Here is a 111,869-nt window from a genome sequence, read left to right as displayed (position 1 = left end):
GTGCCCCTGTGCACAGCGCGCAAAATCTTGCGCTGCACGATACAAGACATCACAACAGCTTTCGCGCGACACCGTCAGTGGAAAGCGCAGCACCGAAAAACAAAAACAAGAAAGTGAGGACAAAAAAAAATGAAGGCAGGGCCCGTGACATAGACGTCACGTGATCCTCGAGGTCCGGTATGGTAGAACACGGGGAAGGAATTTTGCTTGCGGAGGCTAGACGGTGCAAGTGGAGAGAGTGTCTCACTATGCAGTAGAGCTCGCCTTGTGAAATGGGTTCGCGGCACTGAAATATTTATATCTCGGCTATTTATAACTACACCACCCAATTCGGACCAAAAGTACCCATCCCTCCAAACATTCGCGCTCAGCTAGTTATCCCGCCCATACCTCGCAATATGCACCCTGAACACAATCCGGAGCGACGTGCAGAAAGAGCTAAACAACTACAAAAGCGCTACGACCAAGCCGCTGACGCAGCATACGTTGACACAGCGGTCGTCGCAGTAGCGAGCTTGCAATACCGCCTCGCTGCGGCCGCATCAATACTCGCCACGCAACCCGAAGAAGGAGAAGAAACGGCCATACCACTTTGGCCTACGCGGCTACCAATGCACACTGCATCATCAGCAATTCAAAAGCCGCCGTTCGTAACTACACAAGAGGACTGATAGTGCCCCAAGCGCAGAAGATACTCTCTGGCACTCCTCCCCCAAGGCAACGCCGCGTCTAGACCATCTGGGCCCATGGTCACTCGGGTCTGGCTGGAAACGAAGCCGCCCACGATGCCGTCCGAGCTCTCGCGCACCGGGCGCATAATCCTTCTGTTGAGTCTTCCGATCCCGACCAGACCTCTGTTCTGCATCGCGGTCACGCGCGGGACCGAATGGTCACGTTCAGAGAAATTCTCCTCCACTACCGCAGAGAGCGGTTACGCTACTCACCCCCCCCCCCCCCCCCCCCAGTACACAAAGCACTGAATGAATATCAATCCACCACTTGGCGACTCCTTCAGATGCGAACTTTCCCGAACCCCGTGCTTTACAACCGCATTTAACCCGATGCATACTCCCCACTTTGCAAAGCGTGTGAGGGCCGCGCTGAGCTCGATCATATTATCTGGCAATGCCCCAAAGCCTCACCCACAAACACCTACCGCACTAACACACGCATCATAACTACGGCCGAGCAGTGGGAGACTTAGCTGCTCAGCTTGGACCTAGTGGTTAGTTTCCCAACCCCCGCCACCCCTGAACCCCACCAAGGACATAATAAAGTTATATCTATCTTGCCTACTTCTACCAATCTTCCAATTGCTTCTTACTAATCGATATTGCGGCCATCTTTAACTTCCCCCTGCTCTCGCTGAAACCAAGGGCTTCAGGGAGGCTAGAGGTGCCTAAATCGACCGCTGGGCAGATATCTTCACATTCTACGAAAACATGATCCATCGTTTCCCTAGCTTTACCACAGCAAGCACATGCTTCTTCTTCCTTGTTGTATATCGCTTTATAAATGCGTGTTCTAAGGTATCCTGATAATCGTCTCGAAAAGTAAAGTGCTTCCTTTGAGTTAACATAAATTGTTTCTTTCCTGATTTAGTTTCTTACTCTTAAGCAGTTACTCATGGCAGGTTTCTTTTCCATTGCCGCCATCCATGACATTGTTTCAGCCTCTCCGACTTTCCGCTTGACGTTCTTTGCTGCTGTGTTGCTCACCATACAGACCGCATACTTGCTGGTAATCTTCTTGGTTCTTTTCCTCCCCTGTGAATCAATGTTTTTCCTGCGCAAATACCTCAACACTCTCCCAGCCCATTTACTTTCTTCCATATTCCTCAGTAGTTCTTCATAATCAATTTTACTGCGAGCTTCCCTCACTTAAAAACTAGTCCAGCCCATATCACCCTGCACAGCTTCATTTGTACCCTTGTAGATAGAAAGAAACTGCCAAAAATAAGGTCGCGTCAAGGGAAACTTTGTAGGGCATTCTAGCCTTTAAATGGGTAAAAAGTTTTACAGATGCTATGTTATAAAAGTTTCTCTGCACGTTAGCCACCGTCGTAGAATATCTCCCGCGTCGTAACACGTCTTGGCTGAAGGCAGAGGCTTAACTCGAAGCGCAAGACTTGAAGGAGCAGACGGGATAGAGCGCTAATCTCTACTTTGCGATTAGTGCCCTTAGCGTTCTTGGAACTTGTTTTGTGGCAAAATCGGAGGGTGTTTTTCAGAGTTGCCCTTTCCCCCAAAGCGGGACTCTACTGTAATACCCCAAAGCAGCCTCGCTTGAAAGAGAGAGAGAGAGAAAATAAAGGCAGTGTAAACTTAGAAGCATTCTTTTTTTTTTTATTTACAGTCAACAATTATGAACCTCTTTCTTTCAAACAAAAGTAATGTTTTGAAGGAGTGCTTAACTAGTATGTACTGGTCAGGGGCGTAGCCAGAGGGTGGGGGGGGGGCATATTGGGCTTCAGCCCCCCCCCCCCCCCCCCCCCCCAAAATTTTTTCCTACTGTCCATGCACCGGTGACCAAAGCAACCCCCGGCGCCGGAAATCATTCTGGATTTTTTGCAGAATGTCTTTTTTGCGCTCGAAAAGACATTTCACCGCAAATATTGCGAACTCTGGCTGGATTTCGCGGCAACACCCATGCACCGGGAGTCACAACGCAAGGATGCTCCGTCCAAGCAGTAAGTTTCAAGGGCGTTTTGATGGCGAACGGGCTCGTCGCGGCATCTCGCGGAGGCCGCGGAATCTGGAGCGCATGGATGTCAATTCCGAAACTTTGGGAATATTACAAAGGAGATTTATTGGGGTTCGTAGCGACCGCCGGTTCTGGGATGCACCGAGCAGTTCCCGAGCTCGAGCCTCTGCTGCGCGCTTGATGCTGCCGATGCTGCTGACTGTGTGCGCACGCTCGTTATCTTCCTTACAATATAAAGTTCTCAAACTTTTGATTTGAAAGGTGCATCGACATTTCCAAAGTTGTGCTTTAGATTTTCAATTGCGGAACTTCGTGGGTTTAATGTTGTTATACACATTTGACGTCAAAGGTGCATTGACTTTTCTAAAGTCTTGCACCGGACATACAAGGAGACAAGCGAATTCAACATACTATCAGACAAGTTGACAAAGCACGCAGCGACGTCCGATGAGACGAAGCGTTGTGATGGCTCATTTGTGCCGTCATGTCACACAAAAAATATCAACATATTTTTCCCCTACGCCAAAGCATTCATGTCAAAATACTAAAGCCAGCCAAGGTAACTATGTTCTTATTTATGTTTTCTACTATGACTTTTACTCACGAGGACACGTTGAGCCTTTTCAATTTTCTTGTTCTCGATACCCACGGGCTGTCAGAGCCAACCAGAGCGTATGCGTTTTTCTCGTGTTGCCCCGACCACCACGCGGCGCACTTCGGTGCACGTTCGGTTTTCTCTGGCCGAGTGGATTTTCGCCTGGCAGAATTTTGGATGCTTTCTGGCTGGCAGACGAGAAAAAGAAACAATGGTCGCACGCCGCCATCACTGTTAGGACTCGACGGATTGCACCGTGTTCGCTTGAGCGCAATCTCTCCGGAAAGTCTTGTCTCGCCGGTGACGGATGCCGAGCAGTAGGCGTATGGTTCTTGGTGGACCAAGCATCTCACGTTTTCTTCGATATTCCTTTGGTAGGCACATTAGGTGCCCAAAGTAGGCATCCAATTGTGGCCAACATACTTTGCGTTTTTTCATTTCGGTGCCCCCGCCCCAGAGAAGGAAAAAATACATTGTTGCGGCGCACCGAGTTGTCGCATGGTGAAAGTTCGATTTTGTTACTTCTTCTTTTGCGGAAAGTAATGGGCCACGAGAGGCTTCAGTTGCCCGATACTCTGATTATATTAGTGCGATAGCAATAATATGGACACTCAAAGCGCATTCCTGCGGCCACCGTCATCCCCATGTTTCGTATAAAGTCCAAGGGCAATAACATCGTAACTGCGCGCGGCATGCTGTATGTGCGAGTGAAAGCGTAGAGGGTGGGGGGATGGAATGGGTGAGCCGACGATGGTGGCTCAGCCTTGTGTGTGCAAAGATGAAAGCGGGGAGCAAGCGCGCCGCCTTCCGTTGCACGCGATACATCGATGGAATGGGGCCGGGATCTAGAATTCTGTCAGTCTGTGATTGCGCGACATGTTTATTTGCCTTGTTTGACGCAATATATACACTGGCGTTTTCATGGATACGTAGATTTATTGGAGACTTAAACGTATATTTAAATATCCTATGCGAGGTATTGTGTATACGTGCAGTGAACTTTGTTTCCAGTGACACTTTTCTGCTCTTTATCAAGCTTTATCTTCACATTTGTATATTCCATTGCATCTTTGGATTTTTCATGTGCGAGGGCGAGTCAAATGAAAGCGAGCCTATCCACCCCGCGCAATAATGGTTCGATTCATTATCTGCGAGGCATGCGAGTAGCACACAGGCATTTACAAAAGTGACACACAAGGGTGAGGATAAATGTTTTTTAATGCCCTCATACATTGGGTTCAACATGATTGCGTGACGTAATAGACGCTCCAGAAGTTGATCAGCGTGGTGCCATGAGAGTTTTGACAGCTGAAGGTGTTTCCCAAAAAGAAATCAATCACCGTATGGCTGCCGTGTACGTTGAACATTGCATTTCATTGGTCACTGTGAAGGGTTGGAGCAAACGGTTGAAAGAAGGACGTGAAAGTTGCAAAGACGATCCAAGACCGGGCCAACGCCATCGTGCAATCACCCCTAACAAAATTGCAAAGGTTGTTGAGCTGATGAGACAAGAACGGAGGATAAGCATCGATGAACTGGCAGAGTGTGAACATTTACAATCTAAGAGCTCTACATCAAGAACAGATACCGCGGTTCTGTAAACGGCATCTATTGTAACAGTCAAAGCGGGCAAATTTAGTATGTCAATTTGTATCTTGCGTGAACTGCTTACGTTGCGTACAAGGATTTTGCAAAAGCTGTATTTCTATTATACAAAATTTTTTTAGATTCATGTGTAACACATAATATTTTCCGCTGTAGATGTACTATTAGATGCAATTCACAGAATTATATAATTTTTCATTGTTGAGTTAGAGTTTTAAACTTGATAGTTTTGTTCTCTGAAAATTATTGATTTTGGACAATTTTTAAGAAAGAATTGACAATCTAACTAAAAAATTTGAAACCAACAGCTCACGCCATAATTCATGAACATCTCGGTCATCGGCTCTTCTGTGCGCAATAGATGCCCAAGATTTTGAACGACCGCCAGAAGACAGAGAAGTTCGGCGCTGCCTTGATTCACCGGATCCGGTATCTCAATGAGGGTGACGACTTCTTGTCTGCAATTGTGATCGGGTACGAACCATGGTGCCACTACTACGAGCCTGAAACACGAAGGCAAACCTTACAGTGGAAACATTCGAATTCACCACCCCCAAAGAAAGCAAAGGCCGTCATTTCCGCCAGAAAGGTGTTTTCGACTTCTTTTTCGATCGTCAGGGGCCATTACTGATAGAATTTGCTAAATCTTGAGAGACTATCAATTGTTTACGATATTGTGAATCGCCGATCGGCGGCGTGCCACAATCAAGAACAAACGACGTGGGAAATTGACAAATGGGGTCATCTTGTTCCACGACAATGCGCGTCCCCACGTCGCTACTCTGTTTAATACAAAACTGGCAAAGTTCAAGTGGGAAACGCTGCAACATTCGCCATACAGTCCAGACCTGTCGCCTTGCAACTTCCATATTTCGGGGCAATGGAAAAAAACAGCTCAAGGGAACCAGATTCGTGTCGGACGATGACGTGAAAGAGTCAGTTACAGACTTTTTGAAGCAGCTACTAAAGGAGTTTTATGAGACGGGAACCACGCGACTCGTTAGTCAGTGGGACAAATGTCTAAATGCTCATGGAGACTACTTCTAAATAAAGTATCGTTTTGTCATATACTCTAATTGGCTCACTTTCATTTGACTCGGCCTCGTATATTTTGCAATGTTCTTGCGTTTTATCTGTGCTCTCTGTTGCGACTATAATTTCGGTGCAATTACTCAGAATACACGACCGGTGACAGCTGCTCCTGTGCAATACATTGTAACAAAGGACAGCGTCGTTGAGGTTTTCCCTGGCTGTCGCATCCCTGTAGAAATTGTTTAAGAGGAACCTTTAGCTCAGGCCCAACTCCGACGCGGCCTATATAAATACATGTCAAACGCAGAAACGCTTTTCTCAAATAATCCCTAGATCGCTTTTAATGCAATTTGTTGCATTCGAGAGAGAAAGTTAAATTCTAGTCTCTGTTGGAAGAAAAATTTTGATTTAGGGCTTGAATTTTGTTTAAAATATTTTGAAAAATTCGAAAGTTCGAAAAAAATAGAAGCACGACGTTTACAATCTAAGAGCTCTACATCAAGAAGAGATATCGCGGTTCTGTAAACAGCATCTATTATAACAGTCAAAGCGGGCAAATATGGTATGTCAATTTGTATCTTGCGTGAACTACTTACGTTGCGTACAAGGATTTTGCAAAAGCTGTATTTAAATTTTTTGAGATTCATGTGTAACACATAATATTTTCCGCTGTAGATGTACTATTAGATGCAATTGACAGACTTATGATATCATTTTTCATTGTTGAGTTAGAGTTTTAAACTTGATAGTTTTGTTTTCTGAAAATTTTTGATTTTGGCCAATTTTTAAGAAAGAATTGACAATCTAACTAAAAAATTCTAAACCAACAGTCACTAGAATTTAAGTATTTCTTTTAAATGGAACAAACTTAGTCAAATGTGGTGCAGTGGTTGCCTAGAAAAACGAATTATCCTTCTACATGTATTTAAATAGGAGCACCCGAGCTAAAGCTTCCTCTTACGGCGCGCCCCTGCAGCTTCTACTTCCTACACTTTCCCCAACACCCCCAGTCCTTCTTCTCCAAGATACCGCCAATCACGCCACACTCCCCAGTTACAACTCCACACACTCTGACACCACAAACAGACCCAGGGCGTCCACACTTGTGCACCGCACTCTAACACACAAGACACATTACATCACGTCAGAGACGCCCTGCGTGATCACCCAAAATTATCCATCATACACATACACTCCCATCCATCTTTATTGCCAATATCTACCACCCCCCATTCCAACCGATGGCCTCGTTGGACTCCCTGCTCCGAGAGTTGTACCGCCTAGCAGGGAAGCACCCCGTACTAATCGGTGGGGATTTAAACAGTCAGCACACTGACTGGGCATACAAAACAGCCACACACAGAGGTCGCAGGCTCTGGTTGCTTATGCAGAACCTTCAACTTTCCGTTCACAACAACTTTTAGACGCCTACGCGAATCGGCAACAGTGTCAGCATGGACACTAGTCCGGATCTGGTGATCAGCCGCTCCCTCCGTGATGTGACCTGGACGAGAACACAACACATACTGGGAAGTGATCATTACATGATACAAGTCACTGTCCCATTCAATTAAATCACCCCGCGACACCTACATGACACACAAACACATTAACTGGGACGCTCTCCGCACCGCGCGGACTGCCCTCCCTGACAACCCCACCACCAACATCACCGACTGGGTAGACTCTCTTCAGACTGACATCCAACACCATACGCAGCAGGTTGAAACCACCACAGACACCCCAACACTAGACACCCGACACGCCCACCTCTGGGAGGCCTACCACAGCCTCCTAGAAAGTGGAAACGGGGTAAACATAACAGCACTAAAGAAACGCTTAGCCGCTTTACAATCCCAAATTCAACTGCATTCAGAGGAGCTCTGCCGCTCAAATTGGGAGCAAGTATGCGACGGAATCGCCGGCAAACTGACCACCAAACGGGCGTGGCAGCTCCTCCGACACCTCATCGATCCATCGAAAACAAAAAAACACCACCCAGCACCACGTCACCCGGCTCACACACACACACATGGGCTACCCCGATGCTCTCTTGGGTACACTCCGTGACACATACACTTCACCTGGCATACCATCTCTTCTCCCCTCATACACAGGACAGCCGAACCCCGAACTCGACACCGACATAACAGAGGTGGAGGTCAGAGCAGCCCTCATGACTCTCCGCACCAACGGCCCCAACCAGGTCACCAACACAACGCTTCGTAATCTGGACAATCAATCGATTACTCGCATCACGGAGTACTTCAACCAGTGCTGAAAAGAGGGCACCCTCCCCCAGTCCTGGCGACACGCAAACGTAATCTTCATTCCGAAGCCCAACAAAACACTTGCACTCCAAAGCCTTCGCCCAATCTCGCTAACCTCGTGTCTCGGAAAGCTTTTCGAGCATGTGGTAACAGCGAGGCTCGCACAGCACATGACAGACCATGACTTATACCCTCACAGCACGGTGGGATTCCGCCCCCATTTGTCCACACAAGACGCCATGTCGCAAATCACCCATGACATCTTCGATCCGCTAATTCCAAGCCACACCAAGGCAGTCCTGGCTTTGGATTTATCCAAAGCCTTTGATCGCGTCGAACATCACGCGATCATGACTGTACTCTCCCTACTGAATGTGGTCGCACGTACGTACACCTACATTCAGACATTGCTCACAGCACGCACGGCTGAGCTTCACTTCGGCCCGCTCACCTACCCCACATACTCCCTAAAAAGCGTAAGCACCCTGCAAGGCGCCGTCCTCTCACGCTTCTTATTTAATATCACTCTCATCCCCCGAGCACGACAATTGGCAACCGTTCCTCACCTGAAACGTACTCTCTACGCTGACGACATTACGCTATGCACTACTCATGGCAGAGATGGCGCCATACAGGACACCATCCAAGCAGCCACCAATCTGACCCAAAACTGCAGTTAGCGTAGGACTTTCTTGTTCCTCAGAGAAGTCCGAGCTGCTGTGCATTCGTCCCAAGAACCGAAACTCGCCCTGCTCCCCCATCGTGATCGAGCTGGACGGTAGACCGATACCAGAGGTCGAAACACTAAGGATACTTGGTATGCATATCCAGAGTGATGGGAAGCACACGACTACACTCCGGAGACTCAAGCAGGTAGTAGGGGCGATCTCGCACCTCATCCGCCGGGTCTCGGGCCACCACAGAGGCATGAGGGAGCGTGATCTATGCCGACTTGTTCACGCCTTTGTACTCTACTCCACCCCCTATCTCACGCTCTCTCGCCGTGAAACTGACGCCATGGATGCTCTTATTCGCCGGGCATACAAAGTCGCCCTCCACCTTCTCATAAATACGCCTATCGACCGACTCTTACAATTAGGCCTCCACAACACAATCGGGGAACTTGTAGACGCGCACCGCCAAGCACAATACCTTCGTCTCACACAAACCAACACTTGCCGGTACATACTGCACTCCCTTGGAATCCGGATACCAGCCAACGATCCGACATTACGCCCCATATCAAAACCCTTACACCGCGAACTGCTCATTAAACCACTCTCCTGTAACATGCACCCCGACCACCACGATAAGCGCCACAGAGCTCGAGCTACAGCACTCCACCGTTATTACGGCTCGGAACCGGACGCCGTATGGGTAGACGCAGCCTGCAAGGGTGATGAAGCGGTCGCAGCCGTGGTGGATCACACTCTCTCTCCGATCGGAACGCACACACTCCCGCCAGACACCTCTCCTGAAGCTGCAGAGGAAGCCGTCATTGCCCTAGCTATCATCAACGCAGAAGCACGGTATGTTTTATCAGACTCCAAAACTGCAATCCTAAATTTCGCACGAGGCCGAGTCCACGTCCCTGCTTTTTGCATACTGGACTCGCCCGTTGCACCCCCGCCCCGTCATGTGGAGCTCATTTGGGTGCCCGCGCACTGCGGGAATCCTGGAAACGAGGCCGCCAACCTCTCAGTCCGAGGTTCTTTAAACCGGGCTCTTGCGGCCTCCGATCCGGGATTCACGAAGGAGCGCGCGCACACTTTCAACGAGCTGACGAATGCCTCCAAGGCGGCGCGTCAGCTGTACCCCGCACCGCACAAATCCATTGGCAATCGACAAGCAACCCTTTGGCGCCGATTACAAACACACACTCTCCCATCTCCTCTGACTCTTTCTCACTATCACCCACTTTTCCTCACATCAGCCTGTAATCTCTGTCCCGCACCTCGCGCTTCTGCTCTCCACTTCCTTTCTCATTGCCCGGCGGATCCTCCCCCGCGGTGCCTCGAGCACCTGAAGACCTGGGAGGACTGGGAGACCCTGCTGCGCTCTAGAGACCCGGTCGTGCAGACCATGGCTACTGATCGGGCTGCCAGCGTTATGGAGCGAAGTAACATAAACGCTTGAGTGCGGGGGGTCGTGCCCGCGTGCCCCAAACTCCTCAGTCTTACAATAAAGTTTTTATGATGATGATAATGAGGAGGCCGAGCGGCAGTGTGAGCCCCCCCCCCCCCCCCCCCCCGAACGAAATTTCTGGCTACGCCACTGATACTGATGTAGTGTTGCTCTGTGTTGGAGTGTTGCTCTATAGTGGGCAAAAATGAATGGGATGTAATTCTTTTCATCCTCGTGTGCACAAAAAGATACTAGATATAAACAAAAGATGGGTAGGGAGAAAAGCAAATAGAGATAAATAAGAGGAGGCTGGGGGGGGGGGGGGGGTTATTGGTGGAAATGGATGAGAAAACAGATTCGTGAAGGCCAACTGCAACGAAGGTTTGGGACACCTAACAAGCTTTAGTTTCAGATAGCATGTAAATAACAGAGCAGTCACCGCGCACAAAAAAAAGGGGGGGCGGGGGGTAGAGGTTAATGTATTGGTGGGTGCATCACGAAAACCTAACAAAAACAGATGTTTTTCATACCGAAAGTAAAAAAAAAGTGTCATTACGACTCGTAGGAACTATGACACATAACCCGGAATGTGTTGAGAAACAGTGCAGCTCGCAGGCGGCGCTGATTTATTACAGTGTTTCTAGATTTAGTGAGAGTTACAAACAGCAAAAAGAGGAGTTTTGGAATACTATTCACTGGAACATCATTTCGCCACAGATTTCGAGGGCGCATAAGGTGGTGCCGATTTTTACTGAACGAAAAACAAGAACAAAAGAAAAAGAAACATTATTACCAATAGGCTTCAATTTCGTACTTTCGGCATGTGTCCTAAAGGGAATATAATTTAAATGTTAATTAGTGAAAAAGTGTTGATTCGCTATGAAGATTACACTGTGTTTGGTCGTGAAAGTAATGTCTCCTCTTCAGATATATCTATCTGAGCAAGCCAAATTACACTGTTCAACGCAATAGTTAACCCAATTTATACTATGGAAAATGATACAATTTTGTTAATTTCATGGGAACTTTCCAAAAATCCAGCTTGCAGGCAATCGCGTATCAAATGCAGGTGTTCAAACGTCGTTACAGTCAGGGATTAAGTCTCCCTTCAGTGAAGGAGGGTCCCTCATAGCGCGGCCACCAGTATAGCACACACACACTCACACATACGTATATATATATTCGAGGTACTCACACATACGTATATATATATTCGAGGTCTGTTAGAAAAGCATCCGACCTTATTTTTCTTTTCTTTTCTTTTTTTGTGAACGCCTAGTGGATATGAAACAAGTGCGCTTGCATCAGCCGACATGGAACCTTCGTGCGCATGCGCGAATTTTTTCTCGCCTGCCGATAGCATCAGTCGCTGGGACGCAGCGTTTGAGTGAGGTAGTGCGCAGTGCTCTGTCGGTTTTTTATTGCAAGGAAAATGGCGGAGTGACTGGAGCAGCGCTACTGCATCAAACTTTGCCAGGAACTGGGCGACAGCCAAGTGGGAACCATTCGGAAGATTCAGACGGCTTTCGGTGACGATGGTATAAGCAGTACACAGGTTAAGGAGTGGTACAACCGTTTAATGACGGCCGCACATCGGTGGAGAGCCAGCCACGCTCGGGTCGGCCATCAACATGCCGAAATGACCACGTCATTGCCGAAGTGAACGCTGTGGTGATGCGGGACCATCGTGTGACTATCCGAGAAATTGCGGAAAAGGTGGGCATCAGAACTTTTTCTGCACATTCCACTATGACCGAAGATATTTGGCCAGAGAGTTGCGGCGAAATTCGTGCCGAAGCTGCTCACGGTGGAGCAAAAGCAACTTCGTGTTGAAGTCTCAAAGGACATGCTGGATTCCACAAACAGTGACCCTGACTTCATGAACACCATAATCACTGGTGACCAGTCTTGGATGTATGGATACGACCCGGAAACCGAATCCCAGTCGTCCAAGTGGAAGCATTCCACGCCACCAAGACCAAAGATGGCCCACCAAGTGCGCAGCAACGTCAAAGTGATGCTGACTGCTTTCTTTGACTCCCGCGGTGTGGTACACCACAAGTACGCACCACAGGGTCAAACAATCACGAAAGAGTGCTACAGGGATGTCCTACGTAATGCTGTGCAGAGTAAGAGACCGGAGTTGTGGTCAACAGGAAATTGGCGAATCCATCACGACAATGCTCCTGCACATTCCTCGCACTTGATTCATACTTTTCTGGCGAAAAGCCAGAATCCTGTAGTTAAACAGGCTCCTTACTCTCCTGATGTGGCGCCCTGCGACTTCTGGCTGTTTCCCAAAATCAAGAGGCCATTGAAAGGAGCGCGATTTCAGACAAGAGAGGACATTATGGCTGCAAGGACAGCTGAGCTAAACTCCATTCCGAAAGATGCCTCCTCGGAATGCTTCCAACAATTGTAGCATCGCTGGGAGAAGTGTGTGGAGTCCCAAGGAGACTACTTTGAGGGTTATTCGGTTCCCAACGCTCCAGTTATGCCAGTTTCTTTTTCTCTTCGGCAAAGGTCGGATACTTTTCTAACAGACCTCGTAAACTGGGGATGTTTTACAGGGCAGAACAGTTTGTGTTTGAGACGTTTACTTTTTCATTAATTTATTAGTGCTGGAAAAGCAGTGTAGTGAAATCAACTTTCTCTAGAATTAAACAAATTTTAAATGGGTAAGCATTTATATGCCTACCCAACGAGAAATTCGTCCGTCAGGTAAGACAACGAATGGCTCATACACCCGTAAACAAGCAGAAAATGCAATGGCTCATACCCACGTAAGGCATAGGCTACAAGAGGTCATCAAAGTGAAGCGAGCAGTGCACCTGCGCAACACAAAAAACAGCGTTTCAATAAAGAACAAGCTCAAAACAAGCATCCGAACCATTAATAAAGCATTACGAGCCCCTTCAGCAAATGTAGTGGTGGTTTTGCAACAACTTAGCTAAATTAACCTTAATTAACACCAAAGGTCGTGGGTTCGACTCCCACCAAAGGTCGAGGGTTCGAGTGCATTAATTAACTTATCCTAATTAACAGTGACTAATTAACTTCACCATAATTAACACCAATGGTCGTGGGTGCGAGTGCCGTAATGAACTCCATCTTAATTAAACCTGCCTTATCATGTTCGCCATCCAACATGATAAGCGAACGATCGATGAAAGTTGATAAGATTCTTTACTGGTCGGATCAAGTTCCATAACACTGACAATGACACCGGGCTGCGTGGAGATGAGCAAGCGGCACAATGCTTACGCGTACTTAGACAACTGTAAGAGGAGTGTCTGTATGAATTTTTTAATAAGTGTTCTGCAAATAACTACATTACTCTTATTGTGTTTCGGGCATTTACTTAATGGGCCGATTCAATCAAGCACTTGGAAGTAATGGCATTTTGCAAACGTTCTTTTCAGGAACAACTCAGGAGGTAAATGTTTAGAGATATGCGAACCCAAAGCAAGTAAGTCTAGCTGCAACACAGAACATGAGGTACCTTGCTTCATGGACAACCTCAGGCACTATAACAATATATTTTATGGTTTTACACCTATACTTACATACAAAAGTGGACAAAATGCATGTGTCTTTGGTATAACACAGTACTCATAATGCACTACTAAACGAATGAAAATTAACTGGTAACCTATAGAAACCAAGGTGAACATGCACTAATTCACGAGCAGGTAACTTCACACTCAGGTATGAAAGAGTATGCTGTGCAAAGAATCTTAGTCGAACAAGGATGGTGACTGTCATGTGTAGCGCCTCGGGGAAATGCATGCAGATGTACAACATTACCGGCTTTTCTGTTTTGCTCATGCCACATCAATCGATTAATCGCAATTTTATCATTAATAAAAAAATTAGAAAGTTAGAATCGTCCGCACAAGGCACGACTGGCAATGAAATCACCTCCAACGCTTGCTGAATGGGTGTCGTAGTGCTACAGTTGACTTGCCGAGGGAGGGCCGGGGACTTTAAGCACTGGTTACAGTTATAGCTTCCCGGCGCCTTGCTTGACATCACTCTATAAATATCGAGACGCTGCTAGTCTCGGGATGGAACTAGAATTGCAAGTATACGGGTTGTACGAACTGAGGAGTACGGAAATTAACGCTTCACGTTTAACGCGTCTACGCCGTTTGCAAAGACACAACCATTTGCATCTCTCAATCGAGACTTTGGTAAATGTCCTTTAGGGACGCACTGAATTGTACTGACGCCATTTTTGTGACGTAAAAACGAGCGCCACCACGCACGTGCTCCTTGTCCATCACTGTTCCACGTTGTCACAGCACTTCTTCGTGCAATCCTTTCTTTGTGTCTCAGCTGTGGCCGTGTGTGAAACCTCCTCACTGGATCTACTCGGCAAGACACCGACAGCGAAAAACCGCGAAATGACAAGCGATTTTTTTTTCCACATCGTGCAGTGTACAAAACGGGAGGCTCGAGCAAGAAGCCGCGCTTCGCGGCCCGCGCGTGCGTAATAACGTAAAGAACGAATAATATTATGGCAGTTATTTCTACCTACATGGCCATTTTCAAATGTATAAACATGGAAACCGACTTTTATGACGATTTCCTTCAACATTGCAATATAAATATGTGCCATAAATTTCGTAAAATAGAAGTTTTTTTGGTGGAATTCCTTTATTTGGTGAGTGAATTGCTTTGGTTTTTTGCTGCAAATGATCTCGGTCTAGGTCGGTTATTCATCTGCAGTGTCGTAATTCGAGTACATTTTGTTGGATTTTTTTGATGCGTTTGAAGTAAAAAATAAATAATGTAAAGGGGACAAATATTATAAGCCGCTCCGGCAGTAAATGCATAAAAAGGGTCTGCATGCTTTTATTGCATGCAAACTTTTATTCACGCGGGTAAGTCATGCAAAAAGAAAAAAAAAACGAAATCACATACAAGCAAAACAAAGAGAGAGAGAGAGAGAAAGGCAATGTAAAGACAGGGCGATTAACCAGAGGTTATCTCCGGTTGCCAACCCTGTACCGGGGGAGAGGGAAAGGGATGCGATAGACGAGAGAAAAAGAATACGAAAAAAAAAAACCACACACACACACACACCACACATACAATACAGAACTGTTTCTGTGGGCGCTGTCACGCAGTCTGCGAAGGCGTCCCATACGTCCCACTAATACATTCTATGTCACACAGTACAATCACAATTCGACACAAAGTCCGGTACAAGTAAGCAAAAGTCACTGAACTGGGACTTGGCCAACAATTGAGCACGAGACAGCCCGAGGTAAAGAAGAAGTTACTTGTGGTGCTAGAAATTACAGTGCGACAGCTTGGTCTGCCATTGAACACTCCGGTACTGCTGTCTTTCGGAGCGTCTGTGCTTGGGCACTCACACAGGAATGTGTGCTTCGCCTTAGAAAAATTTATTATTGAATCAAACCGATTTCATTGATGACCATATTATTCTATTCATTCCTCCTCTATTGCCTCATTGATATATTAAATATAATTATTTTTTTTCCTCTACGTAGCATGACAATCTACTGAACCGTTTCGATTTTCCCTCGCCTAAATTCATGTAACAAAATTTTAGATTTTTACCTCCTTTTCTGAACACACAAGCAAAGTCTGCCCTACTCTTGGCCAATCCCCGCGAGTGGGTAAGCGCCAAACTCAAGGACATCATCATCATCATCATCATCTTCACTTGACCTTGCAGTCATCGTTAATATGCTCGAACAAGGTGAGACCATATATACTGGCGCTGATATATCCTCGCCGCTATGTGGGCATCTCGTGCTGCGCTCGTCGTTTCGCACTAAATCTAATGTAGACGGCGTGCGTTCCCACAGGTTCTGCAAAGAACTCACTGTCGCTGCGCCCTTTAGCACCTGATCAACATGCTGTCCGCTGTGTCGAAAATCCCGTTCGCCGTCAGTATCACTTGCAGCTCGGAGCTGTCTTAAAGCGGATAGCGTTCTTTGGATATATTTCGCCCGTTTTCGTAGTCAGGCTTGTACCGAAGGTTTAGAGCGCCTGAAGGTTGCATGCTGTGTGCTCGGGAAGGACAGCCCTCGCCCGCGCCGCTCTCTCTCTCTCTCCCGTTTCGAGCCATGGTTGGTGTGCTTCAGCATGCGCCCTTCCGGTTCTTTGCACGCTTCTATTCTGCGCCGTTGATTCTCTTCTCTCCGGTGGTGGCAGCGGGAGGGGAGGATGACGGCCGCCTTTCACACCGCTCCTTTCGCGCCACGCCATTATCCCGAATACTGACAAAAATGGCCAAATATGCCAAAATATACACTAATGACATTGGATTCAGCAAAACACGAAGCAAACCTGTTTTCGTGAATGACCACCTCACTCCACAAAATAAGCAATTAGTCAGTAAGGCAACTCAAGAAGGAAAAAAAGTGGGTTTTTTTTTGTGGACTGATGACTGCGTCATCAAGGCGATGCAATCTACTGATAGCAAAGTTTTTCGCATAAGCAGTGACTCGGACCTGGCTATTTTCGCTTACATCGAATATGTTTTCTCTTTTCTTTCTTGTTTTTCGATTCGTCCTATTCTGATCTGACCTGATATCGTACATTTCCGTTAACGACATGCCATCCTACTTTTCGCATAACTATCATTCAGCGATTCATTTCAATTCACGTAGTCTTCGAAAGCATTTTCACGGTTATCAGATACTACTGTCCTCTTGTTTTCATTCCTTCTCAATTATGTGTGTTTCTGAGACATGGCTAAGTAATTCCGATAAGATCTTTATTGTTTTCCATCATACAGTTCAGAATATTGCAATCGCATTTCATCACATGGTGGCTCAGCCATGTTTATTTGGTCCGACGTCAGTTACAAGCGTAAGCCTGATTTTCACTTAAATATCTTTGATTGCGAGTCAGTCTGGATTAAGGTTGAGCGCTCTGTAATAGGAATTGAAATAATATTGTTTTTGGTACCATTTATCGATCACCAAATTCACCGATTCCGGCATTTTGCGAAGCACTTGACATTACTCTTGACATTCTTTCAAAGGAAAAAAGTCCGTTGTCATTTTCGGTGACATTAACATTAATTTACTTGATGCTTCCTCCTCTTATCTAACTCAGTATGTCAGCTGTTTACAAAGTTATGGTCTTGAATCTCTACTATGCCTTCCCACCCGCTGCGCTAATAAAGGTTAGGGAACACTTATTGACCATACGCTTTCGAACCTTCTTCATACTCCGTCCGCATTCATTATTCGAAGCAATATTACAGATCATTTTCCAGTTGCCCTTTGTTTTGAGAACAGACCTCGCATTAATAGCGTGAACTTTGTTAAGAATAACTTTGATCGCGACAAATTTAATGAAATGGTATCTAATTCTGATTGGTCTTGTGTCACTTCAATTAATTATGCTGAATCAGCATACCCTGCTTTCATCTCTATAATATCCAACTGCATACCTTCATCGACAACATGTGTGCAGTGTCATAAACGTTATTCTTCCCCTAGAAACCCATGGTTGACAGGGGGATTACTTAATAGCCTGCGTAAGAAAGATAACTTATATAAAAAAGAAAAAGACAACCGTTTAATGTAGATCTACTTAATCGTAACAAGCAGTATTGTACAGACTGAAGGCTCTAATGAAGGATGCCAAAAAGCGCTAGTATCAAGACGAAATTAATTGTACTGGCTCAGACATAAAAAACAATGGCGCTTGATCAATTCATTTCTCAATAAAACCATTAATCCGCCTATAGCCTACGTTCATCATGAAAGATCAGTAATATCTAACCCATTAGATATCGCTAACGCATTTAGTGACTACTCCTCTCCCCTCCCCTAACAGCATTAAACCTACAAGGTTCCGCAACTCAATATCTAAAGCACAACTTTGGAAATGTCAATGCACCTTTCACATCAAAAGCTTATGCGATTTTTACCCATAAAGTTTCGGAATTGAAATCTATGCGCTCCGTAGATTCCGCGGCCTCAGCGAGATGCTGCGGCGAACCCGTTCGCCATCAAAACGCCCTTGAAACTTTGTGCTCGGATGCGGCTGCTTGCGTTATGTGACTCCCGGTACATGGGCGTTGCCGCGAAATTCAGCCAGAGTTCGCAATGTTCGCGGTGAAATGTCTTTTCGAGCGTGAAAAAGACATTCTAGACAAAATCCAGATTAATTTCCGGCGCCCGGGGTTGCTTTTGTCGGCGGTGCATGGACAGCACGAAAAAATTTCGGGGGGGGGGGGGGGGGGTTGAAGCCCCACAAGCCCCCCTACCCTGGCTACGCCCCTGGTCGTTTCCCACTTCAGCTTATGCATTAACCCTATCGTTTTATATTCTCCATTCTCCATTGTATTGTTGTTCTGTCTCAATATGTATTTGTATTTATATTTTGTTAATTTTATATTCCACTGCCTTTATTTTTTTTTTACTGTTAAGTAGTATTTGTGCTTCTTTTTAACATTACGAAAGGTCCCCCTACAGTGTTTACACTATGGGACCTTTTTCTGTACTAAATATTTACACTTTTGTATCTGCAGTAAGTATTCAATAAACTTCAATTCAATTCAGATATCTATCTGTATTGAGGAATTTCTTAACAAAGATCATTGCAGACAATGCTTTCTTTATTCTGGTGTCTTTCTTTATTCACAATATCAACCATTATTGTAAAATTGAAGCTTAACAGCACTATATCATCTCCCGTGTGATAGTTGTTAAAAGAGAACATGGAACTCCATATTCACCAGCAGAGTAGACTACGAAATACTCGACTGGCTCACCTGTGTCCTCGACATCATACGTCTTAACTAGAGACGCCTAAAACTGGAAGCGAGGCGGGAATTCAGGGGCTTTATTTACGCCTAATTTGCGCCAAAAGCACCGCTCTTAGAAGGCGAGCTGAGTACATCGAAAATATCCGTGTATTCAATCGAAGAACATCACCACTTCACTCTATAAATCACTCGATTCATCGCTGAAATCAGCCTTTCTTTCTTTTTATTTTTTCCCCCTAAAAATCCAACGAAGCTCGAGCTGCCGGCAGCGCCATTTTTAGATAACCTAGTTGCGAAATCGTTTTACTGACTGCCATAATAAACTTACTCCTGCTTTCGCTGCCCCGCGGTTTGTGTGTTGCCATCTGCCAGAAGCACGAGACGAATGCGGCGAAATCGGCTCGTTCCGGGCTTTGCTAGAAAATGAAAAGTACCGTCGACCAGCATAGCTCGTCCTTGGCCATTTTCACCAGAAACGTGTAGATGAACCCAGCTTGTCCAAGGCACGGAAAGGGTTAACATACAACTTGCTTATACATAAAGCCATCTAAGCTGCTGCTACATATGTACTGGTTAACGGCTCTGTTCTAAACGAAATTACGCGAAGAAACCACTTACGCTAACTAAATATCCTCAATGCAACAAATATACGCCTTCAAACAAATCATTCCTTTAGGAAAACGAAAAGCTTTCTAGGAGCGTTCGGCCATTCGCTTACATCGACAATCATCGTCCATGGCTATTGCACATTTCTTCTGCCTTACTTTTTTTTTCGAACTTGGATAATCATTTCGTAATTGAAATTGAACACGGTATGAACACGGTATGAACACAAAGGGTGGACGTATACACGTAACAGGAAAAGCAGCCGCACTGTAACATGCTTGGCGCGCTTAAAACCTTACGTTTCGCCATCTTGCTCCGTTTCACGCAGACGACGCCCTCTCCCGACAGCTGCTGGCGCGCAGGCGGCGGCGGCGGCGGCGGCGCAACGCCTCGGCGCTCGTCATTCGCACGGGCGCCATGTCCGCGTGGAACAGCGCCGCCAAGACGCTGGTGCACGCCATCGCCGTCAGACCGTCGCCGAGTCAGTGCACGGGAAATAAGACTGCGCGCACGCTGGCCACGAACCGTGTGCAGCAGCTCAGGTCGCCTTAATCCCACATAAGGAAATCTTTGTTGCCATCCCAGGAAGCTTTAGCTCGGGCCTAACTCCGAGGCCGCCTATTACATACATGTACAACACGGAAACGCTTTCCTGCGATAACCGCAGGGCCGATTTTAATGAAATTTGTTGCATTTGTGAGAGAAATTTAAATTCTTGTGACTGCTGGAAGCGGAATCTTGATTTAGGGCCTGAATATTGTTTAGAAAATTTCAAAAAAATAGAAATGTCGAAAAAAATGGAAGCACGAAGTTCACAAATTAATAGCTCTTCATCAAGAACATATATCACGGTTCTGTAAATGGTGTCCATTAGATCATTCAAAGTGTCCAAGTTCGAAATGTCAATTTGTATCTTACGTGAATTCATTACGTTGTGTACAAGGGTTCTTCAAAAGCTGTATTTCCATGTTACTAAATTTTTTGGCATGTATGTGTAACAATCACTGTTGTCTGCTTTGGATGTACTGGTAGATGCAATTATAACAATTCGGATAACATTTTTCATTGCTGAGTTGCAGAGTTGTAAACTTGATAGTTTCGTTTTCTGAAAATTTGCTATCTTTTCCAATTTTTTAGTAAAAAAATTATTGACCTAAATAAACAATTTGAGACAAACAGTCACTAAATTTTAAGTTCTTTTAAATGCAACAAACCTCGTCAAGTTTGGTGCAGTGGTTGCTGAGAAAAAACAGATCTCCTTTCACATGTATTTAGATAGGAGCACCCGAGCTAAAGCTTCCTCTTGAGGATATTTCTTTAATTGCACGTGGCAGATATCACATTTCTAATCCCTGAATTGGAGTGCGCCGAAAGGCGGAAATTATTTGAAAGAGAAATTGAAACTTATATTTGACTAACTAACAACGTTTCACTAGTTAAGCTTTTAGCTAATTACCTTACCGCCCATATTGCAATTCATGAATTCTAGCCGGTGAGTTTGCAATGCATATCTGCTTGGAACGAATTCTGACGGTGGCACCGGTTTCGAGATAAGCGGCGTCGAACTTGCAGTAAAAATGGACTGTTGTTCCACGTAATTTATTTTTAAAAATCACCGTTAATTTTTGCTTACATTTTAGCAGAACGGCGGGAGGGTGTGTGTGTTCGGGGGGAGGGGGGCTGTCAAGTTGCACAATATTTCGGTATTTTTACGAGCCCCTGTGAACTCCGCTAAGGTAGTTTGTACTGACGTCATTGTGACCGTCATCTTGGGGTACTATAGCACTTCGAGAAGCGGCGTAAACAAGAAACGTGACAGCACGACATGCATGCCTTGCGCCGAGCGACAAAGCGATAACTGATATTTCCTTAAAGGCAATCACCATCAAAAAGCAAAACAAAATGCGCATGATAAGCACGGTGAGAGCTGCGTCCGTGACGTCACGGGAAAACTACTTATAAGGAGCGCCCGCACAGACGTGGACGCTCAAATTTTATCAGCGGCGTCTTCATAACTTCTTTCATAACGCGTCTTGAACCCAGATTTCTACAAGGATCTGCAGGCTACATTCCAACGGAAATCAGCCATGGCCTATGTAACCCTGGTAAGAAAAGTTTCTGTGATTCACCTATAACGACATGCAATTTGAGCGTTTGTTTTGCTTGCTTGCTTGCTCGCTCGCTCGCTCGCTGACTTGCTTGCTTGCTGGCTGGCTCGCTCGCTCGCTTGCTTGCTTGCTTACTTGCTTGCTTGCTTGCTTGCTCGCTCGCTCGCTGACTTGCTCGCTCGCTTGCTGGCTGGCTGGCTGGCTGGCTCGCTCGCTCGCTCGCTGACTTGCTTGCTCGCTTGCTTGCTTGCTCGCTTGCTTGCTTGCTTGCTTGCTTGTTTGCTCGCTCGCTCGCTCGCTGACTTGCTTGCTTGCTTGTTTGCTCGCTCGCTCGCTGACTTGCTTGCTTGCTCGCTGACTTACTTGCTTGCTTTACTTACTTTACTTACTTACATGATTGCTTGCTTTACTTACTTTACTTACTTACTTACTTACTTATATACTGCCGTCTCGGTGCGAAACATTGCAGGGGTGAGCACAGAAGTTACTTGCATAGATAATAAATCAAGCATGACACAGCATACATTAGCATGCATACAAAACACGAAACCGCGTGAGTGTGCAAGTAACAGAATAACATGTTACATGTACGCGTAGGTCGTAAGAGAACTGAACGCGCTTATTTTATGCGGGTTCTCCGGGCCAGTTGGCTTATCTTTGGGTACATGAGAACAGCACCAGAGTCATTCAATACTTTTTTCGGCGTAGATACGGGGTTTTATTTGTACGCGACCTTTCACTTGATCTACTCCATCGTCGCCAACACCTCTTCCTCATCTCTTAAGCCGTACCCCACTTCTCGCTCATGTGTAAAACCAGCGACGCGCCAGAAGAGGAGGAAAAGTTTCCCACACTGGTAACAAAACATTAAAGCCGGCAAAAAGAAGTGAAGGATTCGGCAACAGAAGCAGCCGATTGCGAAAGAAATTGACAAAACGGAATCAATGCGTGAATTGAGTGTGGCAGAGACCGAGGCCTCAAAAAATCATCGAAACGATCGAATGTCTTTGCTACGCATGCGAAACATAGTGCAGAACGTGAACGTTTGCTGGTTCGTAAACGCGATGCGAAAAATTTGCGCAAACGCCAAAGAACGCTTCGCTTGCGATCAATTCACACATAAGCGTGAGGTCTACCAATCCTTATTACTGCAACTGCAGTTGAGTGCCCGAAGCAGTGTTTACTTTGCCCGTTCGTCCCTTTCGCTGAGCCGCGACGTGCCTCGCCGCGACGCCGTCGTCGTGGTTGTCGTCTTCGTGTTGTCCTCGTTGCATACACATTTGGCCCGCACAGGATTCGAGGAGTTTCGGGCAGAAGTAGACGCGTTGGCGAGAGCCTTTCAAATGAACTTCAATTGCAAGTGCGACTGTTCTGTCTCTGCCACATTTCTATGACATTTTAGCGCCCCTCTCTTCACTAAATGCGGCACCAACTATGCCCGGAAATTCTCAAGTTGTCATTTGTTGCCGCATCACACACATGTTGTGCCTGTAAAAATGCAGAGCGATTAGGCTCGCATCATTCTTCGAACAAAGTCAGTGGGAAATCGGCGCGCGTGTTTGTGCCGGTATATGGCGCCATATATACCACGTCCTCTTGGCCGCGCATCCGCTCAGCTGCGCTCCCACCAGCCGGCGGTGTACGCGCTGTGCCTGCTGCTGAGCGTGCTCGCGCTGGCGGCCGTCGTCTCGGGCGTCGTGTTCGTCGTGCTGCGCATGTACAACCGCTGCGGCGCGCGCCGTCAGGTGGACGTCAACGACGAGTACCGACAGCGCTACGGCACGCTCGTCAAGATGCAGCTCGTCTGCATCGGAGGCCTCGGGTGAGTCCGTGGCAGCTGTATTCTCTCCAAGCTGGGAGTTTTATTATTCACGCGCAGATCCGAAACCTGGAAGGAGGATTCACGGAAATAGCTGTGTTGGTATCCAGTTGAGCTGCTGCAACCCAATTGGACACCATTTGCAAACAGTCGGTATTGTTTGCACGCTTTAACCGTACGCAAAGACATCCGCACAGATGGCAGTAAGCTGCCGTATGCAGTAAGTAGTCGAACGAAAAAAAGGAGCGAACAAACGTCCACAGAGCGCCGAGTACTTCTGAAATAAGTATCTGGGAGTATCACAAACACTCGGTCACGGACACCGGCTTGTCCCATGTGTTGAGCGATGGCGACCCACGACGCTGTTTGTACACTTCGCCACACATAACTCTATGGGCAATATTTACTCTGCTAGATTTTTGGGAGCATCTGAGTTCCATACATAAACTTGCTCGACTGTCTCTTACTGACTTATACCGAAAGCACGCAATGCAAGTTTGCTCTTGCTTTCAAGTCGCGGTGTGCAACTCGTTTTATTAAGCATAACTTTTAATGTGCATAAAATAATATTATAAATATACACTGTTTTTTTTTTGTATTTCATTTGATGTCCGCATACTTTCGAGTATATTTATTCGTGCTATTCTAAAGCGAATATATACATAAGTAAATAACAAAGCAGCAGAAAGCGGTTATAGTTAATACAGTAAAATTGATTAGTTGATTGTATCCGGGAGTGATAATGTCTGATATGGCCGAACGAAACTTTGGGTTGTCTTTGATTGCGACAACTGCGCCGGGAAGGTGGTTCCATTCCTGAGAGGACCTAGGAATAAATGATTCGTGACAGGTTCTGGTGTGGCACTGAATTGTTCCAACCCTATGGCTATGATCAATGCGAGAGGAAATGTAGGTAGAAAATAATATAAGATTGTCGCGAAGGTTGGAATTGTGGAAATATAGTTCATGAAAAAAAAGGGAAGCGAAAGCACTTACGTCGGGCTGAGAGCGGAGCAAATAGCAAGGAGGTTTTCATGGAAGTTACGCTTGATGTGCGGCTATAATTGCTATAAACGAAACGCGCGGCATTGTTTTGGATTAGTTGAAGCGATTCAATAATCATGTCGAGGTGCGGGTTCCATATGGATGAGGCGTACTCCATTTTACTTCTAATAAGCGTTTTGTATAAGATTAACGATGTAGGAGCAGGAGAAAAATTTCGGCGAATTTAACCTAGTATGCGGTTAGTATTGTTAATTACCCTATTTATTATCACAACTTCGGACAAACCACTGCTGGTAGCCTTTAATTATTGTATTTGCTTTAATAAATTAATCTGTTTACTGTTGATGCTTTATGGTTTCGTACTTTGTATTTACCTTTGACAGGAAGTTTCATTGGAGAATCTGCATGTTCATTTGTTCTACGTACACATGTGACTACTGACAGAAAATAATCGAAATTGAACACTGTTATGCAAGCCATGCACTGTGAAGGGATTAGCGCCAAACTTCGCTTGCGCTTACCCAAAGGACATGGCTGCTGGCCTTGTACTTGTGCAATGGTGGCATCCGGGCAGGCCTCACGGACATGGACGCAGCCGACCAAAGTATGCAGGTGGACACCTACGCGTTCTTCAAACATATGCAACAGGCGAGCACTGTTTTCGTTGGCAAAAGATACGGGCATCACTGGCACTCGAATCGCCTAACGCGTTAAGGATGTACACGCGGTGAGCAGCGCGCGGAGGTAGTCGACGCTGTGTCGCCCACGCTACATGAGCGTTCATGCAAATTGGTACCTTGCTATACTGTAGTGAATTCGGGCTTGAAGGCGCGGACTTACAAGCGTTTCTCTACGCCGCTGTGTAGTGTAAGGATTTCGTTGTTCGATTCTAGCACCGTTCGCGGCCGGCCGATCCGGTGACAACGTGGTGAGAGCGCCGTTCGGACCACTCGCTCAGCGAGGAAAGGAATGGCAGTGCAATACAATCGCTACATTATTCCGGCCTGGTATTTTTTAAGCGAGGCAACAGACTCACCGTACTTGGTCAGGCGGACAAGTAAGGTGTTCTCTGTTGTCACAGGTTGCGCTGAGAAAATCGCACTCTGTCCAGATAGCGTATCGCAGAGCGGCGAGATGGACGGCGGCAGTGTGCGTATATGTGGATCGGACGCATTGATAGCGATTTCTGCTGCCTGCTGCAATGAGGAACTGCAGTATAGCTCCGTGTATCTATCACGATAAGGAAAACCGAAGAATAGCCACTTCCGTTTCTAGGACGATAAACGTTTCATGCCATTGAAAAAGAAAAAAAAAAGCAGTTTCGTCCGAAGACGGAGGCCGAAGCACCGACAGCGTTAGCAAGGTTAAGCGTTGCCCTCTAAATCTCCGGACGGTGTTCTGACTGTACGCGGGTCTGGCCATGCACGAGTGCACCACAATTTCTGGCACTCTTAAGGGCATTAATACGTCGTAAGCGGAATCGCACAGGCTCCACTACGCTGCATGCCCTTAAAAAAAACAGTGCCATTAAAATTAAATTACTTTCAGGTATTTTGCACTGATGCTGTTTTTGCACTTTAAATTTTAATAGTATGAAAATATCTAAGATAGAATCCATGCGCTACGAATGTAATGTTTAACGACATTTGTTTGCGGGCAACCATTCTAAAAAAAAAAAATCTGAGAAAGAATTCAGTAAGGACGTAATACCTGGTTTGAGCAACTTTCGCGGTACAATGCTATCTACCTTGCATGTAGGGCATGCATAAGCATATAGCATATGTATACACCATGGCAGCAACGACTGCGAAAATTCGCATGTAGTGTTCATGTAATTGCTATCGCAATAACAGAAATTAATGCACAATTTTTTTGACGTCGCTATCTCTGTAATGGTCTCGGCACCGCTCTCTCAGCTTCACATCAATACAAATGCGCAATTAAAGGTGATTGCGCTAGTGTGGGGTGGTTAAAGAAAAAGTGTATGCATGTCCAAGCATCACGTACTGAATGTGTGAATGTGACACACGCTGGCCACCCAATGCTTACAATAATGTGAACTATATCTATAAACAAAGGGTAAAGTAGGGGACGGTGGAGGGGGGGAGGCAACTTCGGATGGCGGAGGGCATTCATTTGCCCCATTCTTGTAAAACGTAACGAATATGAGGCCCGCGTTGGTAGTGGAGGTTCAAGGGTACATGAACAACAGGCTATCGTTCTTTCGTGCGCCCAACGTGCTAATAATAATGAATGGCGGCACAGGAATGTCACGTGCCTACTCATATGAGAATTTGTAGAGGCTTCAGCTTTTAAGCACCTTGTTCATCGCTGCATACGTGCATGTAACACGTTGAGACCCGTTGCCTTCGGTGCATTGCCGTAAGGTTCAAATGTATGGTACCGGTAATATATTGCGGTATTTTGCAGTCAGTGACATAAGAGTATACGGTGTTGTGAGACAACTAAGCGTTCCCTCGGTGATAATTCTAGGTTGATCTGGTTGCCTGGGGAGGGGGAAGGGAGCTTTGGCTAAAGTTGCACGTTGGGCTTCTTCGTATGCCATGATGGAGGCAAAAGACGTAGCGCATCAGAAACAGGACAAAAGACGAACACAGACGGCACACACGTTTCGCGCTTCCAAAGTAACACCATGCAGGGTGTACCTCAGTTCATAAACACGCCTGAGTATTCGAATTTTTAAAATATACGAGCCGAACGGTGTGTTCTTTTTGCTAATAGAAACTATAGGGACACTCTAAGCGAATTTTTGCCGGCGTCGCCGTGGGGTTCCACATAAAGTCCAAGTGCGATAACATCGAGCCGCGCACGCCGTTTGCTGCGACTGCGAAGCAAATCGTCTCAGGTTGAGGCGCTAAGGATGGTGGCTTGATGCGTGCCGTCCTCCCGCGTGCCCAATATTGGCGGTCACGTGGTCAGATGAGCGACAGGTGGAGAGGAGATTAGCACCGGTTAACAGGATCAAGCGTGCACTGTAACGATATGGAGCGACAGGTGCGCGCGCGTCTGCTCCTCTACCACGGCCGTGGCGGCGCGCATGGCTCTCCGCGCGGTTGAGCGCCTAAGCGGGCTGAGCTTGTTGCGTAATGTCGAGTGTCGGACACGCGTTGAAGCGAGGGGCAGCCCGATGTATTTGCTCCCCGCTGCTCTTCATCACGCCAGCGTTGTGACGGCGAGTTTTCTTTTTTTTTATTTGGGCAACATAAATACAAGGTTAGCCCGCAAGGTAAGGCAAAAGGAGGGCGTAATCCTCCTGACTAAGGCCTTTACCTCGCTGGAGCAGCAGAAGTAGCAGTCAACTGATAACAAAGTACAACTAATATGACACAAAACTTCAAAACTATTTACAGCAAAATTTTAAACACAATGAAAAGTATAAACCGTTTGCCAAATAGCAAGTAACAGAATAAATACAGCACAGGAAAAATAAGAACATTCTGTTATTAACAAAAATTTTACATTCAGAATAGAACATTAATAACATTACTATTGATATTAAACAAAGAAACTTTATTAACATTCGTTAAACACACAGTGATCAGAAAATATTATGTTTTGTATTGCATGTTTAAATTTGTGAATTGTTCTAGAATTTATAGCTTCGTCAACAATGTTAGGGTACATATTACATAAAGAAATGGTTTCATATTCGATCGTTTGCGTGCCATATTTTGTCCTTGGTTTCTTTATTACTATTGATGTGTGACGTAGGTTGTATCCCGTGTCTCTACTCAGGTAAAGAGTTGAAAATAGTTCCCTGTTGCTGGAGATCTGCTTAAATAGCCGTATACAGATCTTTGTTTTTTAAGAGTCTCTAATATTAGGAATGTTGTAGCGCATCATTAGTATAGAAGATCCTATGTATTGTTTCGAGAAGTTCAGCAACCGGACAGCTCGCCGTTGCAAAACTGCCAATTTTTCTATATCTGTTTTATTACCGTTTCCCCATACTAAGAGGCAGTAGCTAAGATGCGAGTGCACAAACGAAAAGTACAATTGTATGAGAAGCCCGATAGGCACAATGCATCGGATCCGTTGTAGCAAGCCAACAGATCGTGCAACCTTAGTGCGTACCTTATTTATGTGTTCTGTCCAGCTTAGGTTTTTGTGAAATGTAACACCCAGAAACGAATGGCTTGAGACATGTTCAAGTTGCGATCCAGAATAAAAAAGCTTTACGTCGTAATCTGTTTGCTTATTCTTGGAATAAAAAACTGTGAATTTCGTTTTTTTTTTGCATTTAAGTCAAGTTTATTTAGATAGAGCCACTCGCTAAGTTCTTGTAACCAATGGGTTGCGGTAACTTCTAGTTCGTGAAGGTTTGCTCCGGAAAAAAAGACATTAGTGTCATCAGCATACAGTATGATTTCCTCTGTCAATGGAATGTTAGTTAGGTCATTTATGTAAATAATAAATAATAATGGCCATAAAATGGAGCCTTGCGGTACCCCATATTTAATCATGCTCTTTTCAGAACTGTAACCTTTCAAGGAAGTGTACTGAAATCTAGATTCAAGGTAGCTATGCATAAGTGTAGGTAGTGCTCGCGGTCATCAAGCGAGATCTGTTTATGTTTGGCGGTGACACCGCGCTTTTTAATTTATGTAGTAAGCGAATGTTTGCAGCAATTTATACGGCCGATAAAGCTACGAGCCTTACTTTGTGCAGTTGTCTAATGCTTTGCTATCGCTATCAATTCTTCGGCTGTCAGGCGAAACTGCTACTGTTTGTATTCGGCCTCAATTCGAAAATTCGATATGAAATTTTTCAAATATTCTGCCACGACCAAATGTACGGCATAACAGCTGCGTTTTAGAGCCTGGGAGAAAGAACTCGACGAAAATAAATATACCAGGTGTTTCTTTTGAATGCGAAACACTTCAAGAATAGTCGCAGTTTTGTACGAGCGGTGAAGCATGGATAGTGACAGCAATGTATTAAACAACTACAAGAAGTGAGGTTCGTATAGTTTCATTGGCCGTATAAATTGCAGGAAAAATTTGATTACTAATTAAATTAACGAACACGGTGGCACGCGTGCACAGGTAAAGATGACCAGATCTCACTCGATGGTCGCGAACATCTCGTAACAATTGATGCTGTGGCGTGATGAAGATCGCCGGTCTCGGGATGCGAATGCCTTGCGCTTAATTCCTACCACTTCGACGAGCGAGATGTTATTCATCTTATTCCTGCGCTGGCATTGCAATGTATGTACCACTGAGATATGTGGGTTTTCAGAGTAGCAGTGTTCGGTATTCAAGTTTGTGTACGAAGCGATTTTTTTTTTCTTCTAAATATTCGTGCCCGATTCGATCTCAAAGTTTCGTTTTTTAAACATACCTTTAGTCATAGCGTACGCGCACGAATTCATCCCCAATGTTTTTTAGTGGTTCCGCATTGGAGAGGTAGACCACCACAAGAAGGGCCGGAGCGTATAAGATGAAAACGGGCATGTGCGGCATTCTTTGTTGTTAATTATTTCTGACGACGCTTGTACTTGCACAGGGTTTCGGCGAGATCTTCAACACTGCTTATCATGTGCTGAACGCTATCGCCAACGACGTTGGAGATAGTGGTAAGTTCCTTAAATGTTCTGTCACTACGCTTGATAAGCTTGCGTCTCATTGGAGGGCGTCTACAGACGCCTAGCTCGCGAAGGCATCTCGAGTCGCGCGCTACAGACGAAGCAACCACACACTTCCGCCCGCGACACCAGCGCCGATTGCTTCCCTCGCGGGTCGATCGAACGTCGCCTTCTGTCGCGTGACCGCCTGCCCGTTTGGGTTGGAGGGTATATACGGTGTACCGGTGGTCGCGTTTCCACCATGCCAAGCGTGGCGTCTTCATCCTGCAAGTTTGGTACACAGTAATATTGTGTGCATGTCGATCAGTGGCACAGCAGCGAGACCAGCCCGTGAAACTATGCAAATAAGCACCCCGCAGTATACGCAGAGGCAAATTGCGCATTTCTCTATTGGCACGCCTTCTTTTGATCCGTGTCTTGTGGCAAATCGAGTGGCCCCCCTTACGTACACAGCGATAAAGTTTAGTAAGCTTCGTATATATAGGCGCGTTCACTCAATGCTGGCCCGAGCTTTCGGGAAGAAGCACGCTGCAGGACCAGCCGATGAGAAACGTTGTCGTAGTTAAGTGCACAAGGCGGACTTTTCGAAAAGCTCTAATGCGATAGCGTGTTTTGGCAGCAATGAAAAGGGCGAATCTCATCGGTGTTTTGTGGAAATTGTACTCGCGGTCTGCGAGCTGGTGAGGCGGCCGCGTGACAGCGCGTCGGCTGTAGTAGCTGATAGTTCACACAACTGGCAATTACGCACTGTTTATCATTAAGCGCTTAACTTAATGTACTTTTATAAACCTTTTGAAGACATTGCGCTATTAATTGCACGTGTAGATGTCGCCAAAACAAAGATAAGTAATAATTCTTCACACCAGTCAACGTGACTCATGTGTTTCGGGTCGTCGTGTCTTGCCGTGCGCGGTGCTTTGCGGATCCCAAAAGGTGCTAGCGCGCTCGGGTGTTTTTAGAAAAGTTGACGTACACGTAGTTGACATGTTAGCATTATCCTTCTTATTTAAATAAGGTCGCAGATTAGCATTACCTTGCTTTAGAATAAAGGAAAAAAATTATATTTTAGGCTAAAAGGAACATACCGCCACCAAAGTTCCAAGACCGTCCGTGCAATGAGGATGCTGAAGCACCGGCAACACCTGATGATAATTAAGATAAAAATGAATGCTCATGTTAGTTGCATGTACCGCTAATTATCACGCTACATTGTCAGTTAATTGCTTTTTTATGTTCTTTCAGCTTTCATGATTGATCAATTTCTACACTACATTAAAGAAGTTGAATAAACGCTAATTATTGCGAAATTTTTTTTTCTAATTTGCGGCAGCGACGTATTGATGCCGATAAAATCGAAAAATGCCCCAGTACTCGGACATATGCGATCCTGAGACCTGCAGTATGGCTTGCCTCACAGTTCACAGTGTTGCGTTAGAACCTGAGAATCCGTTAGGCAGTTGACAACTGCTGGAAAAGTCGGTAAAACGCTCTGCGAAGCTCTTGGCAGGCCGCGTCATGCCCCCAGCAAGGTGGCCGCCGCCGGCGTCACCCGAATCCCTAGGCCGGTGTAAGCGACTTCTACTACAGCAGTTCTTTGTTGATGCAGGCGCATGTCTGTTATCAGTAAATATGTCGTGCCATTTTCGTAGCCGGACGATATTTTAGTTGCACACCAAAACTGTCGTAGCGCCTGCTGGACAGCGCTGGTTCCTCACTATAGCGTGCTTCACATCGTAAAGAAATAAACAGTATTTTTTTTTTCACACGTCTCTAAGCACGGCACGGTGACTTGTGTGGCTTTGAATTGGCGTATTCTGCAACCTAGATGTCACACAAGATGTTGCTGATGTGCGAAGCATACTTGGCATTTGTAATTGCGTCTTATGTCCACATTTTGTGTGACGTCTTAAATGACAGGCGCATCAGACGTCGCCTTCCTTGGTGTGAAAGAAGCATTCTGCTTCGGACAGTTTCTGGAAAACGGCACCGTACTCTACGCATTGCCATAACCAGTGCACGCGCAGCCGTTCAACGTGCATACAGCGTCACGGGGAACGCGAGCACGCAGCCGCAATGGGAACAAGCCGCCGCAGGAGCGCGACCGCCGAGACGAATTTTAAAGCGAGAGCGTCGAGGGCCCCGTGTCGCAGAAAACCTGGTGTGGGCGCCGGCATTGTCCGTGAGCGAAAATTACCGTATATATTGTAACATTCCGCGACAAACGTGCACGGAACCAAAACACGATCTCTTTATCTTCTCCCCGTTACCACCAGATCTGTCCTTTGTCATCTCGGCCCACTACACTTTACCGGGCTTTGTTTTATCCATCCACTGTAAAAAAGAGATAACTTTGTTAATGGCTGCTATTTCCATCGCACTGTTTTCCATCTTGTAGCCGATGGTCTTGAGTACTGCTTCTTTTGTAGACAATTTTACCACTTTACACGGTCCCACAAGTTTTGTGTTAGGACCGCCATATCCTTTCCGCAACAGAGCCATGGCGTCTAATGCAATTGCGGGGATATTTGTTCTATGACATTTGTCAAACGCCCTCTTCATCGCTTCCCTGTGCTTCCTTTCCTTTTCTGAACGTTTCTTTGTTTCCTTCAAGTGAAGCTTCTCTGTTATGCCGAGTATGTCGTCCGCAGGCAAATAGGCAGGCTCCCCACAGGTGGCGCATTGAGGACTGCGTCCCGGAGCACTCGTATGAGATCTAGTGCGGCGCGACACAGCTGCTTGTGGAGAACACTTACGCCCTCCTGGGAATCCTGCGTTGGTTACATACTTATATAGTATTTTATATATCTGATAACTTGCTCTGCTAGTCCATTATAGCTGATGGAGGGTATGGTGCTGTGAACTTCAGGGCATTGTTTCTGTCTTTTGCCCATCTTGCAAATGCCTGGCTCTTGAATGCAGGGCCTTTGTTGGATACAACACATTTCAATCATTTAAACATGTCTATATTCAGGAGAGATATGATAGCATCAGCATTTTATTTTCCTGGCTTGGCAGCTAGCGTACTTGAGCATTTATCAATGCATACTGAAAAGGACTGCTTTTTCTTCACTCCTTCGCTTTTTTTCTTCAATTCAGTGAAATCAACATGCACGGTTTCAAATGGCACCTTTGAATGAAGTGTAAAAATCATGCTGTCTGTCTTCTGCTTGTATTTTGCTTTGTTCAATTGACTTTGTTGACAAGACCTAATGTAATCGCTAATATATTTCTTCATGTCGGGCCATGTGAATCTTCTCTTCATTTTGCGTATGTTCGCCAGAAGCCGTCATGCCCTCCTGACTCTGGACTGTCGTGATAGAGGTCAAGAACTTTTGTTTTCAGTGTACCCGGTACGTGAAAGTTTCCGTCTAAATACATCAGCTGTTCTATGCCTGCACACGTCTTAAATGAGCTGACGCTCTCCTCGTACCTACAGTTACTAACAATGGGAAGTCGGGAAAGTACATCAGCATCTGACAAATTTTGTACGCTCCTGTATGCCACCGCAAAATCAAACTGTTGAATTTCACTGATCCAGCAAGCAACCCGCCCTTTCGGTTGAGAACCATTCAGCATATGAGTAAGCGCCTGATGGTCAGTGAACAGTTTGAATTTCGTGCCTTCTAGGTACGATCGAAAATACCTAATCTCTAGCACAACAGCCAACGCCTCCTTTTCAATTGTGCTGTACTCAAATGATATTGCGCAACAAAAAACGACACGGACGTAAAAGAGGACGACACACCAAGCGCAAACTTTCAACAAAGTTTATTGTACCCTTTCCTCGTTAGGCGCTCAGATACTGTGATTGATTTTTTTTTTTTTGAAATCGCATTCTGACCGTGGTCTTCAGGCGTTCTCTATCGATGTAAAGGATCTTTATTATTCTTTGCCGCATAGAAGCGTACTGTCCTGTGTTGCGCAATGCATTGATAAGTATGGTGCTGTTTCCTTCCAGAATGAGGCCGGCGTGTCTTGCAGTCAGTTTTTAGAACTCCTACAGCTTTATCTTAATTCCACTTTCATCACTTGGGATAACCAATGTTTTTTGCAGAAGAGCGGTGTTTGTATTGGCTCTTGCATTGCTCCCATTCTTAGTGACTTGTTTTTATCCTGTTTAGACCGTGACATTTCATTACAAGTGCAAGGCACTGCAATTTTTAAAATATTTAGATACGTTGATGACCTTTTAATTTTCATTGACTGCTCTTCTGATGCCTTCATTCTGGAAACTAAGAAAGCGTTAGAAACGTTTCATAAGTGCTTAGTTCCCCTTCAAACTAGTCATGAGATGCCGGTAGATAGGTCTCTTCGTTTTCTTGATCTTCGCCTGAGCTTTCAGGACAGCCACACGTGTTGGTCGTATGAGCCGCGAACAAACAAGCCACTTCTACCGTATACGTCCGCACATTCTAAGCTTGTTAAGCGGACCATTTTCAGTTTGTGCTTCAAGAATGCCCTTAGCAAGTCCTGCTGTCATGTAGTGGACGTAAGCTTTGAAAAGCAAACTCGACGTTTGTCCTTGGCTGGATATCCTCGGGTGGTGCTAGTGTCTGTCGCGGAACGCATTTTAAGAGAAGCGCGTTCCAGCACGCAGAAGTCAGTTGCCGATGCCCCTCCCGCCATACGCCCTAAAGTATGTGTTATACCTTACATGCACGGGATATCCCATATTTTGAAAAAGATGGCCCAAAGGGCGAATGTAACAGTTGTTTTTTCTGCTCCCAACAAGCTCGGCAGACTTTGCAGGTTGACGGATCCAAATGCCGTCCCTTCCGATAAGTGCAGAAAGCATCACCGCAAAAAGTTCGTCGAGTGTGTCCACCGGGTGGTTTACAACCTCCTGCTTTCATGTGGGAAGCAATATATCGGACAAACTGGGCGTTGCCTCAATGATCGGCTCCGCGAACACAGCAACAATGTAAAAAATGGCTCCGATGGTTTCTTCGCGATTCATTGTCGCGATCATGGCTGCAAACCTCTTGAGCAACAATGCACGATTGTTTCCCGTGGCAGCACGCAGCTCATCCGTGAAATATCTGAAGCGCAGATGATCGCGAAATCGGGTGATAAGTGTGTTAGCTTCCCTTGTCTGGCTCTGCAGAAAAAATAAGTTTCTTGGAGGCGGCATCACATGACTCGTAACTATGTTACATGAATGCGCAGTTAATTTTCATGTAAGCGCATGCGCGGTCTACACTGCTTCAGATGTATAAAATCTGTTTCATTGGTACAACAAACTTAGTTGAAAGTTTGCGCTTGGTGTGTCGTCCTCATTTACGTCCGTGTCATTTTTGTTGCGCAATATCATTTGAGTAATGGATTACCAACTTGCCCGGAATGCTGCTCTCATTAATTGTGCTGTAGTTTTGTTCCGATTTTGTGAAAGTATAGGAGTAATAGCCAACCACTTGTCTTCCTCTTTCGCTACCACTTGTGTCCCTTCGTTGGTACAGTACACCACCGGCGCCGTAGTTCGATTTATCCGTTATTAAGTTCAAATGGAAGTCCGGTATTGTGAAGACCGGGTCTGATGATATGGCTAATACCAAATCTCTGTACGCCTGCTCACATTCTTTAGTCCAAATGAAATTTGTGTTTTTACGGAGTAGGTTGTTCACTGGTTTAGCTCGTGCTGCAAAATTTCTAAAATGTACTGCAAGGCCATTGTCTGGCTTTTTCATCTGTCGTACGCGTTCCACGGACTCCTCTTTCGTGTTCCTTGTGCATCCGTCCAAAATGCTACCGAGAAATTGTAATTTTGTGTTTAAAAAAATTCAGTTTACTTGAAATTCACCTAAAGTTTGGCGTCACTTAATGTCATCAAAACAGAAGAGTTCGGCGTGTGATGTTTCATACTTAGAGTAGATTATGATGTCATCTACATACTAATTACAGAATAATCCGAGAACTGGCTTGAGAACGCTATTCATCATCTTTTGGAACCATACTGCACTGTTTTCCATCCAAAAGGCAAACGATTATGTTCGTACAAGTCAAATGGAGTGACAAAGGCCGTGTACATTTTATACTCCTCCTCAAGCGGAATGTGCCAAAATTCTTTGCAAAGGTATATACAAGAAAATATTTTGCAGTCTCCGGTTTCTTCAATTATCTCGTCGATCCTTGGCATTGTAAAAGGAAAAATGTCCGTTTGTCTATTCAATATCCGGTAATCAGTACACAGTCGCAGAGATCCGTCTTCTTTCGGAGCCAGAGTAATAGGCAAGGCGAACGTGGACACCGATGGCCGTATTATTCCAGCATCTAACATATTTTCTATCTCATTTTTCAACCAGAGTTTCCTTTCGCGGGACATACTGTAAGGCTTTTTTCTGACCGGCGTAACATCTCTCAGTTCAAAGGGAACAGCAAATCTTCATATCCAGTCTCGAAAGTAAGAATTTATAGTCGCATCCATTAACGACAAGGGCGTCGCGATATTAGTCCTCCGGCCTTGATAAGAGACATTTGGCCATTCATCATGTATTTGTTTAGTCCCGTGAAAACTCTGTACCTGCACTGGTCTTCCTCGAATTATTTCGTCACATTTAACAAGAGCCTCATTTATTACAGGTACAGATGCACCACTATCAATCAATACATCAACATCGTCACCATTGATATACACTTTAATATAGACAAGGCTAAGCGAGGTTAGAAAAAGTTTCAATTTTTGTCGTCAGTTGGGACTGGGCACTCTTTTATTAGTTTTTTGGTTTCGCTTCGTCTGAATGAAAGGCAACTGGTTCTGCGTCATTGCTGGTAGTAGACATTACGTTGACGACTCGAGTTCTGCCGTGAGGATTTTCGAACTTGCAAGACCTCTATGGTGCCCTATCGAAAGTCTGATCTGTTCAACGCACCTTTTGGGGTGTGAAATCGGTAGGGATGTTTCTGAAACATCCCAACAGTTCCCCGATAGTTTTAGGCGACTTGCACCTGCCTTTGAAGTTCCTTGAGTAAGCCGTGAACAATCAGTGGCACTATACTGCGAACTCCGGTAGTTCTGCATTTGCCATATGAAGAAGCCACCTTTTCTAGTAAAAATATTTTAGGGGCTTTTCGTTGCGATATTTGTAAAAAAAAATAGCTCGGTCCCACCTTTCAACCTGGTTTTCGTCAAAAGCTGCCAAAAAGTCATAGGTCCAGCGTGATGAATGTCATACTACTTCTCGGCAAGTCTGCCTGAGAAACTGACGCATGTTCCTGATGCGATTGCAGAGTCCGTCCCAGGAGTTCTCACATGCTTGTTCGTAGAACTGGATCCAAGTCTCTGGGCTTGAGCTCTCTCCATCAACGATTTCGGGCTTTACCGTCTGCTTGTGTTGTCGTTGTTGGGCTTAATAAGAGTCAAAAGATTTTCCATGAGTTGCTGCTATCGCTCGGTGTATTACTGCTGCAGGCGAAGAATTTCTAGTAGGCACGAGTCCATCGAAGAGTCAGTCTCGCACGGTGAAGTTCACGCCGTCAGCTGCACCAGCGGCGTCATGTTGTGTTCTTGAAATTCGGAGTGCTTCATTCTTGTCTTCACTGATTATTGAACATCAATCTCCTGCAGCGTTTTCCCCATTCCTTTGGGCGACAAACTCAAGAAGCCTGCGAGTTGTGATGCTTTCGGGTAAATCATACTTGACGCCTTCATCCACTTCACACGTTGAAAAATACGACTGATGGTGCGCGTCTCTGGCTACACTGAGCGTTATCCACATAATAGAGGCTTCTATCCTGTCGTAGACTGCGCCACTGTGACGTTCCACGACAAATGTGCACAGAACCAAAGCACGATCTCTTTATTGTTGTTGTTGTTGTTCTCGCCGTTCCCACCAGATGTATCCTTTGTCATCTCAGCCGACTACATATATTTAGGTATAGTTATATCTGGACAAGCCGCCATTGGAATCTGAACCTGGCAACGTTTAACGTTAGAACGTTATCTAGTGAGGCGAGTCTAGCAGTGTTATTGGAGGAATTAGAGGGTAGTAAATGGGATATAATAGGGCTCAGTGAGGTTAGGAGGACAAAAGAAGCATATACAGTGCTAAAAAGCGGGCACGCGTACTGTGCTACCGGGGCTTAGTGGAGAGACGAGAACAGTCGGATTCCTGATTAATAAGGGTATAACTGGTAATATACAGGAATTCTATAGCATTAACGAGAGGGTGGCAGGTCTTGTTGTGAAACTTAATAAGAGGTACAAATTGAAGATCGTACAAGTCTACGCCCCTACATCCAGTCATGATGACCAGGAAGTCGAAAGCTTTTATGAAGACGTGGAATCGGCGATGGGTAAAGTCAAAACAAAATACACTATACTGATGGGCGACTTCAATGCCAAGGTAGGCAAGAAGCATGGCAGGAGACAAGTCAGTGGGGGAATATGGCATAGGCTCTAGGAATAGCAGGGGAAGTTATCAGTAGAATTTGCAGAACAGAATAATATGCGGATAATGAATACCTTCTTCCGCAAGCGGGTTAGCCGAAAGTGGACGTGGAGCAGCCCAAATGGCGCGACTAGAAATGAAATAGACTTCATACTCTGCGCTAACCCTGGCATCATACAATATGTGGACGTGCTCGGCAAGGTGCGCTGCAGCGACCATAGGATGGTAAGAACTCGAATTAGTCTAGACCTGAGGAGGGAAAGGAAGAAACTGGTACATAGGAAGCCGATCAATGAGTTAGCGGTAAGAGGGAAAATAAAGGAATTCCAGATCAAGCTACAGAAGAGGTATTCGGCTTTAACTCAGAAAGAGGACCTTAGTGTTGAAGCAATGAACGACAATTTTGTGGGCATCATTAAGGATTGTGCAATAGAAGTCGGTGGTAACTCCGTTAGACAGGATACCAGTAAGCTATCGCAGGAGACCAAAGATCTGATGAAGAAACGCCAATGTATGAAAGCCTCTAACCCTACAGCTAGAATAGAACTGTCAGAACTTTCTAAGTTAATCAACAAGCGTAAGACAGCTGACATAAGGAACTATAATATGGATAGAATTGAACATGCTCTCAGGAACGGAGGAAGCCTAAAAGCAGTGAAGAAGAAACTAGGAATAGGCAAGAATCAGATGTATGCGTTAAGAGACAAAGCCGGCAATGTTGTTACTAATATAGATGAGATAGCTCAAGTGGCTGAGTAGTTCTATAGAGATTTATACAGTACCAGTAGCACCCACGACGATAATGTGAGAGAGAATAGTCTAGAGGTATTTGAAATCCCACAAGTAACGCCGGAAGAAGTAACGAATGCCTTGGGAGCTATGTAAAGGGGGAAGGCAGCTGGGGAGGATCAGGTAACAGATTTGTTGAAGGATGGTGGGAACATTGTTCTAGAAAGACTGGCCACCCTATATACACAATGCCTCATGACCTCGAGCGTACCGGAACCTTGGAAGAACGCTAACATAATCCTAATCCATAAGAAAGGGGACGCCAAAGACTTGAAAAATTATAGACCGATCAGCTTACTGTCCGTTGCCTACAAAGTATTTACTAAGTTAATCGCAAATATAATCAGGAACATCTTAGACTTCTGTCAACCAAAGGACCAGGCAGGATACCGTAAAGGCTACTCAACAAGACCATATTCACACTATCAATCAGGTGATAGAGAAATGTGCAGAGTATAACCAACCCTTATATATAGCTTTCATTGATTACGAAAAAGCGTTTGTTTCAGTCGAGACCTCAGCAGTCATGGAGGCATTACGGAATCAGGGTGTAGATGAGCCAGATGTAAAAATACTGAAAGATATCTATAGCGGCTCCACAGCCACCGTAGTCTTCCATAAAGAAAGCAACAAAATCCCAATAAAGAAAGGCGTCAGACAGGGAGATACGATCTCTCCAATGCTATTCACAGCGTGTTTGCAGGAGGTATTCAGATACCTGGAGTGGGAAGAATTGGGGATAAATGTTGATGGAGAATACCCTAGCAACTTGCGATTTGCTGATGATATTGCCTTACTTAGTAACTCAGGAGACCAATTGCAATGCATGCTCACTGACCTGGAGAGGCAAAGCAGAAGGGTGGGTCTAAAAAATAATCTGCAGAAAACTAAAGTAATATTTAACAGTCTCGGAAGAGAAGAGCAGTGTACGATAGGTAGCGAGGCACTGGAAGTTGTAAGGGAATACATCTACTTAGGGCAGGTAGTGACCACGGATCCGGATCATGAGACTGAAATAACCAGAAGAATAAGAATGGGCTGGGGTGCGTTTGGCAGGCATTCTCAAATCGTGAACAGCAGGTTGCCACTATCCCTCAAGAGAAAAGTGTATAATAGCTGTGTCTTACCAGTACTCACGTATGGGGCAGAAACCTGGAGGCTTACGAAAAGGGTTCTGCTGAAATTGAGGACGACGGAACGAGCTATAGAAAGAAGAATGACGGGTGTAACGTTAAGGGATAAGAAAAGAGCAGATTGGGTGAGGGAACAAACGCGAGTTAATGACATCTTAGTCGAAATCAAGAAACAGAAATGGGCATGGGCAGGACATGTAATGAGGAGGGAAGATAACCGATGGCCATTAAGCGTTACGGACTGGATTCCAAGGGAAGGGAAGCGTAGCAGGGGGCGGCAGAAAGTTAGGTGGGCGGATGACATTAAGAAGTTTGCAGGGACAACATGGCCACAATTATTACATGACCGGGGTAGTTGGAGAAGTATGGGAGATCTCGAGGCCTTTGCCCTGCAGTGAGTGTAACCAGGCTGATGATGATGATGATAATGATGATGATGATATGCCACGCCTCGCTACATGACATGCGGCATAGGCGGGTTATACTGCCACACCATTTTAACACTGAAGTTGTTCATACCTTGTCTTACATTCTTGACAGAGCTATTCCTCCGAATTTCGAGAATGACAGCCCACAAATATCATGAAACAAAACTCCGACAGCGCATGCCTTTTATGTTAAATCTTCTCAGAATGAAGTATTAAAAGGGCGAAGCAATAACAGAAACCTGAAAATGACGTTCGTTTTTCTTTTTCTTCTTTCTTTTTTTTTTTTGAGCGACTGTGCGCAACCTCTGTGTTCGGCCCACGCAAGAGGCCGCGTTTCTACCAGAAAATTCGCCTTCGTGCGCATAGCGTTCGCCGCCAGCGTTGCCCGGTAGACATTATGGTCACATAAGTTGCAGTTGCCGGGAGACGTTAGAAGCAGTCACGGATCTTTGGACGATATCACGTTCCAAAAGCGAAGCTTAAGCGTCCTGCGAGTTTCTTTTTTTCCAACAAGCGGGGCGTTTTCAGGAAGGCACAGCAGCGCCGCCTGGCCGAGGTTGTCTAGTCTATAGCACTTGATTCCAGGAAGGATTATTTTTAGCGAACTGGCAGTAAAGATGCAATCTTTGCCCACGTAACAGCAGCGGCGGCGGCCATCGGCATGGGGTGTGAATAATATTGTTTAACTAATGCCCAACAGCACATTAATTAACATCTAAATAATCGTGCACAATTTCCAAACGGGAGCAGGTCATTGCTCAAGACATCTCTACGAAATGGAAATCCTGAGGCTAAGCACCGCGGTTCCGAAATAAATGAGACGTTAGGTCTACCAATCCTCGAGTACGGTAATGTATAGTTTGGAACACTTATAAGGCACACCAGAGAAAAGACGGGGAATGCGGGAGATGGAACTTCAAGACGATGAGCAAAACGTGAACAAGGTGAATGCAGGAGCCAACGTTTCGACAAATGGACTTGTCTTCTTCAAGGCGACGTATGCTTTCCTCGCCACAGTATATTTGAATATAGGTGTGGGGTTTTAAAGGGTAGGATTTCAGCAGGTCTGCTTCAAGCTGTCCCATGAAAATGTTCGCATACGTGGGAGCGAATGGCGTACCCATGCTAGTGCCGAAAATTTGCAAGTAGTGTATAGAATCGAATTCTAAATAGTTGAGCGTGAGAACTAACCTAAGGAGCGATAAGTAAACTTCAGGAGCGTGCGCTTGGGGATTGATTACGAGGGATCTAGAAACGGCTTCAATTCCTTCACTCATGGGAATGTTGGTGTAAAGGGCAGAAACATCCAAAGTGACTAGAATAGCGCGGTCGGAAAGGTTTTGGTTGGCGTTGATGCCATCGATAATTCGAAGGAAGTGCGGCGTGTGGCGAGGAAAGCATACGTCGCCTTGAAGAAGACAAGTCCACTTGTTGAAACGTTGGCTGCTGCATTCACCTTGCTCACGTTTTGCTCATCGTCTTATAAGGCACACGTTACAGATATGTTGGAAAACATCAAGAAAGAGGGCTATATGGTTAAATAATTCCAAATATACCCGCCAAAATTGCCTGAATGCTTTTCGAAAGCATGTGTGCTCTTACTTGTATACGAGTCGTGCAATGAAGTTAATTTATATGCTTTATTACTTTGCATCACGCGAGCACTCGAAAACCGATCCATCACCACTCTAATAAAATTGTCGTGATAAGCAGCTCAGGACGTACGCATTTAATTTCTTTTCCCCAAGATCTATAGAGAGATGAAACGCGTTGCCGCGGAAATTCGTCGAAAGGGATTGCGTAGACGGCTTCGTGGCTAAAGTAGAATTGTACTTTCTCGGATAGTAAGGATGGGAATATGAAATGTCTTATCTTTCTTTTGGTTAAAGTGTGGCAGTGACAGTGCTGGGCAGTATCCAAGATACATGTATCTCAGATACTATATACTCTTTGGGTATCTTGCAGCTGTATCATGATACGCCTGGCAAGACGAGTATAAGTATCTGTATTTCCGATACATGAAATAATGTGTCGTGCATCTTAATATACAAGATACTCCTATCGCAATATCACAGTGCGAAACTATAAATGTTGGCTAAACACCGCTTCTCAAGCTGATACTGCTGCCACTAAGCCATTTGAAGAAAACTAAAGGCAGCGACATTATTTTTCCGCCAAAGCCCTCCAGCGAAGGCAGGCGACGAGGTCTGCGCGTTCCTATTGGAAGAGCACAGTCACGAGGTGGCGCTCGCACCGTATGGACAAAAACAAGCTCAAGAACGTCTGCGCGGAACCGAACTTTTGTTTTCTTTTTTTTTTTGTTTAGTTAGTTGCGTCGGTGCCATGACACTTGCTTGTAGCCACCATACTGCGCTGCGTACGCCAATACGTGCAGCGTCTTACGCACAAATTGTGATGCCGGTATAGTGTCGTTATTTAAGTTTTTCTTGCGTAATGCTTTGTTACGAAGCTTGGAGAATTCAATAATAAGGTTTCCTTGCGTCTAGTGGCTTTCACACAGTGTGTCGGAACGGAACGGCAACAACATGGAAAAAGGAAAAAAAAACGCGATATTTTTTATCAGAACGAGAACGAAGCGAAACGTTATTTATTATTTTGGTTCGGAGTGAAACCGAAATATTTTTTCTCTGTTTTGGTTGAAGGAAAAAGTCAACAATCCGAAACAAGTGACGCCTGGCAACATCAGCATTAGCGCGTATCTTAGGCACGGATAGTGCGAGCGATAGCCGGTCGAGCGCTACACTAATCTAAACATGTCGCTCGGGTGACTAGCAGATCGGCATCGTAGCAAAACCAAGCGCTTGCGCAGAAGAGCTTATGGTTTCGTTTTCTACGAGTACAAGGCTTGTTTACCGAAGTTTTAACGTTCGTTTATGTTCGTTTAGGTTGGTTTTATTGAAACAGCGGTCTCGCATTTCGGCGAGTATACTGAGATCTTGCTCGGTGCCTTTACTCAAAGCATTGAGCAATGATCTCAGAACTTATAATTCACTTATTGAGAAAAATTAGGACTTTGCATGCAAACTAAAACCGTTACAAACCGTAACGGTTTATTTTTTTTTTTTTTCGGAACGGAACTTTTGTCAGTGCAACAAAACTAAAACCAGAACGAAAACATTTCGTTCCGACACCCTGCAAGTTTCAGGCATTGTTTCGGAATGAAAGTATTGTACTTTGAGCAAGAAATACGAAAAGCTTGAAATAGTAGCAAACAATTCATTTAAATGAAACAAGGTTGGACGGAGTTAAGAAATTTCTAAGCAAACATCTTTGGGCATACGCGTTTGCTGCTACGCTATATAGATGTATAATAAGAAATTTCCGAATGTATCGAAGTACCTTAAGATACAAATTGAAAGTATCGTATCTGATACAATGATTGCGGTAGTACCTTGTCAAGTATCTTGTATCGTATCATGATACAATTGCAAAGTATCTTTGCCCAGCCCTGGGCAGTGACTGCCTCTGTTTTGTCGCCGTTCGCCGTGCATATTTTATTTTGTTTACAAGGCACTACGATCTGTGCGATCTATTCGTCTTACCTTTGGGGCTGACATTATTATTGCGATAGAAATTATATGGACACTCTAGGCGCATTTTTGTCGTCTCCGTTGCCATGATGTTCCGTATAAAGACTGAGTGCGATAACACTGTTGCCGCGCGCCGTATGCTGTATGTACGAGTAAAAGCACGCGAGGGGAGCCGACCATCTAGTGGGTAAAAGGGGGAAAGCTTAGAGGGAACGCGCAGTCTTTCGTCACGCCAAAGGCCGTGAAGGGATGGGAAGGGAGTTGGGGGTGGGTGGATTGGGGGGGGGGGGGGTTGTTCTTTGCAGCAACTGCGCATTTCGCGACCGCGCGCAAGGGGAACCGACGATTCCGGCTCAATCCCGCACGCGAGTGAGAAAAGCGGGGAGGCCGCGCGGAAGGGAGCGGGGCGGCGTTCTACTCCGGCGGCAACTGCATACTTTGCGCAACCGCGCATGGTTGCGCGCGCCGTATCTTGAAAGCGATCTGCAGACGGCTCATACTTTTGTGCATGTTGTGTTCTCGCCTCTCAGTTTGCGTTGAAGCGATAGACAGCGCCAAGGTCACTTCGCTCGCTTCTGCTGCCACGCTTCCACACGCCAGCGTTTTGACAGCGAGTGTCCGCGGTCATCGAGTGTGATGTCTTCATGTTTGCCTGTGCGCGCTAACACCATGCTTGTTAATTTAGTTAGTAAACGTTCCCCAGTTTATACGGCCGATAAAGCTACTGTCCCTACTTCGTATAGCTGTCTACTAATTTACCATCGCAATCGATGCTTCGCCTTTCGGGCGAAACTGCGACTTTTTCGCAGCATATGTACTTGCACGGCCGCTCGATCCAAAAGCACCTTGCTTTGCACCGAGCGGCCGTGGTACTTGTGTACACTTTCTTTGGAGCCCGCTCTCTCTAATAGCCTGCGCATGGCTTACACTATTTGTCGAATAAAAATTTAAAACTACGAACGTTGTTTTCTTGTATTAAATGGAAAATATTATCTGCAATCACATTGAATCACATTGAATTTGTCTGCGTTTAGGAAGCTGCTAGCTGTCAAAATCAGCCCTAGTCCAGTAAGCCTCAGAAAGTAAATGTTTCTACCTATTGAAACGTCGAAACTGTGCATGGCCGTATTCGATGCATGACCGTAGTCCTACATCCAAATTATCTGAAAACCCCCACCAGTCCTGCGGAGAAGCTGATGCACGCACCCGTCTGTTTAGAGAAGAAATATTATAAATGCGTGTCTTTTCAGTGAGAAAGGCCATTTGAAAAGCGTGAAATCGTGTCGAAGGGAAGGCGGTAAGCGTCGATGAATGGGCACGGCAGAAACGACCGTATTTTCAGATTCTTTGATTTCACTGCTGTGGTGGCAAGTGGAGAACACGAATTCATCGCTCTTTGTTCTGCAGAATACCTAAAACATGGAATAAAATTGCAGTATTTTTACATGTAGTTATTGGTCATGTATCAACAATTGGTTATATATCAAAGGTGCTATAAAAGGCCTGAAATATGGGAAGAAATGCGTCTCTATCAAGTACCCTAATGTTACTGGAACATGGAATAAAGGTAGTATTAAATGAATTGAAAAAAAGGGTATATATCTCAGTAAATGACTGAGCGCTTCCTGCTCGCAGCACACCTCCGCCGGTTATGCTATGAATATGCATTTTCTTCGTGCGGCATGGACAGGTTTCTCCGGAAACAACAATCGTGGCTGAGAAAGAGTACGATTAATTGGAATGCAGGTTCAAGGCTTTTTTGTTCGGAAAGCTCTTGCTGAGGAAGCACGGATTGCCCTTAAATGGCGAGTTTCAGCGAATTCGTCTCGCGTGCCTTGCAAACTGCAATGCGCAATATTCTTATCTACCCAGACCTCATGGCGTCCAAGGTCCTGGCTCGGTATAAGGACAAGGAGAACGCATCTTCTAGCGCCTTGTTCTCTCCAGTGGACAACGCCATGAACTGTAAGTGGGGTTAGCAACGGCCTCTGATATTCGGGAGAAGGAGGGAGAGGAGTTCCGACTTCATTAACAAACCTCATTTCAACCTTACACGCACGACAGTTTGTTCCACACTGGGATGTGCCAAGAATCAGAATCACTGGCGTTCCTTGAACGAAGTGCCAGTTGTATTTTTTCTCAATTTCTTCAAGCTTTCTCAATGTGTTTCCTTCATGCGAGCATCGCCGCAGCGAAAGTATACATTCTAAAGAAATGATCGCGCAGATGCAGGGTACAAAGAATGCACCATCTACGTTCGAGCTCCTGTGCTAAGCACGAGATGTGCCACGATTATAACAGTTTAAAGCAGAATCATTTCTCGCAGCCAGCATGTTGAAGGTACTAAGGGCTGACCGATAATGCAACGATTCAATTCCTGTACCACGTTTCTTTTTCGCGCTTCGCCAGTGGTACGAGCGCCAATCCGCGCTCACGTTATCGCCAGGATCGACCGACCGTGAAAGGATGACGGGACAGAATTGAGCCAAAGGAATCCTTACATTACACTGGCTTAATTTTGTAGCAGTTTACGGCGCTCCTGCTCTTAGAAAAGGCCATTCGTCATTTCCAAATCACCTGTGAATGTGAGGAGACCTGACAATCGTACCCATTTAATGGTGTAGTGATAATTCACATCGGTCGCGGCAAACTGGAAGCTCCAAGTTAGCGGACAATTACCCAGGGTATTCACAAATGTGAATAAATTATTTAAACAACCACGTAAAGGCGTCTCCGGCGGGGGCGGTTATATTTTTCCTTTTTTTCTTTCTTTTTTTTTTTTTTGGCGCCGCGTAATCTGGCGTTCGCGCATGCATCTTTGCTGCGGAATGACCGTGCTGTGATCACGATCACAAAGCTTTCCATGGAGTTGCATGAGTATATATAAAAAAAATCTAAGCCCCTTTCTTAAATATGGATGGTTGAACCCGAAGCTTTCCCCCAATGCAAACTGAATCAAAATCAAAGTCCAAAGCTAACGACCGCGCAACGAGCCCAAGAAATGCTGAGCGACCCGATGCTATGCATATGTGATATTATTGCTTGTTTAAGATTGTATTTTTTGAACGTTGAAGTTGAATGACGACACGTTTCGTCAAGTTGCATAGCCTTTATTTTAGGTAACGTAGCTGTTGATTACACGCACACACTCACACTTTTACGGACGATTCTACACTTGCACAGTATTGCCTTGTGATCGCTGTGGTAGACGGTCAGAGGCTCTGCCATCGTAACGTGATACAGCCTGCTTACAAATGTGAGATCAATGTAGGAACGGGGTTGCGTCGTGGGTCACTGTAGCGTCTTCAGTTTCAACGAAAGTTAGCATGAAACTCTCGACCCATTCGCCGTGCTCTTTCGCCACACCGACGTTAAAGTCACCACACATGAGGATCAGCGCACTATGTGGCTTTAAGTTCTTTATCGTTTCTGCCAGGCTGGCCAGTCGACGCTGGCATGGTATACTGCGAATGTAAACTGTAGTGTTCTACGCAGATGTGCGAGTTGGTACGGTAACATCATCTTGAATTGTAGCGCGAAGTGACACGGACAGAGACTCGAAGCAGACAGGACGAGCGCTAACTCTCAACTAAACCTTTATTAAGACTAATATATATATATATATATATATATATATATATATATATATATATATATATATATATACAGTGAAGCAGACGCGCGTATGAAGCGGTTTTATTGACGTTTCGGCCGGGGACCGGCCTTCATCAGAATACATTGCATGGTGTCAGTACAGTTAATATACATGTGCCTATCAACCAAATGAAGATACGCTTACATGAAAAACGAACAAAATGGGCGAACAGAATGCATCCGAATCGTTCCAAGGATAGCTGACACGTGTATAGACCGATGGCGATTGCAAGCATATCTAAAATACAAAGCATAAAAACGCACTGAAATGAATTGTAAAAAACGCGCAGACGTGCATGACCGAAGGACGCTTTTTTGCATTAAGAACAAACCGACTCCCTCACCCCAGACAAATCTTGTCCTAACCCACACTGCGTCAGTCTCAAGTGTTTCGCATGTATACTAAAGAAACACCACAATATTCTAATGCAAAGTGAACGCCTCAAAAACATATTCTCTGATCCGCCTAAAGCAGTATACCGTAAAGCTAGAAATATTCGAGATATACTAGCATCATCACCTAAGACTGACTGCCCTGATGCCATCGGATGCCATCCTTGTCGAAAACCGCGATGTAAACTATGCCCCTACATGGTCACATCGCAACAGATTACTAGTACGTCTTCAAACTTTTGTTTAAAAATCAAAGGCGATTTCGACTGCGACACAAAAAACGTAATATACATGCTTGAATGTATACTCTGCAAAAAACGGTACATCGGACAAACAGAAGGGCCTTTCAGATTCCGCTTTAACAATCATAAATCCCACGCTAACACGTTGCCCAACCTGCCCATCTCAAGACACGTGCATCTTCCTGACCACTCATTTGATAAACTGAGAGTCACGTTGCTTGAATCTGGATTTCGTTCAAATTATGATAGAGAAGCCCGCGAATCCTTCCTTATCTATAAGTTTGATACCGTCGCGTGTGGTATGAATGAATGTGTAGGAAAATTGAGTCGCCTGTCTTTGTAGCCCGTCACTTGTCCCTTCGTCTACTAGTACGTCGATATTCCCCTTTTTCTGTGTCTGTGTTTGCTTGATAACATAGCACATATTAAGCACATATTGACGTTTTGTTGTCACGTGGCGATTGGTTTTTTACAATTCATTTCAGTGCGTTTTTATGCTTTGTATTTTAGATATGTTTGCAATCGCCATCGGTCTATACACGTGTCAGCTATCCTTTGAACGATTCGGATGCATTTTGTTCGCCCATTTTATTAGTTTTTCATGTAAGCGTATCTTCATTTGGTTGATAGGCACATGTATATTAACTGTACTGACACCATGCAATGTATTCTGATGAAGGCCGGTCCCCGGCCGAAACGTCAATAAAACCGCTTCATACGCGCGTCTGCTTCACTGTGAATATTTACCCGGACCAACTGCTTTCTTTCTTGTATGTATGTACGATCTGCAGACGGCTCATACGAAATACACCCCATAGCGTGTTGTTAACTTGCTTTCGTTCTATTTGCTTTGTTGTTGTCTTTCTGTTAATTTTGTTACCTGTTGCTTTTTTATTGTATTGTATTTGGAAACTCGATTTACGCCCCCCTTAAGTGATGCCTTCGGGCCCTTAAGGTGCAATATATGAAATGAATTCATACAGAAGTAAAGCAGCCATTTGGTAAACGGCGTCATATTCGTTTATTATTTAGGAAAACCTTACATGCCTTTAGGGATGATTGAGTAAGCAGGCTAATACGTTGATATTAACGTTTATGGGTTATTGCGGGCTAATTTTCCTGGAAACAGGTGATTTGGCTATGAAAGTAAATGCTGCTTTCCTTCGTTTATAGTAGAACAATATGTGAATAATTTGGTAGCGATCATTATTATCGATTCTCAATTCCAATGAGCTCAGCGAGACGCGTTGCAAATTGTTTTGGTTTAGTGCAAATTACATTTCAGATTATGACAAGATGGTCAGCGCACTGGTAAGTACTATATTATTATGTTGCCTATTCACATCCTGTAATTATCAAGTCATTAGTAATACCGTTTCTTCACAGTCTTGCATACTTCTAAATAAACGCAGTACACCTGTTTGAATGAAACCCGTTAAAAATGGTAAGCGGTGTTTCGTTTGTCAATGTTGAGCGCAAGCGAGTGACATGGAAATAAAATATCGCTGTCTTTCAAAACATCGGAATGTTCATATGATTTGAATACAAACGATGCCATAATTTCGATCTGCCACAATTCTTGCTTTTTTTTTTCACAAGGTACAATTGCGATCAAAAGTTTTGGGACCAAAGGTGCCGGGACTTTTTTTCTTTTGTCGCAGCCTAGCATTTCGGCTGAAATCAAGAGCGCACGCGTACGCGGGCGTGCTTGAGAAACACAATGTATTAAACAAATTCCAGGCCGCGGAGCGGCGCTTCAATATATTTTAATTTTTTGCTGGTGCCGGGGTCCCCAAACTTTTGATCGCGACAGTACATATGCATATGCGCTAATGCTTGCCCGAAATTCTGCTGAGCCGTAGTGTTCGAAATAACTCTACAGAATTTCAGTCCATATCCCGCGCTGCAGTGGCGTACCAGCTATTTCTCTCGCTCTCGCTCTCTCTCATTATATATATATATATATATATATATATATATATATATATATATATATATTAATTCTCACTGAGGCTGAACAATGCCTCAGTGAGCGTTATCTTTGTAGCTGACAGACTTAATTATCAGTCACACATAATGAACCACTACAATCCGGTGTTACAAGAACTTTTTGAAGCGAGTCGCTTAAGAGAGGCAAAATGGTCGCTAAGATTCCCGCTATGTTTTAGGGAATTTTAGTGAATTTCATTGAAATATAAATAACGTAGACGTTTTGGAGCACTATAAGTTAACCTGAGGTAAACCTAGACGTTTTAGTGTTTAATGTCCGTGCAGGTGACTGATAAACTGTGAATATACCAACAGAATCTACAGGGCCTTTTATTTATGTTTATATTTATATTTATATTTATATTTTTATTGATACTGCAATCCCCAATGGGATTTTTGGCAGAGCAGATTATAAAACAGAACTAACTACAAAATTTGCAAAAAAATGAACAAATACCAAGCTTCCGAACCTTAAATGCAGAAAATATTACCGCCGAAGCCAAGAAATACAAAGTTTTGTTTAGTATACTATTTGTTTCATTAGTCAAGACACACAGAGTTCATTTTACAAATGACTTGTGGGGCGCCTCAAGAACGCATAAAATAATTCGCATGAAAGATTATTTGCATCACAGAAAAATGGAAATGTTCATAATGTTTGTTCGGGAACTATCTATGGAATGGTGGCCAAAACTTCACTTGCCATTTTAGTGGTGGCGCTGCCGCCCATAGGTCGGGTGTCTGCTAAATTATCTGCGAAAGGGAGTATCTGCTAAATTATGCCGTTGTCTGGTGGCATATATCCGAATAACAGAGAGATTAATTTTGAAGTACCAGTGTTACAGTGCCCATAAATTAGCCTGTAAAATTAATACAGGAACAGAAACAGAAATTAGCCGGGAAAATTAATACGGGAACAGAGGTTCCTCTGGGACAAGGCAGGTGAATTAGCTTTGGCCAAAGGAGCTGTTATTGAAGGGCATCCAAAACTGTTATCTGTAAAGCGGACTTCATTTTTTCTTGTATTTTCTTTTTGTCAATATCACTTTTAGTCAAAGAGTCGCAGATTACTGAAGCATGGTATACTAGTGGTAAGACATCTTTATAGGCTAGCAACCCAAGAGCAGGGATTGATAATTGTAAAGCTCTTTGAAGAAAGAAGTTTTCGGTTTGTGTTAGCTGTAACGTGGTCAATGCGCTTTGACCAATGAAGGGTGTTATTTATTCAATGTCCTAAATATTTAAAGTTAGTTCTTTTTCATCAAGATTATTTGCACTTAACCTAAATTTTAAAGGTTTTCGTTTCAGAGAAATAGTAATAAAAATCTTTTCGAAATTGGTTTCCATTTGCCAGAATTGACATCATTCAATAATCTTGTGGAAGTCCTGATTCAGCTTTTCTCGGTCAGGAGAACTTATGATCTCTGAGCAACACAATCGTCAGTGCACAATAATATTCTAACTAAAATATATGTTAGCTTCTAATTAATGAATATGAGAAATAAAAGCGGCCCATCGCAAGCACGGATCTCTGTGATACGCCAGAGTCTACCGAAAGTCGTTCTGAAGAGTGGTCTTTGTAAACAGCATATTGCGGCCAGTTTATTAGGTAGGCTGACAACCAGGTTTTCAATAGTATGTTTCTAAGGACTTCATTTAGTTTATAAAGTAACTTTTTGTGGGGAACCTATATTCCAATGCTTTTTTGAAATCCATAAAAAGTTGCGTGAGTTTGGTTACCATTACTCTGAAATCATGAACGATTTCAGTTGGCTGAGTATATGTATAAAAACCTTTAACCAACCCGAGTTGACATCGTACTAATATATTTACATGACGGATGATGACAGTTTAGATCCTGTGTTTACTTCCAGATTGAAAGATTGCAAATGTAGCCCGATTCAAAGGAACACAAATAACCAAGATTTCTAGCCCGAAAAGGCACTTATCTACACTTTCCATAAATATTTCTGATTCTCGACATTCGTGGTAGGAGAACTAAATTCTTCACCCCATGTTGTTAACACGGCGATGACAATCACCCGAGCTTTATACAGGTCAAATACTGCGCTGCCGCCCTTGATTTACCTAAAAGCCGCCGTTACGTATTATTTGGTCGGAAAGCCGTGAGAAACGGAAGCGGTTTGTTGAGCTTCGCGTGAACGAGCTCAGCCGCTCCGAGACCTACGCCTTCCTATACCCTCGACCTGAACATAAAATTTATTCCAATTGATTTTGGAAGATAATTTACTACTACTTTTGCGAATGTACTACAATCGAGTGCATATAGTGATGCCTCAGAACCGGCAGCGTTTCTACTCATTTAAATTGGTTCTGTATAGATAATAAGACAACAGTTTTGTGAAGACAATATAAAGTCTGTGATTAACCACTGTGCTGTAAAGAACAATTTGCAGTGTGAAGACTGCCAATGTGCAGGCAGCCGTTGCTTCATCATGGTCCTGGAGCCTATGCATCATTCAGCGATTTCGGCCGCCCACATGTAGCTTTTGAATAATGAGGTCCGTTCAAGAGGACAATTTTTGAAGCGACTTTCCTAGCTTCTAAGTCGCTAAAATGTCGACAATTGTTTATTCAAGTTGCCAAAAAAGTTACCGGTCGCTAAATAGAAAAGTTTGTCGCTGAACAGACAAGAAAGTCGCTAAACCTAGAGACAAAATAGCTTAAATGGCAAAACTGATTACATACCGTTAAATTATAAAAAAAAAAGCTGATATTGTGTTTTCATAGATGGTAAGGTTAGACGACCCCAACAAACACGGGATGATGCAAGCAGCGGAAGATGACACTTGCTTTCGACCGCCCGACGACATGTCCTCCTCGGCAGTGCAGGAGTGCAAGGCGCGTCACACAGACGGCTCAGCTGGCCGAGCGCCATCTACAAGGCCCAAAAGACAATCCTTGCTGACAAAACATGGAATACGTTGCACAATAAAGGCATACTTGAGGGTGTGTTTTTCTGAAAGACAACTTGGCCTCCGTGGTTGTTTTGTTGGAATTTCCAGTGTGCAGCTGACAGTCACAGCTTTCGAAATTGGGGGCGGGAGGGGGAGGGACAAATGGCATACTTTGCACCCCCCCCCCTCCGTAGTAGATACGCCTATGTCCCGCTGTTCGGTTCGACACCGCAGCCGGCACGGTATTGCTGCTGCCGCGTCATCACTGTTTCGCCCTTCTCGCAGTCCGTTTGTTCGATGCAACTAACAACACTGTTAACGCATGCTACCGCAAAGAGTGTAAGAACTTTGCGCAGTATGCTTATTCTTGTCATCACGACATTGATCTGAATACGCGCAAGCTAACAAGGCTTGAAAATATCGCCGCGGAGCAATTGTTGATATGAAAATGTCGCATTTTCCTATTTAACTTGATTTTCTTGATTTCTTACTTCTAATTTTTGCCATCATTGGAAAGTAGTTTTATGGAGTTTTATGGTTGCTGCTGTTATATGTTGCATATATATATACGACATATAACAGCCGTTTAACGTGCTGCATAGTTAACAGCCGGTAGAGGGTCGGGGTAGATCGACAAGCTCCGTTTATCATAATTGCGTATGAGCAGGACGCCAAAGTCGGTACTCCCTGCAGTTCATATTATCCGGCAGGCGTCATTAATCATGCATATCGCGCTGCTGTACCCCCCACCCCCCTTGCCCGATCGTATTCTTAAGATTCTAGCAATTATCAACTAATATGTCCGCTATTCTTCATTTTCTTTTTCCTTTCTTGTCGTCGGTGTAGAATGCAGAAGGAAGTTCTAAGGAGCTTCCAAAGAAAGTCGAACGCTCCCTCAGACAAGCAGTGGAAGGCATGAAAGCAGAGGTCAGTATGCCCTCTGTGTACACTTTGACGACAGTTCAGAGGGCAATAAAGAACGTAACGCCTGAATATAGACAAAAAAGCAAGGTGACTTAACATGAAAGAAGGTAACTTAACAAATTATAGGCCCATTGCAATACTGTCATCGATAGCACATATTATGGAAAAGCACGTTGCACACATTATGCAATCATTCTGTGAAAAATGCTCTTTGAACAATGCTGCACAGCTTGGCTTTACAAAGAACAGAAATACAACACTTCTTGAATAATTTTATGATTGTGTTTACAATGCAATAGAAAATAACCATGTTGTGCTAATCCTATTTGTGGATTTAACGAAGGCATTTGTCACGATAGACCATACGTTACTACTCGAAAAATTAAGCTCGCTTGGTTTCTGTTGTCATTTCAAAAAGTTTTTGTCAGTAATTTTACAGACATGTAGTGTGTTATGCTTGTTAATACGTATGGAGATTTGAAGAATATTACTTTCTGTGTACCTCAAGGAAGTATACTCGGTGCAGTGCTTTTTAATGTTTATGTGTCTGATTTGGGTTTATTGAATATGAAGTCAAAAATCTTCCAATACGCTGACGATACAGTACTCGCAGTTGAAGCCACTGAATATTGTAGATGCATTCAAACATTTCAGACAGATACAGATAAAGTAGCTGACTGGTTCTCGCAACTTCTTTTAAACGTCACAAAACAAAACTGACATGTTTTAAATGACCCCAGAAAATAGTTGCTTTAACCAAACCGCTAAATCTAAATTCATCCCGTTGCTACCCATGTGATTGCAAAGCCATACAAATAGAGCGAACAGTTCAGTATCCCTGTATCCATTTTGATCAACCCCTCACTTGGAATGACCACATCGTTTACCCCTCTAGAAAGATTAGGGCCATTGTGGCCATGATTTATCACCTTCGAGGGAAATCTCCGCTTCACCTTAAAGGAGTAATCTATACACAGCATTAGTGGAACCTGTTTTAAGATATGGTGTTTCTGTATGTGACAACTGCTCAGAATATAAGCAAGCATTAAATGTTATACTGAAAAGAACCACGAACACTATATCTTACGGGACCAAACTACACTCGGCTGACATGAAAGAGAAATGCGATGGGTTAGGCATCTTTCAGATTTGTCAACTGTTTTATTTTGTTGTGTTGATGTGGCATTATTATTGAAATGAATATAGAACTCCTGTAAAAAAAGATGCCACACTGAAGAAAATAGAAGGTTGTGTTGAAACACGGATCTATACTAATTATGGTAAAAAGATGCGCAATTACAATGTACCAGCTATATTTAATAAAATTCCTGATGATTTATCTTGCAAATAACAATAGAAACATCATGACTGGTGCGTAAATGTATTGCCTTGTGCATAGCTTGACTTGTTCTGTACGGGTTATTTTGTGTTGTCAGTTTTATCGACGATGTTTTGTATATTTAGACAAGAAATGCATGTATATGAAGTTATTTCTTTAAAAAGATTCTCCACCTGCTGCCTGACCAGCCAAGAAGCAAAATAGGCCTAGGCAGGTCAGAATTTGGGTGTGTGTGTATGCTGTACTGACAAATAAACTTCGATTTGATTTGAAAACACCTGCATGGATATCTGGGCTGCCAGTGCGCGGAGGTGCGAGGGAATTACTTTCGGGAAATTCCGTCCATGTGTTCGCCGCCTAACGCGACGCGTTTTCCGATTGCAATAGCGTCGTTTACGCTGACATGTATGGTGCGCTATATGATGTCGACGCGATATGCTACCATTGGGTAAATTCGAGAGTTCCTCGTTACCAGCGAACTGCTCAGCCATGGAAGGCGTACTTCCTGCGCCAAATTTTTGAGTTGATCGCGAATACAGCCGCTTTGTTTAACGACGAGACAAGTGCGCCCTTTGAGGCTGTGTGTCGATCGTTGTCAGTGTTAGCACGTGTCGCAAGGCTTCGATATATTCGAAGCCTTGCCTTTACCGGAGCTGCGGCACTTGCCGAACAGAAGGGATGTCTTCTCTCGCGCATCTCGCAGATGAACTCTGCTGAGATAGCCGCCAAGGAGGCGCTCGTGCAGGACAAGGCCACCCCGCGCATCGGTGAGCCTGCGTCGTCGTGACATTTAGCTTGGCTGCTTCCATGTCGATTCGCATACTAGAGAGAGCACGTTTCGAGCACTTGGTGTCTTTATTCCAACCACTGCATAATTCGCCCTTGAAACCAACAATGTAACATCCAAATGGCAAATGTTAATTATCGCCGCAGACTACGCATGTCTAGTTTGGCCGCGAAGGTATACGCATATATTTACTGGGCAAACGTTCCCTTTTAACCTCTATATGATAACGCATGACCGCGTATGCTCGAAGATCCCCGAATTTGCGAATAATCAGCTTAGTTGTTCCTAATGCTCCCTCTTTCAATTTAATAAAACTTTCTTTATAACGTAGGTGCACTGTAATGACAGGAACTTTCTAATGTTGTGAATACAAGGATATGAAAATTGTTTGGTAATAATGATGACAAGGCTGTATATTATTCGCAAATTAATCGAAAACTATTCGATAGTTGATTCGTATTCTATTCACCCTATACATAAATATATACGAAACCTCCCGGCGACACCGACGCCAAAGGCGACAAAGATTCGCTTGCAATGTCCGTGTAATTGTTATTCGCACAATCCTAGATATTTGCGTTGTGCCAAAGTTATCAAACAAGCTGCCTGGTATCCGCACGTGGCTGTGCTTTCCGCGTGTTGATCTTGGCTTATCACAACCTTACAAGTTAACGCATAAAAAGCCTGTCGCATTGTAAGTTAATGCCAATAAACCTGGCGCAACTTTCCTACCGCCTTCATCAAAAACACGAAGGTGCGCCCCGTGGGGAGGTATGGTCTGCAGTGGACGCATCTCATTGGCTGTAATGAGTTCGAACGCGCTATCTTGTTATCTATGTGCTGTTATCTCATATAATGCCTGTAGGAGCAAATATTTTTTCGTGCCGATTATAGCTTCATGGTCACGATCACAGCACTATAGAGAGTTGTTCCAAGGTGCTCCATTTTTTTCATGGAGGCGGCACAACGGACGGTTGCGGTTCATTCGGGGAGCACGCGACGCGCGCGACATTTCTCTCTTCGCAGACGTGCAGCGGAGCCTCACGCAGACGGCCGAGCTTATCAAGGCGTCTCACGACCAGTACGAGCTGGATTTCCAACAGGTCAGCTCCCGTTTGGAGTGCCTATAATTTAGTTCTCTCAAAAGGGATACTTGTTTGGAACAAGGGCTCAATGCATCGGTAAACGCCCGTGGTGTCTCGTCTGGGCAACGCAACGTCACTGCAGCAGCTTTGTTGAGGCACGCGCCGTTCTTTCAATGCCGCGCGCACCTCTTTTCAGACATTACAGATGGCCAGTACCGCTCACATGCTGAACCACGACAAAAGTATCGTGAACCCGCAGTCTCTGAGAATTTACAGGTGCGTGTATTTCTGTTTTATGAGCATAGATTACACATATGGGGCGCAAATCTGCGCCGATCGAAAAGTAATGGAAACTAAATACGCGTCTTTTGCTGTTACTATCAGCGTCTCTTCCAAATAAGTAAAAGCCAACGTACAATTAAGATACGAAACGCTAAATAAATGATCACGCGTATGCATTTAGTGGAGGACCCCGGGATAGTTTTCGGCCACCTGACGTATCTACAGCGAAGCTGTTAATGCGACCAGAAGCGTTCAAAAACGTCATATGCCTATTTTACAGCTTTCTAAATAAACCCGACCACTCACGAAGGTTATACTTTAAAGAAATATTGCGAAAGTTAGTAACGATATTCAGGCAATTCTTTAAGTGTGCCTGTTAATTAGGGGTTAAATCACAATTGCTAAAGCCTCGTTTGCAGGCCGTATTAGAGGCGTTAATTTTATGTAACGCTTACAGCGGTTGCACGTTTCCCTGGAAATACCAAGAAAACTGCAGGGATTTCACACCCAAAGGAAATGGTGGCTATACTCTATGGGTTACAGGTATAAAAAGTTTTAAGGGTGAAGGTTAATTTTGTGTTTTCAAAATAATTACTGGTAGCTCGTCTGGTCCCAATCATTATGCGTGAGTCGTGCCGTGTAGTTGTTTTTTTCCTTCTCGGTGGACTATGTGAGGCACGCTGTCTATATTTTGTTGAAGTGGGAAGCACGTTGTGACAACGATAAATGTTAATTGGGCATGTTAACAACAGCTTTTGTAGAAAATTACTTATTCAAGCGTTCCCGAGTGTCATTTTGGCGTAATCCGCAATGTTTCCCTGTGTCCTAAAACAACTGTACAAGACACCAACTTCAAATTCGATGCCAATTGGGGGCATGTTAGGTGTAATGTGTGGCGCAAAGTTCACGTTCCTGGTCTAATAAGAAGTGTTGTAAAGAATAAGTGAACCCTCGTTTTTCCTTTCTGTTTTCATGCGTCGCATGCGAGGTTCTTAGTTGGTTTCCCCAGTGTCTTCGGTGAACTGTACAAGACACGCTCTTTACATTTGGCGAAAACAAGGGACACCAAATTGGCAATGTTTTAGGCAAAATTCAAAGTGTGTGGGTTAACTGCGGCCTTTGCAATAAATTACATATGCAAGTAGTCCGGAGCAATATATGAGGGCGTTTTACGAGCGCCGCAATGTTTAGCTCGCTGTCCTGGCACAATTACAATTTCCACGGAGATTAAATTTATTGAACATGGAGTTTACCGAAATATGTACGTGAATTTAAATGCGTGACGAGATAAAATGTATCTATAGCAACAAAAAAAAAACATTTTTAAAAGTATTCGAAAGTGTCACGTGACCGGATCGTTATAAGTGTGTTTGATGAACAACGCAGAATTTCTCCAACGGCCCTGGGAGAACTGTGAACGCAACCGAGATCGCATTTAGTGAGAAAGACGCGGATGTTCTGGGAGGCGGGCATTAGGGCCAATGTTCTGCGAAGTAAAATGTCTGTGAATGAATTGCTGCCTTTGTAAAATTTGACGAACAAGTGCTCAGAAGCGCTATATGCGGGCGTGGTTTCAATTAGATGGGCCTGCCATGTATGTGATATGCATGAGGTGATTTAATCACAAACAAGTGAAATTCTTATTGCAAGCTGTTCGGTAGAAACAACTTCGCAGGAAATTGGGTCGCAATTCTTCAAGGTCGCACAAGTTTGCTGTCTTTTTAACTAGCATCTAAAACTCAACTGACTCTCACATTTGCATTCCCTCTCCCCCCTCTTCTATTAGAATGCTAGCTCAGCGGCGATTTCATGTCTTTGCAACAGCGCACGAGGACAACGCCTACGCTCGCTTTCTGAATTGGTATCAATCGCATTCTTTAGCCACTCGCAGTGGGGTGACCCGCGTAGACGCGTAACGACTGCCGGTGTCAGGATTGGGGGCTCAATCCCATCGCTCGTAATCAGTTGTCAAAATTGGAGTGGGGCATGAATTAGAAAGTAGCTGGCCCATGCCATCGTCCAACTTATACACGCCGAGGACGTTCTTGAAGGGAAGGACTGCTTCTCACCGAGAACGAGGAATATGGGTTTATTTACAGTATCTACATAAGGACGTTGCAGTTCATCAGTCTAGCATGACTGCGAGAGAAAAGTGCACTGAGCAGCCGCACAACAGCGGTTTATAAACACTCGGTCCTCCCTCGATCCCAAGGTGAGGGAAACGTTCGACCAGTCATCGTAAAACGCGTTAAATTCTGCAGTTGCGACCTCTGAATCGATATGAAGTAAACTTGTTGCACTTCAGAGAGAAAGCTAAATTTTATCTACCGCTAAGTAACATATAATTCTGATTTGTCGACTTTTGGAAAAATGCCTCGACTTTGTAAACTTCAAGGAAAATAATAGAAGCGGGAAGTTTACAACTCCCTAATTATACTCAAAGATAGCATATTTTGCAGTTTATCAAATTGTGCTTGTAGAGTGCCTGACGCGAACAAACGTGGTACAACGCCTACATTGTTTATACGTAATTTATGGGAAAATAATGTTCACAAACTAACAACGTAAACAGTAAACAGTGGTGTAAACAGGGTGTAAACAGTAAATCGATTTTGTCCTCTGTATGCGCTATTACTCACTTAATTCTCGCTATTGTGATATCTATTCTTATCATGGAGTAACAAAGTTGAAAACTAGATGCTCCAGGTTTTGAAATTTTCTGACTTTCACCAAATTTTGTGAAAAGAAGTCTAAATAAAGGCACCTGTGCTAGACGACTTTAGCTTCCTCTTTTAAATGGAATGAACCTCACCAAAATTGGTTCGGTGTATGGCCCATGACTGGTCCGCTTCGCCGAATCCCGTTAGGTGCTTCCGAAACGCTACGCCAGAACTTAGCACCGCTAAATCTATCAGTATGCTCAGCATATACTCATATAGAATGTGACGATTGCGGTGCCTCGACAGCGACGCGCGCGTGTGTATTGCGGGCAACCTTGGACACTCTCATTTATCGAAGTGACGTTTTCATACCTCGCATCTCTTAACGTTGTGTGCACACCGGGACGCGTATACGCTCAACACTCCTCGAGTCGGATACTTTCAAATTGGGTAGAGTCATCCTGTAACGCTTTAAAGAAACGCACGACCGATGGTGGGACCGAACATCGGTGTTCCAGCACAGCAGCCCGGTGCTCCAGCCATAGTAGGCCGCGATCGCACGCATGTTTCACTCGTGCCAAAGTCGCTCTTTGAAACGTCTCACACGCGCGTCACGTGACAGTTTCTTGCTCCTCCTCTCGTGACAGCTGGCGCTTCCAGACGCTATGTTAGACTGCACTGCCTTCGGGATCGGCCCCTATTCCTTGTCAGGTGAACGTGGTACTTCCAAAGTGTTCAAGTCCGCCTATTATACGTTATCGCATTAATAAGGTTTCCCGGCACGGGCACCTACGGTACATTTTCCTTCGCGTAGCGTCTCGGTGTCAGGGGCTTTCTTGGCGTCGTGACTTAATTTGCAGGACGTCACAATGCAGCGCCTCTGTTCTCTCACAGGGCGGCTTTCCTGATGGTGTCCGTGGTGTCGGTAGCCATCATAGTGGCGGGTCTTATCTTCGGCTTCATCCTGGGCGTATCCAACTACCGCTCCTACATGAGGCCTACGCAGCGGAACACCGCGTGCAACATGGGAGGCATCGTGCTCATCTCGTGAGTGAAGTCGCGGCAAATTGTCGCAGAATGTCACAGGGCAGCGATTCAGTTGACCAGCTGGACCCTAAGCAGTACTGATATTTGATACAAGTAATGCAAAACTTCGGTACAATTGGTGTGTGAAAATGATGTAAGTTAATAGTTCAGAATCCCAGATAGGAACACTAATGAATCATGCAAGAAAAACAAAAATTGAAATTAAGTGTATCAGACATGCGCGTTTCTAAATATAATGAGTCGTGTTGCGTGAGAAAAATTACGTATGCTTTATTAACGCCCTTCCGTGTCCCCGTTGTTTATGTTATTACATTTTCGTGTGTAAGAAAATGTAGAAGATTTCTCCCTTCTCTGTGATTTTCTAACTGCATGCGTCGACCCACAACTGCCTACGTTATTTGTTTAGGACAATATATACGCATGCAATGCTCCTTCTTAGCTCTCGTGAGCTGTTTCAGAGTAAAAGTTGACATTGTAAGCAATCTCGGCGGGATCATGGCGAACTCAATATAATCTAACTTAACCCACACCCTAATAAAATACAGCGCGAATCTACACGAAATCAGCGTCAGTCCAATATCATCCAGGCCTTTAGCCGCACGAGACCAGCCTCAGTATGAGACTGAAATATTACTTTATGTTAATGGTTGCATATTATTATTAAGCATACAATGCTTATTAGTCCATAAGCATTCCATGCTTGCATTTACTTGAGCATGCACCGAGAGGCGGTCTCCGAGTAAACAAACGAAACTCGTGGAACTGCCTGCAGCAACGCAGGTCTCATGTGGGCCACGTGTGCCTTCATCCCGGTGCTGCTGACCTTCTGCTTCCCCCTGGCGGCTCTGCTTGAGGCGTACGTCTGCCAGCCGTACGACGAACGAGACGGATCCAGCATGGACGGGGTCAGTCTTGCTTTTGACGTCTGCTTAGGGCGGTGAAGCTTGTCCAACGACAAATTAAGCGCGCAGAGAGCGAGAAAAAGAAAAGCGCTTCCATTTCCCGCTGCACATTAAGGTTTTCCTTTCTTTTTTCCTGCCTGTTGTACGAAGGTGTCAATCTGGCTTCACTTTCAGGTAACCATCTCCACTCTAGAATTTGGTTTATTGAAAAGTTGTGCTGAAACCTTTGACGAGATTTTCATTGTAATCGAATAGCTCGAACTAACGAGCAAGCGAGGGTGAACGAAGATTGAGAGCGCGAGGGAGCGGGCAAGGGAGCGAGCGACAGAGACAGAGAGAGAGAAAGATAGATATTTTTTGTTGTTGTTGTTGAGTCCGATCACTGAACAATCACGAAAACAGCCGAAAGAGTAAATGAAAGCTATTCGCTTTAAACATTTCGTTGTCTAGCACCACCTCGAAACAGGTGAGATAGTATACACGTGCGTGTTCTAGATGGGTTCTAGATGGGTTCGCATTGCGTAATCGGGCTGCTTGGTAGTCGCCTTTATCGCGCACCTGAACTGATACGCTACCAGTACTTGAACCGTGCTGGTCTCAAAGTTATCAACTTAATATGTTGAGCTCAATCTCGCTGCACATCTATTGTTCGTAAAACGTCTGTCACCTAGCACGAACGCACGGGGTAGGACGGATGTGGGAAATGTCTATGTTATCCAAAGCTGCTACGGAGGTTGTGTAATTATTCTGGCGCAACCATGGATGCGCAATCATTTATGTCTAGATCCGAACAAAAAAAAAAGAAAAAAAACGATTGCTGCTGCAAAAAAAAAAAACTGTCTTGGAGGCACTCTTGACGCACGTTGCCACATACTCAGTGACTCGATCAAGTTTGTTCGATGGTCGGTTTCTAACCCTGTTGCCTCAACACAGCAGCTTGATGGGCTACCCGTTCTACCATGGGCTACCCAGTGACCAAGGTAGGCGGGAAAACATACATGACACTCGTAGGTGAAACATACAAACGTAGATAGCTACGTAGCCCTCGGAAAGTGTGTCAAGTACCTTTAGAATGCACACTTACGGAGCCCCTGGGTCGCGAGTACAATCCCGGCCGCGGAGGTCGCGTTCTGGTGGGGGCGGGATGCAAAAACACTCGCGTACTTAGACCTAGGTGCATGTTAAAGAACACCAGGCGCTCAAAATTAATCGGCAGTCCCTCACTACGGCGTGCCTCATAATCAGATCGGCGTTTCGGCACGTGAAATTCCAAAATCCAGTTATCAGTTTTCAACTAGGTCAATTATACACGTTACTGTAGTAACATGTATCACGGCCGCTCGATGCAAAGCATTTGTGCTTTTGGATCGAGCGGCCGTGCATGTATAATGTCGCGGCGATCCCGTGGTGACGGGTCCATTGCTTGCCTCAGCTGCCACTGTGTTTAGAACAGATGTGCGTGGCGCCCGGTGCGTCTAGGCAAACCCCTATTTCGGCAGGTATTACAGACGGTGACTCAGTGAACGACACGAAACTTTAGAAACAGCTTTAGAGGACGTGTAGGCCCTCTCGGAGCTCGTTACGCCTTGTCCAAATGGCGCGAGCAACGTATACTGTATAGTTGTACTAAAAGCAGCGCTGGAAATGTATTCCAATCTGTCCGCCTATCAATTACAGCCGGAATAGTGTGTGTTGCTCTTCGTTCTTTATCTGGTAAACACTTTGAGGCAGCGTTTTGTCACGTTACTGACTCGGTAAAGTTCCTCGGTGCGGTCACTACCAGATTGACTATTTCAGTCGCTCGCGGGCACAGTGCTCGTGGGTGTGCTTAGTTGTGATATATTCGTTCTTGCTGGCCTTGAAATGTAAATGTTTTTAACTTTGTAATAGTTTTTAGCAAGGACGCGTTGTCGCTAGTCACTCGCTTACTTCGTGGACCGTCATGAAACGTTCAGCCTCGAACATTCATGGGCTGTGGGTGTAGTGGCCGTCACCGTCGTGCTTCGGCGCATTAGTTCACGTGTGCGCCCATTCACTTGTTCTTCATACATTAGCGACAGCATGGGCGTAAGTGTGAGTTGGCGTAGATAGATCGCGGGCGAGAAGCTTGCCCTGTCGGGAAGCGGCGCCACTCTCGTCGTCACTGTGTCACGAGCGGTGCTCACTCTTGTCGATGTTCCGGGGTTGGAATGCTTTCCTTGGAAGTTAGCCATACAACGCCGCTGGATGAGGGAATTCATTAATTTTCGAAGAAAACCATGCATCGCGAAGGGCTGATAACACAAGCAGTCCTTATGTAGCAGCGGTCCCGGAACTCGGTCACACAGATTCGTTGTATATTTCTTCTTGTGCCAGTCACAATTTTTATTTATTTATTTATTTATTTATTTATTTATTTATTTATTTATTATAACCTCAAGGTACAGTTGCACATTGTAGAGGGGAGGCGGCAACGTTAGATGCGGAGGCAAAATAAGCATACCTGATATAGATACAAAATGCAAAAACTAAAACTCAACGAGAAGGTCAATATCAAACACGTCGAAGTCAATAATTAATAAAAGAAAAAAAGAGGAGAGAGAGAAGGTAAAAAGGAGAACAAGGAAAAAAAAGAAAGAAAGAGAGAATTGGATCGGTAGTGTTAGATAGTAGCTTATACATTGCAAACAACATGGCAAACATTGCATGAAAAATGATAGCAATGGTAAACAAACACGGCAAGCGTAAAATAGATACATGGTATAACTGAAAAATAAATAAATAAAAAATAATACATGGCCTAACATAAAAAAAGAAAGCATATACCATATAAAAATAAAATACAAGGCATAACTTAAAACATAAATATGGCATAGGAGCAGTTATTATGCAGAAGAATCTGTTAATCCTATAAAATGAGACTTTGAAATGTTGTTCTAAAGTTATCAGTGCCGGTTATGCTTGTAAGTGGTGTGGGTAGGTTATTCCAATTTTTACTCGTTTGTCGAAGAAATGAATATGAAAAGCCGACGGTGTTGCAGCGCGAAATGTTTACTTTTTGGCGGTGGTTAATGCGAGGTGAAATGTATGATGGCGGTTGAATATATACAGAACCTAAATATGAGCTATGATAGTAGATTTTATGGAAAAGGCATAGGCGAGATAGTTTTCTGCGGGCTGATAGTAGCGGAAGGTGTGGGAGAGCTTTCATGTTAGTGACACTCGCAATTATTTGGTAATTGTTTAGGATGAAATGGGCTGAGTGATCTTGTATTGCCTCTGGGGACTATGTGAAGGTGTCATGTCCAGGATCCCATAATGATGATGTGTACTCAAGCTGTGGACGAATGTAAGTTGTGGGCAATAATAGGTTTAGTGATGATGGTGCTAGGAAAAATTTCCGGGGAAAGTATCCTGGAGTACGAATGGCCTTAGAGGTTACGTGGTCAATGTGAGTTTTCCAGGATAGGTTGCTGGCAATGTGAACCCCCAAATATCGGTACGATGTTACACGTTCTAGTGAGATATTATTAAGGGTGTATGTGGGGCATATCGCATTAGTAAGGGCGATCCTCTTAGTCTTACACTTTTTAATGTTTAATTCCGTGTGCCACGCACGACACCACTCATTAATATTATCGAGATTCTCCTGAATTGCTAGAATATCTGAGGAATTAGTTATTTTACGATATAAGACAGTCATCCGCAAACAGACAAATGTTCGATGAAACGTGGGTGGGCAAGTAGTTAAACATGTATTAGGAATAATAAAGGACCGAGCATGGCACACAGCTTGAGCTAAAGGCGAGCTAGCGTCATTAGAGGTTACAAATTGAACGCGTGATGTGAAAAAAGGCGAGAATCCAATTAATTACGGCAGGGTCTATGTTTAGAACGTTTAATTTACGAAGAAGTAATGCATGGTTTACTTTGTCAAATGCCTTGGAAAAGTCCAGAAATATGCAGTCTTAAAAAACCAGAATCGAAATTGTCATGTAAGCAATAAGTGAAGAGGGTGAGTTAAGTGTAACAGGAGAAATTTTTACGAAAAGCATGCTGCACAGCTGTGAAGAAATTGTTATTTCCAAGAAAATTAACTAGATGCGTGCATATTATATGTTGATACCACTTGAATCGGAACCGATGGGATCCGTTAAGTTGTAGTTATTAGAATTTATCTCAGGCGTCGTATCAGGGATCTTAGGTGATGAGAATGACTGAATGAAACTATTGTTAAGCACAGTAGAACACAATAGAGCAGGTACTGGGTACCAAGAACTTGTCAGCAATGATATTCTAGTTTTATTGACATTTGCCCGTATAATTTCCCAAAAGCGCTTTGAATTAGTATATTATTTATTTATTTATTTATTTATTTATTTATTTATACTGTAAGCCTTGACAGGCTCTTACAGGAGTGGGAACAAAAAATAACAGAAAGTACAGATTGCTAACAAGACAAAAAGAAAAGAATGTTCCGAAAATAAGAAATGAAAGAAAAGAAAATCCTAAAACAGTACAGACTAACAGGAAAGGGTACACATTAGACACTGATTTCGGAATAAGAACTGCAAGTGGTATACACAGTAAAAGCATACACTAAAATGAACTGCGATCAGCATACAGATGAAAAACATACATTCCGTGAGCAGCGTTTTTTTGTTCTACAACGGTGCAACTTGCTGATCAAAAAAAATTTCAATCTTGACAGAAAATGCTATGACAGATTCTGAGGACATAATGTCACGTGGCAGTTTATTCCATAATTCTATGACTGACGGAAAGAAGGAATACTTGAATGTATTGCAGCGGGAGATAAATGGCCTGAAACTCTTCTCGTGGTTTGCTATGGCTGAGCGCTGGTATGGTGGTTTTAGGTACTCGTGTTTGCTTATATTAGCGCAGGCATGATAAAGAAGGTAGAGAAACATTAAGGCAGCAACGCGTCGGCGAATCGCCAAGGTTTGAATGTTTGCACTGTTGCGTAGTGCGGTTATGCTGACGTCACGTGAATGCTGCGAATACACAAACCGGAGAGCTTTATTTTGAATTCCCTCCAGTTGATTACGAAGGTAGATTTGGTGCGGATTCCAGATAATACTGCCGTATTCAAGGATTGGCCTTACAAGGGCCTTATAACTTGCTAGCCTAACTTTGGAAGGTGCCAGTGCAAGTTTCCTGCGAATGTATCCCAGCTGTCTATAGGCTTTTGTGCACGTCTGTTTAATGTGAACGTCCCATTTTAATGTGTTTGTGATGGTAACACGCAAGTATTTAACTGTGTCGGCTTCTGTTACATTTAATCCCATTATATGGTACGCAACTTTTAAGGGTACCTTTTTTCGAATTATATGCATGGATGAAGTTTTTGCTACGTTAATTTCCATTCCCCACTCTTTACACCATCTGGCAATGTTAGTTAAGGAGGAATTAAGTCGTATCTAGTCGTTAATCGTTCATACTGTGGTGTAGATTACGCAGTCATCCGCATATAGCTTTACTCTTATATCAGGTTCAACATGAGAATGAATGTCGTTAACAAATATTAGAAAAAGAATTGGACCCAGCACAGACCCTTGTGGAACACCGGAGTAGACATCTAACTCTTCAGATTCAGTGTCATTTATTTTAACGTACTGACTGCGGTTTGAGAGATAGGCGGTTATCCAGTGTATACTGTGTTAGTGTCCATCCCGATATTCTTAAGCCTGTGAATTAATTTTGAATGGGGCACCCTGTCAAATGCTTTGAAAAAGTCTATGAATATTGCGTCAGCTTGAAGTCTCGGGTTAATTACTGTAGCAAAGTCATGCGTTATTTCGAGGAGTTGAGTTACGGTAGAAAGACATTTATGAAATCCGTGTTGTTTGGGGTAAAGTAGATTGTTATCTTCTAAGTAGGTGGTAATTGCTTTGCTAATAATATGCTCCATCATTTTACAACAAGAATTAGTGAGTGAAATCGGCCTGTAAGGGTTTGCCAGTTACTTATTACCTCCTTTGTGAATCGGAAGGACCTTGGCACGGAGCCAGTCCATCGGCAGGGTGGCTGTTTGAAGCGATGCTACGAAAATTGCATGCATGAAAGGAGTTATGTGTTTTATTTTTTCTTTATTTACAATACCCCTAAAGGCTCTCGAAGGAGGGTATTACATAGGGGAAGCTACAAGAAAAAACACAAGTGTACATTCAGGTACAGCATAGATAAAAAGAAAATTATTTACAAGAGATTTTTACCGCTCAACAAGGCAGTGTAGTTATCATATTGACACGTGTAGTTAGCTTTATCGGGCGACCACGTTTCACCGCCTAACAAATGTTATCGGACAGCGTAGGACGCGCCTGCATGTAAAAGAAGTTTCTGGAATGTTATCGATGGTTCCATCCGCTGTCTGTGACCGAACCTTAACCTTGTGTAATCTGATTGCATGTGCGCGCAACGCGAATAATGTAGAACTTTGTGGAATGCACGCGGGTCCCAGTGGTTAATCTGGAACATTCGACGACTGATCTATAAAAGCCGACGCGCTTGACCCGCTGATCAGATTTTCGACGATCGCCGACCGTGTTCGCCGCTATCGTTGTGCTATAAGTGTAGCCTGTTTTTGTGGGCACAGGTTCGCCCAATAAAAGTTAGTTTTGTCTTTCACAGTATTGCTACTGTGTTCTTCAACGTCACCACCACGTGACAATATTGAACCAAGAAACAACGTACATAAAAACATCAAGAGCAAGCAACAACTCACAAAGCATAAAAAGTATCAGGGAAACACACTTAATAAGAAAACACAACATATTTAACAGCACGTTACAGTAGCGCAAATTATTTCCTTAAATTTGGCTATATCAGTTTCCATGGCTATGTATGAGGGTAAATCGTTCCAATCGATGATAGTGTGTGGTACGAAGGATTGAGCGAAAGTTGATGACCGACACAAAATGCGTTTCACTTTGTTAGGGTGATCGCGACGGGGAAAGATCATCGGCGGTGACTGAAAAAAATCATCACGAAGTGAGGAGTGGTGGAAAATTTTATGTAATAGTGATAAGCGAGAGTGTTTTCGACGAAGACTCAAGGATTGCAAATCGGCACCTTTCTTTAACGATGTAACGCTGGTGAATGTTGAATAATCTGAAAGAATAAATCGAACAGCACGATTCTGCAGGGCTTCAAGGTTAGAGGCTAGATATAGCTGATGGGGATCCCAAATTGCCGCAGCATATTCAATTTTCGGGCGAATGATTGTGATATATGCCTGTTTTCGTACGAGTGGTGGCGCTTGCTTGAGGGTTCGTTTAAGTATTCCAAGAGTACGGTTAGCAGCTGCCAGGGTAAAATTGATATGGTGATGCCACGTTAGGTCAGACTGGAAATGAAGGCCAAGATATTTGTAGGAAGTGGAAGACCCAATCGTTCTGGTATTAATGAAGTAAGTGTTTTCAATTCGAGACTTTCGCCCGTTAAATGTCATTAACTTAGTTTTAGAGATATTAAGCGACATTAGCCATTTGGATCACCATAAGGTAATTGCATCAAGGTCAGATTGCAAGCATTGGCGATCGATATCACAGGAAATTGTGCGGTAAATTACGACATCATCGGCAAAGAGACGAACCCTGGACGTTACGCAACGTTACGCAAGAAGGAAGATCGTTAATACAGATTAAGAAAAGTAAAGGACCTAGCACGCTGCCCTGGGGGACACCGGAAGTAACGTGGGCAAAAGAAGAATTGTAGTTGTTAGCGGAAGTAAACTGGAGCCTGGAGGAAAGAAAAGCTTTAACCCATGCGAGGACGTTAGGGTGAATGTTTAGGCATGCAAGTTTGAGAAGTAGTCTGTGGTGCGGAACGCTATCAAAAGCTTTAGAGAAATCAAGGAAAACTGCATCTACTTGTAAACCAGTGTCAAAGGATGAGTGTAGGTCATGAACAAACCCTGCAAGTTGTGTTTCACAAGAGCAGCCCTTGCGGAAACCGTGCTGATACTGGTATATTATGTTGTGGCTTTCTAAGTATTTGGCAATTTGGGAGTGAATGACGTGTTACATGACCTTGCATATGGTACTTGTTAGCGAAATAGGTCTGTAGTTGCATGGTGAAGAACGATCGCCTGACGTGAAAAAGGGTGCTACCTTGGCTATTCGCCAATCATCGGGGAAAGTGCCTGTCGCGAGGAACTGTGAAACAAGGGCCGTCAGAATACTACAGATGCCGTGGTGTGTATTTTTCAGTATAGCGTTATTGATATCATTATGATCACATGCAGAAGAAATTTTCAGTTTACTTAAAATGGAAAATATGCCCGCTTCGGTTACATCAATTTCTGGCATGTCGATGTCAGGTATTCAGATATATCAGATAGACTTGTTCTGCATAACGCCGCAGAAAAGCATTTGAAAGATTGTCAGGACCTGAATATTTTTTAACGTCAATCTGTAGCAATAAATTAAGTATTCCTTCTTGAGTTATGACTACTTCAGACATTGATAACGGAGGATCCGTCACAGTTTCACTTTCTGTAAGCGCAGGGGTACGTGTGAAAACGGACTGAAAGTATCTGTTGAATGTGTTGCCGACAGTGTGGTCTTCATAATTCCATTTACATCGATCTGAGTCACACGGTTCTCGGGCTTGGATAGGTAGCGCCAGAACTTTTGTGGATGCTCTGTCATAAAGTTTATTAGTGTTGTTGAAAAGAAAACATCTCTTGCCGTCCGAAAGGCAGTTTTTAGCTCACCAGAAAGTCGGCGAATATCTTCAGGATTACGATTTTTCTTCCGCACCCTTTGTAGTTTTCTTTTTAGGTGGATCACACTACGCGTAATCCATGGGTTTCTGCATTTTGTACATTTCAGTCACGTGGGAACGAACGTTTCCTCACAGTGTGTTATTATGTTTTTTTTTTAGTTTAAGTCATAGATAATTCACTGTACCATAATTTTCAATGGAAAAGGTTTCCAACTCTACTTCAAGGTAGTCGATGATGCTGACATCGTCACCTCTATTGTAGTTTTTAACAGCTACACGTGATTTAGGAACTGGTTCGCTAACGCCGATAGTAACTGTTAGCAGCAGTAGTTTAGGATCTGATATGCCCTCTTCGAGTGTGATGTCGGCTGTTAGATGATTAGAGACAAATTCAAGGTCTAGTATTGAAAATGTTTGCCCTTGAATGCGCGTTGGCTCTTTGACAAGCTGAGATAACGAAAAACTAAACGCTATGTTCAAAAGCAGTTCAGAACTACTAACATCTCTGCTACCGGCTGTCAACGTACTCCAATCAATAGTGGCCAGATTGAAATCACCAGTAAGAATTAGCTTAGTACTATCCTTCAACCTGCCACAAAGGAAGCCGCGAATTTTCGTTATGTAGTCGTCGGACGCGTTTGGTTTCCTATAAATACCGCCTATTAGCACGGGTGAATCATGGACATATACAGTGCGCCACACGCTTTCATGATCGGCAATACCTTGCTCTTTGCGAAAAGATAAGCCCTGCCGTGCTACTATAGTGACTCCACCCCCGCGACTGTCGCGGTCGGAGCGAAGAAAGAAATAAGCGGGAGGAACATATATTTCTGAATCATGAATAGCAGCCTGCAGCCATGTTTCCGTTATGACGACAATGTCAGGAGAGTAAATTAGCAAGATATCTTCTCATTTTTCAGCTTTATTAACAATGCTCCTTGTATTAAAACATACTAAAGAAAGTGAACTCCTGCTCGTCATGCGTTGCGAGCACTGGACTTCCCGGCGTCGTCGCGACGTACGCTGTTCAAAGGTAGCCTGCATTTCTGTACGTCATTCCATATATACAGTTGATCGTTCACTTTAAGCTTATCAAAAAGAAGTGTTGCCTTATCACCAGCGTCACGTACTGCTTTGGAGGACTGCCAAAGTGTCCTGCGTATGTAACGTACTGAGGCCGAGAAGTCTTCTGATATAGATATCGAGCTATTTTTAAGCTTCTTGCAGTTACGAAGAATAGTCATTTTTTTCTGTGAAATTGTAAAACCTTATAATTACAGGCCTTGTGCTCTTCTCCTTCTTTTCCAAATACGGTGTACACGCTCGACTGATCTCGTTTCTACACCGAGTTTGTCTTTGAATACACCGTTAACTACCGCTTGTTCTAGATATCTACTACTTTGATCGCTTTTTTCTTCCAAACCGTAAATAATAATGTCATTCTTACGGCTTCTGTTTTCCATGTCATAATTTTTTTTGCTCACGCTCTGGATATCTTTGCCCATTGCGGTGACCTGCGGTTCGCACTACTCCAGCTTTTCATGATATTGTTTAAGTGATGCAAGAGTAAATTCAATTTCTGTCAATCTAGATTGAACGCCTTGCAATGCTTCTTCTAAAGTTCGCTGCGAGGTTTGAATTTCCGTAACCACCTTTAAGGTTTCGTTGATCGTGTTTGGGCCTGGATTTTCCTCGCTGTAGCCACTAAGCAACAACAGCGAACGGACAATGCGGAAGCACTCGCAAACACAACACTAAATACACTCAGGGCTTGGTAGCACCACGAAACAAATACCATCACTTTTGTGACACTTAGAAAATGGACATTTCTTTCTAACCTGTACAAGAAGAAAGTGATTTTTCATGGCGTCCTTGAGGGTGCCACCAAGCCCACTGAAGAGGGCCTGCGCTTGCTGCGGCCTTTTGTACGCTTCCTCCGATGTCGCTGCTGTCACTGGTTGGCCGAAGGGACGGCGCAGGTGCGTTGTTGTGATCGTGCTGGCTGCTTGATCCACGGGCGGCAAGATTATCGTTGTTCCGTGCTGATAGCCCAGTGGGGTGCTGCTCATGATGATGCAGGATAGCCAGCGTTCCGGAATCATGATGCCGGACGATCGAAGACCGGTCGCAGTTTCGAGTTGTCCCTGTCAGTCCGAGCAGCGTCTGTACAAGAAGAAGAAAGTGGTTTTTCATGGCGTCCTTGACTGTGCCACCAAGCCCACTGAATAAAATAAATTTGGAAAAAACAATTAAAAAAGTTTGGAAGCGTGCAATAGGAGCACACGAGCCTTGGATAGGAGCACACGGATGCTTCTATCCAAATACATGTAAAAGGAGAATTCTTTTTTCTAGGCAACCACTGCACGAAATTTGCCGAGGTTTGGCCCATTTAAAAGAAAAACTTAAAATCTAGCGTCTGTGTGGTTCTGAATTTTTTATTTAGGACGTGAATGCTTTGTTGAAAATTAGCAAACATCGAAAGTTTTCAGAAAACGGAACTATCAGGTTTACAACTCTGTCACTCAGCAATGAAAGATGATATCACAATTTTGTGAAATGTATCTAGTAGTACATTTAAAGCGGACAAAATTGATATGTTACACATGAATCTAAAAAAAATGTTGCAATATGGAAATACAGCTTTTGCGGAACCCTTGTACACGACGCAAGAAATTCCCGTAAGATATAAAATGTCATATCAAATTTGTCCGCTTTGAATTATCCAATGGAGGCCGTTTACAGAACCCCGATATCTGTTCTTGATGCAGAGCTATTAATTTATAAAGTCCGTGCTTCTATTTTTTTCAAACTTCGGAATTTTTGAATATCTTTTTAAGGAACTGCAGGCCGTAAATCGAAATTCCGCTTCCAACAGTCACTAGAATTTAACTTTCTCTCTCAAGTGTAGCAGATTTAATTAAAATCGGTCCAGGGGTTATCTCACAAAAACATTTTTGCGTTTTACATGTATTTAAATTAAAATTAAATTATGGTGTTTTACGTGCCAAAACCACCTTTGATTATGAGGCCCGCCGTAGTGGAGGACTCCGGAAATTTCGACCCCCTGGGGTTCTTTAACGTGCACCTAAATCTAAGTACACGGGTGTTTTCGCATTTCGCCCCCATCGAAATGCGGCCGCCGTGGCCGGGATTCGATCCCGCGACCTCGTGCTCAGCAGCCCAACACCATAGCCACTGAGCAACCACGGCGGGTTACATGTATTTGAATAGGCCGCGTCGGAGTTGGGCACCAGCTAAAGCTTTCTCTTAAGGAATTAAAATCTGGCTGACCTTAGGGCCCTAAGATATGTGTTTGGCTAGCATATATATAAAAAAAAAGCTACAATGTGTCACTTTAGCAGAATGTTCCGCTGTACGGAATAAACGTTTTTTCTTGTTCGATAATCGATTAAGATATGTGTTATACCATGGTGCATTATTGTTAGCGTAGACGGTTTTAAGCGGGACGAGTTTGGTGATTTGCTGACTGATTTTACTTTTTTTGAAAACTGACCAGTTAGTTTATACGGAGCGTTGCAGATGGTGGTAGGAAAGTGTCTAGAAATTTGCAGAGTTCTCTGTTGACGGCCTGATAATTAGCATTTCTATATTCTCGGAACTTTTTCTGCTGTCGGGGTGTTTTTTTCTTGCGTTGTTGTAAGTGTAAAATGCATGATATCATGATCGCTCATTCAGGGCATGTGCGTCACCGCAGAGAAGTTATCGGGCGATGATATTAGAATGAGGTCCAGGAGTGATGATGTGTTTTGTGTTACATGTGTTGGAAGTTTTACGATCTGCGATAAGCCAAAGTCAGAGCAAATGGAAATGGACCGATTGGCCTCGGCCGACTAAGGATTAGAAAAGGGATTGTCATGTGACCAGACAATCTTAGGAAAATTAAAATCACGTAAGGATATAATTTCAGTTCCAGATAAAAGCATGATAAACGGATTTAAACAATCATATAAGTCATCGTAAAAGGATGAGTCGCTTGATCGATGGGGATCGATAGCACACACCTAGTATTATATTTTTAAACTAATAGTTAGGCAACACCAAATTAGCTCTAAATTAGTATTAATAGGCACAGAAAAACAATTAATAGATTATTTAATAGCAAGCAGAACGCCACCACCAATTCTACCTGTTAGGTCACTTCGGTAAACAACATAATTGTTCTCGCACTCAAACAGTTCGGGGTTTGTTATTTTGCTATTTATCCACATTCCTGTGAGTACAATAATGTCAGAATTACAGTCGTTAATAATGGCACACAATTCGTCTTTCTTAGAAAAGAAACACCGAATGCTCGTAAAAAAGAACTGAACGCCCGCAATCTGTTGAGGCACCTCCTCTCGTATGACCCTATAGCTTGTCAGTAACGTGCGGCCAGAACGAGGAGTTGTACCACGTGTATGCTCTTTTCTGCGTGCTTTATAAACACTGTCTTTAGCTTCGTCATATCGGTAGCATTTCCCATCGAAGGTTAGTTTTTTTATACCGGAGTTTGAAAAACGTGGTTTTCGATTTGCCATAATCCGCTCATTTTGTTTTCCCTTACGTTACGCGTTGCTTGGCAGAAATCTTCGCTCATTGCTGTGCCTGTGTTTTTTCACAAACCTCGCTTTGGGGAGACGAGCTCACGTTGCAGCCAACTATGCAGCACACGTCTTCCCTCTACCGTTCCACATTTGGCAGCACGAGCACAGAGCGTTAGCGAACACCTAATCGCATTTCCAACCGCTGATCGCACAGTAGCAGTGTAGAAGCGGCAATGGTATCGCATTTGGGCGCTTTCGCTGAGACAACGTGCGGCGCGTAAGCGGCGCGCCGCCGATAGTGCCATCTCGTTCCTCTATAGCAAACTGATCTACTAAAAGGGGCTATACTGACTTCTGTACATTTGACAAAATCTGCGCTACTGTGAGTAAACCTTAATCTTTTATTTTCAGGCCGCACGATACCTATTCAATATTCCTAAGGGGAAAATGTTCCGGCACTTCACCCCAAGCAACATACTTGGGTAAGTGAACGAACGAAGAGGTCAAGGCGTCGTTCACATTCTTCAGCTTGTAACACGCGTGCACCTGATGTATGCTTTAGATTTCGCACGAGCATTTCCTCCCTTATGAGCTTTACAGCATTACGTGTCTCCTCTGCACAGTTGCTGAGCACAAGCTGGATTGTCAAGTTAATCCGACATCAGCTATTTGTGCATACGATAAGAGCGCGGGAGAGGGGGGCGGGTATACTTACTGGAGTAAAGTGGCTTTGGCTGAGTGGTGTTCGGGCAGCAATCACCAGACTCTAGAATGGGACATTACAGATATCGGTTGTCGCTGGCATGCTGAAATCCACCCATATAGCACCACTTCAGATGCGTTTTGGACTATTGTACTCGTTTTCGATCGTCTTTATAGTTTATTTTCGACAACCATCGGATCGCTTTTGATGTGCTGAGATTGGTATTTGATGTCCCAGCAACGTTCAGACGCCCATGTGCTTTATCTTAAACATATTCAATCGGTATGCTATATCTTTGACACGGCTGACATATACGTGAACAGAAAAAAATGAATAGGGTTGAAAGGAACAAAACATATAATCGGCTCGTTTAAACGTTACCATAGCGGTTAATAACATTCGCCGTCATGCACTGCATGTGACGCAGCATGCCCGAACCTCATGCTGTGTCGTGAAACATAATACAGTCGACTCTCGTTAATTAGATCGTTGCAGGACCGCAAGATTTGGTCGAATTATCCGAAAGGCTGTATAACCAACGGCAGCAAAATGAACGAATTTACACATGTTTTATTGCTTGAAGTAGTCTGTAATGACTTTTTGTTTCTTGCTCTTGAAGTGCGACTAAATCAGCGTGAGAGGAAGAGCGTTGAGCGCCACACGATACAAAACAAGCGGCAACGGATTCCTTCACGAGACGTAGGAGCGTCGGCCGCTGAAGACTAAAAATAAATTTATACAGAACAGCTTCACGCCTGTGGAAGCAGTATTGCCTGCCGTGTTTCTTGTTTTCAGTCTTATAGAAATTGCTCAGGCGCCTGAAGGGGCGCCAGCGCGGGTTGGTGGGATCGAATCACCTACGTTACGTCACTAACGGTGTAGCTTAAGTGACGTCACTATCTATAATCAGATTGTAAGCGCGCGCCAAACCAACGCCTCCTAGATATCAGGCCTGTGCACTTTGCCTTATGACGCCATGCTACTTGGGCCAAAATTTCTATTGCCAAGCCCAGCGTCGAAAGCGGAGGCGTCAAAATCACTGCGTCTTAGAAGCATTCCCGTTAGATCTTGTGGAATTCGGGCAAAGTAGCGCGACGCCATGGATCGACGTGCACCGGCCTTGGGCAAAAAAGCGTTGCCCAAACGTGGTATATACATTCTGAGATCGACGCGAGTAGAATCGGCGGTTCTGGAAGTTACTATGACGCATCAATAAACAGCGGACACATTTAGTTGGCGTCATTAAAGTTAACGATCACAAGCACCGCTGCCAGTATCGCCACTTGTGAAATCAGGTCTGCTTAGCAAACATCTCACCCTCCGCGGTGGCTTAGCGGCGATGGCATAGCGTTGCTGAGCTCGAGGTCGTGGGTTCGATCCCGACCGCGGCGGTCGCATTTTGATGGAGCGAAAGGCCAAAACGCCCGTGTACCGTGCATTGGGTGCACGTTAAAAAACCCCACGTGCTCGAAATTATTCCGGAGTCCTCCACTACGGCGTGCCCCATATTCATGTAATATTTTGGCACGTAATACCCTATAATTTAATTTTTTAGTAAATAACTCAAGACTAGCGTCAATTTCCAGAAGTCTACCCGGAAATTTGCTAGAAATGCATTGTCATTCAAATTAAGATCGCCTTGAACTACTAGATTGGCGCTTTTGGGAAACTGTCCACTGGAATACCGATTTATTTCGCAGTGCATTTTAAGCATGCAAACCTAGAAAGTGGAGATAGTCTTAAGGTTCTTTTTAAGCAGACATGACTTCACTATTCCTCAGCTTAAATTTGGAACTTCAACACGGTCGGGACGAACCGTTGTGTCACGGTTCTCAAGTGAGTAATTAGAGTGTTTGTTGATCAGGTATTATTTTAATTATTTATATAAACATTGCGATTTGTGAAAGTGATGTCCGCCTCTTCGCGTAATATACCTGGACAAACCAAATTGCTCCGTATGCCTAAGTAATTTTTAAAAAGAACTTTGGGATTAGAAACACCATACGCGCATGTGCAAAAGAAGTAATATCAACCACAGGCGTCACGCCGATTTAGTGCAGGGACTTCTTGTTGTTCAAAATGAAAGCACGCGCTTGCTATCTACACATGCCCACATGGCTTTTCCAGCAGAAGAAGGCACATGACACACCGCTGGATTACCAGCTGAACGTTTATGTTCGTTTTGGCACTTGCAGCAGCTGCCACGCAATGGTTCTGGCATTGTTCTGCTGAACGCGAGGTAGGTCGCGGGTTCGATATAGCTCTCTGCGGCCGTATTGATGTTAAACGGTACCTTGCGTGCACCACTGCTGTTCGTCTACGTAGTCCACAGAACACACAGGGAGACGTGCTTGCTTGAGGCGTTGTTGTCCGTCATTGTTCATAATTTCTAAGAGGGTTGATCATTATTATTGCTTCAAATTACACCTCGCATTGTGGCAGAAGTGTTAAACTTTAATTGAATTATGGGGCTATACGTAATTCAATTAATTTTATGATTGTACGTATACATTGTACACATGCATACATGCTCGGTCTGCGTCACATTTCGCTGCGTAGCGAAGACGCTCCTCTTCCGCGGGACACTTCTTTCGGGCATGGGTGTCCTCGACGCTGAGTGCACGCTTTGGGGCCATTTTGCCGGCGCGTGTTTGCGTGCTCCTTCTGCATACGTGGCCAGCGCGCTGCTGAGACGCCAGCTCCAATCGCTCTCTTCAGGCTATGGACGATTGTAATGTTTACACTATCATAGTCCAGCACGCGGCCTCCACAGCCCAGCACCTGCATTTATGTCGCATAGGAAAGCAAGCACAACACGTGCCATACGCACAAACTGTAAAACGCTGCCGTGGCGGCCTCGATGCGCGGAGGCGAGCGTCATCTGGTGGTGTTGCAAGACACCCAGAGGTGCGCACGAGCAAGGTCACAGCGGCAGTGCTGGGAAAGTCGGGAGAAGGGGCAAAGAAAGAAAAAGGATACTTGCGCAAAACCAGTTTGAAAGTTTCAAGTTTATTTACCACATTTGAAGTTAATTTACCACATAAGTACAGTAATACATACAAGCCGTGGGGATGGCAGGATAAAAGCTGCATAACGGCAGCTTGACTGGTCCCACCTCCCCGTGAACAACAGAAAACCTAAGAAATGGATCCTAAGAAAATCCTAAAAGATGGGCTCTCGGAATAAAAAAAAAATACTGCATTTTTTTGTGCCATATTAAGTGTCAAAACTAATATTAAGAGTTTCGTTGCTAGTTCAGCAGTGTGTCGTGTGTCTTTCCTGCTGTCCATATCGGTGTTTTCTGCTGGAAAACTTTTCTTGCTAGGATTTAGAAGCCTACACTTCTCATCGCCCCTCAAGAAGAAATCAAATTTAAGGAAATTTTGCGAGATAACGTGACGAAAACTTGATTGAAAAAGCACTTATGCCAACTACTTAGCTTAGGAATGCCGTTGACCTCTGTAATTCCTCGTGTTACTACCGGCCTGTGTTCAGTCAACAGCTCTTGTATGTCTCGCAACTTGGAAGCGTCTTCACTTCTAGGAGCAAATTTTGACGAATTTTTGCTACATATCAAGACCCTGATAAAAAATCTGCTCCAAGCGTCGATGGAGTTTGATTTTTGTTTACAGAATAAGTTTCATTTAGACTGCTCAGCTGTCACCTACACAGAGACATAAAAAAACATTTCTCTGCGTCACATATTTGAATAGCGACAGCAAAAATTCGAAGCTTACGCTTCCACGCGCTGTGAGCTACGCACTTGCAGACTATTTCTAAACCGCGTTGATTAGTGCCTGTTTACGGGTGCCCGGAACATAAAAAACTCGCAAACGCCGAGTACCGCGAACTAGGAAGCATCCTAGTTTGTTCCGTTTCGACAGGAGTGGTCGAAAAGCTAATCCATGCATAATGCGGAACTTGTCTTGTATTTGGTCATTTGATGGATTTTATGGAGTGGTATAGTTTCCGAATAAGCTCTTACAATTTCAGGAAATGTAACGAGGAGACCGCTTACGCAAGTATTTCGAACCTATCGTTTTCACCGCTGGAACAACTTGTGAGCACCAACAGATACATCTTTATTACAGTACTGAAGACTGAAGGAATAGTTCAGCATCGAATTGCGCTAACATTCTCCCAAGAAAAAAGAAATGGACAAAAATCGGCAAGCTATATAGCTTTTATTCGGGCAGGTTTGGAGAAATAGACTTCAAAGAAGGCGACTTTTTTAATTCTGATTAGTTTTCAGGCACGTTTTATGAACTTAACGCCTCAAAGCTGCGCCGTTGTTGGATAGATAGATTCGAAGTAATTTTAACCACGTGGGGCTCTTTAATCCAGACGAGTGTTTACACATACCAGCTGCATTTGAGCGTTGCCAATGCTGCTATAGTTCGATACCGCGACCTTGTGCTGCAGTAGAAGGATCCACAAGGTTGGTCTAAATGCTATTATGTGATGCTGCTGTAAACTCGGTCCAGTATATCAAGAACACTGCTATGGGCTTTATCTCAAGTTTCCTGCGCCTAAATCAGAATTTCCAGTTATTTAACACAGCGCAGCAAAATGGTTCATTGTTCTTTTTCTTTGTGGTTAACTTATGTCTTCTCAAAACAATCATTTTGGCAATCAAAATGACAGTTTCTGGCATCGTGTTAGCTGCTAACTTTGTCTTGGCAGCCCACGCTGAGCCCCTACACTGCTTGCTTGCTCGTCTCTTAGAGCGAATGACTTTCATGATTACAATATTATCTTTATTTTGCGCTCTTTTTCAGAACGCTCAACGTTTCCGCACGCAGCTCTTCGGGGCTGCGGAAACGCAACGTTTGCAAGAATACGTCAAGAACTCCTCGCTAAACGCCATCAACAATTACGCCAAGAGCATAATGGACAACCTACAACAAGATAACCTTGCAAAACAGGTAATTCGAGGAAGTTTTGTTCTTACGAACTTTCTGACAAATGCAGATTGTGTAGTTTAAATTTCGTTCCATACAGCGGGGACGTGCCGAACGGCGGATGGTCTTTTGTTGATTGTGTTACTTTTCTATAGACACCTTCAGTCATTAATCCGCTTATGCAAACATTTCATTCGGTTTAGCTGGATTTGTAATGTCGTCACCGATCGATGCTCGCCTTAGCGATGGGCCCGGAGCGACCGTTCCTCACCTGCAAAAGCAGACGGTGTTTGTCTGGACATGAACTGCGCCACTGTTCGACGATGGTGCAAAAACTGAGCAGGTGCTGCCGTTGCAGGTTCATAAGTGATAACGATTAACGAAGCTGAGGGCAAGGCCGAAAGATAAAGTGATGTTCGCCCTTTATGTAACTGACAATGCCCCACGTACTTTCACGTGTTGTTTCAAAATGAGGGAACAAACCATTTCATCAGGTTAGGAGAAATGTCAGTGTGAGATAGCACAAAATTACTGAACATTCTAAATGAATCTGCATAAGCCAATTATTTCAATCGTGCATGTTCAATAAATGTGTTTTTTATACTTAGCTTTTTTATTTCATACTTGGGTGCACTTAGAATTGTGCTTTTCACTACTAGTTACTATAACTTAACATTTTTATGTAGTTAACTTCATTACAATTCGTTCTGAACAATTTAAAGATCCCCTTAATAGTTATTTGCCCGCGCATTTGTGGCATCGAGCAGGGGTTCGAGATTTCGATTTCACACAATTAGGCGAGTCCGACGGCTTATGAATGTTCATATATATAGTTCCCAGAGGGGGTCGGAAGTTTAAACACATTTGCACGTTGTTGTCTTTTTTTTTTCATTTTTCTTTATTGCCTTGCTTAGTAACTCAGGGGACCAATTGCAATGCAGGCTCACTGACCTGGAGAGGCAAAGCCGAAGGGTGGGTCTAAAAATTAGTCTGCAGAAAACTAAACTAATGTTTAACAGTCTCGGAAGAAAACAGCAGTTTACGATAGGTAGCGAGGCACTGGAAGTAGTAAGGGCATACATCTACTTAGGACAGGTAGTGACCGCGGATCCGGATCATGAGATTGAAATAATCAGAAGAATAATAATGGGCTGGGGTGCATTTGGCAAGCATTCTCAGATCATGAACAGCAGGTTGCCATTATCCCCCAAGAGAAAAGTGTATAACAGCTGTGTCTTACCAGTACTCACGGACGGGGCAGAAACCTAGAGGCTTACGAAAAGGGTTCTGCTTGAATTGAGGACGACGCAACGAGCTATGGAAAGAAGAATGATAGGTGTAACGTTAAGGGATAAGAAAAGAGCAGATTGGGTGAGGGAACAAACGCGAGTTAATGGCATCTTAGTTGAAATCAAGAAAAAGAAATGGGCATGGGCAGGGCATGTGATGTGGAGGGAAGATAACCGATTGTCATTAAGGGTTACGGACTGGATTCCAAGGGAAGGGAAGCGTAACAGGGAGCAGCAGAAAGTTAGGTGGGTGGAGGAGATTAAGAAATTTGCAGGGACAACATGGCCACACTTAGTACATGACCGGGGTAGTTGGAGAAGTATGGGAGAGGCCTTTGCCCTGCAGTGGGCTTAGCCAGGCTGATGATGATGATTATGATGTTTTTTTTTCTCACAGGGTTCACTTAGGCTTATCAGCCTATTGAAAACTCGTAGTTTATCCGTCGATATGTATGGTTTCCAACTAGCGCCCGCGAATTTCCTAATTTCATCGCTCCACCTTGTCTTCTGCCGTCCTCGACTGCGTTTCCCTTCTCTTGGTACCCATTCTGTAACCCTAACGGTCCAACGGTTATCTAACCGGCGCATTGCATGACCTGCCCTGCTCCATTTTTTTACTCTTGATGTCAATTAGAATATCGGCTATACCCGTTTGCTCTCTGATCCAAACCGCTCTCTTTCTGTCTCTTAACGTTATGCCTAGTATTCTTCGTACCATCGCTCTTTGCGCGGTCCTTAACTTGTTCTCAAGCTTCTTTGTCAGTCTCCAAGTCTCTGCCCCATATGTCAGCACTGGTAAAATGCACTGATTGCACACCTTCATTTTCAATGATAATGGTAAGCTTCCAGTCAGGAGCTGATGATGTCTGGCGAATGCGATCCAACTCATTTTTATTCTTCTATGAATTTCCTTCTCATGATCAGGGTTCCCTGTGATTAATTGACCTAGGTAAGCGTACTCTTTCGGTTGGCGCAAGACAGGGGTAATTGGAGATAGCAGGGAGAGGCCTTCGTCCTGCAGTGGACAAAAAACATGATGGTGGTGGTGGTGGTGGTGGTGGTGGTGGTGATGATGATGATGATGATGATGATGATGATGATGATGATGATGATGATGTGGTTTGAAGAAGACTGACTCGTAGTCTTTCCTGGATGCGTGCATTTATCAGGTAGTCATTACCGGCTACTGCCCGTGCAGGAATTTCAGACGTGTTTTAAATCAAAAATAAAAAATGTCTTTTGTGCAAAGGATCTTACTCTGACTGACTGGTAATGTAATGACATACGTGTTCCTTGCAGCTTATGCTCAGCACGGCATCGAAGGAATTCGATATCTTTTTGGTAAGTGTACATTTTTGCAGGCAAAAAGGACGGTGTGGCCTCTTTCATCCTTACACGCGCTATTTTGAGGCCCATCGTAAATTTACACAGGAACAACAGGCATGCAGACAGCGGATGGATGTGCATGAATTTGTGCATAAATACAGAGCTTCGAGATATAAGGGAGTTAAAAAACAACAACGAAAAAACAAAAGATTTTGTTACTTATAATAATATAATATTATGTATTCTGGTATATTTTCCCTCTTGTACTCCGAAGATGAAAAAATAATAATAAAGTACGACGCGTATGGCTTGGTTTGTTTTTCTGAGCTATAAATGGCTACAGAAATGTTGTGTATAGAGTTACTGTTCTGTCTAAGTGAAAAGTTTCTGTGATTTTTGCATCGTAAAGGCATTCTGCGCTGCGAAGCGGGTGAGACGGAATCCGTGAAAAGCATCTCCAATTAGTTCAGAACATTGTTGACTGAAAAACTTTATCGCCTGTTTCGTCAGAGCTGTCGTTCAATTTAACATAGCGCTCAAGCATAGAGAAGATGTGCAGAAATGACTGCGAAGCGATAAACACTTTTACATCAGATACAAATGCAGACACGACAGTGCACCAATCGAACAGGCTTATAAAGAGCATCATTCAGCGATCGTCTGTGGCACAGTGCCCCATTTAATAGTCACATGCGCGGCCGTTGACACATCAGGTACTTTTTTCTTTAGAAGCACCAAACCTTTAAAAATTGTCTGTGGCAGATAGAGCAATGCTAACCCTCGGGCTAAATTGCTCGGTGAGTCGACCATCAATTCTACAAGAAATCAATATGCTTAAATGAATAATTAGCATAGTTGTGCTAACTTCTTAATTACTTTACTGCACATATTTCAGTTAACGAATTTTATCCGGTGAGTTTGCAAGGCGAATCCACTTAAAATAATTCTTAGGATTACACCAGTTTCGAGATAATAACTTTCAGAGTATCCTACGAATTGAATTGGCGTTTCAGTTACTTTGTGCTTCAGTGCATAAAACAGCATTTTTATTTTAAAAGAATAAGTGGAACAACAGTGTATTTTGCCGTATTTTTTCGCGGCGCATATCTCGAAACTGGTGCCATCTTCAGAATTCGTTCCAAGTCGATATGTCATTGTAATCTCAGTGGCTACAATTCATAGATTGAAATATGTACCGTAATATAATTATTTAAAAAATAATAATTGTAGTTATAATTGCACCATTAAGCATTTTGTTTATTCGTACAAGTAATGTCCGCCTCATCGACTAATCTAGCTCAAGAGTTAGAATTGTGCTGTCTATACTACATATAATCTTTAAATATTTGTGTGCAGCTAAAAAAAAACTTTGTACAGGGTGTTTTCACGCACACACACAGACACACATACACACACACATTTTATATATATATATATATATATATATATATATTATATACAGATAGATAGATAGATAGATAGATAGATAGATAGATAGATAGATAGATAGATAGATAGATAGATAGATAGATAGATAGATAGATAGATAGATAGATAGATAGATAGATAGATAGATAGATAGATAGATAGATAGATAGATAGATAGATAGATAGATAGATAGATAGATAGATAGATAGATAGATAGATAGATAGATAGATAGATAGATAGATAGATAGATAGATAGATAGATAGATAGATAGATAGATAGATAGATAGATAGATAGATAGATAGATAGATAGATAGATAGATAGATAGATAGATAGATAGATAGATAGATAGATAGATAGATACGGGATTCCCACGTGTATTATTTTTTTCGTACGTGGAGTGTATTTCGGATTCACTGCAGGCATCTCGAGTTGTTAAACAGCCAACAATGAATCCCGTGTGTGTGCTACTTTAATAACTTCAGAAACACCCCTGCACACGCGATCTACGACGTTCAATTTCATTTTTAGGATTCCGTGAAAACTGTAAGCGCCTCCACCACCAAACTTCTGGCTTCGAAGGGCCCGACAACTGACGTAGACGTGGCGATCGCCCAGGTGAGGTGGCCGTGTTGGGATGCCTGGAAGAACGTACCACGACCCAAGCGAGCCTAATTTCACTTAATTATTTAATTTTATGGACAGTAAATGTGCGCTGACGATTAGTATGAGGAATCAGCAGGATTATATTCAAATCAAGCATTGTTTTAGCAAGTACAGTAAATGAGGCTAGTTGGTAGAGTTGCATGGATTCTCTTGGACCTACACTTTGTAAGAAATTTTCAGCACAAGCGTGAAAGACAACCCCTTGTACGATCACGAAACAGTGCGTGTGTGATAGCCTTTCCATCGCCCTAAAATTAACGTACTTTTTATACCTGAAGAAGTAATGTGAAAAGGCAACACTTTTCTTGAAAAACACAGATTTCCTTTCGTCATCATTTTTTTCTTGTTTTTGGACTTACAGATACCGTTACGATGAAAGTATGAGTCCTATAGTGGAAATGGCTTTAGCCAGGACTGCCACGTATAGTCACTACAAAATCAATTCTGCCGTAGCGACGCCAACTTCTGAAGTAAACTTGACGTCTTATAAGCCAAAGCCAGTTTTGTCGTGAAAAACATAACATATTCAAGTCGCAACAATAAAGATTTACGCGGAAATTCTCCCGTATTTAGAACATTCTGTCGGATCTTTAACGACTGGGGATTCGTTAGGCCCATAAAAAATTAACTAATGCTTTTAGGCGGCCCACGTTATTCCCCGTCTAAGGCATTTTACTTCAACAGTTCATGCCATAATATTTACCGCGAACCTCTTATTTTGATCGTCCTGGGAACCCTGTGAAGTACCTTTCTGCGGTGTCACTAAGGATGCAACCTGATGTGTTCTGCTATGGGGCATTGCGAATCATTAGTTTTATTTGTTAGCTTTCGTGGTAGTTCTAGCAGTATATAGGCAAACGCTTACTTGCAGGAAGTGATTCTGTTTTTAAACGACTCCTTGGGGAAAGCGGAGGAGATAAAGAGGGAAGCTACCCAAACGGTGAGTGTTCGCCTGCTTAGACTTTGTAGGGGCAGCACTTCATGTAAGGCTCGTGATAAGGTAGCGTTATAGAGTAAAGAAATAACAAATAAACCAACAAAACTATTAACTTTATTTCCAGCTCAAGATTACATGTAAATCTATATCAAATTTTTATTTTTGTTTTATTCTGTACCAAATAAAGTAATGGCACATAGCACTGTTCATCACTTCAAAAGGGTTGTTTCAATAGGCGTGTATTACTTGCATGAAGATAACGTTCTTCTGGTAGTTAAATAATAATCTTGAAAAGGGTACCGATTCAGTCTTCTTGATGCGACATACTGCAAGGAAAGCGCAAGAAACAAGGATCCTATTATACATTCCGTCTGCCTTTGCTTTTTGCGCCTCACTTGCACTAAATAATAATGCTTCACAAATTATCTTTCTTAATTATTCACTTTGGTCAGTTACTGGAATTGTTGCACTTAAATGACATAACAAGGAAGTCGGATTCATTTGGGAAAGATCCTGAGACTAGCACTAATTTCGAGACTGTCGTCCACGAAATGCGCTACGGAATACATTGGTGTTCCGTTACAGTCATCATTTTCCTACAGAGCTTCCCACGCGCTCTGAGAAACAAAGCTTAGCGGAGCGCCGATTTCATGACACATTTTGGCTTAGGCGGCAAATTTTCAAGCGAAGCTTCTATTGACTCACAAGTGGCGTTGTCGTAGTCACGCCCAGTTGCTCCTAGAGCAAAGCAGCTGCGGGAAAGGGTGGTTTGACAACTGCATAGGCACCGGAGCGTGAGTCATTAGCAAGGATTCCAGCTGCATAGCCACGCGCTCACGCCGCGCGCACAACCAATCAGAACAGTCTCGCTTCCGCCGGGAAGGGAAAGGGCATGAAAGGGTTTCGCGCGCGCTGCGCCGGCTTCGTTTCTGTTCAGTTCAGTCTCAGAAAACAGATGGGACGGCCACATGTTGTACGTTCCCCCGAGGAACGGGCAGCCTTCGACTAGCGGCGGTGAGAACTGGTCCGTGAAAGGGCTAGCCGTCGGCGCGCCGATCCAGCCGCTAGAACCGCCCGAGCCCAGGCAATCCGACAGCAATGGGAAGATACCGAGCTAAGGGAGTGGGAGGCCTAAGCAATTCGGCATCGTTACTTACGGATTACTTAACCGTGATGAAGGTCAGGTGCGCGCAGGGCAAGCTTCGTTCCCCCCCATTTTCCGGTAGGGGAAGGGTTGCGTGGTCAATTCTATTAGTCTAATTTCATTTCCCTTTGGCATATCATTTTTACGCTTCAATCAAATCTACAACTTTCACCTGTGGTTTCCTTGGCTTATTATGGTTGTGGGTTAGGATGAGGAATGTCCTCACGAAGGCAAGTTCCCTTGTTTAAACGTTGGCTTCAGCGACATTTCCTTGCTCTACCCCTGTTAATCACTTTAATCCTCCATATTCCTTTAAACTGCTCTCTTGTTTCGGACTATTGGGGTAGATTATCCAGAAAGACGTGCTCTCTCAGGACTCTGCTCAATGAGTACCACTTTATTGCTGTCCGGCTTCAATTATGCACTTGCAAAATGTGCCCTAATGTCACTAACAAATTTAGTTCGGTAGTCTTACTCACCAGAATCACGATCTGATTATGAGGCCTGCCGTAGTGGGAGACTCCTGATTAAGCTCCTGCTGCGGGAAAGGGTGGTTTGACAACTGCATAGGCGCCGGAGCGTGAGTCATTAGCAAGGATTCCAGCTGCATAGCCGCGCGCTCACGCCGCGCGCAAACCAATCAGAACAGTCTCGCTTCCGCCGGGAAGAGAACGGGCAAGAAAGGGTTTCGCGCGCGCTGCGCCGGCTTCGTTTCTGTTCAGTTCAGTCTCGGAAAACTCTTTAACGCGCACCTAAATTGAACTACGCGTGCGTTTTTTTCACTCAGCCCCCATTGGAATGCGGCCGGGATTGAACCCCCGACCTCGAGCGTGGCAGGGCAACGCCAGCCAATGCGCTACCGCGGCGCTCGTCTAACTACTACCGGCGTTGCAGAGCTGTGGTAGCTACGCCATTGCCACCGTAGTTCTGCAACCTAATGCTCTACATGATGGCTCTTTTCAAGCGTCTCCTATAGTAGCCGTCACAGCGGGACCTTTGTAATAACAAAGTATATCAGCCTGGGTCAGCATATAGACTTTCCTGTATTAAAGTACACGTGAAGCATAATTCATTTCTACCGCATTCGCTATACGATTTAAATTAAATATGTTGCACTTAAGAGAGAAAGTAAAGTTATTGAAGCACAATTTCAATTTGGGTTAAAGTGCCAGAAATTGTCAAGTTAGCACAAAAATTCAAATGAACCACCAACTTTACATCTCCGGGCTACACAAATACCTACGTTCTGTAAACTGCATCTGAATTTATTTCCGTAGCAAGTGCGTATTTCGCAAATAAGTTCTCTTATGCTGCGTCGTTGAGCGGAAATACGGGCGGGAAAATCCCGCCCGTATTTCCGCGCTCAACGACACTACATGATGTGCCAACTGGCCCATCAGTCTACGCTTCTGAAATTCTTTTATCTTGTGCATATATTTCTTGATGTAATCACAAGGTACTTTCCATTTTAGCACAAGACAATACTTACTGCCAAATTTTGGCTCTGAGGAGGACCCTGTCTTACAAGTCAACACATCTCTTTCGCGGTCGTGATATTGTTTTGTTTTATTTTGAACTTTATGGCAAAATGACTTTTTATTTATGTCTCCTTAAAGGCCCGAAGGCATTACATAAAGGGGGTCATAGAGAAATGTGAACTTCAATGATTCAATCATGAATCTTTAATATGCCTTCCAAGTAATTCATTGTTTTTCGAGCTTTTGCACTCTGTTCAAATGCTTTCCGGCGTTCGGTATTTAAAGCTCTGTTGTTTTGCGTGGTAGCCAGTAACCTTAATGTACTTCTGTACCTTGTACGTCCTTGCCCTCTAACGCTCGTGCAGTATTTCCTGCGATCCCAAGCGTGTTTCACCTGATGTTCAACACCATCGGCTTGAAACACGCTACAAATTCCGCGCTGATGAACATCCTACTTAAGAGAGAGGAACTTCCCTCATATATTTCCTGTTCGAAGTAGAGTACATGTGAAATACAGGAACGCTCTTTTATTTATTTACCGTTGAACCAATCTGAACGAAATTTTTGCGCTTAAGAATAATGTTATACATCGTAGTAATCAGCGGGAGAATATTTTATATTTACATGCTCAGTTACTGGGTAAATATTGCCGAACACCAGAAAAATTGTAGAATAGAAGCATCAAATTAGAGCTCTAACTTCGCAGAAAAAATAAAGAAATATAAATATTATAAAGGAGATTTATTAGGTTTCGTAGCGACCGCCGGTTCTAGGATGCAGCGAGCAGTTCCCGAGCTGCGCGCTTGATGCTGCTGACTGTGTGCGCACGCTCGTCAACTTCCTTACAGTATATATACTGCGCCTGTTAGAACATCTAGGGCGGACTAAATTGGCTTGTTATGCGTTGCCACGAAATATGTTTGTACATATATTTCGCAAGAATCCTCGTAAACGAAGCAATTATTTTTCATAGCTTGTAAGCCAACGAGTTAGATTTGTCACCTGCCGTGGTTGCTAAGTGGCTATGGTATTAGGCTGCTAAGCACGAGGTCGCGGGATCGAATCCCGGCCACCGCGGCCACATATCGATTGGGCTGAAATGCGAAAACACCCGTGTACTTAGATTTAAGTTACATTAAAGAACCCCAATTGGTCCAAATTATTCTAGCGTCCCCCACTACGGCGCGCCTCATAATCAGATCGTGGTTCTTGCACATAAAAACTCCATAATTTGTTTTATTTGTATGCTTTGAATAGGTCATTCAGGAACTTCGAACAAAGTAAAAGATAATTCTTAAATTATTGTAAAATAATTAACACAGTAACTAGAAATTTGCTGTTTATGTTAATACAACAAATTTTATTCAAATCGATGCAGTTATTGCCTAACGAGAGCTTTTCTGGGTTTTACGTCCATTTTAATTGCAATATTGAAGTGCGTCTAGCTAAAGATTTCCTCTGTTAAAGGCCTGCGTTAAGCTTTCTACACTATAATTTTTCATTCCTTCCTAGCACAGTTGCTTTAAATCGATGTCTACAGATTCAGTTTAGATTGATAATATGGTGCATCACGTCTGAAACTAGGTACATTATGAGAGTCAGAGACATCTGATTCATCATTCGGCGCGCCGGGAAGATCGCTGCTCCAGCTTTTGTAACCCGTTGCAACCGCTTTGAAGCCCGATGAAAATTTGCTGGACACTTATTGGGTGCGTGGTTGGGAGCACCACTATATTCTTCCGACGGATTTTTTTTACATGCGTATGTTTCGCGCTTTGCATTGACTGTTTCGCGATTCACACTTTGCCGACAGTGCAGGCATGTTCCGAGAAGGGATATCTGACTGTTTTGGCAAAGCAGCGGCCGTTTTGTTGCAAATGCCTGCTTACAGTTTCTTCGCGCGTCTACCTAATCGCAGCTCCGTACGAGCGTGGGAGATTGCGCCGCTGCCCGGAGGGTGGCGTCCATCGGGTTTCTCGTTGCGTGCCGGATAGTGTCGGACAACATGGTGAGCGATTAAACGGCGGGGAAGCTGTGCGAGCATGCGCATGAAAAGGTTGTCGACAGGTGCGTAACGCGAAGCGCCGTAGGCGCGACATAACAAATTGCTGTTAGACACCGCCACATTGATTGTCCACCCCGCAGTGAATTGCAGGTGACATCGCCAAGATTTTCGTTATGCAGTAAAAACACGCTGGTAGTTAACCCGGGAATCATACGAGAGGCAATTTTAGGGCTGCGAGAAGGGGAAACAAGTTCGTTGTATAATAACGAAACAAAGAAGTACTTGGTTTCATGTTCATTTAAGACCAAAACGAAAGTGTAATCCTGTCAGAGCGGCGATTTGGTGAGTTGTCCGTCAGCGCGAAAAAAAAAAAAACTATTTCACAAAGGAAGTACAGAACACTAAATAACTAAATGTGTTCGATCATTATACGAGAAATATATCCAAAAGTGTCCAAACGGGAAGAAGCTCATATTAAAATGCAAGATTTGGTATCAGCCGTGTCACCGCCGATGTATACGCACGTCTTGTATTCGGTGTTAACAATTTTTCGGATGTCGGAGTGACGTTAATCCGTGGCTAAAAATCAAAGGAAAAACTCCTAAACTAAAATAGCTTTCGGGCATTTTATCGAACTTTACCGGAAAGAAAGGGTAGCTATTCCTTTCAATTGCGACACGACAATTACTATTATGGGACACTGACGCTGGACCCGTGGGAAGACATTGTACTCGGTGCGGGTAGGGATGTATTGATGTCAAGAAGTAGCAATCTGTAGCAATAGCTGTAGCAATCGTGTTATGTTTACCATTGCACTCAACTGTAAATCGCGCAAAGTTCAGTTCAACCATCCTGTATGCGCGGGCTTGTTGTGGGCGTTCGCAGAACGGCCTGTGGCTGTCGCTGGTGTGCTGCCTGCTGAGCATGTTGGCCGCCATTCCAGTGACGCTGATGATCTCCCGGTACTTCGTGCGCATGCAACGCTACCTGGTGGACGGCAAGCCACCCGACGAAGAGTGCGTGCTTTGCGTCTTTCTTGGATTATTCCGTGTATCTGTTCTGGAGAACAAGACGTCGCGTTGAAAGAGATTAACGATCGAATAGCCGCGTTCAAGAAGACACTATGCGGAAACATTAAATCAGTTCATAAGAGTATATTGTTATCTGTAAACCTATGGCGTACTTTAGGTAAAAAGTTTTATTAGCTGCGAAGAAAACAAAGATAAAATATATATCTCTGAGATTCGCGCCCACACCGACAGGACGATGACGTCTCTGTGGCGTGACGTATTTCGCGTTTAGGAAACGTGTACTGCTCTGCGGTTCTTTTCCGAGCCTGTAGGCAGAGGAACAGCTGAGCAAGCTCGTGAGAAGGCTCACTTGCTCTCGGCAAACCTGGTCGGCAAAGACCGCTTTCTGGCATTAAAACCAGACGCAGTAGGCTGACGGAGTGTAGACGTTGGTGTTCATACAAAATAGAAGTTATGCGGCGAGAACTCTGCTTTGCCATTCAAATCTGCTAAAAAAATAAATTATGGGGTTTCACGTGCCAAAACCACGATCTGATTATGAGGCGCGCCGTAGTGAGAGACTCCGGAATAATTTCGACCATCTGGAGTTCTTTAACGCGCAACTAAATATAATTGTTCGGGTGTTTTCGCATTTCGCCCCATCGTAATGCGGCCACCGTGGCCGGGATATTATCCCATGACCTCGTGCTTAGCAGCCAAACACCATAGCCACTAAGCAGCCACGGCAGGTATTCAAATATATTGCAAACGGCGATATTATCTTTCTTCTTCAATCTTAAAACATCTCCGATAGGCAAACGACCACCAATGTGTGTTCACCTATTATTTTAGCCTCTTTGGTGTGGTTTAGTCAGAGTTCTCTCCTCAGAAAAGTTTTGTCATCATCAAGGCAGATTCTGCGAAAGTCTCTAGAAACAATATTTGCTCGGTAAGCTCTGCCATGCGCCTTTGTAACTTTTTCCATTCGCTATGTCGCGTGATCGGCGTCAACCTATTGTGTCACTGCGTCTCTCACGTTGACCTTGTCTCCATTTGTAGGGTTCGAGACGAGCAGGAAGCCAGGTGTGTCGAATGCTACACAAATTTTTGCATTTAATCTCTTGTTTATTTGTTTGTTTACTTATTTGTTCTTTTTCTACCAGGATGAAGCAGGAAAAACATCTCAAGTGAGTCAAGTTGGCAGTGTCAATACTACTGATGAAACGAGAACAGACATGTTTAGGCAAAAATAATCCCTGTAGCGGTATACTCCTAGGAAACGGAATTGCGGCTGCCCGCGGCTTGCTGCTGCCCAAGAGAGAAAAAAGAGGGAAAAAAAGCGAGTGAACGCCAGGTTCCGGCTCTGAGCTCCGAAAGCATACGCCAGAGGTCAATATATGTGCATGCGTAAAAACACGGCCGACTTTATCTGTTGCGCGTCGACCGCAGCAACGGCTGGTGTGGAATTTCAGCAGGACACGCTCGAGACAACACGCTCGAGACACATACAGTTCCAGACCTAGCCGGGTTTGCCCTGCCAGGCGTTGGGTGGTAGCCGCACACAGGAAGCACATGCGGCATGCATTCGCTTCGAGCGGCTTTTTTGACGTACGTGGCTTCTATATGGTGCTTACGATGGGCCTCGAGAAACTGTCCATCTGCGCAGGGTTGCCTTCTTCGCAAATAAAGGCTTCATTGGGAGAAGCCCCCTCTAACGGTCACCTTCGATTGCCTCATACTTTCCTCTCTCCTTGCTCACACACGTGCGTGCACGTATGCTGATAGAGAGACGTTCTGCAGCTGTCCAATCCTTTATGCACGGCTCCAAAGAAACACATCTGTGCACGGCACGTGGGCGGCTTTACGAAACAGGCGACCAAAGCTGGCTTCTTCACGTTGATATGAAATATAGGGAGAAGCCCACTTCAGTGATTACCTTCGTTGTAACTGCCGTTATGAATGAATCAATGGGAATAAGATAGGATTAGACGTGGTACCGAGCTTCCTGATTCTGCTTCATGTGCTCCGTAAATGCGGCATTTTTTCGACCTAGAGAAACAATTTGGTATCTGCATCTTACTGAGCGACGTGAAACTAAGCTGGTTTGGTGCTTTATTTAAAATGAAGCTTTGCTCCCTTCCTCTAGGAGAATCAAAGAAGTCAGGTAAGGAACAAGCGGCCGGTGTGTAGCAACTGTTTCTCACTTTTCCCGGATTATGTAAAATTGGCTAAGCGACGAGAAAAATGTGCGCGATGGCAGCATTCACAATTGATCGCGTTTTCTGTGCGGTCAAGTGTCCTCGAGTCTTTAAATATACAGTAACGCTTGAAAGTAATGGATTTACGGCGTTTCATTATTTGACATCACGGAAGAAGACGCTGACTTGAAGCTTTAGTTCGGAGCCTCTTTTTTTTTCCCCCTTTAATGCATGCAGTACCCCTAAATGTTTCGAATAGGAAAGAAAAGAATACTTTTAAAAAATACTTGCGCAAAAGGCGTTTAGCTGGGAAAAAATGTTGTTCACAAAAATTTAAGTTGGATTTGTCTAAACGCTCCGCCGATGTAACCGTTGTTGGAATCTTGCAAAAAAAAATACATCTATATTTATCAGAGATCATTTTCGCACTCCAATCAAGAATTCTTTCTAGCCTTAGAAGTGAACCGGTATAGCCATTATTTTGCGGAAGTACCAGGAAGCAGTAATAGCTTGAATGGGCACTCGGAGATCTGTATCATCTTGACCGTCTGCTCATTAAATTTCCTAATTTTGTTATGTGGTGATCTCCCTGGTTTGATCTCCGGACCTAAACGAACGTTTAAGGTATGAAGTGTCTTATTAGAAACACGCGTTTTGTATCCGTGTTGTATCGTGCCAATTTTTCCCTCACTTATGTGACGCGTACTATGAGCTCCAGACTGCCATTAGCGAATGAATTATTTTTATTCAATGTGGCAAACGTCAGATCAGAGTGATGCATTCCAAATGAACGATGCGAGTCCTCCGCGCACACTCGTAAGAAGCGTCGGCAAAGATAACCGCGGACGCCACAAGTTGCGCGCCCAAGCGGTGGTCCAAGCGTGACGGCGCCTCGCAGGGAGCACATCTTGCAACAGAGTCGCGACGCGCGCTGCCTGGTGATGAGCTTCGACACGCTCGAAGCGCCGCCCACCCTGCCCCCGGTGTCGGCGGACAGCGGCAGCTCTGAGCTGGCGCGAATCATCCCCACCGCTGTGGTGCGCCGCGTGGGCATCGACGACCCGAAGCTACCCAGGGGCAAAGAATCGCCCTTCTGCCGGGTGGTGGCGCTCAAGCCCGCAGGTATATCAGGAAAGAAACCATTTATGATAACTCAAAGGGAAGCTAATTACTTTTCGAAGCGAGATCGGGATGCCTTAGAACATTTTTATTTAGGTTATTTTTGCAATACGAGGGGCTCAAAAATACGCCTTAGAACATGCACCTATAAAGCGAGATATAAGAAGGAAGAAGCATGTGCTTGCTGCGGTAAAGCTAGGGAAACGACGGAGCATGTTTTATTAGAATGTGAAGTCGTCTACCCAGTGGTCGAGTTGGGCACCACTAGCCTCCTTGAAGCCCTTGGGTTCAGTGGGAGCAATGGTAAAGCAAACATGTCCGTAATAGGCATTAGTAAGAGGCGATTGGAGGATCGGTGGAAGAAAAGAAGGGAAACGACAATAGACGGAGACGTACAAAAGCACAGATCGCAATAAGGGATCAAAAAATTTGGGCGTGGTAGTTCATAGTGTTTTTTCTTTTCTTTTTTCATTGTTTAACCTAGGTAGGACATTAGGCAGTATAATAGCAAAAGCTTGATGGCGCAACCCACCGCCCCATTCCAAAGGGGACGCTCATAACATCCATCCATCCATCCATCCATCCATCCATCCATATTCCAGGACTTACTGGAATGGTTCCAGGACTTACTTTTGGAAATGCGGTTGTTTGCTTTAAATCAGAGGTACAATCAGGACTCGACAGGAACCAAAGGTCAGTGGGTCGCCTCGCATTGGGCGCTCACGGCAAGACTACAAATGAAGCTGTGCAGGGTGATATGGGCTGGACTAGTTTTGAAGTGAGGGAAGCTCGCAGTAAAATTGAGTATGAAGAACGGCTGAGGAATATGGAAGAAAGTAAATGGGCTGGGAGAGTGTTCAGGTATCTGTACAGGAAAAAACATTGGTTCACAGTGGAGGAAAAGAACTAGGAAGCTTACCAGCAAGTATGCGGCCTGTGGGGTGGGCAACACTGCAACAAGGAAGGTCAAGCGAAAAGTCAGAGAGGCTGAAATAATCTCATGGGTGGCGGCAATGGAAAAGAAACTTGCCATGAGTAACTACTTAAGAGGAAAAAACGAAATCAGGAAAGAAACCATTTATGATAATTCCAAGGGAAGCTCATTACTTTTCGAAGCGAGATCGGGATGCCTTAGAACACGCACCTATAAAGCGAGATATAAGAAGGAAGAAGAAGCATGTGCTTGCTGCGGTAAAGCTAGGGAAACGACGGAGCATGTTTTATTATAATGTGAAGACGTCTACCTAGCGCTCGATTTAAACACCACTGGCCTCCTTGAAGCCCTTGGCTTCAGCGGGAGCAGTGGTAAAGCAAACATGTCCGCAATAGGCATTAGTAAGAGGCGATTGGAGGATTGGTGGAAGAAAAGTAGGGAAACGACAAAAGACGGAGACGTACAAAAGTACAGTTCGCAATAGGGGATCAGAAAATTTGGGCGTGGTAGTTCATAGTGTTTCTTTTTTAATTGTTTAACCTAGGTAGGATATTAAGCAGTATAATAGCAAGAGCTTGGTGGCGCAACCCACCGCCCCGTTCCAAAGGGGACGCTCATAACATCCATCCATCCATCCATGTAAATAAACAGCCAGCAGATATAGAAGAGCGCAAGAGTGCGTCTAGGGGTCATCGAGAAACCAAAAGTTTGGTATTACTCGAAGAAGAGGTACTGTTTAGATGGAACAAATGCCGGGAAAGGAAAAGGGTTGGCGAGCGACTTAGTGCAGCAAAAAATTAACGGTGCAAGTAATAATTGTGTGCATGACATTTACAGAAGCGATAAAAGCTCACCAAGATATTCTAGAACCATGTAAGAGCACTCGGAGCTCCAACTAAACATTCGCAAAGGGCTATAAGGGATGGCGACGGTAACATCTTCGAAAGAGACGACGCGCTGCGGTACATCAGAGAAGTTATTAGAAATAACTTCGGCAAGAAAGAAAGAGTAGTCGAGACTCCAACACGTCCAACAACAGATATTGTTTAAAGTATTTGTGGGAAAGACAAAAAGAAACAGTGTATACTGATAGAGCCGAAGTCGGTACAGGCATAGGTAACCCTGCATTACAGATATATAGGTATTAACGGAGACTCAAGTAAGTGAAAACGGAGAGTAAGAAATTAGAGTCGAGACTACAATAGACGTAGCAAAATCTGATTTGCTCAAGCAGGCTCGGTGATTGCTTGTTTTAAGCGAAGGCAAGGGAGAACTGGGACTCAAATTCCAGCACAAAATTTCGAGGCTGCGGTTGCCGATAGCGGGGATAAGCGGTCGAGACTGGGAGCTAAATGACGCTGTTTTGTGCGTGTTTAGGTAATGAACACACACAGTAGCGCCAGTGCTTGTCATTTTCCTTGTGTTCTTTTGAAAAGCGCTGTTTCACTATCGAAATGGTGAATCAATGAGGATTGGGCCGCGGGAGCGAAAGCGAAGACTCGCCAGGAGGGTCAACCGTATGACGAAGCGAGGCGCACTTGTAAACTCCAACGTGCGCATACTAAGGTCTTTGTCTGCAATTAAGTTGCACGTGAGTGCAGTGGCATTCGTAAAACTACTCAATTAGTGTGGTTAACAAGGCCCATATAGTAATAGGTAAGGTAAGAATTTACTTCCCAAAGGCTGGTAAAAAAAACTGAGAGATGGCATTGTCGACGGTTCCGAATTGCTTTTAAACACCTCGGTTTCTTAGGCGTACGACCATGTCTTAGTATGCATCTATACTTGCATTTCGCGATCGAAGTACGGTCGACGCAATCGTGAACTGACCCCGTAGCCACATTCTGCAAGTACGAACAAATTTTAACATTTAGCTCCCCACACGGAACGCAAGTAGTCTAAGTATACGAATTTTTGAATACTTAGAATGCCCGATTCTAATAATTGTAAAGCATTTGTTACAAGATGTTATTCGAACATGCGAGATGAATATCGTAAATATAATATTTTGAACTTCTGACGCATTTATTCTTAAAGTAACGTTATCATATATAACAAAGAGGCTCAAAGTAGTTTGAGTTCGAATTCTGTAACTATTAGAAATTGAATCTAAGTAGCAAGTTAAAAAGCGCCACAGAAAACACGCAGAGTTTAACTAGAGAATTTCTTCCAGAAATACTAGAGTATAATCGGAGGCCAGCGCTGTTCTAATCGCTTTCTGTCATAGTCTTTGACTCGCGCCGTCGACTTGTTACGAAGAGTTACAATGTAGCCCAAGCCCACATTTTACTCTTATTTAAGTATTCTGAACTGAATCGACCTAATCGTTATTCACTGAAGTGCCTTTTCAGCCGAGACTTCAATTCGTCGTCTCGACTCCCCGTACTTCGCTTGCGGAGCTCACATTCCTCCGCGGATGGTATACGACGAATGTGCCGAAAAACTTCTCTCTTCCTTCCCCACCCCTTTTGTAGCGCCGCGTGCAGCAGTGCATCCACTGAGAAGCGCGCTTCACACGACCGGCTTCGATATGGACGACGTGAGCACTGCAGCGGGACAAGTTTCCTCGTCAGGTGACTAGTGTTTCTGAACATCCAAATCTGAAGCATTTCTTTTTTCGCATTGTTTCACCCGTCTTCGTGGTGGTTTCACATCGCTGGAGACAAAGCTAGTGATAATTTGGCATACGGAAACCTGTTTACCATAGGTTGGCAGAATGAGCGGACGCTCACTCATACTCCCTCACCAATTTTTTTTTTTCCAGGATACTCACTCGCACTCCCACTCACCTGCACACACGCTCACATCACGTAGTACGTCCACCGACAGACTCCGGTCATTATACTCACGTCCACTTACACAATCGCCGGCACTCATTCGCTTCCACGCACACCCGTTTTTCACTCATTCATACTCCCACTCACTGCTGTGAAATGAGCTTGAGTGAGTGTACTCGTGAGTATGCCGACATGTCCTGTTTACATATTTAATTGGCGTAAAGTCGATCAGATGGGATGCGAAAATATAGTTTCGGCATTTTTGATACTGCATGTTAGTATGTCGCGCAAAATACGGGATGCCGGGACAGAAGGCAGGATACAAACGAGCACTGACTTTCAACAGTGATTTATTAGAAGCCGAATCACACCCGCCAGGGGCGGCTATGGCGTTGCGCTCCTAAGAACCAGGTCGTGGCATCAAATTCCAGTGAAGGGCAAAAACGCCCGTGACCCGCGCATTGGTGGCGCGTTAAAGATCCGCTAGTGGTCAAAATTATTCCGGTATCCCCACTACGGCGTGCCTCATTATCAATCGTGTTTTTAACACGTAAACCCCCATAATTCATTCACTCAAACCGAGTCACCGATAGGGGATGTACGGTGCTTTAGGGGATACCTTATTTATTTTGCTATAACGAGTGATTTTTTCCAGAAATATTTACTAAAATTGGCGATGAGCTTTGAAATCAATGTGAAACCAAGTCAAAATTCATGCCCCAGTGACGTCTCCCTCGGACAAACGCAAACCAATCTTGAAGGCCATGCTTTTGCGCAGAGCACGTGCTGGAAGAAATACCAAGATGCAGAATCACATCATAGTCGCCATGTTTTAGTCATCACTCAGGTGGTGTCTAAGTTCTATTCCATCCCATTCCATTCTGGAAGACCAGGCCTTGTCGCATACTGCGGGTGCCGGGCATTATTATCTGGGCAGTTCTTCGTAAGGATGCCTCGGACAGCGACGACGAGCGATGCCCTGTCCATTGTGGATCGGATGCAATAAGTTTGTCTTTACCGAGTGAGAACGAATTGCTATTTCTCTCCCTTGCCATCAAAATTTGGTGAGAAAGCAATCAAGGATATTGCATTTAGCATTTAAGTATAAAACCTGGGGTGCGCATTACAATCGAAGGCGCTTCATCTTCCACTTCTCGCCGCGAGAAATAGGTTGCGCGTTAGAATCTAGTTTCAAATTGAATTTAGGGATTTTACGTGCAAACACCACGATTAGATTATGAGTCACGCCGTAGTGGGTGACTCCGGATTAATTTTGACCACCAGAGGATCTCTAAGGGGCCTCCCAATGCATGGGACGTGGGTGTTTTTGCATTTCGCCCCCATCGAAATGCGGCCGGGATTCGATCCCGCGGCCTCGTACTTAGCAGCACAACACCATAGCCGTTAAGCCACGGCGGCGGGGTAAAACGGTATATATCCATGACCCGGCTATTAATAAATTACTTTGATTGATTGATGATGACAACTGGAAAAGTTGTCTACGAGCACAATGTGTCAACGGTTACAAATTGCTAAAATTTAAAATTTAATTATGGGATTTTAGGTGCCAATGCCATGATCTAATTATGAGGCATGCCGTAGTGAATTCATTTTGGCCACCTAATGTTCCTTAACGTTGTAAGGGTTGTAGGTCGTAGGGCGAAACTTTGGAGGAACTAGGCGTACAGGATTTATTTACAGATATTTACATTAGAACAAGCGATACATTCGACAGTCTAGCATGACTCCCAAATGGAGCACGCAAGACGAAGCATACAACATGCGAGCACGAAGCTCCAAACACACTGCTTCTCGAGCACGAGCACACTGCTCATGAGCACGATCACAGAGCACACTGACGAGCACACCCTAGCAGCCAACAAACAGCTGCTTATAAACACTCCGTCCTCCCTAGATCCCTATGTGAGAGAAACGGCAGTTCACCGCCAATTCGTAGCGTCCAACGTCATCGAAGTTGACCCACCTTTTTGGAGGAGGAGGGCTCACACACACACGTACGCACTTTGGATTCCCAGAAGCCGAGTTGAGCACGTCCTCGTAGCCAGGTGGTCACGCCTGACCCTAGCCGGCGCCTCTAAATTCCAGAGCTGCCTTTCTCCTGTAGTCGCCACGAGTGTCAGCAGACTGCGACGAATCCTGGGGCCCGAGGAAAACGTGCCGCAAAGCACCCTTTTGTTAGGGAAGCTCTTCTTGCAGCAGAGAGAGCATGTAGACCCGGCAAATAAACCAACAATTCACGGGGTGCCAAACGTGGCCAGTCCTGCTGCCGTCGCCGATTCTCCGAACGAGGCGCATGGTGGATTAACGCTGCCGTAGTCTCCAGTTCTCCGAAGGAAGTTCATGGTCGGTTAGCGCTGTCGTCCTCGCTGGTTCTCTGAAGGACGCCACCACCGCGGGTCGATCGAAGCACCTGCAGCGGGCTGAGATAATTTTACAGAGCAGTACCCCTGCAGGCCGATCCTAACAACATGCACCTAGATCTAAGTACACGGGTGTTTTTACATTTCGCCTCCATCGAAAACGGCCGCCGGGTGCTTAGCGGCGCAAGACCGAAGCCACTAAGCAACCACAGCGAGTAACTAAAATTTGTTGTGTAGTCTTAAGCAACACACGAAGCTTGTTAGTTAACACGAATATTGCCAGCGAAACGCAGCATGACCGGCCCTCATGGCTGTCGCTTCTAACGTTCACGTAATTCCTGCTGGAGTTGTTTAAATTTAACTACTTTATGACAAAAAACATGACTTCACACTGTGACCGATTTTATCGGCTGAAGCTTTCCTAGTTTCGCGAAACTATTTCGGGCTTTTATAAACATTGAACTATCACTTACATGAAGTTCGGGCTCTATTTCTTATCAGTTTTACCTGTGTTTACGAGCAATTTAGCACAGGAAGCCTTGTCGCATCTGCCTACGAAAGCATCTCTACAACCCCTAAGTGTGACGCTGCTTAGCAGAACCCTGATTTTCCTGTTAAGATACGTGTGAAACGTGGTAAGACGAAGATTGAACGATTTGAGTGATATTCTTGCATTTAAGAGAAAATGTCAAATTCTGGCGATTAATTTGGAAGCAGAATTTTAATTCAGGGCCTCCAGTATTTACCAAAAATTTCCGAAAATCTCTAAAAATGAAGAACACAATTTGCAACTCCGTAAGTTCCCACAAATACAGATATCGCAACTGCGTATAACTGATTCCGTAATGTATTCGTTATGCGTGAAGTATTCACTGTATTAGGGTGTCTAAAACGCAGAGTCATGATTTTTAGTTTATAACTTACGTGAAATCGTTAAAATGTCTACAAGTCGTATTCACAAATTAGTCACACAGTTCAGAGCTGTGTATATAATACCACCTTTTTTACTCCTTTGGACGTCCTAAATTGACACAATTTATAGAACGCTGATTATCAGCTTTTACTGTAGAATTAGTGTTAATACTTGACGCTTCAAGTGTCTGAATTTTTTTCGTTATGCCTTGCAGAGTAGGAGGGGCGGGTGGGGCCGGGTGGGTGGCAGAGGACACGAAGAGCGCATAGGACAACTACCAAGAGTGCGCCTTGCATGTGATCGTCTTGTTGTCTTTCTATGCCTATCATTCCAGTCCTCTGACGTCGTTTTCAAGACAAACCACGCAGCCCAACATGCAGCCTTTTGGGCTGATTCTTCTTGAACGTTTATTTTTTAACTCTTTTTTTCTGACCTTTTTCTGGCTGCAGGCTCCGAATCTGTGGAGGTGAAGGCTTCTGGAGAGAACGCAAACGCAAAAAGCGTAGACATCGAGAAGATATAAACTATCCGAGATCATCCTCCCTGCGAGCGAAAACATATTGCTGGAAATTCTTCTTGTGTTAGTAAACGTTACCTCTTTCTGTCATAACTGGGTCTTCATAGTGGAAGCGTGACATGGTATAGTATAGTACTGGATGACACACTAATTCTTTAATTCGGGTGTGACTCTACTGAAGTCTTACCACATTTAAAGCTTGGAAGAGAAGTTCTCAATTTAGTTATCGTTAATATTCTTCGGCGATCAAAGTAATCTTGAACATGATGAAATAAGCACGGGATTTTGCGCACTTTAAACAGAATATTTCTTGGTTGCTGCCACCGCAGGGTTTTCCGCAGCAGATATGGTAAAATCGGTCTATTTCTGTGGGCCGCGAATAGCTAACATGTGTGATGGCACTGTGGTTACCGTATCCGCAAGGTGTGTAATACGCGGGGCTCGGAGGTTCAAATCATGCTGTTAGGAAAAGTTCTGGGGAAAATTTTTTTTCCATATACACGTGATACGGTCAGAAACGTTTTCTTTCCACGCGCAGCTAACTCTGTCAACAAAATCAAGCCCGTTCCCATGAGAGTTCTCAGCATTTTCGGTCGCACTATGACAGAAACCGGCCCCTCGCAGCGTCTGCGTCTGATCGCCGACAGCGTGGCAGCAGGGTGTGACCGACTCCGAGCAGCCGCACCGCCGCCCGCTCGCTCGTCGGGGTGTTTCACAACCCGCTCGTTGCACTCTCATAAATCTCACAATATCTGTGCTGTTGCTATAGCATATCAACAGGTCATTCCACCTGACCTCAGCGACACGCTGATTGTCGCCCCTATACCTCGAAACATGCACCCCGAATTTAATCGGGGCCGACGCCAGGCCCGTGCCAAGGCACTGCTGCGCTCCTTGGGTGGAAAGAGGACTACGCGCTTTGTAGACGCCGCAGAATACACACGAGAACACCGATTCACGGCGGTAGTCGTAGACGTTAGCTCCCGGCTTACGCACGCGTGTAGTGTCGCAACGGAATACCCCGAAACAGCAGAAGAGGTAGCGATTGCGCTTGCGCTTACCGACCCCCTCTGCGAGGTAGTTTTTAGCGACTCACAATCCGCAGTTCGCAACTACGCGCGGGGGCGCATTTCCTCCGAAGCTCTCCAGATTCTAAGGAAAGCTGGTCGACAGCACTTCGATAACACCGCCATCATATGGTTTCCAGCGCACGTAGCCACCCCCACCGATGAGGGCCTCATTAACTTGAACGAGGTAGCACACCGCTCTGCGCGAGAACTGACCCGCCGCGCAGAATCGGAGACCGCCTCTTCGAGTTCGGAACTGGTGGCTCAAAACACGCGAGAACGCCTGGTCAGGTACAATGACATCACCAAGCACTACCAGCTAGGCAGGCGGTTGCTGCCCCCACCTCACCCCATGCTGAAACGTCGCCAGGCAGTCATCTGGCGACAATTGCAAACACAAACATTCCCCAGTCCGGTGCGATTGCAGCACATTTTCCCCGCGCAATACCCGACTGCTCTTTGCAAATTATGTCAGGACACTAGAGCGACGCTGTCACACATGTTGTGGGAGTGTCGGGTTGCATCAACTACAATGACAGTAGCTCCGGAGGCTCTTGCGTCGAAGTGGGCCGCCGCACTGCGCAGCTCCAACCTCAAGACACAAGAGTGGGCTGTCCAGCAAGCCCGAGAGGCGGCGACAAGGCAAGGCCTCGAAGTCCCCTCATGGGAGACCTGAGCCCGGGTCGTCAAATTTGCCGGATTCAGAATAAAGTTGTTTCCATCCATCCATATCAATATCTCGATTCAATTCGAAGTGCGGCCACTGCTGCAATACAAGACGTTCAAGCACGCGAGTTATGTTGCTATCACTTTGGGTTTTTGAGCATACATACACCACACCGTGCGGAAAGACGTAGTTTTCAAATTGTATATTACCCACTAAACGTTAAACAAGACTCAATTTATCGTATAATGCTGTTACTTGAGCTGTTTCGAGGAATCCTTGTCGACGTTCTAAAAACGACCTGTTGAAATTTGACAGCCTTAGTAAACGTTCTCTAGAAAAGCAGCTGAATTTCACCCTAAATTTTTGTACGGCAATATACAATAGCTCTGTCAACCATGCCTCCAAGAAACCGCGTAAAAGATGTAGATTATTGAGCTAATAAGCAAGACACCGAGCTGAGCAGCTGCAGAACTGAAGCGCTGTTTCTGGTGAGTAGCCAAAGAGAATGCCGATGACTCCCTTTGCGCGAGCTCGTAAAATGCTATAAAATTTAAGATATCCCATCCATGTGAATGGGGCTGAATGTGGGAGAGTAGTAGTCGCGCTCTCAAACACTGACACTGCGCTCCTTTCGTTAGTTTCTTACAAACGCTACTAGGTGGAAAAATTGTGATTGCGTCCAAGGGAGCTGCGAGTATATGGTTGTTCAACTAACTTGGGAGTGACGGGGTTGAATGCACTCGTTCGGAACTGACGACCGGCGATGCTGTCGAAGCCAACAATAATGAAAAAGAGGTGTATGTCGACGAAGGCAGCAGCGGTGATGAAGACCTGGAGGACGAACATGTAATTTATTAAAGATTACATTATGAAGTTTTACGTGTCAATACCATGACCTGATTATGAGGCACGCCATAGTGGGGGACTTTGGAAATGTGGACCACCTGGGGTTCTTTAACGTGCACCTAAATCTAAGTGCATGGGTGTTTTTTTGCATTTCGCCCCCCTTTAAACGCGGCCACCGGGGCTGGGATTCGATCCCGCAACCGTGCTTAGCAGCCGAACACCATAGCCACTAAGCAACGACGGCGGAAAACTGGCGCCGACACTGGAAAAGCTGGCGCCACCGTCGGCGTGACGTGGCATGAGGGATCACGTGGACACAGAGGCCGCGTCGGCTGCTTCGAAAGCGCCGAAGCGAGCTGAAAACAAAATAAAGTCCCACCTGGCGCTGCGGTTCTGATTAAGTGGTGAGGCTTTCGCGCCTTGGGTGTCTGCTTGACAACATTTGAAATCAATAATAGGTAGTGGGTGCCTTTGGGGTGTGCAGCATGGTAGGCTACTGCTCGGTGCCGCAGTGCCGGACGTACGCAACGGAGCCCGGTGTCAGCATTATTCACACGTAGCCGCAAGACAAGAAGATGCGTAAAGCTTGGCTGGCGAAAGGACCGGCAAACAGCCGGCTACAACTCGGGTATGCAGCAAGCACAGACGCGAGGAAGGTTTCTGCTACGGCACCGGGACTGCGATGTACGGTGAGTAGCAGAAAACGCGCACTGAGACGTTTGGCCCGCGCTCGCTGCCTGGCTAACGTAAGAAGCACAAATGAAAGAATCACATTAAACAAAGGCATGGCATATGGTCATGTTTGTGTTATGAATTAACGCACGTAAGGAAATGTTATTGACGTAGTGTTGACGTAGGAACGTAAGTGTTCTATCGACAACGCCAGACGGGGTCGTTAGTCACCCCGGTGCTGATGAGGCACGTGTGTCCGAGTGTTTATGTGAGTGACCTGTGTTGTGTATGCCGAAAGAAAAAAACTACTGCAGCTCATAACCTTTGGGAGTGTGCCAAGAATCCGCACGAAGTAGCAACGATGACAACGATCCCGCCGCGGCTCGAGGCCGCAAAGAGGTGCTGCGATCAATAGGTCCAAGCCCAGGCCGTCCAGCAGATCTCGGCGGCCCTCAAAAGGCAACGACCGAGTGAAACCGGAGGGAGGCTGCCACCCCAATAGAGGGGCAGGCGCGGTCGACCAAAGGGAGTAGTGCGGCCACGGCCGGAGCAAAGGCGCCACACGCCGGGAAGACGTCATGACCGCGTCATGGTGACGCCTCCCTTACAGGAGAAGGCTAATCGTTCAGCAGGCATTCCTAATAAAGACTGTGATGTGCCGGCGCGCACATCACAGTTGCCGTAGGCGTTGAGGAGGAGGAGGAGGATGGAACTTTATTATTGCAGAAACCGTTGCGGTGTTTATTCCTAGGTTGATCCCTCTTACAGGGCTCCACTGGCGATCGCGGCTCGCCAGGCCTGGTCGGGGGTCGCCAGTTGGCTTCCCAGGTCCAGTTCGGAGAGTATCGCCTCCCAAGATTAGCCTCCCATTAACCACCAGTTCTTTCTTTATTCCACACCCTTGACTAAAGTTGACTCTTACCGTTATGTAGGCGTTACTATCACTAATCAGCTTACATGGTCTGCACACATAACTCAACTTATAAACGACTGTTCTAAATCACTTGGCCTACTTAAAAGATCGATTTTTCTGTCTCCTGTTCCCGTACGCAAGCTTGCCTATGAAACATTCATTCGGACTAAACTTGAGTATGCCTCAGCAATTTGGAACCCTCACCAGTCCTATCTTACTAACTCGCTCGAAGCAATGCAGAATCGCGCAGCACGTTTTATCGTTTCAAACTATGACTGGCATACAAGTATAAGCGGCATTAAATCATCCCTCAGCATCCCTAGCCTAGCACTTCGTAGGAAGATTTCACAACTTTCCCTTTTCCACAAACTCTATTACAATTTTCCACATCTCAGGAACACTTTCTTACTTCCGCCCAACCGCTTTTCTAAGCGACTCTTTAACAACCTGAGTCTACAACGTCTCCATGGTTCCTCTAATGCCTTCAACAACTCTTTCTTACCCAGTGCTATTGAATTGTGGAACGCGCTACCCAACAGCATAGTAAATGAAAGTAATCCAGATAAATTTAGACACCTCTTGTCATGTTTTCTAAACCCTTAGCCTACCAGTACTATGCTGTTACTCTAACGTCTAAGTTCTTTCTTTTTTCACTTTTCTGTTATATTACCGGTTGTGTTGCCATTTCTACTTCCGGTTCGTACCTTACTTTATTTTTGTTTTTTTAATTTTTCTTGCCCGTCGTCTACTAGCATGTATACTAAGTTTTGTTTACCGTTATACTAAGGAGTTAACCATTGTATAATAATGACAATAGTATTTCTTGATGCTTTTGCCCCACCCCCCTTATGTAATACCCTGAAAAGGGTCCTTAAGGGTCAATAAATGATGATGATCACGTAGTGAGTGTGTGTGCTGTGACTCGTGGCGAAACTGCGTCACCCGGGTGGTCGATGCATTCGTGTGTTATGTGCGCGAGTGTCGCTGTGTGGTTGCTACACCAGGGACATGTCCGGGACGTATATCTGTCTGGGGAGATTGCGTGTAGACGAGACAAGTGTGGGTATGTGTTCGTTTGCAGGCGGCGCCAGTCCCTTGCCTGGAGTTTATTGAGAGCTTTGTGTGGGGGAGTGTATTGTGTTCTTTCGAGACGTTGGTCCTGTAGTATTTGTTGACTTGTGGTTAATAACTCGTGGGTTGCTCGTCGGTCTCTCGGGGGCTGAAGAACCGTGTGGCCTGCCGCTCGGCTAGTGAGACCTCGAGCTGCGCAGTCCGCCTCTTCGTTGCCGCGCAGGCCTTCGTGCCCGGGGCAGCAGACGATACCGTGGTTCCATTTTAGTGAGTGGCCCAGGATTCGAATAGCTTGTATAGGGAGTGTTCCATTCATGTATAAATGACACGCCGCGTGTGAGTCTGTAAGGACGCGGGCGGACATTCCCTTGCTCTCGGCGTCGCGAAGTGCGAGAGCGATCGCTGCTGCTTCTGCTGCTGCGCTGCATGTGGCGCGGATGGAGGCAGAGGCTACCAGGTTCCCCTGATTGACGACGGCGATTGTGTATTTGGGCCCACGACGTGGCGACGAGGGATACGGGAGTCCGTGTAGTATGTATCTGGGTCTCTGAAACAGCATTGGTGCAGCATGCGGGCACGCGCTTCTCTCTTGATTGTGGGTGGGGTGCATGTTCTTGGGGATAGGGTCTACTACAATGTTATCTCTAGTGTGGTTAGGCTGGAGTTGTGTTTTTTTCTTTGCAGTACTAGGGTGTCAGCGGGTACCCTAGCCGTTGAAGAAGGTGCCTTCCCTGTTGTGTCTTGTTGAGGCGCTCCCTCTGCGTTATGAGCGTTGCACTTGCTAGCTCCTCAAAGGTGTTGTATACCCCTTCGCGCTAGTAATTTCTTTGTGCTTGTGCTTGACGGTAGCTGTAAGGCCGTTTTGTGCGCCGATCTTATAAGAGTGTCCATGCGCCCTGTCTCACTTTTGCGCTTGACTTGATACGGGAGTGCGTACGTGACACGGCTGATGACGAGGGCTTGTACCAGTCTTAAGGTTTCATCCTCTGTGAAACCATCTTTGCTGCGCGCTACTCTAGCGATGAGTGATGCGATGCTTCTTATAACGTGATTCAATTTCTCTGAGGCTACCTTTATGCCGTTGTTCTCCTGGGCGTGCATGCCTAGTAAGCGTGGTGTTGGGACGCGCTTTATAGGTTGCCCGGCAATGTCGAGATGTATTGGCGGGGCTCGATGTTTCTTAGCTTGCTTGGCCCGGACTTGAAGTACTCCGACTTGTGTGGGGCACATCTCATTCCTGCTGTGGTTAGGTATGACTCGATGTGTCCGATAGCTGTGAGTAGTGCGTTTTTTCTGTCGCCGTATGAACCCTTGGTTGCCCATAGGGTGACATCGTCGGCATAGAAGGCACATCCGAGTTTTGGGATGTTTTTCAGTTGTAAAGCAAGTTTTCTAAGTTCGATGTTGAAGAACAAAGGAGATATTATTGATCCTTGCGGAGTACCCTTCTGCGGTAGATCATATATGTCTGATTATATACCTGCTATACCTATGCGGGCTGCTGACTGAGAAAAGCCGCGGTATACTGATATACTCGCTCCCCGCATCCTATGGCGGCGAGGCCATCTAGGATGGTTTCGTGTGCTATATTATCAAAGGCTTTTTCCACGTCGAGGGCTAGGAGTATGTTGTTGTTTCTGCACGGTTGTGGGTTGAGGACTTCTTCCTTGAGAAGGAGAAAGACATCCTGTGCTGACATGCCTTTCCGGAATCCGTACATGCAATTGGGGTGTAGTCCATGTTCCTCCATGTGTTGTTCTATTCGAGTGAGCACAATTCGTTCAAAAAGGTTGCCCAGGCAAGATGTGAGCGAGATTGGTCGTAATTGATCGAGGCTGCGCGGTTTTCCCGGTTTGGGCGTCGAAGTCCCTTGTTAAAACGAAATTGTTTTTGAACAGCTCTGATAACGTCCACACAACAGTGGTTGCTTGTGGACTGTCAAATGCTCATATTGCACGGGCTAAAGCTCAGAACACAGTGCGAAAACGCTCTCAATGAAAGCGAAACATTGTGCGCGGACATAAGCATGCAGACGCGCAGTTAATCGCCGCGAACCCGTGCGATCGCTGCATGCATTGAGGCTTCGTTCTGTTATGCGCCATTTGGTTATACAGACCGCCCCCTATAAGAAAATATTTCACATAGTTTGCGCTCAGCGGTTGCCGACCTTTCACGCAAGCCGGTTCGGGAGACTCCATCGCGGCGACCGCGCGCAGTGGCTTTCACTGTATACTGTTAGATACGGGACCGTTTCCTGAGCCTACTTCGAGTTCCCCAGACCACATCGAATCGCACCACAGGTAATTAAGGAGCGCAGAAGCACGGATACCACATTCCTGAGGCACGGCACGTGCAAACAAGTTGGCGGACCTCACTTCGTGTGCAGCCGGTGGAGCTATTCACTGCTTGACTCTTCCCGAAAGTGAAGCGAGAGCCTGGCACTGTTGCGGGTAAAGTGGGTCCCGAAGCAAGACGGCTGTAATGCGCCGTGAAAACCTGGCGGCGTCGCCCCCATCCATCTTTTGTGACGGCGCATTGCAAGTCAGCAAGGCAAGACCGCAGGGAGAAGAAAGCCCTCGGACAAACACACGAGCAGCGACTCTCTTCGCCGGGTGTGACTCCATCGCACAGGCGCCTACCATTGGCCGAAAATGACGACACCCGAGCGGGCTCGCCGATTGGCCGAAAATGGCGTCACCTGAGCGGGCTCTCCATTGGCCGAACGTGACGTGTCTTCGAGACACCGAAGGGCTTAAAAGACGCAGACCGGGAGCAGCAAGGGAGCATTCCTACAGCATTCCTTGATTCATCTCTTTCGAGCTTCTTGCCACGGGCCGCAGCGACCGAGTTGCTGCCGGCCCGTAATGACTCTACGACTGTTAATTGACTCT

General features: G+C 44.7%; 1 protein-coding gene across 1 annotated transcript; it reads left to right on the top strand.

Annotated features, from left to right (window-relative positions):
* Nucleotides 1–21,408: 21,408 nt before the first annotated feature.
* LOC126531788 (uncharacterized) lies at nt 21,409–103,748 on the top strand. The gene is made up of 18 exons (XM_055070587.1): nt 21,409–21,801; nt 30,158–30,227; nt 46,394–46,486; nt 50,096–50,121; nt 54,564–54,644; nt 58,049–58,128; nt 61,689–61,841; nt 62,614–62,746; nt 81,496–81,642; nt 84,207–84,248; nt 86,195–86,281; nt 87,201–87,269; nt 91,807–91,896; nt 92,779–92,909; nt 93,963–93,986; nt 94,067–94,090; nt 96,000–96,223; nt 103,675–103,748. Exons 1-18 carry the CDS (start codon nt 21,784–21,786, stop codon nt 103,746–103,748), a joined length of 1,566 nt encoding a protein of 521 aa, XP_054926562.1. The 5' UTR covers nt 21,409–21,783.
* The last annotated feature ends 8,121 nt before the right edge of the window (nt 103,749–111,869 follow it).

Source organism: Dermacentor andersoni, chromosome 5 (genome assembly GCF_023375885.2).
Source record: "Dermacentor andersoni chromosome 5, qqDerAnde1_hic_scaffold, whole genome shotgun sequence".
In the NCBI taxonomy this organism is placed as follows: Eukaryota; Metazoa; Arthropoda; class Arachnida; order Ixodida; family Ixodidae; genus Dermacentor; species Dermacentor andersoni.
The sequence above is the reverse complement of the archived record's forward strand: the minus strand, read 5'-3'. Positions and strand labels throughout refer to the sequence as shown.

What these genes read in the sequence shown, in the direction of transcription:
- LOC126531788 (XM_055070587.1), top strand. An exon ending in ACAAGATGGTCAGCGCACTG is followed by an intron (nt 50,122 to 54,563) that starts GTAAGTACTATA and finishes TCGTCGGTGTAG; the next exon opens with AATGCAGAAGGAAGTTCTAA. An exon ending in GGCAAGCCACCCGACGAAGA is followed by an intron (nt 92,910 to 93,962) that starts GTGCGTGCTTTG and finishes CTCCATTTGTAG; the next exon opens with GGTTCGAGACGAGCAGGAAG.